We start from the raw sequence: 105,325 nt of genomic DNA, 5'->3' as shown, positions 1-105,325 counted from the left end.
ATTGCTGTTCCACTGAGCGCGATTCTCCAATATTGAGGCCAAGTTTTCGCGCCGTTGCGTTTCACGACGTCGCGAACAAGGCCCGGGCACGACCTATTCTGGCCCCCATAGGCGGCCAGCACGGCGCTGGAGCGGTTCACGCCACTCCAGCCTCCTTACGCAGCGCCAAATGGGCGCCGCGCCAACCCGCACATGCACAGTTGGGGCAGCTCAATCCTGCGCATGCGCAGTTGGGCCGCGCCATCTTGCGCATGCGCGGGGAACTTCTTACGTGCCAGCCCCGACCCAACATGGAGTCGGTGTTCAGGGGCTGGCCACGCCAGGCAGTAGGCCTGGAGGGGGGCGGGGGGAAGAGGAAAGAGGCCGGCCCACCAATTGGTGGGCCCCGATCACGGGCCAGACCCCATCGGAGCCCCCCCCCCCCCCCCGAGCGTTCCCGCCGGCGGGACTCTGTCGTGTCGGAGCGGCCGCTCGGCCCATCAAGGCCGGAGAATCGGCGGCCCCGCAGATTCCAGCGGCCCACGCCGCACCAAACGCGCCGGCGCAAATGGCACCATTTTTCTGCACCTCGGAGAATCGCGCGCCGGCATCAGGGGGTCGTGGCGCGGTTGCGGCACTTCTCCGGCCCGGCGCTCGGAGAATCGCACCTCCTATCTTCCCTGCTAGGCTCCTTTTCCAATCAGCTCTGGCCAGCTTCACCCGCATGTCTTTGTAGTTACTCTTATTTAATTGTAATACCGTTACATCTGATTGCAGCTTCTCCCTCTCAAACTGCAGGGTAAATTCTATCATATAGTCACTGCTCCGCAAGGGTTCCTTCGCCTTAAGGAAGTCTGCCTCATTACACATCACCAAATCCAGAATTGCCTGTTCCCTAGTCGGCTTTGTCACAAGCTGCTCTGGAAAACCATCTCTTAGACATTCCACAAATTCCTTTTCTTGGGATCCACTTTCATGCAAGTTCACGCAATTTGATTAAAATAAGATCAAGAAAAACACATCTTCAGAGTAGTGTAACATTTTGTAAATTTTAATTAAACACAGTTCAAAGAGTTCAGAAAAAAAAGAACTCCAATTTTAAAAATGTAATAAAAACAATGTCTGCTCATAAGGTAGAAAGTCAGTAAAGCAACATTACATTGTAAATTGAACACAAGAAAAAGTACTAACATACAATCTTTATTTGACAACATTTAAGGTAGAACTTTGCATTGTACAACCAAGGATAACTTGTGAAAAAAAATTACGAATTTAATAAAGTATCAGCAATTCTGTAACTGGATAAATAAAACTTCCATCTTAAATTAGCTTAGGCAATTTTAAGGATGACTTACAATAAGGAATCCATTTTAAATCAATGACTAGCGCAAATGACAGGAAAGGTGCTACACCATAGTCATATCAAAAGATTGCAATAATGAGAAATACTCGTGTTAAAAACAACCTTGAATGTATGAACAAACCTTTTCCACAGCTTTAAAAAAAATAAACCAGTTGCCCTTAGCAAAACTTGCACATTAAGGTCCAGGATTTTTGTCATTGTTTGGCGCAGGCACTGTTGCCTCAGAGGAGAGTCTGTGGTTCAGGTATAAAAAGTTATTTAACTCTTGGACACAGAGTGCCATCGAGCAGTTGTAAAATGAACCATTTTGGAGAAAATCTGTGGCGAGATATGGCCACAGGGAGAAGCCAAAATATCCCACCATATGAAACTTGAAAAGCTCCAATTGGACAGGCAAGCAGCACCCATCGTTAGCACCAGTATTGGAATAAAAACTCACAGGAAACTAATCCTGTATCTGCTGCAAACCACACTCCCATCAGTAATAACATTCGTACCAAATGAGGGGGAAAAATATTAGTCAAAAGCATACCTGTAACTTTTGACTTTAAATTAATGGTGGTACCCAAGTAATCTTACACAGGTTGCACTTCAGCACACTCAGTTTTAAAGCAATGCTTTTAGGTTTTGTCTTTCCAGAATACAATGTTAGGTACCAAGAAAAAAAATTCATGGATTATAAACTTGCAACGACGTCAAAGCTGCTTGCCATCTAGGGGCTATTACATCAGCAAAGCTGTAAGTTGCAGTTTTAAATTAAACTCATTTACCCTCTCCATAATTCCCAGAAACAAAAATGTCCACAAAAGCACAACCCTCTAAACCAAATTTCACTGTCTGCAATCAATTCTTCTTGAAATATACTGGTGGGTGTGCTTCAGAAGGGGCAAGAATCAGATATGGCTGCCATCTCTGCATGAAACACTTTAGGAAGGCTGTACTGAGCAGAAACACTGTCTGCTTCGTTTTCAATGCACTCACAAACATCTACACAAAGTGGCCATTATAGCTTTGCGTTCTCACATGTACCAAGCTGAAAATTTTAATCACAAACTTAAGAGTTTACTCCCGTGAATGGGGCATTTGAGCGGGCGAGTGACGTGATGCTCGATTGTCAGTGTATTTCAAGCAACAGCTATATTTGATTGCTTCATTTCAAGTATGCCCTTGCTGGGATTGAGGAAAGTATGCCAGAGAACATAGTTACCACCAGCCATTAATGCTACTGGAAAGCAGGTGCGAGATTACGGCGGTAAGTAAAAGCCACTCAGCTTTATTCTGGGAACATCAGAAGACATTTTAAACCCCCATTCTCCTCAGTCCTGCCAGGTGGGGAGCAGGGGGGGGGGGGGGGGGGGGGGGGGGGTAGAAATACCGAGCCATCAACTATGTGCTCAGTTTCAGTTCTCGTCCGTGTCAGTCCTTCCTCTATTGGATATATTTATTGCGCAGGCTTTTGCTGTAAAACAGGTGCCAGGAAATACAGCTCTGCATCATTCAAATTCCCACATGATGCTGGTTTCAGAAAGTCCCGACTTTGTGTACTATTCCACAAAACTAAATCAGCTTTCCTTCGGAAGAAACTTCCTTGGACCAACAAATGGCACAAGCACGCATTTTGAACTGTTCACTTTGTATTGGGGTCTTTCACTTCAAAAGATTAAAAGAAAAAAGGTTCTGAACTATTCCTGACACTCTTCAAAATCTATTGTTCTTCAATTTATCCATTCTCCATTTGGGTTTATTCAGAAAGGCCATCAAGACCAGTTAGCGCACCCCCACCCCGCTGCCCCAATGCCCCATGGGCCACAGAGAGTCTTCTTCCTTTGGCCTGTTGGAGATCAATAAGTTTCACCAGCCAAAAAAAATTAAGACTAGATTCTTATGCCAATGCAGCTACCACTTGGCTAAAATGGAAGGTAACAGTTGACTCATTTATGACTGGCATTTGGTAAAACGCAGCATAAAATTGATTTGTTCCGGTAGGTTTACTTAATTAACAGCTTGACCATGAGACCAGTTTTCTGGACGAACTTGGCTGCTGTAACACTAATTTACTTTGCTCTACACCATGATGTAAATGTACTAGAAATCTTTGCATCAAATACTATATATTTTTTTTACAAAACCTGCAAGTTAAATAAATACACACTAATACCCGCATGAAAACACTCCATTCAATCAACTCTTTTCTACTTCTTCATAAATTAACATATCACAGGTGCAATTCTTTGATTTGACCCAAGCCACCTGGAAACTTTTCCACATATGTCTTCTTTTTCCTCCACTCTGGTTGGCAGGCTGCCAAAATATTTTGATCCTGAGTGTTACACAAATGTAACATTCCCTCATGTTTCTGATGCAATTGTCTTAAATCTGGAGGCATTTTCCTGTTGATCAACTAACCGAAGATTTAGCATGCGAGGTGGGTGGGTGAAAAGAGTTAGACAATGAAATTCAAATAAGGGAGACATGCACTAAATTCAAATTGATTATTTGATTAACAACATCACTTGCCCCATATATATTCTGAGTAACTACACACCTCCTTTGCATTAATCTCTAAATCTTACTCCTACTATATTTTTATGGAAAGGTTTGACGACGACATTACCCCTACTATATTTTGATGGAAAGGTTTGATATTTTACATTTTTTGTTCGTTACTAAGCACTGAAACTCTCAGTTTTTCATTTCGGTGTAGAAATTATTCAGGAGTAGAAACCCACATCTCTACATGCATTAGGCAAGGGAGACAAGACAAGTCATTCTTTCCCAGATTTGTACATAGATTACAGTACCAGTGTAAATTAGGATAAACACGAATTGGGATCCAGTGGTAGTTTGCTGGACTGCAATTTACCAGACCTACTGAGGTCCAAAGACTTCTTGACAACCTTTAGGTTACTTAACATATCAATGTACATTATATTTCTTTCTATCTGCATATAAAATGATACTGTGCTGTATATACGCATGATATTAAATTCAAATTGCTTATTTTCCTAATGCAAGGTCAATGTATGCCAACAATTCAACATGTTTCCTGTGAACCTCCAGACATCCCCTTCCATGTGATGCTCCCATTCCACCAATTACTGATGAGGGTATCTTACACCACCCTGAAACACTATCACAATGGAACTTGTAGAAATATCATAAAACATATAAAAAGTTGTTGACAGAGTCTGTAACCATATATTAAAAAAACGTCCACAGCTAGAGTACAGTACAGTAAGTTGGGCCAAACTGTTGCAATAGACAACAGGGCAGGTACTTAACATGACAAGTTAGGATGGATGAAGTATGTGGGGAAACTGGAGGTCATGGGAGGTTAAAAAAAATTACACTGAAAATTCACGGTTTGGACAACACATGGGAGCAATAAGAGTCCATAAAAACAGCAAGATACACAGCCAACAGGAAGCCATCTTAATCCAGAGAGTGGACACGTTCTGAGGCACAAACAGATTTTCTAGATTGACATTGATATACCTGTGAACAGAGAAACATTTAATTTTTAAAAAAGGAACTGCTGTTGAGGAAGGTTAGAGAGAAAATAAATTTGCTACTCATGGCTTTTGTCTGTTCGGCAATCTGGTAAACTCAAAATATTTTATGTCTTTCAAACCACTGGAATTTAAAAGCAGTTCATTAGCGCTCGTCATTTCAAATTCAACTGATGTTCCATGAGGTAATTTGCCTGTTTACCAATTCATTTTAAGCGGCATTGGTCGGAAATGGTAACTATCTAATCTTTCAAGCCATGTCCAAAATTAAACACCAATATCGCTACATCCCCAAGGTTTCATGCACCATAACATTATACAGCCTATCCTCGAAGGTGAAGCTTTCAATAAAGACTCCAGCTGAATTTACTCAACAATGGAAACTCCAGCCACAAGCAGCACTATGATGTTGTACATGGTGTAGCAGGAAAGGCATGGGCTGATATCTGCAATCTCCACTCAGTCAATAAGGTAACTGAGTAAGTAGCTAAAAGAGCAGGAAACCACAAACATGACTCTATGAGCAACAGATTATTACCCTTTACTTTGTTGAAGCCTGGAATTGGGTCAACTTCTGGCTCTTGACTACACCACGGAAGGAGGCCACACTGTGTCTGCGCCAGCTCTCTACCTAGTGACAATCCCCCATCTTTTTCCCTACAGATTTAGCCTTGCAAATATTTCCTCTTTGAATAATGATCCAATTTTGAAAGCCATGATTGAATCTCCCTCCAACACACTCTCAGACCTAACCACTCACTACGTAAAAAAAAGTTTTTACTCATGTTGCCATCACTTTTGATCCGTTCCCTCTGTTTCTTGATCCTTGCAACATTATGAATAGTTTCCCATCAACCCTGTTAAGACCCTTCATGATTTTGAACACCTCTATCCAATCTCCTCTCGGTCTTCTCTCCTTCAAGGAGATCAGTCCTAGCTTCTCCAATCTCTGTACAGCACTCTGTTCCTTAATCCTGGAGCCACTCTTGTGAACATTTTCCAAACCCTCTCGAATGCTTTCACAGAACTGCATACAATACCCCAGTTCAGGCGAAACTACGGTTTTCCATAACTTCCTTGCTTTTGTACTCCTCTATTTATAAAGTCATGGATTCTGATTAACTGCTCTCTGAACCCTGCCCTGCCACCTTTGATCATTTGTCACATTTACCCCCCAGGTCCCTCTGCACCTTCACCCCCCTTTCACCAAATCGCAAGAAATAGTAGTAGGCCATTCGGCCCCTCCAGCCTGCACCACCATTCAACAAGATCACGGCTGATCTGATTGTAGCCTTAAATCCTGTCCCCCAGAAAATTTAACTCTAACTCAGCCTTGGATATATCCAAAGAGCCAACCTCCGTGCTCTCTGGGGAAGAGAATTCCAAAAACCAATAATCAACATTCCTCTTCATCTCCATCTTACACGGGCTATCCCTCATTTTCAAACTGTGCCCCCTGGTTCCAGATTCCCCCACATCCTCTCAGTATCTACTCTGTCAGCCCCCCTCAGAATTTAATATGTTTTAGCATTGCTGCCTCACGCCACCGAGGTCCCAGGTTCGATCCCGGCTCTGGGTCACTGTCCGTGTGGAGTTTGCACATTTTCCCAGTGTTAACCCCCACAACCCAAACAGTTAGCCAACTCTCTATCAATGCTAATATATCAGTGAATAAGGAGGCCATTCGGCCCATCGAGCCTGCACTGGCTCTTGGAAAGAGCACCCTACCCAAGCCCACACCTCCACCCTATCCCCATAACCCAGTAACCCCACCCAACACTACGGGCAATTCTGGACACTAAGGGCAATTTAGCATGGCCAATCCACCTAACCTGCACATCTTTGGACTGTGGGAGGAAACCCACGCACACGGAGAGAACGTGCAGAGTCCGCACAGACAGTGACCTAAGCCGGGAATCGAACCTGGGACCATGGAGCTGTGAAACAATTGTGCTCACCACTAAGCTACCATGCTGTTCTTCCTGCCAAAGCGTACAATCTCATATTTTCCTACATCATACTCCATCTGCCAACTTTTTGCCCTCTCACTTCACCCATCTTTGCAGACACATTATGTCCTCCTCACAACTTGCTTTCCTTTCTATCAGTGTACCGTCAACAAATTTACTCTTCATCCAAGTCATTAATATAGATCGTAAATAGTTGAGGCCCCAGCACTGATCCCTGTGGCACTCCGCTAGTTACAGTTTGGCAATCTGAAAATAACCCACTTCTCCCGACTCTCCGTTTCCAAACAGTTAGCCAACTCTCTATCAATGCTAATATATCAGCCCCAAAACCATGAGCTCTTATCTTGTGCAGTAACCTTTATCTGGCACTTTATCAAATGCCTTTTAGAAATCCAACACACTAAATTTACTGGTATCCACCCTGCTTTGCCCACCCTGCTAATTACATCCTCAAAGAAATCTACTAAATCCTCACAGAAATTTAACAAATTTGTCAAACACATTTATCTTTCGTAAAACCATGTTGGTTCTGCTTGATTGCATTCTGATTTTATGAATGTCCTGCTACAACCTCCTTAAAAATGGATTGCAGCATTTTTCCTGTGAGAGATGCAAGGCTAATTCAATTTGGCCTCACCTCTGCCTCCCTCCTTCCTTGATTAGTGGTGTTATATTTGAGATTGTCCAATCCTCCAGGACTTTTCCAGAGTCTAAGGAATTTTCAAAGATTACAACCTTTATGGCAACCTGTAGATTGGAGTCCTGTGTGACACAAGAATGACAGGGAAAGGGCCTTGCTGTTTTGCAGTAAAAATCTACAGAGCACCCAGCAAGATTCCAGGACAAGAATCAGCAGCAATATTTGCATACATTGGTCAGAAATCTCCGGCCATGCGGATTCTCTTTTCCCACTGGCAGGCATCCCTGCCCTCAGGTCTCCCGGCGGCATGGGGTGGCTTCAATGGGAAATCCCATTGATGAGCCTCGGGAAGAGAGAATCCCGCCGTCTGTAAACTGAGTGCCGCCAATAAATACGCGGCTAAGGGAACCAGAAACTCCTGCCTACTCTCTCACAATATTATTGAATGTTGCCTATGTTGCTCCCGTTTCCTTCTTCCTCATTAAGTCTTTATTTTCCTAATTTTTTAAAAATTGGATAATAAAAATGTAAATCAGCTAAGGGAGTCGCCATAGATATATTGGGTTGAATGACCTCCCACTGTGTTGCGTCATTCCGTGTTCACATTCCAATCAAAAATAGACTGCGTGGTGCACGTAATTATATTTCTAACATACTGGACAAATGATAATCCAGAAAATACTAATTCCTACCCCACTTCATGGAACCTGGTGAACATGTTATGGCTTTGGTCATACGTGATCCGTGACTCTTCACCAAGCACTTGACCATTCCCAATGATCTCCTGGTCAGCCTCCCAAATCCTGCCCTTCCTAAACCGGAGGTCATCTGAAACTCTGCTGCCTTTGTGCTGACTCGCACAAAGTCTCATTCACCCAACACTGACTGACCTGCCATCAGCTCCTGGTCAAGCAATGTCTCAATTTTCACATTATTATCCTTACGTTCATGTCCTCGGCCCTCCCTGTCTCTGTGATCTCATCCAGCTCAACAGCCATCAAAGATCTCTGTACTCATCCAACAGTTATGCAGTCTTTTCTGGCAGAGAAACACAACTTAAGCAGCCCGGCCATGCTCAACAAAAGAATATAGGATAGCCCCTATGTCAGAAAATGCAAGCAGAAACCTCAGGATTTCTTTTCTTGGATGGCTAACAACATTGTAGCACAAATAAACAAAGTGCAAACAGAGCGCTCCCAGGCTGCAATACACTCAAGTTCATAATACAGTTCGACAAAATAATCCTAATGCTCATCTATTTCTGTTCTAGATATATAAATTGGAGGGATTTCAGTGATTGATAGATTTATATATGTGCATAGGCTGACTAAAAGGAGACAAATTGATTTAGGAACTCAATTGTCCTTTTTAAAATCATTATCCATGACGAACAGGGAATCCAATAGTGCCTGTATTTATCATTATTGTGGCTCCTACATTAAAACAGTGGCTACATTTCAAAAGCACTTCATTGCCTGTAAAGCATGGCAAGACACCCTGACATCCCGTGGTCATGAAAGGCGCTATACAAATGCAGGTCTTCAGCCTCATTTTTAAAAATAGCTCTATTATGCAGAAATTGCCAGAAATTTACTTACTCAAACCAGTTTGTTAATATCATCATCACATATAGGGAGCCAAGGAAAAAGACAAAGTGGAAGAAGGAGTAACTGTACACAACGGCAGTGCTTTCATTGTGGATCACCTTCTGGATTCCTTTCTCAGCTCCATCTACTTTACAGTTACCTGCTGTATGGAGGTAAACAGGTCAACACAGTTAGCAAATTAATCAAGTAAACAATTGATGAGAACCCCACCAGCACATACATTAACATTCAATCCGGCTCGAGTGAATATGCAAGATTGCTCACAAAATAAAAGGACATAGTTGTGGAGTACAGGTAGAGTACGTCAAATCAGGCAGATTTTTCTTCCCCGCACTCAAGCAAACTTTGGTCCCACCTAACCCAGCTCGGAAAAGGTTGGAGAGTTGCCAAGTACGGATCAGCTTTGCAGTCCTCTCATTTCCTGCACACCAGTGAATCTTGGCCCTAGTGCAGATGTGGCAGAGACGGTTGAATTAAACCTGGAAAAGACTCTTGCAGGGTACCAAGATGTAGAGTATTTACCCAAAAGGATCAGGGCATATGCCTGTTCTTGCTACAGTACATGACACCTGTATTGAACTGGATGCCATTAAGGCCACCCAAATAGAGGGCTTAAATGCAAATATTGCACTTGATTCTCAAATGGGTGCCTTCTGGCAGCAGGTCCAAATCAGTTCAAAGAAAGTAATGAAAGAGTACTGTACAATCTTCCAAGAACAGAAAACAAAATAGTTTTCAGTGACAACTACAGGGTATTTTTAACATCATTTCAGTTTGACTGATCTTTTCTCATCTCAAACAGGGTGTGTTGATGTATGGGAAGGCATGCAAGTGTTATTAAATCCAGTGCCTGAGAAATTAATTAATATCAGCAGTGACATGGCCAATAACTTAAAATGCTTTGCAACCCTATCACGTGGTTTTCTTGTATTCACTGAATCAAGGCGTTCAGATTTCTCCCCCCCGGAAAACCGACAAGTTGTGGAATTTGACTCGGATTCAATCCCCAGCTTGCCAGAGTGGAGGTACTCTACCCGTACAAGCTCCTGTCTACTAACAACTAAAGATTATGGGGTAACATTGCAACTCCAATGTGGTGCAAGATGCCTGGCAGCAGTCACCCTCTCACTGGAGATGGGGAAATCATAGAATTTACAGAGCAGAAGGAGGCCATTCGGCCCATCGAGTGTACACCGGCCCCTCAAAGAGCACCCTACCTAAGCCCACACTTCCACCCTATCCCCGTAACCCAACAACCCACTTAACGTTTGGACACTATGGGGCAATTTAGCGTTACCAATCCACCTTACCTGCACATCTTTGGACTATTGGAGGAAACGGAAGCACCCGGCGGAAACCCACGCAGGCACGGGGAGAACGTGCAGATTCCGCACAGTGACCAAAGACAGGATTCGAACCCGGGTCCCTGGCGCTGTGAAGCAACAGTGCTAGCCACTGTGCTACCGTGCTGCCCCAAGAGTCAGGCACTTTCTCATCTTGGGGTAGAGGAGGGGGAGAGAGAAATGGAATTTAAAAAATGGAGGAGATTACTATCATCAAGTCATTATCCCACACTATCTCTCGATTGACTCTAAAATATCATGGGCAAAGTCCTGGAGTGGCTCAAGTTCCCGTATGGGCCAGTTAGTAAATGGCCCAGGGTCACTAGTTTTGTAGAGGGGGGAAAAGGAGTTTAGAAATTTGATATATACATTTCAGAAAATACAGAGAAAATAATCACATCTAACAGATTCCTTTGAGGTTCTATATATTCTGTGCTTGTTTCGGCTATGGTTTGCGCAATATAAAATAAACTATATTTCCTTTGAGAAAACACAGAAGTGATGAAACTGCGGCTTTGGAAGGAAATCAGCAGCTAAAAATAGCGCAGTTTATGTTGCCTACTGTAAGTTGGCACTAAATACAACCAGGTTTCCTTCTGAAAATAAAAACTATAATCAAAAGAAAAAAGGGTTTCAATTTGAATGTTATTGCCTGTTATGTAGAGAAGCCTGATGTGGCACATCTCTGAAGCTCTGTTTGGATTCCGCCAGGGTCACTCAGCTCCTGGCCTCATTACAGCCGTGGTTAAAACATGGACAAAAGAGCTGAACTCCGGAGGTGAGGCGAGAAAGATGCCCTTGACATCAAGACAGTATTTGATCAATTATTGCATCAAGGAGCCCGAACAAAACTGGAGTCAATGGGAAATAGGGGGAAAAGTCTCCACTGGTTGGATTCATACTTGGCACAAAGGATGGCTGTGGTTGTTCGAGGTCAGTCATCTCAGTCTCGGGATATCATTGCAGGAATTCCTCAGGCAAGTGTCCTAGGCCCAACCATCTTCAGCTGCTTCATCACTGACCTTCTTTCGAACATAAGGTCAGAAGTGGGGATGTTTGTGGATGACTGCATAATGTTCAGCACCATTCGCAACTCCTCAAATAATGAAGCAGTCCATGTCCAAATGCAGCAAGACCTGGACATTATCCAGGCTTGGGCGGACAAATGAGAAGTAACATTTGCGCCTCACGAAAAGTGCCAGACAATGACCGTCTCCAAAAGAGAGAATCAAACCATCACCCCATGACATTCAATGGCATTACCATCACTGAATCCACCACTGGGTGTTACCATTGACCAGAAACTGACCTGGAGTAGCCATATAAATGCTGTGGTTATAAGAACCGGTTGGAAGCTAGGAATCCTGCAGTGAGTAACTAATCTCCCGATTCTCCAAACCCTGTCCACCATCTACAGGGCACAAGCCAGGAGTGTGAAGAAATAATCCCCACTTGCCGAAGTGGGCTGTTTTGTCCTGGATGGCGTTGAGCTTCTTGAGTGTTGTTGGAGCTGCACTCATCCAGGCAAGTGGGAGTATTCCATTACACTTCTGTCATTAAGCTCATTTAAATAACTGGACCCAGCTTTCACCCAGCACCCGGGAGTCAATGGCCGTGCCCGCGAGTCCTCAACCAGGCGCCGTTTAGCACTGGTTTCAACAAACATGGACCAGGTGTGATAGCACCTCAGGCCATTTTTGACAGTTTTGCAGGCCATTAGAGACCCCCCCCCCCCCACCCCCCCGGAGTGGTCAGGGAGCCTGGCACTCCCCTGGCTCCTGGGCCCTGCCAGGGGTTGGGCCCGGAAAGGGGTGGGGAGGGGGGGGGTCCACAAAACAATTGGGTGTGAAGGGCGGGGTGGGGGGGCAGTGTAGAGATCGGGGCAGCCAGTCCAAATGGTGGCCAGCGATCTGCGAGGAGCCAGTCCTGCTTAAGTGCGGTCTCAACGGGGAGAAAGTCCCCAAGGTCCAAAAAACCAACAAAAGTGCTGTTGAATAGCACAGTGAATCTCGGCGTTACAGTCACCGAGAAACACCCTGCCAAACACATTCAAAAGCAGACTTTGATTTATTTCTACTGAATCGTGTCCACATCTCCTCCTTGCCCCCGCAACAATTGGCATTGTTTGGAGAGCAGCAAATATGGCAAATTTGTAACAGCAAACTAGAGTAGATGCCTAAAGGGGCAGTCTGCTCGCTACCTTATTGTTGCATTTCAGAAGTATAAGTTGTTCTGTTGCTTCATAGAACTGAAAGGAGATGACCAGGGCCCAAGATTACCCTCTGAACATCATTGGAAGTGCTCTGAAACCCTTGGTCAGTAACCTGATATAATCTGTGCATTTTACTGTGAACAAATCTCTACGGATTATGGATAACTCCATAAAACTTGGGAATCTGCCTTCATCGCAACTGTAACCGTCTCTGTAAAGAAAGAGGGACTTGCATGCATCCTTAAGAAAAGGAGGTGTTTTATGGGAAATATTTTCTTGCTTTCTAAATAGCCAATAAGTTGAATCTACTCAGGACTGGTTTGTTTGCCTGTGACTTGAGATAGTGGGGGTGAAATTGGAGATGGTGGGAGCACAAAGCAGCTGGTTTTGCATTTGTTGCCCCATGTATAATCCGCGTGAAATTCGGACGACTGGTGTGATTCTGTGTCCCCGGCCTATGCTCAATTCCACCCCCAGTTTATTTGTTTCCAAACTTGAGTAATGGAGGATTGGAGCTTACCATCTTCATCTGACGTGAAGCAGAAGCAGCAGCGAGCTTCCTGTAAGACAATGAGATGTTACATTAAAACACCGTTTATCATGTCAAACAGGACCTTGGGCAGAGTTGTACCATTCTAACACAGTCCACTAATGCTGGGAGATGAACAATACTGTCAGCTTTATCCCTTTGCAGCGCCATGTGCAAATAGGAATGTAAATGCCTAACCTGCATTAAACTTCCACTTTTAATTTTGTGTGATATATAGAAAAGGGCCTTTCTTCCACATTTTGATGTTTTGCACTTATCCTCCTTTTCAGGCCACAATTCCACACAAGTTGTACAAACCTATAGTAACCACCGAGTAAAATGTATAAGCAACTACAAGGACTGCACTGCACCTCCAACCAAGACATTGCCCAATGGATGGGAGGGGATGGTAGAACGGTTTATTGCTTAGGGACAAACACATGTAAATCCTCCCGTATCACAACTTGGTGTGACTGATTCTTTACAACACTAACTGTGTTCGCTATAGGATCCCCTTCGCCTCACAAGCTGCCGAGGCTCAAAAATACTTTCTGAAGAGCACCTAAGGATGTTCAATCTCCGTCAGCCTTTATTTTGTTTTTCTGAAAATATTTTTATTGGAATTTTAGCACTTAATATCAAAACGTTGCAGGACAATATAAAAACAACATCACAAAAGTCACAAGTTGCCACCGCATCTGTGGGAATAGTCCCAGTAACATCCTTTCAATATTCACATTAGTGTGTATCGTACATGTTGAAGAAAAAATAAATTATTTACAGCGACAGAGAGTCATATCAAAACTATGATTATCATATATCTGTCAGCCTTTGCGTAGGTAGCTGGAAATCAGAACAATGTAACTATCAGTCTGCGACCACACCCAAAGTGAAGATGCTAACAATAATTATTATAGTATATATTGAAGAAGTTCACGCAGCAATTTATACAAGCTTACTTTCAAGCCGTTTCACTGCTGGGATTTTTTGCATTTCAACACCATGAATGAAATGACGTTGCAAGCCATGCTGTGGGAGGATTTGATCTCAAGTACACAGAATGTAGGTGTAAATATGCAGAGTACTTAGGAACTGGCCATGAAATGAAAGCACAGGTGCATACTAACAGGCTGTTGCAAGCTCTCATCAGTTCGGCCTATTTGAATGGTTGCGTGGCCTGCAATTCTGCTTTAACATACTGTGCATACATTTATAATTAAAGTTATTCCACCCACCAAACCCTCAAAATATTATTCAGGGAGTAAACATAAATTCTATTAAAATATCAACATCTTTTTGATACACTTCTGAAACAGAAACACTAGATTATAGCCATAAACTTTGGTCAATCTAAAATGTTTCTTTGGAAAAATATCCTTTACTGCAGATGGAGGGAGGTGAGATTAGATTGAAAAGTCAAACGATAGAAAAACCCAAGATCCACAATATCATTCAGTCATTAATCTATTCATTTTCAATGATATGCATTTGACAGGAAAAATCCCATCAGGACCCACTTTCTAAAAATGGACTTAAAAGCTGGAAAATCCCTTTCCATAAACAATTCCAAGGCAGATTTTAAAAGTTAATAAAAAATTTTGTATTTATTTTTTAAAATCGAGCCACTAATTTATCTTTATTATGACAATTTTCAGTTGGCTAGTTCACTTGCATAAAGAAAATGGTACCTTTCATAGAATCCCTACAGGGCAGAAGGAGGTCATTCGGCCTATCAAGTCTGCACTTGATAGTCACCCTTCAAACAAACATGCCCACTCCCCGTTCATGCAGCCATATCCCCGTAACCCATGACTGAACCTGCACAGCAAGGGCAATTTATCGTGGCCAATCCACCTAACAAATACATCTTTGGATTTTCATGACATCAAGGCCACTTTGTAAAGTATTTTTTCACAGACCTGCAGAATGTTCCACTGGTTAAAATGCCACAAAGATCCAGTTGGCAATATATTTTTCATTATCTAATAATAAATTATAAACCACACCCGCACCCCTACCCCACCCCAGGCATCATGCACGGACAAGCCACAGCGTTTGCATAGAACAAAACTCAATGAAACAGCATTGGGACATGTAAGAAACCTCTGTCCCGGGAACCGGCCAATGGGGTTTCCCATTGTGGGCATCCCTAGCTGCTGAGAAATCCGCGGGCATGAGTGCGCTGCCGGCGAAACGGGGGATCCCGACCGAGAATCCCGCCCAGTTTCTTCCACTTTGATAAATCAGATATATACTCACAGTTGGCTCAGTGTTTGGGATCCTGCTCACTCCCAGCGTTGCTGAGCTGGAACGGGTCGTGGAGGTTAGGCTAAAAACAGAAACAATTTTTTAAAAAAAAAATTCTAAATTCAGATTGTGGTTTCTTGAAGGCCCCTTGATGTTATTCTACTGCTCAAGAACCCATGAATCACAAAATGGCAACAACACTAATGTCTCACTTGTCCATTCCCATGCTTTTCCAGATTGTCGCAGCATTGGTAATCTCAGCACAGAGGCCAAATGCTTCTCCCGAGCCTTGTGGCTCAGTTGTCTGATGGCATTGTTTTTAAAGTTGCACCATCAAAACGCTTAACACACATAACCTGCCTCTTCCTGGAGCTGCTGCACATCTGAAGCATTGTCTAACACTCTACAATAGTTTCCACTTGATTTTTAGTTGCATGAATGTATTTTAGAGCAGCCCACTCGGGTCCTAATTAACAGCCAGAAAACTGACTGCAATTTGGCCCAAGTCGACTCTGCTTTTAAGCAGGCTGCTGAAGAGCAATCCGACAGAGATAACACAGTAAAGGGCCCTCCACACGCCTCTCACCAGCATAGCTTCAATTGTGCATCAGTAAACACCAACCGCAACTTTTCTCTCCCTCCCTCCCCCCATGCAGGAAGTAGCTTCCACTGCACAGGACGTTATTAAAAAATCAGTTTGCAGTTTTAAAATTAAAATAAAGGCAAATCTGAAACCATTCAATGTTTTTAAATGGTTGCATTCAGAGTTCATGTTCTAGCCAGACCGCAATTGTTTTTTTAAATTTTAATTTGAATGTAACAATAAGAAACACAAAATCTAGCAGAAACGAACGAGCGAGGACTCCAAATGATCGAGTGTTGGTGTTTAAAATGCAGTTTTCAGTGATTACAGCGGCAGTTGCCATCCAGAACAGATTGCTACATTCCATCCAAAATGACCCGAAACAGGCTGTACAATTGCAAACTTACAGCTTCCAAATCGCACAGCAACATTTGTGTTAATTCCTGATATGACGGGTGAGAACTAGCTAGTGTCCACATTTATTTAACGCACAGGTTTCAGTGTGCCGCCTCCACCTCTGCAACTGAAATTGCAGAATTAGACAGCGCTGAGAGCAAGGCTGCAGTCCAAAAGAGTATTGGACGAGAGGGCTTGCTCACTCGTCACAATGATTCCATTTGGGATCAGTGCCACTCAGAAAGTCTGATCCCTGTAAGCGCCCCCAGATACTGGCTTATCTGTCTTGGCACAGCGAAGCAAGAGATTAACTTACCAGGCGTACAACACGCAACCATACATGATAATAGCTCCCAGCATAGAAACAAGCTTGTCATCCGTTTGAAGACCACTGCCCAATAGCTGAGGAATGCATATTGTGGTGTTCACGCTCCCCTTCATAACTGAAGGGAAATGAAGAACTGTGAGTTCCACTAAACCTTTAGAGACATGACAATTTTATTCAAAAAGAAACATACAGACAAGGAGCAGGAGGCCATTCAGCCCCTCGAGTCTGCTCCGCTATTTAATAAGATCACGGTGATCTGATAGGAACCTCAAACCCCGCCTACCCCCATAACACATCACCCCTTCCCTCTTGCTTACCAAGCATCCGCCTTAAAAAATATTCAAGAACTCTGCTTCCATGTCAACACCCCTCAGGATCTCATATGTTTGAATAAATCAAAACAAACAATTTATTACAAAAAACAGGAATTTAATTTTTTGGCTATTCGGAAATATGTACGTACCATATTCTGGAGGTGCATTGGCCAGTGCAGAGAAGGTAAGATACATCACATAACAGCTGATTACCCCAGACTGTAGGAGGCCTGAGTTAGGCTGATCTAGAAAAAAAACCAAATGGAATCATTTAAGAGAATTGCACAAGACTAATAACTAATGTTTGCTTTTATTTTGGCTAATATGTGAAATACTCAGAGCAAGGAAATAATATTCTCCCTTTAATTATATTAAAATGATGGCCAGTGCATGGATTTGATTAGTGCCAACAGGATTTGATCCGCCTCCCCCGGAGACCGGGCCTGATTCATAACCAGCCTCGTTATGCCCTGCCCGTGGTAAACATCACGGGACCTTGCTGCAGCTTGGTGAGTAATTGCCAAGGGCCTGCCTTCTGTGGTGGTATGTATTAGGGGCAATACGGTACACCAGATGTCGACAGGCTATTGGTGGAGGGTTGCCAGGTCCTGATAGGATCTGCCACCGACTGGACTCCACCCAGAAATGCCGGTATAAGAACCCGGCTTTTCCCTCCATTTCCCTCAGCAGCTGCATTCTGTAACCACGCTGCTGGGGATAAAGTTCTGCTTAATAAAGCCTTCAATTGACATTACCTCAACCTGCCTCGCGTCATATTGACGGTGTTACACCTTCAGCCAGAGGAAAAATTAAATAGAGCAGAATTCGGTAAACAAGGGTGTTGTTCCCTTGTGATCTGCTTAGTAAAAGAAATGTAAGCAAAAGACTGAGCTGTCAAAGATGATTGACAAAGATCAACAAAGATGATTGATGCAGGTAGAGCAGTGGATGTTGTCTATATGGACTTCAGTAAGGCCTTTGACAAGGTCCCTCATGGTAGACTAGTACAAAAGGTGAAGTCACACGGGATCAGGGGTGAGCTGGCAAGGTGGATACAGAACTGGCTAGGTCATAGAAGGCAGAGAGTAGCAATGGAAGGATGCTTTTCTAATTGGAGGGCTGTGACCAGTGGTGTTCCACAGGGATCAGTGCTGGGACCTTTGCTCTTTGTAGTATATATAAATGATTTGGAGGAAAATGTAACTGGTCTGATTAGTAAGTTTGCAGACGACACAAAGGTTGGTGGAATTGCGGATAGCGATGAGGACTGTCAGAGGATACAGCAGGATTTAGATTGTTTGGAGACTTGGGCGGAGAGATGGCAGATGGAGTTTAATCCGGACAAATGTGAGGTAATGCATTTTGGAAGGTCTAATGCAGGTAGGGAATATACAGTGAATGGTAGAACCTTCAAGAGTATGAAAGTCAAAGAGATCTAGGTGTACAGGTCCACAGGTCACTGAAAGGGGCAACACAGGTGGAGAAGGTAGTCAAGAAGCATACGGTATGCTTGCCTTCATTGGCCGGGGCATTGAGTATAAGAATTGGCAAGTCATGTTGCAGCTGTATAGAACCTTAGCTAGGCCACACTTGGAGTATAGTGTTCAATTCTGGTCGCCACACTACCAGAAGGATGTGGAGGCTTTAGAGAGGGTGCAGAAGAGATTTACCAGAATGTTGCCTGGTATGGAGGGCATTAGCTATGAGGAGCGGTTGAATAAACTCGGTTTGTTCTCACTGGAACGACGGAGGTTGAGGGGCGACCTGATAGAGGTCTACAAAATTATGAGGGGCATAGACAGAGTGGATAGTCAGAGGCTTTTCCCCGGGGTAGAGGGGTCAATTACTAGGGGGCATAGGTTTAAGGTGCGAGGGGCAAGGTTTAGAGTAGATGTACGAGGCAAGTTTTTTACGCAGAGGGTAGTGGGTGTCTGGAACTCGCTACCGGAGGAGGTGGTGGAAGCAGGGACGATAGTGACATTTAAGGGACATCTTGACAAATATATGAATAGGATGGGAATAGAGGGGTACAGACCCAGGAAGTGTAGAAGATTGTAGTTTAGTCGGGCAGCATGGTCGGCACGGGCTTGGAGGGCCGAAGGGCCTGTTCCTGTGCTGTACATTTCTTTGTTCTGGGCATCGAATGCCAATGCTCAAGGGCCGCAATTGTTTCATGACCACGGTTCAAATGCCCTCATTACTGAAATACACAACACAAGTCCAGGTCCTCTTCCCAGCTCTACCTTCACCCACACATCTACATATATAGAAACAAACAGAAAATAGAAGCAGGAGGAGGCCATTTGGCCCTTCGAGCCTGTTCCGCCAATCATTATGATCATCAAGTTCGATACCCTGATCCCACCTTCCCCCCATATCCCTTTAGCCCTAAAAGCTATATCTAATTCCTTCTTGAAATTACACAACATTTTGGCCTCAACTACCTTCTGTGGTGGTGAATTCCACAGATTCTTCACTCTCTGGGTGAAAAAATTTCTCTTCACCTCAGTCCTAAAAGGTTTAACCCTTATCCTCAAACTATGACCCCGAGTTCTGAACTCCCCTACCAACATTCTTTGAATCAACTCCCCTACCAACATTCTTTGAATCTACCCTCTCTAATCCTGTTAGAATTTTATATGCTTATATGAGATCTCTCATTTTTCTAAATTCCAATGAATATAATCCTAACCGATTTACCCTCTCCTCATATGACAGTCCCACCATCCCAAGAATCATCCTAGTAAACCTCAGCTGCACTCCCTCCATAGTAAGAAAACCCTTCCTCAGAATAGGACATCAAAACTGCACATAATACTCCAGGTTTAAGTAATAATCATGCCTGAAATGCAGTACGTGTGGGGAACCTTAATATCTGACTATGCTGCTTATCTCTTTCACCCAAACGTGACATCAGCTGGCCGAGATGTGCAGGAGTAAGATAGTTAACGCCGCCAGTTTCCAATTTCAAACTGTTTCATGGAAAGCTCCAGTGGATACAAACCTAACCTGTACAACCTTTCCTCAAAAGACAATCCGCCCATTCCTGGTATTAGTCTAGTAAACTTTCTTGAATTTTCTCTTTACACATTTACATCATTCCTTTAAATAAAGCCAATATGGTACGTAATACTCCAGATGCGGTCTCATCAATGTCCTGTAAAACTGGAGCATAACTCCCTACTTTTGTAATCAATTCCCCTCACAATAAATGATGACCTTCTATTAGTTTTTCTAATGACTTACTGTACCTATATACTAGCCTTTAAAAACGTGATGTCAAGCATTTGGCTGATACGCAGTCATTTGGGCCCACGGAGGCTACCCCGGTGAAAGAGCCCCCCTCTCTCCCCCAATTCGCCGGTTCTCCGAGCGGCCCAGTGTGAATCGCGTGCCGCTGGTTTCCGGGGGGGGGGGAGGGAAAGAGAGAGAGAATCGCATGCGGGGTTCGGGACGGCGTGGCGCAATTTACGCGGCGCCCCGGCGATTCTCCCACCTGGCATTGGGGGGGGGGGGGGGGGGGAGACTAGCGCCCTACTTTTGAAAATTAGCCACTCTTTCAGATTTGTGCAGAAGACATGCACAAGGTAGATTGAAGGCCCATCACATGGACAGTACATAGAACAATACAGCACAGGAACAGTCCCTTCGGCTCTCCAAGCCTGTACTGGTCATGATACCACCCTTACTACCCTTGGCCAAAACCCTCAGCACTTCCTAAAAGAACAAAGCCATGTCAGATTGGCATGTCGCACTCACAGGATGCAGAATTGCTGCAGTTAGGGCCCCAGCATCAAACCCCAACTAAGACACACAATAGAGACGTTGGCTTTACAGTTTCTGGTGATAGTAGCAGAACATCTAGTACTGTGCCTCAAGGACAGCATGCAAACATGTTGAAACAAAGCATGATGTTACGAGAAAGATTTCCAACCGCTTGGTAACAAGAGAGTGCTTTATGTAGGGGAGAGTACACACTTATCTCCACCAACACTCCTTGCTAATCACACAGAACTGTGAGACTTTATCTGTTGGTTTTTACTTGAGACACTGACATTTTCCGCATGGCCTAATTTAATTTCCAGTCAGATTGGATTTCTTCTGAGCAGTGCACACAATGCTCATGGTTTGTTCTTGTACTCGGGATTGTACTACCGTTCACAGTTTCTCAATACAGCTCCTCTTCAGCGTGCAAAACAGTTAGACTCAGTTATTTCTGCATGGGATAATACCAAATCATGCCCACTTTTAGCACAGTCTGATCCTGTAATCATAGCCTTGTAATTTAATGCAATGAATGTAAAAGCTTTTTGTAAACACGAAGATCGCATGGCTTTGTTTGGTGTGGGAATGACTAGTCACAGTGCAATTGTGGAATGGGAAACTAATGGAAATTTAGTGACATAAAAAAAATTGGGAGGTGGGCACCAAACACGACAGTGAATGGTGAGGTCGACTCCAGAAGGAGCAGCCAGACTAGTTTAACTTGTTCCCAACACAAAGCCGTGTAGCCCTGTCCTGCCCCCTCCAAACACAACCCAGAAGGAAGGGTGACAAGCGCAGTCATTCATCAGCTAAAATAGCAAAGTCAGGCTGAAACCAGAGATGGCTCAGTGACCTTCCTCGTGCAGATCAGCTAGTAACACAGGGATGGAATTAAAAGCACTAGAGACATGTGCCAGTTTGAGTCAGGACTCAAAGTGATGAACTCACATTTTTGAACACAGGGTGTAATCGCCACCATGGAGACGATGAAGCAGAGGCCCGTGTTGACACCCAGTAAAATCTTGTTTAGCGTACACCCATCAGCGTCGGTATAAAATATCACCATTAGAACAACAGCACAAACTGCGACCGAGTAAAGGATGAGTGTAACGAGGGCCAAGGCAGCATACCAGCATTTATTGTTTGCTGTTCCAGCCCACCTATTAGCAAAACACACAAAATAGAAAATTGGTTAGCTGTCATTTGGCTGTAGTGAGCAGCAAAAGCCCACATGTTATCAGACATGAAGTAACAGTGTCCAGAACCTTAAAGTACATTAGAATACCACACTGACAGGGCAACCTTTCCCAACTAGGACAGAGTAACTCATGAAATCAGAAATAAAAATAACTCTCTACTTCTATTTAAATTAGAAACACAATTATATCTCTTGCCAATTATATCATTTGCCTTCATACAAGGTCAATAGAGCCAGTCGGTATTGATCACACACTTCTGACAGCGTCGTTCTATAATCATCTACTAGATAAAAAGGTAAAGTCGCCATAGTCCCAGGTGACCATAGGCTGCTTTCTCCTTTGAGGAGGAGAGCTGACTGGTGGTGATTTAACCCGAGGATCACCACATCTCAGGCAGGGGGCAAGGTTGAGAAATGAATAAATATTATTCATTTATTAGGAAGAGTCCATGAACTAGTTCTAATGTCACTTCTGACTCAGACCACCCTCCACTCATCCCCTTCCGTTGACCAACATGCCCGACACTGGAAGATAGTCCATGGGGAACTACTGCACACGCCAACTTTACAGGATAGATGGGACACTCCATGATATTCATTGTCCTTATTCTAAAGAAAATGGGACTGATGCTAAATATGTAGGCTTGTCTTTAACTGTGCTGTGGGCAGGGCAGCACGGTGGCGCAGTGGTTAACACTGCTGCCTCACAGCACCGAGGTCCCAGGTTCAATGCCGGCTCTGGGTCACTGTCCATGTGGAGTTTTCACATTGTCCCTGGGATTGTGGGGTTTCACCCCCACAACCCAAAGCTGTGCAGGGTAGGTGGATTGGCCACACTAAATTGCCCCTGAATTGGAAAAAATGAATTGGGTACCCAACATTTATTTTTAAAAACTGTGTTGTGGGCCATAGTTTTACATGCTGAAACAACTAATTTATTCTTGGTTCTTGAAGATCAATTGGCCACGGGGTGTAAGGAAAAGACGAGTTGTCTTATTTTCAAGTCTCACAACTAGTCTTGTGCTAACTGGGGGGGGGGGGGGTTGTCAGTGTTGTTGCCTAAGAATATTTGCTATTGCTGATTAATAGCTTGTTCTCTCCTGGTGAGACACTTGGGTGCAGATGTGTAATCCTTTAAGTGCAAGGTTGCTTTTACACATAATATCACCCAGACACAAATAATAGTAGAACCTAGAATGAATTGAACTTCATAACCACATTAGATGTTCACCAGCAGTTGAAGATGCTACATGTCCCTTTCATCCTCCCAAAATATTCACAGGTTGCTGCAAGTTTTATCCTCAATGCAGCCAATTATTCAAGGATTGTCCATTTGTTTTGTCAAGTTGATAAAAAGCTACTTGCAAAGCATAATTGAAATGGTCTTTTTTCACTGTACAGTTTTGAGAACTTTAAGATCGTCATAGTCATAGATTCATAAAGTACAGAAAAGGCCCTTTGGCATAACGATTCTGCACCGGTCAAAAACAACCACCTATTCTAATCCCATTTTCCAGCACTTGGCCCATAGCCTTGTATGCCTTGCAAGTGCACATCTGAATACTTCTTAAATGTTACGAGGATCTCTGACCCCACCGCCCTTTCAGGCAACGAATGCCAAACTCCCACCACCCTTTGGGTGAAAAGTTTTTTCCTCTCAGACCCTCTAAACCTCCTGCCCCACACCGTAAATCTACGCCCATAGTCATTGATCCCTCCACCAAGTATCTATGCCCCTCATATCCCCCCTCAGTCTCCTCTGCTCCAAGGAAAACAATCCAATCTCTCTTCAAAACTAAAACTCTCCGGCCCAGGCAACATCCTGGTAAATCTCTGCACCCTTTCCAGTGCTATCACATCCCTCCTTTTAATGTGGCTTCCAGAACTGCACACGATACTCTAGCTGTGGCCTAACCACAGCTCCAGCATAATCTCCCTGCTCTTGAACTCTATGCTCTGGCTAATAAAAGCAAGTATGACATAAGTCTTCTTAACCACTGTATCCACCTGCCCTGATATCTTACGGGACCAGTGTACAGGCACACCAAGATCCCTCTGATCCTCAGTACTTCCCAGGATCCTGCCATTTATCTTGTATTCCCTTGCCTTGTTTGACATGATGTGGAGATGCCGGCGTTGGACTGGGGTGAGCACAGTACGAAGTCTTACAACACCAGGTTAAAGTTCAACAGGTTTGTTTCGATGTCACTAGCTTTCGGAGCGCTGCTCCTTCCTCAGGTGAATGCAGAGGTCTGTTCCAGAAACACATATATAGACAAATTCAAAGATGCCAAACAATGCTTGGAATGCGAGCATTAGCAGGTGATTAAATCTTTACAGATCCAGAGATGGGGTAACCCCAGGTTAAAGAGGTGTAAATTGTATCAAGCCAGGACAGTTGGTAGGATTTTGCAGGCCAGATGGTGGGGGATGAATGTAATGTGACATGAATCCCAGGTCCCGGTTGAGGCCGCACTCATGTGTGCGGAACTTGGCTATAAGTTTCTGCTCGGCGATTCTGCGTTGTCGCGGGTCCTGAAGGCCGCCTTGGAGAACGCTTACCCGGAGATCAGAGGCTGAATGCCCTTGACTGCTGAAGTGTTCCCCGACTGGAAGGGAACATTCCTGCCTGGTGATTGTTGCGCGATGTCCGTTCATTCGTTGTCGCAGCGTCTGCATGGTCTCGCCAATGTACCACGCTTCGGGACATCCTTTCCTGCAGCGTATGAGGTAGACAACGTTGGCCGAGTCGCACGAGTATGTACCGCGTACCTGGTGGGTGGTGTTCTCACGTGTAATAGTGGTATCCATGTCGATGATCTGGCACGTCTTGCAGAGATTGCCATGACAGGGTTGTGTGGTGTCGTGGTCACTGTTCTGAAGACTGGGTAGTTTGCTGCAAACAATGGTTCGTTTGAGGTTGCGCGGTTGTTTGAAGGCAAGTAGTGGGGGTGTGGGGATGACCTTGGCAAGATGTTCATCGTCATCAATGACGTGTTGAAGGCTGTGAAGAAGATGACGTAGTTTCTCCGCTCCGGGGAAGTACTGGACGACGAAGGGTATTCTGTCGGTTGTGTCCCATGTTTGTCTTCTGAGGAGGTCGGTGCGGTTTTTTGCTGTGGCGCGTTGGAACTGTCGATCGATGAGTCGAGTGCCATATCCGGTTCGTACGAGGGCATCTTTCAACGTCTGTAGATGTCTGTTACGCTCCTCCTCGTCTGAGCAGGTCCTGTGTATACGGAGCGCTTGTCCATAGGGGATGGCTTCTTTAATGTGTTTAGGGTGGAAGCTGGAGAAGTGGAGCATCATGAGGTTATCCGTGGGTTTGCGGTAAAGCGAAGTGCTGAGGTGACCGTCCTTGATGGAGACGAGTGTGTCCAAGAATGCAGCTGATTTTGGAGAGTAGTCCATGGTGAGTCTGATGGTTGGATGAAACTTATTAATGTCATCGTGTAGTCGTTTCAGTGATTCTTCGCCGTGGGTCCAAAGGAAAAAAATGTCATCGATGTATCTGGTGCATAACATCGGTTGAAGGTCCTGTGCGGTGAGTAGGTCCTGTTCAAACTTGTGCATGAAGATGTTGGCGTATTGGGGTGCGAATTTGGTCCCCATGGCTGTTCCGTGCTGAGAGGCCCCCGCGGCGATTCTCCCCGGTTGACCGGCCGAGTTCCCGCCGGCGTGGTTCTACCATGCTTCCACCCGGCGGGAGCTCTGTCCCGCGGCCACGGTGGCCATCCTGGTGGGGGGAGGGGATCAGACTTCGGGGGGGCCTCCACGACGGCCAGGCCCGCGATCGGGGCCACTGATTGGCGGGCGCGTGCGATTCGGGGGGCTCCCTACCTTCTTCCGCACCAGCCTGCTGCGTGGCTCCGCCATGTTGCGCGGAAGCAGCCGCTTCGCGCGTGCACGGACCCGCGGCCCTATCGACGCTGGCGCTGCGTGGAGCACTCCGGCACCGTGCTGGCCCCCTGTGGGCCACGGAATTGCTGGGCCAAACACACTCCAGTGTTTACGCCGGCATCAACACTTCGCCGCCGTATTGCAGAATCCGGGCCAATGACTCCATACACTTGGGATCATTACTTCAACAAGATCAACAGTGTGGTACTGAAGGCAGGCTGAGAAGATACACAGGGGCCAGGAACAGAAACTGCCTCATGAAACACTGGCTGGAATCTATACTGGCTGCAAAAGCACTCACGTCAAAGCATAAACCTGTTATTGCGATATGGACTTTGATTACCCACTCCAAGTCTATGAATATGTAACAAACGTCCAGACACAGGTGATCAACTTTGCAGCAGGACCAGGACAGACAAAAGAAGCCATCAGACTCCTTAATGAGCTGATGGCTGACCAGGCAAAGGGAGTTTCAGAGGACAATGGTTGGTGATTGAACCACTATCGATAAACAGGAGTATCCTGTATTTCCCATTAACCAGTGGGGTCTGGCTAGGACAATGGCCAGTGCTGGGCGTATACATATGACTTAATACAAACTTCTGAGTACAAGAAAGCAGCATCGAACAGATCTTGAGAGAGAGAGAGAAGCTGGGAGTTGCCCACGCACAACCATCGAAAGAAGAAAGGGCCCTGGGTTTCGAACCCAGAGAAGATATCAACATCGAGTGATTGAAGCCTGCCAGCCTCCCTTATTATTTAAAAATATATATATTTTATTAAAGTTTTCAAACACAATTTTTCCACCTTACAAATCAATCAAAAAAGATAACACAATAACTAATAGATAACATTATTTAAATAAAATAGTGAACTAACAAAGTAACAAAAAATAGTGCTCCCCCCCTCCACCCCAACCAGAACAAAACAGGTTGCCCCCCCGCCCCCTCTGGGCTGCTGCTGCTGACGATCTATTTTCCCTTGACGTTCCGCGAGATAGTCAAGGAACGGTTGCCACCGCCTGGAGAACCCCTGAACCGATCCTCTCAACGCAAACTTCATCCGTTCCAGTTTTATGAACACTGCCATATCGTTTGTCCAGACCTCCACGCCGGGGAGGTTTCGCTTCCTTCCACATGAGTAAGATCCTTCGCCGGGCTACCAGGGACGCAAAGGCCAGAATATCGGCCTCTTTCGCCTCCTGCACTCCCGGCTCATCCGCTACCCCAAATATAGCTAACCCCCAACCTGGCTTGACCCGGACCTTCACCACCTTTGAAATCACTCTTGCCACTCCCCTCCAGTACTCATCCAGTGCCGGGCACGACCAAAACATATGTGTGTGGTTCGCCGGGCTTCCCAAGCACCTCCCCCACCTGTCCTCCACTCCGAAAAACCTGCTCAGCCTCGCTCCCGTCATGTGTGCTCTGTGTAGAACCTTGAATTGTATCAGGCTAAGCCTGGCACACGAGGAAGAAAAATTTACGCTACTTAGGGCATCAGCCCACAGACCCTCCTCAATCTCCTCCCCCGGCTCTTCTTCCCATTTTCCCGTCAGCTCTTCTATCAGCGCCTCCCCCTCGTCTCTCATCTCCTGATATATTTCGGACACTTTGCCCTCCCCGACCCATACCCCCAAAATCACTCTATCCTGGATCCCGTGTGTCGGGAGCAGCGGAAATTCCCTCACCTGTTGCCTCGTAAACGCCCTCACTTGCATGTATCTAAAGATATTCCCCGGGGGCAACTCATACTTTTCCTCCAGCGCTCCGAGGCTCGCAAACGTCCTGTCAATAAACAAATCTCTCAATCTCCTAATTCCTGCCTGATGCCAGCTCCGGAACCCTCCGTCCATCCTTCCTGGGACAAACCTATGGTTGTTCCTGTTCGGGGACCACACCGAGGCACCCGTCACACCCCTATGTCGCCTCCATTGCCCCCAATCCTTAAGGTTGCCGCCACCACTGGGTTTGTGGTATACCTTTTCGGGGAGAGCGGTAGCGGCGCTGTCACCAGCGCCTTTAGGCTCGTTCCTTTACAGGACGCCATCTCCAGCCTCTTCCACGCCGCCCCCTCTCCCTCACTCATCCACTTGCACACCATCGCCTCATTGGCGGCCCAGTAATAATCGTCCAGATTCGGCAACGCCAGTCCCCCTCTGTCCCTGCTGTGCTGCAGGAACCCCCTCCTTACCCTCGGGGTCTTCACTGCCCACACGAAACTCATAACACTCTTATCTATTTTTTAATAAAGGCCTTAGTGATCAAAATGGGGAGACATTGAAACACAAAAAGAAACCTTGGGAGGACCATCATCTTGACCGCCTGCACTCTGCCCGCCAGTGAGAGCGGCAGCATATCCCACCTCTTGAAATCCTCCTCCATCTGCTCCACCAGCCGTGTCAGATTGAGTTTGTGTAGAGTTCCCCAGCTCCTAGCTACCTGAATCCCCAAATATCGGAAGCTCCTTTCCACTCTCCTTAACGGCAGGCCGTCTATCCCTCTTCCCTGATCCCCGGGGTGTACTACGAAAAGCTCACTCTTCCCCATATTAAGACTATATCCCGAAAAATCTCCAAACTCCCTCAATATCTGCATAACCTCTGTCATCCCCTCCACAGGATCCGCCACATACAGCAGTAGGTCATCTGCGTAGAGTGACACTCGGTGTTCCTCTCCCCCTCTAAACACCCCCCTCCATTTCCTAGAGTCTCTCAACGCTATGGCCAGTGGTTCAATTGCCAACGCGAACAGTAATGGGGACAGAGGGCACCCCTGCCTCGTTCCCCGTGTAACCGAAAATACTCCGATCTCTGCCGATTTGTGACTACACTTGCCACTGGGGCCCCATAGAGGAGTTTAACCCAACTGACAAACCCCTCCCCGAACCCAAACCTCCTCAGCACCTCCCATAGATACTCCCACTCTACCCTATCAAATGCCTTCTCCGCATCCATCGCTGCCATTATCTCTGCCTCCCCCTCCGCTGGGGGCATCATTATCACCCCCAACAGCCGTCGCACATTAACATTCAGTTGTCTCCCCTTTACACACCCTGTCTGGTCTTCATGCACCACCCCCGGGACACAATCCTCGATCCTCATCGCCAGCACTTTTGCCAGCAACTTGGCGTCTACATTCAGGAGCGAGATAGGCCTATATGACCTGCATTGCAGCGGATCTTTATCTCGCTTCAGGATTAATGATTATCATCGCCTCCGACATTGTCGGGGGTAGAGTCCCCCCTTCTCTGGCCTCGTTAAAGGTTCTTGCCAACAGAGGGGCCAACAAGTCCACGTACTTCCTATAAAATTCCACCGGGAACCCGTCTAGTCCTGGGGCCTTCCCTGCCTGCATGTTCCCCAGCCCTTTAGTCACCTCGTCCACCCCGATTGGCGCCCCCAGACCTGCCACCTCCTGCTCCTCCACCTTCGGGAACCAAAGACTGGTCCAAAAACTGTTGCATCCCCTCTTTTCCCTCCGGGGGTTGGGATCTATATATATGTAGCCTCTCATAAAAGGTCTTAAACACCTCATTTACCTTCCCTGCACTCCGCACCGTTGTTCCCGTTCCATCCCTAACTCCCCCTATTTCCCTCGCCGCTATCCTCTTACGAAGCTGGTGGGCCAACAGCCGACTCGCCTTTTCCCCATATTCGTATCTCATCCCCTGTGCCTTCCTCCACTGTGCCTCTGCCTTCCCTGTGGTTAGCAGGTCAAACTCCGTCTGAAGTCTTCGCCTCTCCCTATATAGTCCTTCGTCCGGGATCTCCGCATATCTTTAGTCCACACTCAAAATCTCCCCCACTAATCTCTCCCTTTCTTTGCCCTCTTTTTTCTCCTTGCAAGCCCTAATTCTCTTTTTGGATGAAGGTCCATGCCTCTTCCGACGTTTCAAAATAGTAGTGTCTATCTTGGTACGTGACCCACAATCGCGCCGGCTGCAGCATCCCAAACTTTACTTTCTTCTTGTGAAGCGCCGCCTTGGCCCGATTAAAACTCGCTCTCCTTCTCACTGCATTCTCCCACCTGCTACTCCGTACCTTCTTGGCCCAGCTCAAAACAGCCTCTCTGTCGGTGAAGCGGTGAAATCTCACCACTATCGCCCTTGGTGGTTCTCCAGCCTTGGGTCTCCTCGCAAGGACCCGGTGAGCCCCTTCCACCTCCTGGGGACCCGAGGGGGCCTCAGCTCCCATTAGCGAATGGAGCATCGTGCTCACATAAGCCCCAACGGCAGCTCCCTCCACTCCCTTGGGGAGACCCAGAATCCGGAGGTTCTTTCTCCTCGATCTGTTCTCCAGGACTTCGAGTCTTTCGATACACCTCTTGTGTAGCGCCTCGTGCGTCTCCATTTTTACCGCTAGGCCCAGAATCTCATCCTCGTTCTCAGCTGCCTTCCCCATCACCCCACGGAGCTCTATCGCCTGGGCCTTTTGCGTTTCTTTTAGCCCTTCGTTTGCCAACAACATCGGCGTCAGCACCTCCTTCTTTAATTCCTCCACACACCGTCTAAGGAATTCCTGCTGATCTGGCCCCCATGTCGTCTGGTCTCCATCCGTCGCCATCTTGCTTATTCCTTCTCTTCTCTGCCGCTGCTCCAGAGGATCCTTCGCAATCTGGCCACTACCACCGATCTTTTCCATATACACTAGGGGATACTCCTTACTTCGTCACCCCACACTGGGTTTGGTCCGAAAAAATTTCCGTTGGGGCTCCCAAAAAGAGCCCAAAAGTCCGTTAGAGCGGGAACTGCCGGAACGTGCGGCTTAGCAGTGCATCGCCGCAACCGGAAGTCGCCAGCCTCCTTTATTAAGTATGGGTAAAACCCAAAGCTCAGCTGTGAGTCTGAGTCATATTTTCTTGAGTAGTAATAGGGGCAGCACGGTAGCATTGTGGAAAGCACAATTGCTTCACAGCTCCAGGGTCCCAGGTTAGATTCCGGCTTGGGTCGCTGTCTGTGCGGAGTCTGCACATCCTCCCCGTGTGTGCGTGGGTTTCCTCCGGGTGCTCCGGTTTCCTCCCACAGTCCAAAGATGTGCAGGTTAGGTGGATTGGCCATGATAAATTGCCCTTAGTGTCCAAAATTGCCCTTAGTGTTGGGTGGGGTTACTGGGTTATGGGGATAGGGTGGAGGTGTTAACCTTGGGTAGGGTGCTCTTTCCAAGAGCCAGTGCAGACTCGATGGGCCGAATGGCCTCCTTCTGCACTGTAAATTCTATGATCTAATGTAAATCGCTTATTGTCACAAGTAGGCTTCAAATGAAGTTACTGTGAAAAGCCCCTAGTCGCCATATTCCGGCGCCTGTTCGGGGAGGCTGTTACGGGAATCAAACCGTGCTGCTGTCCTCCCTTGGTCTGCTTTCAAAGCCAGCGATTAAATTAAATTGTATTAAACTGTGAACCTGTTTTGTCCTTTACTCATCTCGTAAATAAAGACACCTGGGTAAAACTTTGAGAAAGTAAACTGGTCGAACCTTTCAGAGGTTTTAAAGGTACAACAACAGCAACATTCAAATTGAGCAGAAAATACTATGTAAAAGAGGTTCAGGACAGTGGCCAACAGCCCCCAAAGCTCTGTAACCAGCAATGGGATCCCAGTCCCAGGAACAAACCGTGAGGAAAGAAAAAAGGTTTCTCGCTTTTCAAACAATCCAGAGGGAACAAAAGAACAGACTTACATAGAACATAGAACGATACAGCGCAGTACAGGCCCTTCGGCCCACGATGTTGCACCGACATGGGAAGTCAAAAAACAAAAGCCATCTAACCTACACTATGCCATTGTCATCCATATGCTTATCCAATAAACTTTTAAATGCCCTCAATGTTGGCGAGTTCACTACTGTTGCAGGTAGGGCATTCCACGGCCTCACCACTCTTTGCGTAAAGAACCTACCTCTGACCTCTGTCCTATATCTATTACCCCTCAGTTTAAAGCTATGTCCCCTCGTGCCAGCCATTTCCATCCACGGGAGAAGGCTCTCACTGTCCATCCTATCTAACCCCCTGATCATTTTGTATGCCTCTATTAAGTCTCCTCTTAACCTTCTTCTCTCTAATGAAAACAACCTCAGGTCCATCAGCCTTTCCTCATAAGATTTTCCCTCCATACCAGGCAACATCCTGGTAAATCTCCTCTGCACCCGTTCCAAAGCTTCCACGTCCTTCCTATAATGAGGTGACCAGAACTGTACGCAATACTCCAAATGCGGCCGTACCAGAGTTTTGTACAGCTGCAACATGACCTCATGACTCCGGAACTCAATCCCTCTACCAATAATGGCCAAAACGCCATAGGCCTTCTTCACAACCCTATCAACCTGGGTGGCTACTTTCAGGGATCTATGTACATGGACACCGAGATCCCTCTGCTCATCCACACTTCCAAGAATTTTACCATTAGCCAAATATTCCGCATTCCTGTTATTCCTTCCAAAGTGAATCACCTCACACTTCTCTACATTAAACTCCATTTGCCACCTCTCAGCCCAGCTCTGCAGCTTATCTATGTCCCTCTGTAACCTGCAACATCCTTCTGCACTGTCGACAACACCACCGACTTTAGTGTCGTCTGCAAATTTACTCACCCACCCTTCTGCGCCCTCCTCTAGGTCATTGATAAAAATGACAAACAGCAACGGCCCCAGAACAGATCCTTGTGGTACGCCACTTGTAACTGAACTCCATTCTGAACATTTCCCATCAACCACCACCCTCTGTCTTCTTTCAGCTAGCCAATTTCTGATCCACATCTCTAAATCACCCTCAATCCCCAGCCTCCGTATTTTCTGCAATAGCCTACTGTGGGGAACCTTATCAAACGTTTTACTGAAATCCATATACACCACATCAACTGCTCTACCCTTGTCTACCTGTTCAGTCACCTTCTCAAAGAACTCGATAAGGTTTGTGAGGCATGACTTACCCTTCACAAAGCCATGCTGACTATCCCTGATCACATTATTCCCATCTAGATGATTATAAATCTTGTCTCTTATAATCCCCTCCAAGACTTTACCCACAACAGACGTGAGGCTCACCGGTCTATAGTTGCCGGGGTTGTCTCTGCTTCCTTTCTTGAACAAAGGGACCACATTTGCTATCCTCCAGTCCTCTGGCACTATTCCTGTAGCCAATGATGACATAAAAATCAAAGCCAAAGGCTCAGCAATCTCTTCCCTGGCTTCCCAGAGAATCCTAGGATAAATCCCATCAGGCCCCGGGGACTTATCTATTTTCAGCCTGTCCAGAATTGCCAACACCTCTTCCCTACGTACCTCAATGCCATCTATTCTAATAGCCTGGGTCTCAGCATTCTCCTCCACAACATTCTCTTTTTCCTGAGTGAATACTGACGAAAAATATTCATTTAGTATCTCGCCTATCTCTTTAGACTCCACACACAACTTCCCATCCCTGTCCTTGACTGGCCCTACTCTTACCCTAGTCATTCTTTTATTCCTGACATACCTATAGAAAGCTTTTGGGTTTTCCTTGATCCTACCTGCCAAATACCTTATAAATGATCGCTCCGTACGACAACAAACCAACTAGGCACCAGACCAAAAACATTGTCATACGGTCTGTTCTAACCTCAATGGGCTCATTACTTTGATAAAAAAATATCAAGGAAAGTAACTCACCATGTTTTGTTCCATTTGTGTGCAAACTCCACCAGCAGTACAAGCTGAATCAGGATGAAGAGAAAGGCTCCAGCAACACCAATGTACAACCAGGCTGTTCTCAATAAAGTAGAACAAATAATTAGCATACCTGACTGGCCAGCCCAGGTTAGATTATACAGTTTATGGGTTAGACGTGCAGCATTGATTTCTTCATAAACATGTTTGGTTTACACTCCAGGGCATTTAACGGCACCTGCCATGACTTGGACTTGCTCTTGTGCGTTCAGACTTTACAATGGTTTGTATCAGAAGTTGCTGTAAGTGGGGGCTGACTGTAGCATGGCAAGGGAAGCAGGGCAACCAACTTATACACCTCCTTAACTGATCGGATGGAAGCATTTAGAAATAAAGAGGAAGGAACTGTAAATTCGAGTGGGTGAATTCATTGTCAAATCAGGTATCATAGAATTTACAGTGCAGAAGGAGGCCATTCGGCCCATCGAGTCTGCACCGGCTCTTGGAAAGAGCACCCTACCCAAGGTCAACACCGCCACCCTATCCCCATAACCCAGTAACCCCACCCAACACTAAGGGCAATTTTGGACACTAAGGGCAATTTATCATGGCCAATCCACCTAACCTGCACATCTTTGGACTGTGGGAGGAAACCGGAGCACCCGGAGGAAACCCACGCACACACGGGGAGGATGTGCAGACTCCGCACAGACAGTGACCCAAGCCGGAATCGAACCTGGGACCCTGGAGCTGTGAAGCAATTGTGCTATCCACAAGGCTACCGTGCTGCCCCAAATGGAAATGGCGGCACGGTCACGCTGTGATTAGCACTGCTGCCTCACGACGCTGAGGACCTGGGTTCGATCCCAGTCCCGGGTCACTGTCCGTGTGGAGTTTGCACATTCTTCCCGCGTCTGCGTGGGTTTCATCCTCACAACCCAAAGATGTGCAGGGTAGGCTAAATTGCCCCTTAATTGGAAAAAAATAATTGGGTAACCTAAAAATTTTAGAGTACCCAATTATTTTTTCCAATTAAGGGCCAATTTAGCGTGGCCAATCCACCTATCCTGCACATCTTTTGGGTTGTGGGGGTGAAACCCACGCAGACACGGGGAGAATGTGCAAACTCCACACGGACAGTGACCCAGAGCTGGGATCGAACCCAGGTCCTCAGCGCCGTAGGCAGCAATGCTAACCACTGTGCCACCGTGCTGCCCCTTTTTAAATCAGGTACGTATGGAAAGAGCAATAATTGAGAGAAATGAGGGTGAAACGAGAGACAAAAAGAAAAAGTGTTCTTAAAATTTTAGATTTGATTTTTTTTTACATTTCCAGATCCGATAATTGGTATCTGAATGAACTAAACTCCATACTTAGGAGCTCATTTTCAGGGCCCGAGGTTGATTGGCAGTAATTAAGTATCATTAAATTGTTGAAAGGGGACACTTTGAATGGCAAGACAATTGTGGGTTTAGTTCATATCTATTGCAGAACTTCACACCATTAAATGTATTATTGTGAGGCAGACAAGATTAATTTTGCACAAAGTTAACAGCGGAACTGTGCACCTTGGCAGAAGCTTTTGGATATTGGCATTTAACTGTGCCAAAATTTACTAACCCATTTATGCAATGGATAATGGAAGGTGCCACTATCCGACTGTTACTTTGACAGCAGCCTACGGCCCATTGTAACGTTCAGCTTTTATTCATTCTTCGGAAGAGCGAATGGTCCCCTACTTATTGCTGCCAGCTCCAAGAAACCAAGATGTTGGGATAATGGCACAGTTGTGTGCCCCAGGTTAGAATGCAGGTCTATTCTCCTCCTCCGGTTTGTTACAGCAGGAAAACAAACTACAAAACACTCCAGACTAGAAGAAGCTTAGTCATCCCAATCTACTACCCACATATTCTAATTCAATGCAGTACAAAAGAAAATAAGTAAAGCTGCACTTCGGTGAATTCCAGAATTTAAGGCTTCATGGTTTATAATGTGTCTTCCCTGTCCTATATATTCAAAAATGTTCTTCAACACTTGGGCTGGAAAGTTATGACAGTTTATCACAGATCATTTTCAAGGAAACTGTCACAATTTGCTATTTTATATTGTTGCCAAGTCAGTCACATCAGTGCTGGCTTAAATCCAGGCAGTTTTGAATTGTCCATGAATTGCAAAAGGTCAGTACGCAGTTTCATAGAATCCCTACAGTGCAGATGGAGGCCATTTAGCCCGTCGAGTCTGCACCGACCCTCCGAAAGAGCACCCCCCCCCCCCCCCACCCCACCTCCGCAACTCCACCTAATCTGTGGACACTAAGGGACAATTTAGCATGGGCAATCCACCTAACCTGCATATCTTTGGACTGTGGGAGGAAACTGAAGCATGCGGAGGAAACTCACGCAGACACGGGGAGAACGTGCAACCTCCACAGTCACCCAAGGTCAGAATCTAACCTAGGTCCCTGGCACTGTGAGGCAGCAGTGCTAACCACTGTGCCACCCCTAGTTACAGCAAGTAATTCGGAAAGCTAATAGAATGTTATTGTTTATTGTGAGGGTAATTGGATACAAAAGTAGGGAGATTATGCAGGGCATTGGTGCAGCCACATCTGTATTAGTGTGTAAAGTATTGGTCTCCTTAATTAAGGAAAGATGTAAAGGCATTGGAAGCAGCTCAGAGAAGGTTTACTGGGCTAATGTCTGGAATGGGTGGGTTGTCTTATGAGGGGAGGAAAGGTTGGACAGGCTAGGCTTGTATCCGCTGGAGTTTAGGAGAGGAAGAAGGAACTTGACTGAAACATTCAAGATCCTGAGGAATATTGGCAGGGTGGATGTGAAGAGGATGTTTCCTCTTGTTCGAGAATCTAGAACTAGAGGTCACTGTTTGAAAATAAAGTGTCGCCCATTTAAGGTGGAGATGAGAATTTTTTTCTCTCAAAAGGGTAGTCAGTTTATGGAACCCTCACCCAGAAAAGGCAGTGGCAGCAGAGTCTTTGAATATTTTTAAGGCAGTATTTCCCTACATTTCAACAGTAACCACACTTCAAACATAATAAATCACTTGCGGAGCACTTTGGGAGTATCTGGAGATGGTGAGAAGCTGCAGATAATGCAAGTTCTTTAGATTATTTTGAATACATTTGAACAGTGCTCCATTTGTGAAAGAAACGTGCTTTGTACTATCGAGGTTTTAAATTTTATTACTTCCACTAATGTATCCACAGTGATTATAAATCACCAGACTACATCTGATCAAGTGAAGGACAACACTTCATAAAACTAAAGGTTATTTCAATGCCTGAATCTTTGGGTATCCGTTTCCATCGCATTTCTTTGAATAGACAATATCAACTTACATTTTTATGCATTCGTTAATGTAGTAAAACACCCCCAGAAGTTCATCGGAACATTATCAGTCAAATTTTGACCTTGATCCACGAAGGACAAGAAAAAGTAGGGCAATCCGCCTAAACCTGCACATCTTTGGACTGTGGGACGAAACCGGAGCACCCAGAGGAAACCCACACAGCCACGGGGAGAAAGTGCAAACTCCACCCAGTCACCCAAGGTCGGAATTGAACCCGAGTCCCTGGTGCTGTGAGGCAGCCATGCTAACCACTGTGCCACCATGCTGCCCTAAGTCAAGGAAATACTTTTGAAGCACAATCACCTGATGTAATGTAAGAAATGCTACAGCCAATTTGAACTCAAGCTCCCACTCACACAGCAATTTAACAACCATAGAATCTGGTTTTGTTGCTCTTTGAGGAATTAATATTTTCACTGGCCAGGCTAACCTGGATAACTCCCCTGTTCATTATGGAAATAGTGCCACGGAATCTTTGCTCCAACAGAGAGGAGAAATGGTTTAGCGCCCCATCTGAAAGACTGCACTTCTGAGAGGGCAGCACTCTCTTAGTTGGAGCAACAATCCAGATTTTCATCTTCAGGTCTCTGGGCTGGGACCTGAACCTACAACCTTCCGGCTCAGAAACAGGTGTGATAAAACTGAGGCCTAGCTGACAGCTCAAGTTGGGGGCAAGACCAAGGAGAGATTTGAAAATAAGGATAGCATTTTAAAATCAAGACAATGGCAGATTGGGGAGGGGGGGGGGGGGGATTTTCCAGGCCCCCTGTGGAGGGTTTCCTCGTGGTGGAGGAGGAGGAGGATCGCCATTAGCCGCTGGTGGGACCTTCTGGTCCTCTGCGTGTTTCCTGGCAGCGGGGTTGGTGAGCAATGCAAATTGCCATTGACCTCTGTGGGACTGGAAGATCCTGCCAGTGGGAAGGGCTGGAAAATCCCACCCCAGGAGTCAATGTAGTTCAGGATTGTGAACTAACAGTAAAGTGATTGAACAGGTTGCTGCAATACAACTATCCAAAATACCAACTGCATAAAAGTGTTCAACTTGAGAAAAGGGAACATATATCCAATAGACCCATCTCGAAAACATCAGCATGCTCTAACCTATAAAACACTCCCCCTTGAGGGAAAACTATTAACACAATGGTTGCTATAGTCTCATATTCCACCTGTGGTGAAACAGTTTCGAAGGGCTGAATGGCCCAATCCTGAAATTATGTTGTTCCACAGCCAACCGAGCTAAACAAAAGTACACTACCGGATGTTACCCTAGTGGAACAATTACCCTTTCGATAATGTGAAGCAACAGTCCATATGCATGAAAAGGATTCCTCCCCAGAGATAATGGCAGTAAGGAAAAGTTCGCCAATCACCTCCGATCTAACCACTTTTCACTATTTCTGTTGAGGAACGTACATAGTTCTCTTGTTACCACTTCAGGCAGCCATTTGGAGAGATTTAGCACATCGTATACAGTATTGGCTTTGTTTTTTTAAAAAAAAGTCTGCTGGCAAGTTTCAAATGAGTTAAAAGCAATTCTGAAACTGCAAAGTTAACAGAAGGTGATAACATTCACAAGTGGACATTTTTGGAAAAAAGTAACAAATTTTTATCTTAAAAAACAACATCCACAGATAAGGACAAGGTTCTCACTGTTCCCATGGATTTTTTTTGCTTAGTAGGCATACAAAGCTCTTACTGTCCTTCAAAATCAATGAACTGAAGTCACCAGCACGGCTGAAATACAGAGCACAGCACCAAGAGACTCTTGTAAATGGTGGACGCTGCCCAAGTAACTGGCTCTTGCTCCTTTGTTGCTTCAAGTGCTTATCTATTCATTCAGAAACCTTAACCTGATTATTATTCCAGAAGGTTCCCATCAAGGCTCGTGGGTTGTCTATCGACTGCGATTGGATTTGAACCAGCGAAACAAAACAACCTCAATATGTGCAAACTTGCTCAATAACCCTGCTGTTGGCAAGAGAAAACTTTTGTGGTGAGGCTGCATTGGAGTCAGTCTTTTAACTTTAATAACTTTGTTCTGCCTACTTACAAGTACTTATTATACTTCACTTACAGAGAAGCTTTATTTACAAAAGCTTTTTCCATCCCAGCATCCAAAACAAGAGGGATGGGTCAAACTGAGCAAATGTTGGCCTGACTGGATTTGTAACCCTTCATCACCCAAAAGTTATGAATTTCCAACAGAATTCCAATTTGGAACAGGATAACTGTTTTGTGTTCGGCCACCAACTAGTGGGAAAGATGCCGAGAAACAATTTGAGGCGAGTAGGAAGTGCCTCGGGCAGTGTTTAACTGAGTGTGGCACCAAGCAGCACTGGCAAAACTAAAGTCAAAGGGAATCAGTAGGAAGACTCTCCACTGGTGGGAGTCATGCCTAACGCTAAGGAAACTGGCTAAGCTTGGTGGAGGCCATCATCTCAGTCCTAAGACACCAGTGCAGGAGTTCCTTAGGGGAGTGTCCAAGGTCCAACTGTCTTCAGCTGTTTCATCAATGACCTTCCTGCCATCATAAGGGCAGAAGTGGGGATGTTTGCTGATGATTGCACGATGATCAGCACCATTCGCATCTCAAAAAGGGGCTGGTTTAGCACACTGGGCTAAATCGCTGGCTTTTAAAGCAGACCAAGGCAGGCCAGCAGCACGGTTCGATTCCCGTACCAGCCTCCCCGAACAGGCGCCGGAATGTGGCGACTAGGGGCTTTTCACAGTAACTTCATTGAAGCCTACTCGTGACAATAAGCAATTTTCATTCATTTTCATTTCATTCATTTCATTTCATTTCAAATACTGAAGCAGTCCATGTCCATATGTAATAAGGATTGAGCAATATTCTGACTTGGGCTGATAAGCAGGAAATAACATTCGTGCCACCCAAGTGGTAGACAATGAACATCTCCAACAAGAAACAATCTAACCATCCTCCCTTGACATTCAATGGCATTACCATCATGGTATTCCCCACTAACAACATCCTGGTGGTTACCATTGACCAGAAACCAAACTGGACTCGCCATATAAACACTGTGGCTTCAAGAGCTGGTCAAAGGCCGAGACCTCTGCAGCACATAACTCACTTCCTACCACCCTAATGCCGCTCCACCATTTACAGGGCACAACTCAAGCAAGTTATAGAATACTCTCAGCTTGCCTGGATAGTGTACCACCAACAACACTCTGATGCCCGATCAATGACTCCAGAAGCGAGATTGGATGACAATTGAAGGCTTTATTGGACTAGATTTTTCCCCCAGCAGTGCAGGTACAGAATGCAGCAGCTAGGGAGACACAGGGCGGGATTCTCCACTCCCACGCCGAAGTGGCCGCGCCGTCGTGAACACCGTCGAGGTTCACGATGGTCCCGGTCCCGACCGATTCAGGCCCTGACAATGGGCCAGGATCAGGGCCGCGTCATCTACACGCGCCAGGCCTTGTCGCCCGCATAAAAGCGGCGCCACATAGATGACGCGGCCGACGCCGCATAACAGGCGTCATCCGCGCATGCGTGGTTGTCGTCCTCTCTAAATCCGCCCCGCAAGAAGATGGGGGACGGATCTTGCGGGGCCGCGGAAGGAAGGAGGTCCTCCTTCAGAGAGGACGGCCCGACGATTGGTGGGCACCGATCGCGGGCCACCCCACATTCCAGGTGAAGCCTGGTGCAGGATCCCCCCTCGCCCCCCCACAAGCCGCCCCCCCCCAGCGTTCACGCACCGCCCACGACTGCAGCGACCAGGTGTGGACGGGACCGGGGGGGGAACCCGCCGTTTTGGCCTGGCTGCTCGGCCCATCCGGGCCTCAGAATAACGGGGATGCCTTTGAAGTCCATACTGAGGCGTTCAAAGGGATGGGAAGCCTTTACCAGGTACGCTGTCTCTGGCCTGTAGAAGTGCGGCTTGCACTCCGCGCAGATTTGGCAGTTCCTGGTGGCGGTCCAGACCTCCTCGATGGAGTAGGGCAGGTTGCGGGTCTTCATAAAATGGAAGAATCGAGTGACCCCCGGGTGGCAGAGGTCCTCATGGAGGGCCCGGAGTCGGTCCACTTGTGCGTTGGCACATGTGCCGCGGGATAGGGCATCAGGAGGCTCATTTAGCTTCCCAGGACGATACAAGATCTCATAGTTGTAGGTGGAGAGCTCGAGCCTCCACCGTAAGATCTTATCGTTCTTTATCTTGCCCCGCTGTGCATTATCAAACATGAAAGCTATCGACCGTTGGTCAGTGAGGAGCGTGAATCTCCTGCCGGCCAGGTAATGCCTCCAGTGCCGCACAGCTCCTGCTATGGCCTGGGCCTCCTTTTCAACGGAGGAATGATGGATTTCTGAAGCATGGAGGGTGCGTGAGAACAAGGCCACCGGCCTGCCCGCTTGGTTGAGGGTGGCCGCCAGAGCTACGTTGGACACGTCGCTCTCGACATGGAATGGAAGGGATTCATCGATTGCGTGCATCGTGGCCTTTGCGATGTCCGCCTTTATGCTGCTGAAGGCCTGGTGGGCCTCTGCCGACAGGGGGAAACCCGTGGATTGGATTAGTGGGTGGGCCTTGTCCGCATAATTGGGGACCCACTGGGCATAATATGAAAAAAATCCCAGACAGCGATTCAGGGCCTTGGAGCAGTTGGGGAGGGGAAACTCCATGAGGGGGCGCATGCGTTCGGGATCTGGGCCTATAACTCCATCATGCACGACGTAGCCGAGGATGGCTAGACGGTTGGTGCTGAACACGCATTTGTCCTTATTGTAGGTTAAGTTGAGGATTTTTGCGGTATGGAGCGATTTTCGGAAGTTGGTGTCGTGGTGCTGCTGCAGATGGCGACGTTGTCAAGGTACAGAAACGTGGCACGCAAACTGTACCGGTCAACCATTCGGTCCATCTCCCGTTGGAAGACCGAGACTCCATTTGTGACACCGAAGGGAACCCTTAGGAAGTGGTAGAGCCACCCATCTGCTTCGAATGCAGTGTACTTGCGGTCGCCCGGGCGGAAGGGGAGCTGGTGGTAGGTGGATTTGAGGTCCACCGTGGAGAAGACCTTGTATTGTGCAATCTGATTGACCAAATCAGATATGCGGGGGAGAGGGTACGCGTCGAGCTGCGAATACCTGTTGATGGTCTGACTATAATTGATGACCATCCTATGCTTCTCCCCGGTCTTTACAACCACTACTTGAGTTCTCCAGGGGCTGTTGCTAGCCTCAATAATACCTTCTTTCAGTAGCCGCTGGACCTCCAACCCAATGAAGGTCCGGTCCTGGGCACTGTACCGTCTGCTCCTGGTGGCGTTGGGTTTGCAATCCGGGGTGAGGTTCGCAAAGAGGGAAGGCGGGTCGACCTTGAGGGTCGCGAGGCTGCAGGCAGTGAGGGGGGTATAGGGCCGCCGAATTTAAAGGTTAGGCTCTGGAGGTAGCATTGGAAGTCCAATCCCAAGAGCGTGGCAGCGCAGAGGTGAAATTTTTAAATTCTCTTCCCTGGACCGTGAGGTTAGCTACGCAGAACCCCTTGATCTCTACAGAGTGAGACCCGGAGGCCAGGGAGATTCTTTGGTTAACTGGGTGGATGGGAAGAGAACAGCACCTTACCGTGTTGGGGTGTATGAAGCTCTCTGTGCTCCCGGAGTCGATCAGGCAGGATGTTTTGCGACCGGTGGTGAGCACGGTCGTCGGCGCGGTCGAGTGTTCGGGGCCGAGACTGGTCCAGGGTCACCGAGGCGAGTCGTGGTAAAAGTTGAAGATTTTCTTCGGGCGGTGTGTGGTCATCCGAATCGGGGTCCTGAGACTCCAGCCAAAATGGCGGCGCCCACGGCTGGGGGTGGGCAAGATGGCAGCGCCCACGCGTCGCACGTGGTCCATGGGGAACAAGATGGCGGCGCCCGGGGCCCGCATGTGACTCGGGAAAGATGGCCGCCCGCGGCCCGTGGAGAGAGTTGTGGTGGCGGCGCCGGCTCGCCCCAGAGACAGCGGCGACCACCCGGGCCTGGCATACCGCCACGAAATGGCCATTTTTGCCACAACCTTTGTAAGTGGAGGAGCGGGCCGGGCAACGCTGCCGGGGGTGCTTGGCTTGCCCGTAAAAATAACAGCGGGGCCCCCCGGAGTTGCCTGGTAGCTGCGCGGCACAAGCTTGTGGGGAATGGGGGATGCATCGGGGATGGCCGCGGGTGGGTTCCACGCTGCCCAAGGGGCTGCCGTGCGGTCGGGGACATACGTGTGGGAGTTTCGGGAGGCCACATCTAGGGAGCTAGCAAGGGCCCGTGCCTCCTTGAGGCCTCGTGTCTCTTTTTCCAGAAGCTGCTGACGGATTTGAGAGGACAGCATACCTGCAACGAATGCTTCCCGGATTAAAGGTTGTGTGTGATCGCTGGCTGAAACTTGCGGGCAGTCACAATTCCTACCTAGTACCAGAAGCGCGCGATAGAATTCATCCAGCGATTCCCCTGGGATTTGTCGCCTTGTCGCTAGCAGATGTCGGGCGTAAACCTGGTTTACTGGGCGAATGTAGTGTCCTTTCAACAGGGCCATCGCGGCCTCGAAATCGTCCGCATCCTCGATGAGGGTGTAGATCTCTGGGCTCACCCTCGAGTCGAGAACTTGCATCTTCTGGTCCTCCGTGGGTGCAGTCATGGCCGTCCTGAGGTACCCGTTGAAGCACGCCAGCCAGTGTTTGAAGGTTGCCGCTGTGTTTGCCGCATGGGGGCTGAGTTGCAGACACTCCGGCTTGATTCGGAGCTCCATTCTTTAAAACCTAGTCCAATAAATTGATGCTCGATCAATGACTCCAGAAGCGAGATTGAATGATAATTGAAGGCTTTATTAGACTAGATTTTTCCCCCAGCAGCGCAGGTACAGAATGCAGCTGCTAGGGAGACACAGACTCTTATACTCCACCTTACTGGGCAGAACCAGCAGGCAGGCTTCACCAATGATCTTCCTGTCTCAGGTACATCCCACACCAATGGTCTTACAGCATTAACCTAGGTACCGTAATACCTCTAATACCGACTACCACACACTCAAAAACGTCATTAGCACCCATAACAAAGCAGTCTGTTTGATCAACATCTCCCTCATCATCTTAAACATTCACCTCCTCCATCATGACACAAAGTGCCAGCAGTGTGTACCGTCTACATGATGCATGGCAATGACCAAACGCTCCTTTGGCAGCACCTTCCAAACCCATGACCTATGCCAGCTCGAAAGACAAGGGCAGCAGGCGCATGGAGCACCACCAGCTGCAAGTTCTCCTCGAAGCCACACACTAACCTGACGTGAAACTGTATCTCTGTTCCTTCACTGTCGCTGGATTCAAATCCTGGAACGCCCTTACTAACAACACTGTGGGTGTTTCTACACCACGGAGACAACAGTGTCTGAAGAAGATGACTCACCACCACCTTCTCAAGGGTAATTAGGGATGCTGGCCCACCAAGTCAGTGATACCCATATCGCATGAAAGAGTTAAAACATTGCAAGGAAATTGCAGAGAAGGAAAATAACTATAGAATAGTTACCATGGGGAATTAATTCTCCTAATGTACACTGGGATAGTAGCAGTGTAAATGGCAGAGAGGGGCAAGAATTCCCAGTGTGTGTTCCCAGCCGCATTTTCCTGCGTGATGTGCCCCCACTGGCAGCGGAATTCTCCGTTCCCGCAGCCGGCCAGTGGGGGTTCCCATTGTGGCCACCCCACGCTATTGGGAAACCCGCGGGCGTGAGTGTGCTGTCGGCGGACGGGACGATCCCACCGACGGAGAATTCCGCTGCTGGTTCTTGGGAATGAAGTGAACCAAGTGGATCAAGTGTTAGTTGGGGATCATTCAGGGGACAGTGATCATTGTGTCATAAAGTTTAGGTTGGTTCTGGAAAAGAACAAAGAGCAATCCGAAGTAAGAATAATTAATTGGACGAAGGGCAAACTTCAATGTAGAAAACTGATCTGGCCGAGATAGATTGGAATCAAAGGGTGACCGGTAAAACTATAACTAAACAATGGGTGCAATTAAGAAGGACATTGTTGGGCAGCACGGTGGCGCAGTGGGTAGCACTGCAGTTTCACGGCGCTGAGGTCCCAGGTTTGATCCCGGCTCTGGGTCACTGTCCGTGTGGAGTTTGCACATTCTCCCCGTGCTTGCGTGGGTTTCGCCCCCCAACCCAAAGATGTGCAGGGTAAGTGGATTGAACACTCTAAATTGCCCCTTAGTTGGAAAAAATGAATTGGGTACTCTAAATTTATTTTTAAAAAAGGACATTGTTCGGCTTCTAGTGGTAGCTATGTGGTGACCTCTTCCTCCCTGCCTGACAGGTCCCCTTCTGTTTTGTAAAACTTTAAGATTCCTTTATCGTTTGAACATTCTGTTGAATTTCAAATATACACATCTGTTTGTGCTCCTTCCTCTCCATGTAAACAATTAATAAGCTTTATTGTAGTGTTCTTCAACAAAGAAAAGTACAGCACAGGAACAGGCCCTTCCGCCCTCCAAGCCTGCGCTGATCACGTATTCAAGATGGATTGGTGGATGGAGGTACACGTGGTGGCTCCCGCCATGGTACTCGGTTTTTGGCCCTTTTTGCCTGGTTTATGGCAATTCTTTAGAGGAAATTGGTATAGTGTGATGGAATAAGATCCCCTTGCGTGAAAAATGTCCAGTAAATATAACACTAGGCAAAAGTCGGGCAAGGGATCTTCATCAGGCTTAGACATTTCTCGAGCCACAGTGGTGTTGGGGGGGTGGGGGGTTTGCAGAGGCATAAGAATATAAGAACATAATAACTAGGCACAGGAGTAGGCCATCTGGCCCCTCGAGCCTGCTCCGCCATTTAATGAGATCATGGCTGATCTTTGTGGACTCAGCTCCACTCTCCGGCCTGTACACCATATCCCCGAATCCCTTTATTCTTTAGAAAGGCATCTATCTTTTTCTTAAAAACGTTTAAAGAAGGAGCCTCAACTGCTTCACTGGGCAAGGAATTCCCGAGATTCACAACCCTTTGGGTGAAGAAGTTCCTCCTACACTCCGTCCTAAATCTACCTCCCCTTATTTTGAGGCTATGCCCCCTAGTTCTGCTTTCCCCGACCAGTGGAAACAACCTGCCCGCATCTATCCTATCTATTCCCTTCATAATGTTATATGTTTCAATAAGATCCCCCCGCATCCTTCTAAACTCCAATGAGTACAGTCCCAGTCTACTCAACCTCTCGTCATAATCTAATCCCCTAAACTCTGGGATCAACCTAGTGAATCTCCTCTGCACTCCCTCCAGTGCCAATATGTCCTTTCTCAGGTAAGGAGACCAAAACTGAACACAATACTCCAGATGCGGCCTCACCAACACCCTATACAATTGCAGCATAACCTCCCTCGTCTTGAACTCCATCCCTCTAGCAATGAAAGACAAAACTCGATTAGCCTTCTTAATCACCTGTTGCACCTGCACACCAACTTTTTGCGACTCATGCACCAGCACACCCAGGTCCCTCTGCACAGCAGCATGTTTTAACATCTTACTGTTTAAATAATAATCCATTCTGCTGTTATTCCTCCCAAAATGGATAGCCTCACACTTGGCAACATTGAATTCCATCTGCCAGACCCTAGCCCATTCACCTAACCTATCCAAATCCTTCTGCAGACTTCCGGTATCCTCTGCACTTTTTGCTTTACCACTCATCTTAGTGTCGTCTGCAAACTTGGACACATTGCACTTGGTCCCCAACTCCAAATCGTCTATGTAAATTGTGAACAACTGCGGGCCCAACACTGATCCTTGAGGGACCCCACTAGTTACAGGTTGCCAACCAGAGAAACACCCATTTATCCCCACTCTCTGCTTTCTGCTAGTTAACTAATCCTCTACCCATGCTACCACTTTACCCACAATGCCATGCATCTTTAGTTTATGCAGCAACCTTTTGTGTGGCACCTTGTCAAAAGCTTTCTGGAAATCCAGATATACCACATCCATTGGCTCCCCGTTATCTACTGCACTGGTAACGTCCTCAAAAGATTCTACCAAATTAGTCAGACACGACCTACCCTTTGTGAACCCATGCTGCGTCTGCCCAATGGGACAATTTCCCTCCAGGTGCCCCGCTATTTCCTCCTTAATGATAGATTCCAGCATTTTCCCTACAACCGAAGTTAAGCTTACCGGCCTATAATTACCCGCTTTCTGCCGACCTTCTTTTTTAAACAGTGGTGTCACGTTTGCTACTTTCCAATCCTCTGGGACCACCCCAGAGTCTAGTGAATTTTGATAAATTATCACTAGTGCGTTTACAATTTCCCTAGCCATCTCTTTTGACACTCTGGGATGCATCCCATCAGGGCCAGGAGACTTGTCTACCTTTTGCCCCATTAGCTTGCCCAATACTGCCTCCTTAGTGATTACAATCATCTCAAGGTCCTCACCTATCATATCTTTATTTCCATCAGTCACTGGCATGTTATTTGTGTCCTCCACTGTGAAGACTGACCCAAAAAACCTGTTCAGCTCCTCAGCCATTTCCCAGTCTCCTATTATTAAATCTCCCTTCTCATCTTCCAAAGGACCAATATTTACCTTAGCCACTCTTTTTTGTCTTATATATTTGTAAAAGCTTTTACTATCTGCTTTAATGTTCTGAGCCAGTTTACTTTCATAGTCTACCTTACTCTTCTTTAAAGCTTTTTTAGTAACTTTCTGTTGTCCCCTAAAGACTTCCCAGTCCTCTAGTCTCCCACTAATTTTTGCCACTTTGTATGTTTTTTCCTTCAATTTGATACTCTCCCTCACCTCCTTAGATATCCACGGTCGATTTTTCCCCTTTCTACCGTCTTTCTTTTTTGTCGGTATGAACCTTTTCTGAACAGTGAAAGATCGCTCGGAAGGTTCTCCACTGTTCCTCAACTGCTTCACCATGAAGTCTTTGCTCCCAGTCTACCTTAGCTAGTTCTTCTCCCATCCCATTGTAATCGCCTTTGTTAAGCACAAAATACTAGTGTTTGATTTTACCTTGTCATCCTCCAACTGTATTTTAAATTCCGCCATATTGTGGTCGCTCCTTCCAAGAGGATCCCGAACTACGAGATCATTTACAATCCTGCCTCATTACACAGGACCAGATCTAGGACCGCTTGTTCCCTTTTAGGTTCCATTACATACTGTTCCAGGAAATTATCCCAGGCACATTCTATAAACTCCTCCTCAAGGCTGCCTTTACCAACCTGGTTAAACCAATCGATATGCAGATTAAAATCTCCCATGATAACCGCTGTACCATTTCTACATGCATCCGTTATTTCTTTGCTTATTGCCTGCCCTACCATCCTGTTACTATTTGGTGGCCTATAGACTACTCCTATCAGTGACCTTTTCGCCTTACTATTCCTGATTTCCACCCAAATTGATTCAACCTTGTCCTCCATAGCACCAATATCATCCCTTACTATTGCCCGGATGCCATCCTTAAACAACAAAGCTACACCACCGCCCTTACCATCCATTCTATCCTTTCGTATAGTCTGATACCCTTGGATATTTAACTCCCAGTCGTGACCATCTTTTAACCATGTTTCAGTAATGGCCACTAAATCATAGTCATTCACGATGATTTGCGCCATCAACTCATTTACCTTATTTCGTATCTGCTGTGTCATTGGCCCCTCAGTAGTCGACTGAGACGTTTCCTGAGCAATTAATTTAAGAAGCATCAAGCAGTCGCTGAGGACCTGGAGAACACAATGGAGGTGGCTTTGGCCCCAATTCGGACCGCCATGGATGAACTGGATTGGCGGATGGAGGTACAGGAGACAAGGATTCAGAAGGTGGAGGTGGCGCTCTCTGACATAGCGATCGGATTGTCCCTGGAGGCAGAGATGGCGTTGCTGACCGAGGGGCGAAGAGTCTGGGAGAACCACTCCAGGTGGCAAAACATAAGAGTTGCTGGACTGCCGGCGGGCTCATTCTCCATGGACTACATGTCCAAAATGTTGGTAAAGTTGCTGGGAGAGGGGACGGAGTTAGACCGAGCCCACCGGAGTTGGACCTGGCCCACCTGTCGTTCAGGCAGAAGTCCAGATCTGGGGAGCTACCACGGGCAATCCTAGTCAGCTTTAATTGATACCTGGATAAGGAGCGGGTCCCGAGAGTGGGGCCAAGGACCTTCGAGACTGTAGATGGGAGGACCATACCATCAGAATATACCAGGTTGTGGGGACAGAGATGGAAAGAAGGCGTGTGGTGTTTAATAAGGCCAAGGACGCGCTGTACAAGAGCAACAGTTCAGTGTGGTTTACCTGGCTCGTCTGCGGGTGATTTTGAAGGGCAGAGACTATTATTTTGATGTGCCGGACGATGCAAGTAAGTTTGTCACGGACTAGGGGTGAATTAAAATGCTTAAGAACTACGGAGTTTGTTGTTTGTTCTTGGTTAACTTCATTCATATTTGTATTTTTTGTAGAAACTTTGTAATGTTGGGGAATGCTTGGGGGCTTGCTGATTGGTGGTTTTTCTGGGCGACATTGAGGTTTGTATATTACACAGTATGGAAGTTTTTTTTGGGCGGGGGGGTGGGTCGGGTATTGATTTTCCTCTATTGTTGTGTGTTTTTAAAACAAATTTAAAGTACCCGATTCTTTTTTTCCAATGACGGGGCAATTTAGCGTGACCAATCCACCTACCCTGCACATCTTTGGGTTGTGGGCTGAGACCCACGCAGACACGGGGAGAATGTGCAAACTCCACACGGACAGTGACCCGGAGCCAGGATCGAACCCGGGTCCTCGGCACCATGAGGCAGCAGTGCTAACCACTGAACCACTGTGCCGCCCATATTGTTCTGAAATATAGTTTACGGTTTCGTTGACTTGATTTTTATCCTCTGCGGAGGTCACCCAGCTAGCAGTATAGCTAGTTAACAGGAACGGAGAGGGGGAGATGTTTGCAACTGGTTACCATGGGGGTGGATCTTTGTGCTTTTTGAAGGTAAGAAGTTTAGCCTTTTTGTTTCTGATTGATTGGAGGACAGGGAGATGGGGGCTTTTGTTTCTCGGTTAGTTGTTTGTTTAGTTTTCAGGGCGAGGTGGAGCTGGTAGTGGGGGGAGGGTGGTGCGTGCCTGTCTGTGTGTCAGAGGCCCCCCCGGTCTGCTTGATAACCTGAACTGCGAGGGGGCCAAATGGCCCATTAAAAAGGTCTTGGGTGCACACGCACATGAGAAAATTTGAATGCGGATGTGGTGTTCTCATTTGAAAAACAAGGATCAAACAAGGTTGCGGGGTGGCCAAATTTGTGCGTCTCGGACTCGCCAGTGCTGCAGACGGGGACAAGGCAGATGTTCTAGCCTTCGCCTGGCTAATAGCTCGGAGGAGAGCTCTGCTTGGGTGGAGGTCCCCAAAGTGCCGCCTAGGGCCTCGATGTGTTTGAGGGACCAGATAGAATTCTTTCATCTTGAGAAGATCAAATAAACCATGAAGGAGTTGGTGGAAGGGTTCTGTTCGACGTGGCAATCTTTCATCTCCTTTTTCAGGGAGCTGGTTCACGTCAGCTATTAGGGAGGGGCGGAGGATTGCACTGTTGTCGTTTATGTTATAATGAATATCTTGTTTGAATAAAATATATTTTAAAAAAGGAGATTGTTCAGGTATAGTCAAGGTGCATTCCCACAAAGGGAAAAGGTATGATGAAAGAGATAGAGAGCAAGGTGAAGCAGAAAAGGAGTGCATATTATAGATGTCAGGTGGATAATACAATTGAGAATCAGAGTTAATATGGTAGGTTCAGAGGGGAATTGAGAAAACAAGTAAGAGAAGCAACGAGGGACTATGAGAAGAGACTGGCAGTTAACATAAAAAGGAATCCAAAAGTCTTCTTTAGACAGGGTGAAAGGATGATAAGGGGAGGAGTGGGGTCAATTATGGACATAAAAGGGGTTTACACATGGAGATGGAGGCATTCCTGAGGTAGTAAATGAATACTTTGTATCTGTCTTCACCAAGGAAGGCCATGTCAATTTGAAAGGAGGTAGCGGAGATGCTTGATAGGCTTAAAATTAATAAGGGGGTTGTATTGGACGGTCTGACAGTACAGAAGTAGTCACAAGATCAGATGAGATATATCCAAGGATACTGAGGGAAGTTAGGGTGAAAATTGGAGAAAGACTGACCATAATTTCCCAGTATTCCATAGGTACAGGGATGGATTTGAAATTAGGGAATTTCAAATCCATAGAATTCCTATAGTGCAGAAGGAGGCCATTCGGTCCATCAAATCTGCACCGGCCCTTTGAAAGAGCACCCTACCTAGGCCCACTCCCTCACCCTATCTCCGTAACCCCAAAACGCCACCTAACCTGCACATCTTTGGACACTAAGGGGCAATTTTTAGCATGGTCAATCCACCTAATTTATACCGCTGTTCAAAAGCTGTACAGCTAAGCCCAACAAGTAAAGGCTTGGTTTAACCTCGGTTGTGGGAACGTTTCTAGAAATGATAATTCAGGTCAAAATTAACCATCACTTGGGCAAATGATCAAGTTAGTCAATGAGAGGCAGCAGACGTTTGTTATGGGTACATCATGTTTAATTAACTTGCTCGAGGTCTTTGATGAGGTATCAGAGGGGATTGATTAAGGTAATGCAGTTGATGCATAGACATGGGCTACCAAATGGCATCTGATAAACATGACAACAGACTTGTGAGCGAAGCTAGCGCTGATGGAATAGAAGGGACAACAATGACATGGGTGTAAAACTGGTGAAATGGCAGGAGACAGCAGTGTTAAACAGTTGTTTTTTGGACTGGAGGAAGGTTTATGGTGAAGTTCCCCAGGGGTCAGTGGTGGGAGCCCTGCTCATCCTGATTTACATTAACGCAACCGTTGGTGTACAGAGCACAATTTTAAAACTTGTTGGTTGCACAAACCCTGCAATATTGCAAACTGCGAGAAGGATCCCCGCCGTCTATGGCAAGGTCTGCAAGACATAACGGGCTACAAGATTAAGGCATGTAAAATCGTCGGCTCCAACGCACCCCTCCCTGATGAGCTCAACGCATTCCATGCCCGCTTTGAGCAAGAGGTCAGCAAGAGCGAGCCCTCCACCCCCGACACCGTGGATGAACTTGTATCTGAGATCACCATTGCAGATGTCGGAGCAGCCTTCTCGAAGGTCAACCCACGGAAAGCCACTGGCCTGGATGGGGTACCCGGACGAGCACTCGGGTCTTGCGCGGATCAGCTGGCGGGGGTATTCGCAGACATCTTCAACCTCTCTTTACAACAATCTGAGGTCCCTATCTGCTTCAAGAAGGCGACCATCATCCCTGTACCAAAAAAATGTCAAGTTGCGTGCCTTAATGACTATCGTCCAGTGGCTCTGACATCCATCATCATGATGTACTTCGAAAGGTTAGTCATGGCACGAATCAACTCCAGCCTCCCGGATTGCCTTGATCCATTACAGTTTGCCTACCGCTGCAACAGGTCCACAGCAGACGCCATCTCCATGGCCCTGCACTCTACCCTGGAACACCTAGATAACAAAGACACCTGTGTCAGACTCCTATTTATCGACTACAGCTCAGCCTTCAACACCATCATTCCTACGAAACTCATCTCCAAACTCCGTGGCCTTGGCCTCGGCTCCTCCCTCTGCGACTGGATCCTGAACTTTCTAACCCACAGGCCACAATCAGTAAAGATAGGCAACAACACCTCCTCCACGATCATCCTCAACACCGGTGCCCCACAAGGCTGTGTCCTCAGCCCCCTACTATACTCCTTACACACCTATGTCTGTGTGGCCAAATTCCCCTCCAACACGATTTTCAAATTTGCTGATGACACCACCGTAGTGGGTCAAATTTCAAACAATGACGAGACAGGGTACAGGAATGAGATAGAAAATCTGGTGAACTGGTGCAACAACAATAATCTCTCCCTCAATGTCAACAAAACGAAGGAGATTGTCATCGACTTCAGGAAGCGTAGTGGAGAACATGCCCCTGTCTACATCAATGGGAATGAAGTAGAAAGGGTTGAGAGCTTTAGGTTTTTAGGTGTACAGATCACCAACAACCTGTCCTAGTCCCCCCATGCCAACACTATAGTTAAGAAAGCCCACCAACGACTCTACTTTCTCAGAAGACTAAGGAAATTTGGCATGTCAGCTACGACCCTCATCAACTTCTACAGATGCACCATAGAAAACATTCTTTCTGGTCGTATCACAGCTTGGTATGGATCCTGCTCTGCCCAAGACCGCAGGAAACTACAAAAGGTCGTGAATGTAGCCCAGTCCATCATGCAAACCAGCCTCCCATCCACTGACTCGATCTATAATTCTCGCTGCCTCAGAAAGGCAGCCAGCATAATTAAGGACCCCACATACCCCGGACATACTCTCTTCCACCTTCTTCCATCAGGAAAAAGATACCAAAGTTTGAGGTCACGTACCAACCGACTCAAGAACAGCTTCTTCCCTACTGCCATCAGACTTTTGAATGGACCTACCTCGTATTAAGTTGATCTTTTCTCTACACCTTGCTATAACTGTAACATTATATTCTGCAGTCTCCGGGGCAGCACGGTGGCGCAGTGAGTTAGCCCTGCAGCCTCACGGCGCCGAGGTCCCAGGTTCGATCCCGGCTCTGGGTCACTGTCCGTGTGGAGTTTGCACATTCTCCCCGTGTTTGCGTGGGTTTCGCCCCCACAACCCAAAGATGTGCAGGGTAGGTGGATTGGCCACGCTACATTGCCCCTTAATTGGAAAAAATTAATTGGGTACGCTAAATTTATAAGAAAAATATATATATATTCTGCAGTTTCTCCTTCCTTCCCTATGTATGGTATGCGTTGTCTGTATAGCATGCAAGAAACAATACTTTTCACTGTATACTAATACATGTGACAATAATAAATCAAATCAAATCAAAGGATAGTGCTAACCTTCAAAAGCACATAGATAAACTGTTGGATGAGTGCAACTCCAGCAACATGAGCTTTAATACCATCCAGAACAAAGCTTATTGAGCATCCTATCCATACCCTTAAACATTCACTGCCTTCACCTCTGCTGTGCAGTGGCAGTGGTGTGCACCAGGTACAATGAGTGTTGCAACTTGGTTCCATTGAAAGCACCTTCCAAATCTGCCAGCTCTACCACCTAGACAGGCAAGAGCAGCAGATGCATGGAAACACCATTACCTGCACATTCTCCTCCAAGCCACACCGTGGGTGGAATTTTCTCATTTTTGTGTATATGTCAACTCAGGCAAGAAAAGCATGGTGTAGGCCGCTGGCTGCACTGCTGGCCTTTTCCCGCCATATTTTCTCTCTCATAACCAAAACAAAAATCAAGGAGGCAGGTCCCATGACAGCACGCAACCTCGACTCCCCATGGATACGGATCCCCCACCCCGGAATGCCGTTACTTTGCTGGCAGAGGGCAGTGACAATCAAGTGGGGAAATCCCACCGGCATAAAAGTTGTTTTGGGACACCCCCCCACGCCCACCCACCATTCCACCCGCTGAAAACACCATCCTGACTTGGAACAATATCGCCATTCGCAGGGTCAACATTCCTAGCAGCAGTGTTGGTGTATCTACACCACATAGGCTGCAGATATTCAAGAAACTGATTCACTGCCAGCAATGCACGAAAATGAGTATAAATGCTGGCCTTGCTAGTGATGTCCACAACCCTTGAACGAAGAGGGAAATATTCTAGCCGTTAGGATTCTCATTTCCTGCAGCCCCCCCCCAAAGGGAGTTTCCTGATGGTGTGGGGAGGCTTTAGTGGGAAATTCCATTGAAAAGCAACAGGAGTAAAGAATCCCTCTGCCAGCAAAGGCCGCCAGCAGAGAAACAGGTGGCTGGGGGACCGAGGAATCCCGCCCATCATTTTTAAAGTTATGCATTGCTGGCTGCTGATTTATTATTAATGCTGAAAAGTTAAAGCAAAAAAGACGAACAGTAGCGATCAACTGTTCTCATGATCCAGCCTCTTCTGCAGTAACAACCCTACAGAAAATGGTGTAATTAACCTTCAGTGATTACACGGATCATATCACAAAACCGTACGGCATTATCCAGGTAAGAGGTTACAGATAACGTGACTCCACTAAAGTCCACCTTCCCGTCCAATAAGCAAATGGTCTCCGCACCAGGTTTGCACAATTTTATGCATTTACCGGTGGAATTCAGATTAAGCCGGATTGCGTCAAACTTTGGTCTACAACCCTCCCCCCATTATGTACCAGAACAGAATCACAACTTAGATATGATTGGAGAAATGAAGGAGTCAAACCCAAGATAAAGCTCCTGCAGCCTTTGTAGCTCAAGGTCAGAAGCAAAACAAGCTGCAGCTAAATTTACTACTTCAGCAGCAGACACATGGGAATGGGCAACTGTGGAAATCCGGCCAAGAATCAACCTCGTTATTCATTCCAAAGATGGATTTTTCTTTCATGGTATTTCTCTGTCTGCAATTGAAGTTTATTAAATAATTGGTTCAGGATTTTTATTAGCTCGTTGATTTCTAGGGGTATTCAGATTTCAGTTGATTTATTTTTAAATGGCTTTTAAAAAAATATTACGTAACTTATCAGTTTCTAGCTTACTTTTTGGTATTGATTTTCAAGAAACATTTAAGGGAAGCACAGTAGGATCGCACTGTGGCTTCACAGCGCCAGAGTCCCAGGTTCGATTCCAGCTTGGGTCACTGTCTGTGCGGAGTCTGCACGTTCTCCCCGTATCTGCGTGGGTTTGCTCCGGGTGCTCCGGTTTCCTCCCACAGTCCAAAGACGTGCAGGTTAGATGGATCGGCCATGATAAATTGGCCTTAGTGACCAAAAAACGTTAGGAGGGGTTATTGGGTTACAGGGATAGGGTGGAAGTGAGGGCTTAAGTGGGTCGGTGCAGACTCGATGGGCCAAATGGCCTCCTTCTGCATTGTATGTTCTATTTAAGAATAATGAACCCACTGTATTTACAAGGCACACTACTGAAATAAACTAGGTAATCATACAAATGATATTACTTCAGATAAGAATCTGGCAGAGAAATTATGCTGAAATTTCCAAACAGCAGTTTGAAACAGTCAGCTGGTTTCATTGTTAAAAAACATTTACCTTTGTGAAAGGTGTCCTGGTCAGGTATAAAGAAAGCTCCTGCACACATTCCAGCCAATATCACAAACTTCACAAACCAGAACCTAGGCACAAAGTACAGGCATTAACACTCCATTAAAGAAAAGAGTCACGGACAAACGCAATGTCTCACTCGCTCGCCTCATACACACGGTCACTCGCTCGACTCATACACACTGTCACACACGCACAGAGATTAGATACAAATGAAGGTAAAACAATACAATTTGTAATCAACCCTGACAAGCCTGCAGTTTCTTAGATAAGTTGATGCCTTGGTTGAAGTGAATGTCTTGTAAAGTAGAGGATTCTCAGTGAGATTCTTCTAATCGGGATTCCAGCTGGTCGGTTCTCAGGGGAACTCAAAAGTTGGAACAGGTCGGAGGGAGTTCTTCTCTCACTTTCAAGATATTGCTGTTTATTACTTTGACTGTTTAGATGACTTGCAGCTGGTTCGATGGCTTTCTGATGGAACCCCTGTCTGCATAACAACTTTTTGTTTTATTTTAAAAGCAGGCAACAAAACTACTTCCTCACCACATAGTTGGTACAACTTCTCCTTTTTCCAAAAAACCCTGTGTTGATGTTTGTCACCTTGAAATTCACCAAGTCTAGTTTGGATGAGGCACCAAATTAATAGCGCACAAGGTCGAGGGAATCCATTCACATTTGGCTAACACACAGTTTCAATGTTTCTCTTGTCCACGTCACAACAGAAAGACGAGCTGGCTGGAACGCTACAGTTCTTTAGCTGATGGGCCGAACTTAAACAAAGGGAATGTGTGAATTCGCAGGATGAAAATGAGTGTCCATATTTACTGAGGTACTTGCTTGAGACTCGGGACTGTCTTTCAGCTCAAAATGCCGGTGGTCACATTATTTGCAGCATCGATATTTTAATAGTCCGATTGTGTATAAAAAAAATTTAAGTATTGAGTGAAAGTCACAAAATACTGGAATGTGACATGCCTCCACAGCACGAGAGCAAAGTGGAATCTGTGATCACACACTCCCTTCTTTGCAAAGCAAAAGTAAACATCCACATTCACTTCTTCATACACACTCGGACGTTCACAGACAGTAATCGGACATTGCTACAGATTCCCTGTCACATCCCCTTTTAAAATCCACAGTTACATGTTATCTGGCGAATTTTTATTAATATCAGTGCACAAAGATTTGGGAACTGTAACTCTTAACTGACATATGATTCTCAATGCGGTTAGCAGTTGGTGAAAGTTCAAACTCTCATGCTGGCGACCATGGAGGAATCTCTCTGTTCACAACGCTGGAACTCGTAATATGTAAATGGCACTGATTGTTTTTGTTGGGGTCTGTAAAGCTCTTGCCCCTTTCATGGCTGCGGAATCATAGAATCCCTACAGTGCAGAAGAAGGCCGTACGGGCCATCGAGTCCACATCGACCCTCTGAAAGAGTACCTACCTAGGCCCACTCCCCTGCCCTATTCCTGGAACTTTTTGGATGCTAAGGGGCAATTTAGAATGACCAACCTACCTAACCAGAACATCTGGCACCCTGGCACTTTATTGTCAGTTGCCTTGGACATTAACTGCTGGCTTCCGGTGGGTTTAAGGTTTGAATCTGATCCTGTGATGGTTTTATGGTTAATTCTGATAGTTGCACTTGTAATTTCTTGTGGCTTTCACAAGTACGGTTCACCTTAACATATACTGATTTCCCCTTTGCTGTTACTTTGGCGATGGGTTTGTCCCCAGTCTGCCCCATTACCTTTGGGACACAACTTCCCACAGGTGGCTGGCCAGCTTCTGTTGCACTGCTTGTGGCTCTTTGACTGGGTCAGGTGTCTATTGGATTGGGAACCTGCCCGTTCCCTACTTAAATCCTGATAGAAGGTGTCTGCTAAGCAGACCTCTGGTTCAGCCCTTCTTTCTTCTTAACTTTGGTGGGCCTAGCCTTGGCTTCTTTAAACTCCCCTGGCCTGGTTTTGGCCTCTTCAATTTTTATGGGCTCTTTCCTTATAGCTCGGAAGGCTCTCTCCTGACCTCGGGAAAGTCCTCTGACTTTCTTTCGATTTTCCTAATCCTTACTGGTTCCAATGCCCTCTGTAGGGCAGCATGGTAGGACACTGGTTACTTCACAGCGCCAGGGTCCCAGGTTTGATTCACGCTTGGGTCACTGTCTGTGCGGAGTCAGCACGATCTCCCTATGTCTGCGTGGGTTTCCTCCGGGTGCTCCGGTTTCCTCCCTCAAGTCCCGAAAGGCGTTCGGTGAATGGGACATTCTGAATTCTCCCTCAGTGTACCTGAACAGGCGCCGGAGTATGGCGACTAGGGGATTTTCACAGTAACTTCATTGCAGTGTTAATGTAAGCCTACTTGTGACAATAATAAAAATTCTTATTATTATTAGGATGTTAAGGACTTCTTCAACTCTGGAGCTTTTGTTTCCCCAGTACCCATGGACTGTATTTAAACCTCTAGACAAAGTACCTGATACTCCACCAAGTCAATTCCCAATAGGTCTATTCCCTTTAGGAATAGCCCTGCCCCATCACTACATTGGTGACCCAATTGCACTGCAGGTGAATTAATACCAAGGAAACTTTTAGATGGGTGCCTTTTACTAGCACTATGGTACTTGCCCTGTTTCTGGGCAAATCTTTGCTACAAGCAGTTTTTGAAAACACCCTGTATCTATGAAAATGGTTGTTTATTTTCATGGAGCTTGTGGTGCAAAATGAACCCTTTGTGAAAGAAGTGCTCGTGAGGTATTTTGTCCTATTATCGGTCCCATTTGAGTCTGAGCTTGGTACTTTCAAGGCTATGGTCACAGTTCTGAGATCAGCTCACCCTGTTGGTTTCTTGGTGAACCAATAGAGTTTTTGCAGGGTTTGTGCACTGGAAGGAAGCAGGGCGTGCTCTTGCTTATTTATTTTCCATGTTCTTTCTTTTTAAAGTTAGGGATTGAACTGTCCTATCTTCCCAATTCTCTTTTCGTCCAAAGTCTATTCCTGTTCAATCGACCTCTCCCTTGCTGGCAAGAGTTATTTGATTCAAATTTGTTTTGGTTTAAAGGTTTATGGGTTAAATCGTAGTCATTAGCCATCATAGCTGCGCTTTTGACTTTGGAAACCGTTTGTTCTTCTTTGTAAATTTTGAGGCTGTATGGGAAACAATTTTTAAACTCCTCTAGCAGTACTTATTTCTCTTAACCTTTTGTGTGCTGCAAATTTTGAGAGCTTGGACCAACCGGTCAAATGTTAGCTGTTTAATTCTCTCAATTCTAGATAGGTCTGTGTGGGCCTGTTACAGGGGTTCCAGACTTGTTGGCAGTATGCATTCAGTACGGGTTCATAGACACTGAGAATAAGCTGCCTGATCATAACAGGTAGAGCTCCTACTAGCTCACCTTGTGCAAGGAGTGTCCAAAATTCTGTTGACTATTGTAGCCGAGCTGCCAGTCTCGAAAAGGTGGTGAAGCAAGTTTCTACATCCCTGTCTTCAAACTTGGGAGACAAATCGGGAATATTGAGGAAACCGTACTTTATCTCTCGACTAAGGGTTTTTAAGTTACCACTGGGTGAATTCAGATTCTTCCTAGCTGCTGCAATCAGACTCAGTTCCTGATCTTTCTGTGCTTGTAAGTTTTTAAGGCCTTTCCGATTAGAAAGCACATTCCTCCAGTCTCTCTTAGAATTTCCTTTCTTTCTCTTTTTGCTGGAAATCTCATTCCTCTCTTTCCTTCTTTGCTTGAAATACCAACTCTAAATTCTGCTCTTCAAGCAAACTTGGGCTAAGATAACCTGGTTTGTTTCAGGTTCCGTATCTTCTACCTATGGGAGGTCTTGGGGTGCAGTGGGTAATGTCCCTGCCTCTGTGTCAGAGGCTCCAGGTTAGAGTCCAACCCCAGGACCTGATGGCGAAGGAAGGTACATTCATCATACAGCCAAACAGATAAGCCTCACTTGTTGTGGAGTGGCGACCCTCAAGCTATAAACATCTGGCGATAAGCTAGCGACCTGTTCTAGGGATCACTAGATATGGAAATAGATGAGAGTCTGCCTTAGTGCACCAGTAGGTGCAGGAAGAGAACTGGAAATGGAATTTTTTACCTGCTGCAAATCTGGAGCGAAGCCGAGATGTTCAGCGAGCATCTTTAGCACATTGGGTCTCCATGCTTGATTATGTATATTAAATTCTACCTGCTTAGCTAGGTCTTTTAGCTGTTCTAGGCTTAAGGACATTAACTTTGGCTAAGTGAAGTCCTCCTCTTGCATAAATGCATTGACATCAAACGTAGTCACCTTACTTTCTATCGTCCGTACTCACAAAGCCTACTGCTGTAATGCCTTCTGTTTGGTTTCAACAGTTTTTTTCTTCATGTTACCTTCCCCATCCATTTCCAATTGCTTTAAAGACAAAATTGGCTCATTTGCAATGGGAATAAGACTGCAGTGGACAAAATTTACATGACAAAAGCCTTATCTAAAATGGAGGAGTTTTAAATGACACCTACCCATTGTGGAGGTAAGCACGACAATCTTTACTGGTTTTCACATTGATCATCAGAATGAAGAAAATGAAGAAGAATATGGCCATTCCGAAGCACACCTTATAGACAGCAGAGTAGCCAACAAGCATTTCACAATTAGTGCCCGCCTTAATAGTCGCACAAAATTCGCCATAGAAGGTAACCTTGAAAAAAAAAATCAAAATACATCATCGGTCTGATCAATTGCCCCTATAATTCATCTTATTTATTAATTATTTTGTTATTTCACAGAAGGTGAGTGTTGTTGGGAAAGTCAGCATTTATTGCCCATTTCTAATTGCCCTTCAGAAGGTGGTGGTGAGCCATCAGCTGTGGGGGCACAGTAGATGGTTTTCACAGTCAATGCTGAGGCCTCCATGGAAACTGTGCACCACCTGAACCATGGTGGTCCATCATACAGCAATATATTGATGGCCAGGGAAGGTTCCATTCAAACCATCATGGCTGGGGCCTGAAACAGATGGAAGGAACATAAACAGCTCCTACAAGGGAACCAAATGATAAGCAGATGCAACAGGGTTATATTTTGATGGAGCTCTAATATTGTCATGTTTGCTCTCCGGGGTTAATAAAATAATTGGAACCTAATAAACAAACAATAAACTGTGGAAAATGTTAAATTGCTCTAATTTCTTTTTTCACTTACAACCAAGTTTGAACACCCAGTAATTAACTGGACCCTCTTCCTTGCTTACTAACTCTTATTGTGTTCTCAAGGCATCTCACATTCCAAAAGACTTGGCAGGAAGTTCAAACTTTAATGCAACTTTGGTCTTTAACTGATTGAGTTGATTGTAGACTGCACTGAATAATTAATCCTTTATCATCCCAAAATTATGAATTGCCAATAGATGGACAAAGAAAATACAGCACGGGAACAGGCCCTTCGGCCCTCCAAGCCTGTACCGGTCATGGTACCACCCTTGGCCCAAAACCCTTAGCGCTTCCTAGTGTCATATCCCTCTATACCTACCCTATCCATGTATTTGTCGAGATGCCTTTTGAACGCCGTTAATGTATCTGCTTCCACAACCTCCCCTGCCAACGCGTTCGAGGCATTCACCACCCTCTGTGTAAAAACCTGCCTCGCATATCTCCTCTAAACTTTGCTCCACGGACCTTAAACCTCTGTCCCCTGGTGCCTGACCCCTCCACCCTGGGAAAGAGTGCCTGCCCATCCATTCTATCCAAGCTCATCATAATCTTGTAGACTTCTATCAGGTCACCCCTCAACCTCCATCGTTCTAATGAAAACAGTCAGAGTCTATTCAACTTCCAGATCAGGCAGCATTCTGGTAAACCTCCTCTGCAACCTCTCCAAAGCCTCCACATCCTTCTGGTAGTGTGGTGACCAGAATTGCATGCAATATTCCAAATGTGGTCGTACCAAAGTTGTATGCAACTGTGGCATAACTTGCCAGTTTTTATATTTGATGGCCCATCCAATGAAGGCAAGCATTACGTATGCTTTCTTGACTACCTTGTTCACTTGTGCTGCCACCTTTAATGATCTGTGGACCTGCACGCGCAGATGTCTCTGACTTTCTATATTCCTAAGAATTTGCCATTTACGGCATATTTCCCCTCTATGTTAGACCTACCAAAATGCATTACCCCACATTTGTCCGGATTAAACTCCATTTGCCATTTCTCTGCCCAAGTCTCCAACCTATCTATGTCCTGTTGTATCCACTGACAATCCTCAACACTATCTGCCACTCCACCAACCCTGGGGTCATCCGCGAACTTACTAATCAGACTGGCTACATTTTCCTCCAAATCGTTTATATATTACAAACAACAGAGGCCGCAGCACAGATCCCTGTGGAACACCACTAGTCATAACCCTCCATTCAGAAAAACACCTTCAAATTTAGATTGGGATAACCCTTGGAATACTGAAAGAGCTTTGTGCTTCCAAACAGGTATGCAGATTCTCTTTCATATAAAACAGTACAATTCTCCAAGGAGGGAACATTAGACAGATCACACTCCGTACGCATAATTTTGCTGCTATTTTATACTCTCATATTCCAGTTAGTAGGTAAACAAATTCAGGATCTTCTGAAATGAAACAGCTCCAGATCATAGAATCCCTACAGTACAGGAGGTCGTCATTCGGCCCATCGAGTCTGTACCGACTGGCTGAAACAGCTCCCTACTCAGGCCCATTCCCCCGCCCTATCCCTGTAACCCCACTTAATCTACACATCTTTGAACACTAAGGGGCAATTTAGCATGGCCAATCTGTCTAACCTGTACATCTGTGGACTGTAGGAGGAAACAAGAGCACCCGGAGAAAACCCACATAGACTCTGGGAGAACGTGCAAACTTCACATAGTCGCCCGAGGCCAGAATCTGGTACTGAGATGCAGCAGTGCTAACCACTGTGCCACCATGCCGCCCATTCAGTAAGAGTCAAAATTAGGTTTGAACTCCATTGAACAAAATCCAAAACTGTGGTCACCAAGTACAGCATGATAGTGCAGCGAGTTGCACTGTTGGACTAGTAGCCCAGTGACCTGAATTAATATTCAAATTCCACCAAGATTTCAGTTTGAAACAAAAACTGGAAAATGAGACAAAAGAAAGTAGCCAAGAAGTTGCTGGATTATCTCTGGAAAAACAATGTGTTCATTAATATCCTTTAAGGAAGGGATAAGACCCGAGTCTTCAATGAACCACTTCAAATGTTAGGTATTCATTTGGATTGCAGAGGTTGCATTTAAGTTAGGCAACTCCCATATTTTTGATAAATCAGTATATGTATGTTTAAATATAAGTTTTAAATATCAAAACTTCAGACATATGTATAAAAACCAATAATGTTAATCGGTGTCCAAATCTACCATCGAGACATTCAGCGTTTATTGGTGATGAATGTGGTTGCAGACAGTGCTGATAAGTGTCAGCACAGCAAAGTGGCAATTTATTGCAAAGCCTTTAGCAAACTGACCTTAAAGATATACCAACATGATTGGTTACTTACATGCTTTTTCAATGCTTCACCCACAGTTGGCGACAACATGAGGAAGCAGACAATGGTTCCCATAATGTGGTAGAGTGTGTACATCACTCGTGTACTCGTGGAGGTTTTAATATTTGGACAGCAGCTGCAGCAGAGAGAGCAAGCACTGGATCCACAACAACAGGCCAACTGAGGGTAGAAAGGAAGAGAAAGTTTTTAATAACTTATTGAAGAATTGATTACATCAGTTGGAAACATGAATCGGTGCTTCACAAAGGTGTCCTTATTTTTGCTCAAACGTTTTCCATCAGTTTCCAACATTTGATTCAAGCCAGCCCTAAACTTCACACAGCAAAGGGATATGTCTACATGTGTCAGATGTAACAGAAGGCCAAGCAACACTGGCGAACAGCTGCTTGGGCGGCACGGTAGCACAGTGGTTAGTACTGTTGCTTCACATTGCCTAGTTCTGTTGCTTCACATTGCCAGGGTCCCTGGTTCGAATCCTGCTTGTGTCATTGTCTCTGCGGAGATACAGCAGGATTTAGATTGTTTGGAGACTTGGGCGGAGAGATGGCAGATGGAGTTTAATCCGGACAAATGTGAGGTAATGCATTTTGGAAGGTCTAATGCAGGTAGGGAATATACAGTGGATGGTAGAACCCTCAAGTGTATTGAAAGTCAGAGAGATCTAGGTGTACAGGTCCACAGGTCACTGAAAGGGGCAACACAGGTGGAGAAGGTAGTCAAGAAGGCATGCTTGCCTTCATTGGCCGGGGCATTGAGTACAAGAATTGGCAAGTCATGTTGCAGCTGTATAGAACCTTAGTTAGGCCACACTTGGAGTATAGTGTTCAATTCTGGTCGCCACACTACCAGAAGGATGTGGAGGCTTTAGAGAGGGTGCAGAAGAGATTTACCAGAATGTTGCCTGGTACGGAGGGCATTAGCTATGAGGAGCAGTTGAATAAACTCGGTTTGTTCTCACTGGAACGACGGAGGTTGAGGGGCGACCTGATAGAGGTCTACAAAATTATGAGGGGCATAGACAGAGTGGATAGTCAGAGGCTTTTCCCCAGGGTAGAGGGGTCAATTACTAGGGGGCATAGGTTTAAGGTGCGAGGGGCAAGGTTTAGAGCAGATGTACGAGGCAAGTTTTTTTTTTTTTTACACAGAGGGCAGTGGGTGCCTGGAACTCGCTATCGGAGGAGGTGGTGGAAGCAGGGATGATAGTGACATTTAAGGGGCATCTTGACAAATACATGAATAGGATTGGAATAGAGGGATACGGACCCAGGAATTGTAGAAGATTGTAGTTTAGTCGGGCAGCATGGTCGGCACGGGCTTGGAGGGCCGAAGGGCCTGTTCCTGTGCTGTACATTTCTTTGTTCTTTGTCGGTACGTTCTCCCTGTGTCTGCGTGGGTTTCCTCTGGGTGCTCTGGTTTCCTCGCACAAGTCCTGAAGCACGTGCTGTTAGGCAATTTGGACATTCTGAATTCTCGCTCCATGTACCCGAACAGGGGCCAGAATGTGGCGACCAGGGGCTTTTCACAGTACGTTCATTGCAGTGTTAATGCAAGCCTACTTGTGACAATAAAGATTATATGCCTTGATGAGTGCAGCTCCAACAACACTCTATATTCTGAACACCATCCAGGACAAAGTAGCCCGCTTGATTGTTTACTCTTCCACAAACATTCAAACCCTCCACCACTGACGAAAAGTGGCAGCCGTGTGTACCATCTACAAGATGCACTGCAGGAACTTATCAAGGTTCCTTTGACAGCACCTTCCAAGCCCACAACCACGACCATCTAGTAGGACAAGATCAGCAGATACCTGGGAACCCCACCACCTGGACGTTCCCCTCCAAGTCACTCACCACCCTAACTCGGAAATATATCGCCTCTCCTTCACTGTCGCAACATCCTGGAACTCCCTCCCTAACAGCACTGTGGGCGCACCTAAACCTCAAGGACTGCAGTGGTTCAGGAAGGCAACTCATCCTTCTGAAGGGTAACTAGGGATAGGCGATAAATGCTGGCCGAACCAGCAATGCCTACATCCCGTAAATGAATAAAAATAAAAAAATTGGGGGAGCCGGACTGTGGCTGGCATCTCATACGTTGGACAGCCTGCTTGACACCATCCATCATATACCAATTATTTTACTCTAATAGACTCCACAGAAGTCTGATTTTGCCTCTTTCTCAGATTTATAAACTTTTGTCTGCAAGCTTCTGCAACTAGCTCGCACACACAATCCACAGACTGTTCATCCAAAGGGGCCAAATAAACCTACAACATTTTCCCTACCAAAACACTTGGTAATAAAATTGTCCAAAATTCTCTAGGCCGCTGCAACTTTGTAGAAATTTACTTAAATAATAAAAGTATATTTATACTCTTGTCATGCGAGTGTCCCTTTAAGAAAGGTTGTTGTCTTATCACATGGCTTCAGTGATGCCATTGTGTGTGTGTGTGGAGCTGGGCTGTGGCTGTGTGAGAGTTTTACTTTCGCTTTCAGATTTCACTGCTGTGTACTCAGACACAGGACAGAAGTGTTTGGCCTGCCTCTCTCCATTTTCAATTTAAATATCTGTTCCAGTAAAAATCATCTTGGTGGTGGCTTTAGATATAGTTTGCTTTCCGGAAGGGTTTAAACCTGCTGGTGAGGTGGGGTCAGAATCTCAGGGATAGCCAGTCTTATTCAAGTGAGAATGCAGAGTGCTGGCCACACCCTTGAAAAGGGGTTTTTGGTTTATGGGATTTTGTGTTTGAATTGGAACAGTTAAGGGGGAATTCATTAAGTATTATACATAGATTACCGCAGCTGTGTGGGTCTTTATATTTGTAATTGATTTAAAAATTGTTTATATAAATGTTAACTCAGTTCTTAGAATAAAGCTTATTTTGATTAAAGTAGGACTGTTGAATAACACCTGAAGGATAGGCTCTTGTGCTCACCCTAGCCAAATTCAATATAAAAAGTTATAGGTCAGATGAATTCTGTAAGTTTTTTAACTTTGGCCCATAACAACTCCTACCTTGTTGAATTTAGGTACTAAGTGAATGTTCCTTGCTAAATCAAACCCGAGAGTTAAGGTTGACTCATTGCCAAGTCTCCCTGTTCACATAATCAAAACCGTCATCAGTCCAGTTCACATATGCAATTCAAGGCTTTGCATTGCTCATATTCTTTGGAATTTTAATTTACACATCTCCCCTCCTTTTTCTTGTTCTTTTTCCTCTCCTCCCAGCTCAAATTTTTTCATTTCCCGTTATTTTTCTTGCCTTCGGAATTCTAATTCAACTTGCTTCATTTGCGATTGAATCCTGGCTAACTCAGCCTGCATTTTATCTGGACTATCTTATACATCCTCAAGGTCAGATGTTATGCCAAAACAATAATCATTTCTGTCTTTTTAGTGCCTCCTTTCAAATCTATTTGCAATGTCACTGCTATCGCCTTCAAAATAACCATTTTTAACTGTTGCAAGACATTTCAAGACACGTACTCTCTTTCGAGGAATGTTTCTGCAATAAACGTAGCCATGTTAATCATTGAATGAAAGCAGCAAATGTAATTGTGAAATCATGTTTGTTTAAATTCTGGCAAAATCCAGGCTCAGCCTGTGGATCCAAAATCCTGCAAGAGACCCCAATTTGTAAAATCCATGTAGAGACCATTACCCTTTAAAAGGATATTTGAATTTCCAGTGACTGAAAGGATCACATGACAGGATTGAGTTTGAAGATTTTTACTGCAACAAACAAACTCAAAACAACATTGACCAAGTGACCAAGCACTATTGTTGTAGAAACTTAAACTCCAGATTTCAGAAAAGTATTCCCATTTAATTTTTAAAACATCCAAAAATCCCCACGCTGGATATACTTTATTCTGCCCTTTAAGTGGACATTTCATTCTCCAGGACTGGTCCAAAGCTATTCCCAGCTACCAATGGCTTACTTCCATTTTCCTTTTCCAGCTCGAGAACATCTAATCCCCAAGCTGACGTTCACAGCGAGGGTTACCCTGGAGATTCTTCCCTCCAGCCAAAGGTAGACAAACCTTTCAGCCATAGGTAAATCCTCACAAGCTTGGCCTCTTCAATCTGAATCAGAAATCGCTCTCTCTTAGAATTTGGCAGGCTGTTTGAGAGGTTCAAGGCTATCTTAAGAAACTGCTGTAAATTGGCACTACAATGGCTTTAAACGGTCTCCACTCCTCTCAAGGCCCATCTCCAAGGCAATGTGAATCACATAGGCCATGTATTCAGGTAGCAATGCTGATTATCTTCTAAATTCCCAACTCCATTCTATCTTGGTATAACTGTTACAAAGCCTGACATTCCGAACACCTCCGTGAGACTCGGAGACGAACAGTCTACCAAAAGCCGACAGAAACACTCTCCCATTGTTTACAAGGGTGAACATCTTTCTTCAACACCTTCTTCCCAGTAGAACAATCTGGGCCTCACTGTCCCCATAGCAACCAAGTCAACCCAGCTTGTTCTGAAGCAGGATTCAGAGTAGGTCATATGACCTCCCCACCGATTGCTCCAGTTGGCCTTAAATTAAACAGACAGTCCAAAACATAATAAAGTTATAAACTTCCTATTTGTAACTCTTTGGGCTGGATTCTCCATTTCTGTGGCTATAAGTACCGGCGCCAAAGCAGAATCAGTGGTGCTCCACGACGTGGAAATCAGTGCAAATCCCTCACCGATCCCGGTACCAGTGAGGGACTAGCACCGGGGCCGCGTGGAGCACAGATCGCGTGGAGAACAGTCGGAGAATCGCCGGGTCCCAGGCCGCACATGTGCTGGGCTGACAGGCTGCAGCCCGCGCACGCCTACGCCCCCACCGGTAGCTCCAGGAAACATGGCACTGGCCGTGCTGGACTGCGTACCCGCCCACCCCAACCCAACAGCCCACCCCCTGGCCACCCCACCACCACTCCCCCCAGCCCTAAGAGAAGCCCCCCCACCCCCACCCAACAGCCCACACCTTGGCCACCCCACCTCCACCACTCCCCCCAGCACTAGCAGAAGCCCCCCACCCCCACCCAACAGCCCACCTCACCACCACTCCCTCCAGCCCTAGCAGACGCCCCCCCCCCCCCCCCCCCGGCCAGCTGGGACCACACGTGGCCCGCGCTGTCGGAAACCCGGCCCATCGGGGGAGGAGCATCGCAGGTGGGCCGGCTGATGTCACGCCAAAGGTGTTGCGACATGGCCCGATAACGCCGATTTGGAAGGGGCAGAGCATCACCAGCCGGCGACAAACCGGCACCTGCGTGATTCGGGCGTCGGAAACCGTTCTCCGCCCGATCGCCGATCCCGATTTTGGCGTCGGGCTTGGGACAATCTCACCTCATATCTCACAGGGGAAGGAGATGTATTGATCATGCTTCACCTGAAGATGAACTTCTTTACATCATTATTAGTGTGAACTGATGTCCCCTTAGACTAGTTTAAAGTTGATATTGCAAATGTGACACAAAAACTCATTGACCTGCAAAAGTGCCTAACTACAGCAGGGCGAGAGGTTGTGAACATTAGCTGGTCATGTTAAATATAAACATTAAAAGTCTGATGCTGTACATGGAGTCTGAACTTAAATTCAGCTTGTCTGGCCAGCACAACTGCCCATGACTGTGGGTTTTGCGTGACTTCTGACCAAAATTTGTCCAATATTTGTCCCTCAGTCCAACGTCGGGGAGAAAAAAAACGGCGTTGTTACGGGCGGCACGGTGGCACAGTGGTTAGCACTGCTGCCTCACAGTTCTAGGGTCTCAGGTTCAATTCCAGCCTCGGCTGAGTGTCTGTGTGGAGTTTGCATTTTCTCCCCATGTCTGCGTGGGTTTCCTCCGGGTGCTCCGGTTTCCTCCCACAGTCCAAAGATGTGCAGGTTAGGTGGATTGGCCATAGTTTCCAAAAGGTTATGTGGGGTTACTGGGTTACGAGGTTAGGGTGGAGGCATATGGTGCTCTTTCCCAGGGCCAGTGCAGGCCTCCTTCGGCACTGTAAATTCTATGATTCTATGAATGTTTGTGGGACCTTGCAGTGTGAAAAATGAGTTGTGCATTAGTTTTTTAAAAAATCTCGAGTACCCAATTCATTTATTTTCCAATTAAGGGGCAATTTAGCATGGCCAATCCACCTAGCCTGCACCTTTTTGGGTTGTGGGAGCGAAACCCACGCAAACACGGGGAGAATGTGCAAACTCCACACGGACAGTGACCCAGAGCCGGGATCGAACCTGGGACCTCGGCGCCGTGAGACTGCAATGCTACCACTGCGCCACCCCAGTTGTGCATTTGTTTACATAACAGGAAGCATTCCACTCCAAACAAGAGCGCTTTGGGACAAACATGAGGAATGTGACGGGGTGCTGTAAAAACGTAAGCATTTCTTCAAAGAAAAGCTAAGATTTAGTGTCAGACTTGCGAAGGCATTGGCGGAACCATTCTACTGAACCGTAGCCTGCTGCTGGAAATTTGAGTTTGACAAAGCTCCAACAGGAAGTTTAAAAAAAAACTTTGTTTACCGCAAGAGCTTCATCAAAATATATTGCAATCAAGATACAGACAATAAGAATTCTAACCATCAGCATTTACTCAAAACTATTGGAGAGAAGGCAGTGCACCAGGACCTAACAGAACAGTGCAGACCTGCAAACCTTTACAGCCAAATAGCCACCTCTCACTATGCTTTCTAAATAGTGAATTTTGGAATCAATAGAGTTGCTTGTACATATTTTAGACTCTAACATTTGAGAAAAATCTGCACTATTTCAGTAAATCCCAGTACTTGGATACATGTTATCTCGATCGCTCTCACGCATCCCCTCCCCCAGAGAGATTCACATTAGGCTGTTCTTTGCACATCTGCCAACAGCTTATCTCGCACAGCATCGGTAGTAGATCTGGGCAAGGGAAGCCTGATGCTGTGAAATGCAAGCCCCTTTGGGATCGTTGCCAGTACATGGGTCTTGCAGGATAGGAGGACATATGAACATCTCCATTTCATCAGTGCAGCATCTGGAATGTTACATGCTGCGCTTTCGCATAGAAGGAACATAGCACTAGTATAGAAAAAAATAAACATTTCAGAAAAACCACAAATCAAAAACATTTTTGGCGCTTTGCATCCATAGAACAGCAATAAGGGGTGGGGAGTTCATTTATTTTCAATTTCTGGTTACTTCTATTTCCATCTTTTTTCACGTTATATGCTCACATCAAATATTTGACTTTTTTTAATAACTTGTGCATGAAAGAAACACTCTTTCCTTTGAAATATCTTGTATACGTGGATGTTTATTTAAGCATCCGGTCCGATTAATTAAATCTTCCGCTTCCCCACCCAGCCTCTGCACAAACTGCACTGAATGATGCCAGTGTCCAGTCACATACCAGAGAGGTGGGGTGTGACCAATGAACACATCTGGAGTTGGTTCATCTGTACAGCAGCAAAAGGATGCCTCAATAGTTTGTATTTGAGTTTCCACTTGCTTTCCACATGTTTTCTTGTTAAATATACGGCTGGGTAAGATAGGGAGGTTGCTTTGGTGAACTTTTGACAAATATCACATTCTAAGCTTATATGTACAGAAAAGTGAATGCAAGAGGATAAAAATGGAATGGGAGTGGATTAATCTGACCTATCTAGATAAAGTTATCATTACGACGAGAGGAAGGAGGCATAACATGATAGGGACCCGTGTAGTCATAGTCATTAAGAACACAGAAAAGCAGACAACAACCACCAACTACTTCGCTCGCGTGTTCCATTGCCCAGAAACAAACAATCGACCCGATAATGGACTCTCACACATTTACTTCGTTCTCACAACAACTTGCATTTATACTTTGAGCTTAACGTCGCAAAACGCTCCAAGCTTCACAGGAGCTTGATCAAATAAAATTTGACACTGAGCCATTTTAGGGAGATATTGGGCGAGGTGACCAAAAGCTTGTTCAGGAGCTAGGTTTTAAGGAATTTGAGACAGGCAACGAAGGGGACGGGTTAAGGGAAGGAATTCCAGAACATCGAGTGAAGGCAGCTGGAGGCACAGCCGTCAACGATAGAGCAATTAAAATTGGGGGTGCTCAAGACACCAAACTCAGTGAAGCAGAAAGATCTTTTGGGGGGGGGGGTTCAAGAGACCAAGCTTTTCTGGTCATCAGCCCCGATACCTTCTTAAGTGGCTTGATATCAAATGTTGTTCAATAATGTTCTTGTGAAGTGCCTTGGAATCTTTTTACACATTAAAGGTAGAATGTAAATGCAAGTTGCTGATGTTGGTTGTAGAACCAGAAGAGGTTACAGAGATAGGGAGGGAGGAGCACTTGCGTGTATGTCCTCTCCCTGCTCCCTTCAAGGTAATGGTCTGGCCTCCATTTTATTTTGCATTCTACTGTAGTGTTAGACAAAGGTGGATGGTTAGCAGTGATTCAAGTTTCAAAAAAGGAAAATCAAAATGATTTTACCGTAGTTCTTTCTTTGTGACAATTGTCAAATATAGAGATACTTTTCAGGTCGCGAGAACTCACTGCCTACATTCAAAATCGAGGCATTTCAGTCAATTTAAATATGTTTTGACATAACAAATGCTGCAATAAGTTATCATCCAGATTTTTTTTCCTTCCCTTATTTATTTTCAGCAACTGGGTTTCCAACTTCCGAGATGGTCAAGTCTAATAGGGAATCCTCATATACCAGATGTGTAGGGTGTGAGGGAGAGTACCCCATGACTCACCCTATTGAATTTATTTCTGAATCATGCCAATGTCCTCCCTGCAAGCCAAAGACAAAGGGAAATTATACTTGTAAAGTGGCCACTACACACATCTAGTGTAATTGTAGCGTAGGTACAGGAGTGAGACATATATGGCTCCTTGAGCCCAATCTACCATTCAAGTTAGATCATGGCTCATTCCTACCTTCACTGTTATGTACCCACCTTTGTTCCTTTTGCTTTAGACTTCTTGCCAAACAAATGGCCATCAATTCCAGCATCCACATCCTTGTGGGTGGACAGGTTCTAGTGTCCCACTACCCTTAGTGTAAAAATGTGCTTCCTGATTTGTTCCTACAAAGCCCAGTGCTAGCTTTAGGATTCTGCATATTTGTTCTGGATTCTTCCACCAGAGAAACCATTTTTATCGCACTCTTGCAACAACATTAACACCTTGATTAATTCACTCTTCAACTGTCAGCACGCGAGGGAAAATAAGCCATGTTCATGTCACCTGTCTTCAGAATGAACCTTTTAACCTCTGGTACTATTCTGCTGATTCTGCACGGTGTCTTTCCCAAGGCAAACATAACTTTGCCGAGGTTCAGTCCCAAAAACTGAACACAGTGGGCGGATGTAAAAGATTCAATGGTATTATTTTGAAGAAGAGCAGGAGATTTTCCTCAGTGTCGTGGTCAATATTTATCCCTCAATCAACATCACAAAATACAGATTATCTGATAGTTATCACATTACTGTTTGCGGGAGGGGGTGGCACGATGGCGCAGGGGTTAACACTGCTGCCTCACAGCACCGAGGACTCAGGTTCGATCCTGGCCGTGTGGAGTTTGCAGATTCTCCCAGTGTTTGCGTGGGTCTCACCCCCACAACCCAAAGATGGGGAGGGTAGGTGGATTGGACACGCTAAATTGCTCTTTAATTGGGAAAAAAAGAATTGGGTACTTTAAAAAAAAATTGAAATTACTGCTTGTGAACACTCATTGTGCACAATTGGCTGCCACATTTCATATATTACACAAGTGACCACACTTCTAAAGTACTCAGTTACCTGTAGATCACTTTAGAATGTCTGGTGGTCATGATAGGTGATATATAAATGCATGCCTTTCTCTTTTATTCCAACTGGAGTCAGACAAAGGTTTGGAATTTCACACTGCTGCCTCACGGCGCCGAGGACTGGGGTTCGGTCCAGGCCCTGGATCACTGTCCATGCGGAGTTTGCACTTTCTCCCCATGACTGCGTGGGTCTGTCCCCCACAACCCAAAAGATGTGCAGGGTAGATTGATTGGTCACGCTAAATTGCCCCATATTGGGTCAAAAGATTTCAATCCCCACAGGGTTGGATCGAATAGTCCTTTATCACTGGTATTTTGAAGATTGAGAGGGGATCGCATTGAAACATATGGGGCGGGATTCTCTCGTACCCAGAGGGATGGAGTGGCATGAACCACTCCGGCATCGGGCCACCCCAAAGGTGAGGAATCCTCCGCACCTTCAGGGGCTAGGCCCGCCCCGGAGTGTTTGATGTCCCGCCGGCCGGCGGGATAGGTGCTTGGCGCCACGCTACGGGCGCGAGTTGGCTCATGCGTGAGCGCCAGCGCATGCTGGCGTCATCCCCGCGCATGCGCAGAGGGAATCAGTTCCACACCAGGAATGGCGGAGGACCACGGCCTCCGGTGCGGAAGGATAGAGTGCCCCCACGGCACAGGCCCACCCGCGGATCGGTGGGCCCCGACCGCGGGCCAGGCCACCGTGGGGGCACCTCCCGGGGCCAGATCCCCCCGCGACCCCCCAGGAACCCCAGAGCCCGCCCGCGCCGCCAGGTCCCGCTGGTAAAGGACCTACTCTAATGTACGCCGGTGGGAACGGCTACAGGCGGGCGGGACTTCGGCCCATCGCGGGCTGGAGAATTCGGGCGGCCCCGGCGCCCATTGAGTCGCGCCGGACCCTGCCATTCTCCGAGGCAGGCGGCGCTACTCACGCCGGGCCGGTTATTGGGGGGGCGGGATTCACGCCGACCCCCGGCGATTCTCCCACCTGGCGAGGGTTGGAGAATCCCGCCCATGAGGTTTTGAGAGGGCTGGACAGACTAGATGCAGTGATGATGTTTCATCTGGCTGGGGGCAGGCCTAAAACAAGGGGTCACAATCTCAGGAGACAGGGTCGGCCATTTAGGACTGAGATGAGGAGAAACCTCTTCACTCAGAGGATGGTAAACCTGTGGAATTCTCTACCACAAAAGACTGTGGAGGCTAAGTCACTGAATATATTAAAGACGGAAATAGATTTCATAGAATATTGACAGTGCAGAAGGAGGCCATTCAGCCCATTGAGTCTGCACCGACCTTTGAAAGAGCACCCCACTCCACCTCCCCGCCCTAACCTTTGGAAACTATCCCCGTAACCTGACCTAACTTTAGACACTAACGGGCAATTTAGCATGGTCAATCCACCTAACCTGCCTATGTTGGACTGTGGGAGGAAACCGGAGTACCAGAGGAAACCCACGCAGACACGGGGAGAATGTGCAAACTCCACACAGTCACCCAAGGCCAGAATCCCTGATGCAAGAGGCAGCAGTGCTAACTACTGTGCCACCCCTCTACACTCAAAGGGGTATGGGAAGAGAGCAGCAATATGGTGTTGAGATGGAGGATCAGCCATGATCATATTGAATGGAAAAGCAGACTTCAGGCTTGAAGTGCCAAATGGGCTCATCCCTCTGCTGGTTTCTGCGTTTCTATAAAGGCCAATATTCCATTCATAATTTTGATTACTTTTTGCACCTGTGCACTAGATTTTAGTAATTTGTGCATATGAATACTTAAACCCAAGTGGAGCTCTCAGTCTCTCACCATTATGCATAATTCTGCTCACTCAATTAGTTGTCTGCATTCCTTTGTACCTTTCTGCTCCCATTCAAGTAACTTATTGTGCCTATCTTAGGTGTCAGCTGTAATATGGATATACAACTCCCTCTTCCTTTAACCCCTTTTGATATACATCCTGAAAAGCAGAGACCCCAACACAGTTTCTGATGGAACACAGATTGTCACATCCTGCCAATAGAAAATGAATCCTTTGTTCATACTCAAACAATTACCAGCCTGTCACAGGGTTACCTGCACCCCGCCCCTCCTCACCATCATTCATTCCTAGTTTGAGGAAAACAATCTTATCAAATGTCTTATGGGCAGTGTCTATAGACATTCCCCTATCCTCCATGCTGATAACCGCCTCAAAAAAAATTCTATGAGTCAAACACCCAACCTTCACAAATCAGTGCCGACTTAGTTTGATAAGCTCATATTCATTAAAGCGCTCGGGCACTGAATGTCTGAAGCGCAGTTCTCGTAGCTTCCACCAGTTCTCATAGCTTCCACACAATTGATGTTAAACTGATAGGTCTGTGGTTACCTGGTTTCTCCCTCAATTCTTAAAAAGGCTCATTTGAATCTTTCACCCAGAGGAATCTGGAACTCACTGCCTGAAAGAGGCGAAAACCCTCAACATTTAAGAAGCATTTAGATGAGCACTTAACAAACCATAGCATACAAGGCTATGGGCCAAGTGCTGAAAAATGGGATTAGAATAGACAAGTGCTTGATGGTTGACGCACACACGATGGACCGAAGGGCCTCCTTCTCTGTTGTAAAACTCGATGACTCAATGATTCTATTTATCACACCATAAACTAGTAATCTCACAAGAGCAAATCACACTACAATATTGATATGTATTGCTGAATAAAGAGACATGTTGTCACATTTTTTTTAAAACTACTGAAATGCTGCACTTTTACAAGAGGCAATTTGAGCGACTGCAGGTGTTTGAACTCAAGCCAGCAGACAAAGAAAGGGAGTGGTTGTATTTCAGATGCAGAGCTGTGAGAAAGCCTTGGAAACAGCAGGGTGACAACATATGCAAAGGCTTAAACAGAAAGAGCAGCTTTGCTATGTTATAGATTTTACCATGTATATAAAGAATGGATGGCGGCTGTTAGCAAGCATTACACACACACACACACACACACACACACACACACACACACACACACAAAGGAGTAGGCTTCATCGGAAATCATCCCACCCACACTTAATTAATGACCGCAGACTGGCTGCGAGGATAAACGTCTCTAAACCTGATCGTTGTAGATGAAGAAAGTTTGAGCCATCCCAGTGACTTCTTTAATCATAACAGCAATTCAATTGGCAGCTGAACCCCAAAAGCAGTTCCAATAATTTTACATTGCTCCCTAATTTTCATTTGTACATTAAAAAGCCGATGCTAAGTCTGCCACTGAAAGGAATAAGGAAGAATCCACATAGAACCGGCCTGCATGTGTCACTTCAGCAAATCAAAGCATTCTTCTGACTGAGTTACAGAGTAGTCCTACAACTCTATAATCAACTAGATGTTTGGTTATTAATTAACCAATTGGAAGAAAAAATCCAATTGCTTTTGATTGGTCTCTTTCAGGCATCATGAGAGACTAATGCAGTGATCAGTAATTCTATTCTACGATTGAAACCAATATTGACAGATATCAAATATTACAACACTAATATTTCACAGAACTGTATCAGTCCGTAAACACAAATAATATCGCCACTCCTGGAAAAAAAACACACAAATAGATTTCCCGCGTCTGCTCGGATTCACTGCAGGGTTTCCCGCTGTCAGCAAATGTCAGAAGAACTCCCATTCACAAATGGAACTGCTCCCAAGGCACCTCAACAATGGTCCAAAAAGAAAGGATTTTTTAAAAACCTGACGATTAAACTGGGATCATTTCCAACCAGAAAATAAAATTGAATGTTATGGAGATACTTGGCTTCAGTCATTTTTAAAAAATTAATTTAGAGTACCCAATTCACTTTTTCCAATTAAGGGGCAATTTAACGTGGCCAATCCGCCAACTCTGCACATCTTTGGGTTGTGGGGGCGAAACCCACGCAAACACGGGGAGAATGTGCAAACTCCACACGGACAGTGATCCAGAGCCGGGGTCGAACCTGGGACCTCGGCGCCATGAGGCAGCAGGGCTAACCCACTGCGCCACTGTGCTGCCCACTTCGCTTCAGTTATGATATGTTGTACACCCATATGGGTAAATATTTTCTCAGTTGTGGCTGACTTGCTCCTCGCAAACCTCCACACTCCTATCTCACCCACTTGAGGATGTAGTGAACAACCAGGTAACCACAAGAGTAGATGGTTCCATTTGCATCTCCACCATGGTTGAACCCGGTGCACAAACACAAGAAACAAGGATAAAGTGTTCTAAGCATCTTCAGCCAGGTGGACAATTCTACTTGGCCTTATCCTGAGATCCATACAATCTATGACATCCAGTAAATTTGGTTTGTTCTAAGGAACTGTAAGTGACCGAGTGCACTGGACAGTGTGTGCGCCCCGACAACATCCCAGTTCTAGGGATGAAGACTTGTGCAACAATGCCAGGCACAGCCCTAACAAAGTTATTCCAGTAAAGCCACAACACTCACAACCATCCATCAATACGAAAAACTGCTCAAGGATGCCATCTTCATAAAACAAAGAAAAAGATCTAATTTGGTCAATTACCACTGTACTCAATGTTCAGCCCCTCCAGCTCTTGTGCGATATGTATGATTCATATAGGGTTGCCAACTGTTGATTCCTGGAGGTTTTATCACATGACTTTGATTCCTGGAGGTTTTATCACATGACTTTGATTCCTGGAGGTTTTATCACATGACTTGCCCGTGACTTGGACCAACACATTCATCCTCGGAAGTATTGCCTTCCTAGGCCAATTGGAAAGCAAAAAGACTCACTGTCCAATTGGAGGATGCTTGACAGTCAGACAAACAGCTTTCCCACTGCTGCCCACCCTGCCCCTTTAATATTTTTATAGATGTTGAAGAGAAACTGACAACATAAAAAAAAATATCCCGATTATCTTTTTCCAGGGTTGCATAGCACCTTGCTCTGGAGGCGGATCTTCAAGTCCTGGAGCCTCTAGGCCAAGCCTGGAGGACTGGCAACCTCAGATTCACAGTGCACTGGAGCAACTCACCAAATCACTTCAACAGAACCAGCGGTTTCCCTTGATTAAAGATTTTTCAGATTATTGTTCCTGAACTGTGCAGTGAATGCTGACAGTAGGCAGTGCCGCAATCTGCCGCTGCCTCGTGGGCAGGCATTACCAAATTCCAGTAATATAACTGGGATAAAAGCCACTGCACACACAAATCTGGCAACCCTTCAGGTAACAGCATCAGGTACCAGTTAAGTGGCTTAGTCATATCAACGATGCATCTAAATTGACAGTAAGTCAGCTGGATCCTGACCATGCCCTATTATGTATTTTCTTTTATTCCCCTTTCTTCCCATGTACTTAATGATCTGTTGAGCTGCTCGCAGAAAAATACTTTTCACTGTACCTCAGTACACGTGACAATAAACAAATCCAATCCAATCCAATCCAATGTACCTATACAGCGTTGTCACCCCTTGCCTGGATGTGCGGGAGGAGACCATGTTTAAAACCATTCCAGATTTAGAGTTTTAACTGTTCTGAAATAGTACAGCAAACAGACTCATTTAATTGCTGTTAACCTCCACGTCTGAAGTCTTGCGTTTCTTACTGTGATTCTACACCATCTTACTTTAAACAAAAATCACAGAATCCATAAAGAACGTGAGGACAGATTTGCATGCGCTGTGGCTTTTATTCTTGCAGCTGGGCTGGATGTCAGAGTTTGGTTAGTCTTAGAAACTTCTAAGCTCCTCAATAGTAGCAATTGATGATGGGTTTTCATGAGGCAGCTGCAGATCGCAGCACCCTCGACTGTAAAAGCTGTCAGCATTCACTGCAAATTTCTGGAACAATAGTCTGAACAAATCTTTAATCAGGGGAAAACGCCATTCTTCATACCTTTTGCTTCTTTAAGGAAGTCTTCAATTTAAAATTAGTTTGGAGCAGTCAAATCTCCAGATGTGCCAATACAGCTCCTGAAGACTCTCAAAAGAAGTTGTCCCAATTTGTCTCTGCTGATGTACAGCACATGGCAGGACTCCATTATGATCTATTCTGATCTTTATAATGCTATAATGATGGTGCTGGTTTAATTTTTCTTTGGTTTGCTATTTACTATCATCTTCTGGTCAACCAAGAATCTGACACACACCTAAAGGCATCTCTATGCTGAACATTCTCCAAACCAAGTTATTGTACTATAGTAGAATTTCTACTGTCCGGACGCACTGCACTTAACTCAAACCAGCGAGTTTACATACAGATTACTAACTGCCAAAGCTTAGATGGCTTGGTATAAGTGCAAGGATACTGGTGGGTACTGTGTTTAACCAGCGCATACTGTGATGCTTATTGGAATCATTGGGCCGCAAGGAGGCCATTTGGTCCATCAAGCCGTCAGCTCTTTGAAAGAGCTATACAAGCAGGACTACTTCCCAGTAGCTCTGCATTTTTTCCCCCATTTCATGTATGCTGTATATCCGATTCACTTTGGTAATTTATTGAATCTGCTTCCACCATATTTTCAGGCTAGGGATTCTAAATCACAATGCCTTGCTTCATTTTTAAAAATCCTCTTTTACTCTTATGCGAATTATCTTGAATCTGTCTCTTCTGGTCACCAAGGCATCCGCCAACGGACATAGTTTCTCCTCATCTGCGTCATGGATGAGTCTCATAATTCTGAACACTAAAATAAGCAAAATGCTGCAGATGCTGAAATCTGAAACAAGAACAGGGTACACTGGAAAAGCTCAGCATATATCTCCGGTCTGGGGGAAGTATGCGTTAGGGGGAAAAAGAACACAAATATGTAAGAGAGGGTATCTGCCCACAACTTCACTGGCACCTCTGCCAATTCTGCAGAAATGCTTTACCCTCGCTGCTTCCCCAGCTGGAAGCACTGACCCGTTGCAGTATTGGCTTGCAGGATAATCTAGAGCTGAGTGGGAGGAAACCCATCCCCCCCAGTGGGAATCCTAACCTCTTCAGGACTCATGAATGCGTCAGACCAGCTGGTCAATCATTAACAGCGTTGTTAACTAGTGGGAGTGTGGAAGCATTTGTTTCATTGTCAAAGCAGCAGCTCCAGTCACACAGCTCTTCAAGTCTTAATGTTTCATCGCCCACACTTACCCGGGTGTAAAAAAAAGCAGCCATTTTAAAGAAAAAGATGGGTTAACCATTGTCCGCTGCCTGAACTTTATCACAGACAAGGAAGACTCAAATGTTACAGGAAGTCTTTAAAAAGATTCAGGGCGAAGGGGAGTAATAGCTATTCAGTTCCCAAAATGAAAAAAGGTTATATTCTGGACAAAAAAAAAAAAGAGGTCCCAACAGTTTTCATATAATCTATGAGGAAAGGTAGGCAGAGGGTTTCTCTTTTTTAATCACCTTTAGCCAATTACACTGCTATGGAATCAGAGTTATAATAGTGCTCCTAACAACACCAACACCAGATCCATTCTCGTATTGCCCTCTCTATATTGGACATAACCAATGTAATTGTTTCTCCAGCCCCCAAATGTACAAGTGCCTCCCCAGTTTCGCCCCCCACCACCCACAAACAGTTGTCTACCTAGGTGTTAAAAATAATATTGTACAGTTGCTGTTGTTGAGCTAGTGCACAATATCCTACCAGTTCTTTTTTTCCTTTAGTTTTCTTCTCTTCTATGTATATATATTTTATTCTGTGTACATAACTGTAAATATATTTTGTTCAAAAACCCAAGAAAAAACATTTATTAAAAAAATGATAGTAGCACTTACTACTGTGAAGGCAATAAGATTAAACAACTTTCTGTGGGAAGGGACAGAGATACTTTGACATGTTTTCCCATCATTTCCAAGTCCATTCCAGGACAAAGGCTCCACATCGATTGTCATTTTAGAACCATCACAACAAATTACTCTGGTTAACTTGGTTGCAGTTTTTTAAGTTTGACATGACACACAGTCCCAACTTAAACATCTTTGGTCACTGCCACTGCATGGATATTAATGCCAGTTCTCAATTTTTTGGGGTTAAAAAAAAAAGGATTTTATTTCCCATTTCTGCAAGGACAATACTCCATGCCAGAAAAAGCCTATTTGTGTTTTTCTACCCAAAGTTGTATCACATTCATTCTTTTCTACTGAAGGGCGGTGCCACAGTAAGTGCCTTGTGCTCTTGCAGCTGTACAGTTAAACGTTCCGCAGAATTTGGCTTCAAAATAAGAAAAATACAGTTTTGTTATGAGTCAAACTGCTGGAAAGTTTTACAGAAGATCCATAGAGCAGAAGGGAGCCACAATGAAGTCATCCTGCCCAGAGGGAATGCAATAGAGGAAAGGAAGTGCATCCCACTTCAACTCTCTTATTGAACAAACAATTTTCCCTAATGTTCCACGTTAGTATTTTTTGCTACTGCATCCTACTTGGTGAACCAAGACTCGCTCTGATACTGAGCATATGAAAGAGAGCTAAAGCAGGTCAGTGGCAGAATCTGATTGGAACAGCAAAGAGACAGTGCGGCCTCAAATACACGGTCATTGGTAAACCATGAATTTAAAACACAATCTTTTTTAAGGGCATACTTCCATTTTTAAGGGCAACTAGCTAGCAGTCATTTTAATTATTCAGCATATCCCGATTGGTGGATGGCAAAATTTTCTGAGAGAGAATGGCACATTCATGTGGGCAAGGTTTGGTACATTTTGATAAATTCTTTTTCCTTGTTTACATGTGGGCTCATGGAAACTTGTGCCCAGCGACCAGACTAAAGTAACAAAAATACAATTTCGGTTCAACTGCCTCATGCACTTCCAATTTCCCCTCCATGTATACATGTGGTTTGAAGAAACTTTAAAACAGGCTGGCACTGGTTCCTCTTCCTCTCGTGATCACAGAATGGTTACAGCACTGAAGGAGGGCAGGCATCCCACTTTTTCTGTGCCGGTTCCCTGAAGAAGCAATTCAATTAGTGCCAATCCCATGCCATTTTGCTGCGGTCCCGCAGATCTTTCCTTTTCAGATAGTCATTCAATTCCCTTTCGAAAACCTCAAGGGACCCAGCCTCCACCACACTCTCGGGCAATGCATTCCAGATTCTGACCACTTGCTGTGTGAAAAAGATTTTCCTCATGTCGTCATTGCTTCTTTTGCCAATTAACATAAATCTGGTTCTCGATCCTTCCACCAATGGGAATTGTCTCACCCCATCTACTCGGACCAGATCCCTCGTGATTTTCAATATCTCGATCAAATCTCCTCCTCAATTTTAACCCCTTGAAAGTGTCTGAACGGCCTCCTCTTTCACCTGCAGCATCTTCTCGGTAAAAACTGATGGAAAGCATTAATTTAATACCTCAGCCATGTCCCCATGCATAAATCCCCATTTTTGTCCCTAATCGACCACATTCCTCCACTTATACACCTATAATTTAGCTGCCTGTCTCTTCTCATTCTCTCTTTGCTTCTGTTATTTGGTCTTGCTCTTCTGCTCTGAATCTACGATGGACAACTTTGTTATCCATTGTATTAACCACCTGACATCTGTCATTAGCACTTTTTCTGTTTCATCTTAATCTGTAAGCTCTTCATCATTCAGGGAGCTCAGGATGTTTTTGCTATTCCTTTCCCCTTCGTGGGAATTTACTTTGACTGTACTCGAACTCTCACTCTTTAAAGGCAGTCAGCCTTTAAAACAGCCTTTAAAACAGTCAACTGTTTTTACAGTTTTACCTACTAACTTTGATTCCAATTTATCTGGGCCAGATCTATTCTTACCCCATTGAATTTGCTTTCCCCCCAGCTAATTATTCTCATTCTGGATTGTTCCTTGTCCTTTTCCATAGCCAATCTAAACTTTATGATACAATGCTCACTGTCCCAGGTTCGATTCCCGGCTTGGGTCTGTGCGGAATCTGCACATTCTCCCAGTGTCTGCGTGGGTTTCCTCCGGGTGCTCCGGCTTCCTCACACAAGACATGCTGTTAGGTCATTTGCACATTCTGAATTCTCTGTTACCTAAACAGGCGCCGGAATGTGGCGACTAAGGGCATCTCACAGTAACTTCATTGCAGTGTTAATGTCAGCCTACTTGTGACAATAAAGTTTATTATATTATTGTAGAGAGCACTGCACTCTTTGGATGCCTAACTTACAGAAATTTCACTGCAAAACAAAATCTCGAAGTAATGAAACAGGTGACCAAGTCTTAAGAAATAGCAGGTACTGTTCCAATTGCCAGTTACAGTACACTCTGTCCAATGTTTATCCAAGACAATATGGGTGAGACAGAGATGAAACAATACTGATCTATCCTGGGGTACCAGCACCCAATTTTACCAATTATTTTTGAAAAAGGATATTCAGAAACATTGAGCAAGTTCAATTTAAAGCACCCAAAAAGTGTCAGAAATAAGTACTTTAAAAAAACCCTCACAATGAAAAACTTGGCATGGCACAAAACTGGCCATCTGAAACACAATCATAATTTGTGCACAGCAAATTGACTTATGAAGCACTTTTACAGGTCACTGCAGACTTAAGCAACCCAAGACTTAACTGAATGAGGTAAAGTTTGTTTGTTTTCAGTCAGGGGTGTGAGACAGGAATGCAGTGAAGTAGTGTCACACCATTTTGATGGGGAAGGTAAACTGGGATAACCACTGCAGCCCCAGAAAAATATGATCATGGAGTAATGCTGACAATGAAAACATCATCCGATCACCCAACTGGCAGAAAGAAGGATCACAATAGGCGACAGTAAATGTAGTTCGATGAGACACAATTCATGTTTCAACTAATCTCACAAAAACCTAAACGAAGCACACTAAACCTTCCACGCTGTCTGTTTCAATTTTCCAATTGCAGAGAATATATACAGCACAGAATCAGACATTCAGCCCAGCTGGTCTAAGCCAGTGTTCGTGTTCCATACAAGTCTCCTCCCAATCCCTGCCGTACTTCACCTAATCCTATCATCATATCCTTCTAGTCCTTCCTCCTTCCCTAGCTTCCCCTTAATACCATAGAACCATTGAGCACAGCAGGAGGCCACTCTGCCCATTGCACTTATGCAGATTTTGCAATTAGTCATCAAATTAATCTCCAGTTCTGCACTTCTATTCTGAAGTTATCACTGAATCATAGAATTATAGAATCCCCACAGTGCAAAAGGGGGCAATTCGGCCCACGGAGTCTGCACTGATACTCCAATAGAGTACCCTATCTAAGCCCAAACACCTGCCCTATTGTGAGAAACACCGCTCACCTGTTAATAATTTACACTTAGTCAAATTCTGAAGAAGTATTTATTTCAATCGATCTTGCAAGAGCCGGTGCCTCTAGTAAGCAATAACAGACACAAAGAATTCACACAGCATCACTTTGTTATATACAATCCATGAAAATACAATCCGTGAGAAACACATCCCACAAACTATAGAAAGGGCAGTTCCCTTATCAGTGATCCCTTATTTGGCCTCCCCCTTGCATAGTGATTTCTGTCCGCTCCTGGTATATCCTTGGACCATCAGTTAAAGATAAGAATGAGGCCCCCTGCTTGCACCTGCTATCTTCCCACTTGCTTAGCAAGTTTTGTTATTGTACATCCCGTTCTTCCCCGAAGGTCATCCTGGTACATAGTTATAATAATTCGCTCACTATAGCTTACTCAGAACTTGACATGTTAATTTTCCCATCATGCTTCATGGTGACATCTTAATTGTGAACCAGAGTTCATACATGTAAAAACAACACAAAAACAACACAAAATGTTCATTTCTCACAAATCCCCATTTTTTTCTTTTTACTCTTGTTGCTTTTTACACTTTGTAGCCTCTTCTAACCTACCCCAAAATTGTCCAACATCCTCTCAACATCCCTTTCTATGGGGCCGTCCTCTCCTTCAGTCTCCCCACTTTCTAGTAGGCAAATTGTATCCTGGCCTCCTTTACCCAGGGGTAATGGCATCTGCTTGGTCAAGGCTGTTTTGATGAGCCTCTGCACCAAGCCTCTTAAGCACGGGATGATGCAACAGCCTATTGCCGCCAATGTTCCTATCACCATGATGATGGAGGTGAGGATGGATACAATTAACCCTTTCCATTTCCCAAACATTGATTCAAGCCACCCAGTCACGGATGTGTCTGCCCCCGAGTTGTCTGCCATTTCCACAGCCAGAGTGGTTAACCCTTGTAGCGCACGGGTAATCGATCCGTTGGGTGCCGTGTTGTTGGGGATAAATGTGCAACACTGTCCCTTAAGCATAACGCATACACCACCTTTCTCTGCCAAAATCATATCCAGAGCCAATCTATTCTCCCAGGCCATTCTACTGGTTGCGTCCAGTTGTTCTGCTTTGCCCTTCACGGCGTCCCTGGTATAATTGATGACCCTCTGTTGATTATAGTATATATAGTTTATCCAATCCACATTTTTATTGATCGTAACCCACCAGAAGAGGGACTCGAACCCAGCTGCAATCTGATTTCGGGCTTTGAACTCATCTGGTACTCCTCTGGGAATGCCAATGGGGTCCAGGTAAATCCTGTCATCAAATGAGGTGGGTATGCCCCGTTTAGATCGTCCCCCTTTTACACTCCCCCTCTCCTCTTGTCTTTCATAGGCTATACTGAACGGAATGGCGAGCTGAACTAATGCGCATGTCCCTTTCCATTGGGGGGGGTAGAGTGGGTCTTAGAATCTTTCCTCCGCAATACCACCATATATCCGCACGTGGTATTTTTAGTGATGAGTAATTGCCCTGGGTGGTCACGTTCTTAGTCTCAATACAAGTCTTGAGTTCTCCCATATCTTTACTTAGCCCCGTATCAGAACGACTTATACACGATTTGTGATGCGTCACGGTAACCAAGAAGGAGGGAGGGTTTGCTGATAGTTTCTTATTAACAGAAGGAAACATCAGAGATAGGGCAGTGGACCGTCCATCTGTATTGTTGTTTACGCCCTGTTTTCTGGTCTTCCCATTCGAAGGCGAATAGATCCCTACTATTTGGAGCTAAGGGACATGCCCAAAATGCGTCTTTAAGATCAATTACGCTGAAGAACTTGTGTTCATTGGGCACTTTACTTAAAATAGTGTATGGGTTAGGGACGACTGGATGTCGCACCTGAACTATTTTATTCATGGCTCTCAAATCCTGCACTAATCGGTAAGTCCCATCTGACTTCTTTACGGGCAAGATCGGGGTGTTATATGGAGACATACAGGGTTCGATCAGTCCGGTTGATATCAATCTATCTATCATGGGTTATAATCCTTTCCTACCTTCTGCTGAAATTGGATATTGTCTCACACACACCGTCTCCCCTTTCTGTCTCAAAGTTATTTCAACAGGAGTTATTTTGAGTCCACCTCTGTTTTCAAACGTTGCCCAGACTCCTGGATTTATCTCTTTCTCTTGGTCTTCGGTTAAAGTGGCCATAAGTGATAACTAATTGTTCTTGTTCTACGCCAATTTCCAGTCCTAATTTGATAATCAAGTCCCTTCCCAATAGGTTGTAGCTCAGACCAGGTATATACACAAGAGTATTTCCCTGACTTCCTCATTTTGTAATCGGAGGATTATGGGTTCAAATATGGGGACCTCAAAACTCTCTCCTTTTACTCCCGAAACATTGAGTTTTTTTCCCCGATACCTTCGCCCCCTTTGGTTTGAAATTCAAAGATGATCTTGCCGCTCCGGTGTCCACTAGGAACACGGTATCTTCTCTATGGGGACCCACCTCTACGTTTAGCAAGGGTTCTCGGTGAATCCCCGAGAGGGGGAACCCCGGACCTCCCTATTCGGTATCTGTGTAATTCATGTCATTAGCAGCTCTGTCTTCCTGTTCCCTGTCCGGGCAGTCCCATATGAAGTGACCCCGTCTCCCGCAGTTAAAACAACCCGCCTGGTGGCTATTTTTGTATCCTCCTCGTCTTCCCCGACTCCCCCTGCCACGTCCTCTTCCTCTGAATCCTACATCCTGATACCCTCTTCTTGGTTCTTCTGTACCCGCCTGTTTGCTCACTACCTCCTTTACAGTTGCAACCATCATTTTCGTTTTCTGTTTTTCCTTCACATTCTCTCGTCTCACAAATACCTTCTGTGCTTCCCTCAGTAATTCATCTAGAGATTTCTCATTCCAATCCTCTATTTTCTGTAACTTTCTATGTATGTCAGGCCAGGATTTGGTCACAAAGTGGATCTTCAGTAGTCCCTGTCCTATTGGGTCGTTAGGGTCTAGTCCAGAATATTTCCTTACTGATTCCCGAAGTCGCTCTAAGAATGCTGAGGGGGTTTCCGTCCCTTCCTGTCTAATTTCAAATTCTTTATTTAGATTATGTGCCTTGGGCACCGCTTCTCTTATGCCTTCAACGATAATATTTCTCAGATCTTTCATTTGATCTCTATGGCCCCCCCCCGTCTGATGGTCCCAGTGTGGATCTTGATTGGGGTACTTTTCTTCTGCTGTTTGTCCGTTTACCCCTGGCGGGTGACTATTCTCCCACTTTCGCATGCCTGCTCTTCTAATCATACCCCTTTCTTCTCCCGTGAATAGGATACTCATAATGGGCATTAATTTGGTCCATGTATATATATATTAGGACCTAAGAACTGACCGAATTGTTCCGTCAGTCCTTGGGGGTCTTCCATTAACGTTTTCATTTCTTTTTTGAATGCTCTGACTTCTCCTGAAGTTAAGGGAGAATTTACAAACCCTACATCTCCATCTCCAATCGGGACGTCCCGAAGGGGGTTCAGTTTCGTTATTTCTGGTTCCTTTCCCTGTCCTTTTGTGGATCTTAATATCATTTTACTCCCTCCTGCTTCTTCAGGGACTTCCTCTGATTTGCCTTTATTCACTTGTTGGTCATTCGGCGAGTTATCGTCGTTTGACTTATTCTTATAAGGGGGTGCAAATTCTCTAGGACGTCCCATTGTTCAAGAGGGGCGGTGGGAACGTCTTCGCCCTGTGGGATTAATGGATATATTCGGGTGGCGTTCCTGCTGGGAAGCCAACAACTCGCGTAACTACTTCTTTATCGGAACAGGGTTTTTTATCATTGACATATATATTCAAAATTTGGCACACCCAATCTTCGTCCGAACCGTATTTCGGCCAAAAGACTGAGGGTTTACGGATTGCTTCTTTTACCCATATGAAGAAACAAAATGTTATCATTGTTTTCCTGTCTTTATTTTTTGTACAACTCTCAGAATCCCAATTCACTAACATCCGACCCACTGGACTTTCTGGTGGGATATTCTTAGGGATTCTCTTATCAACGCCGTCTCCTTGTTTCGAGTTTTTACTTCCCATTTTAATGTACTCAACTTTCACTTATTTCTAAGTAAAGTGTCTAGTTATGACTGGTCCGTCAAAACAATCACAATCCTGAAAGTACTTATATCATCAATCCGCCCATACACTTATACGGATGTCTAGATATAAACTCCAGAGTCCTTATATCATCAATCCGCCCTTGCGGATGTTTAGATACGAACCCAAGTCAACAAGGTAGTACTTAAAAGTCGCTTTTCTTACCTTGCTCCGTGCACAGAGTTGCCTGACTTTCACTCACGGCGTGCCTGCCACTATAATCCGTTATTTACTTCTTCAGAATGACTACCCTAGGAACGTGTTCAGTTGACCGTGGGTGACTACTCAAGATGAAGTACGAGACCGTTTAAATAACGGGACGCGTCTTCTCGGTTCCTCTTGAGCCGCCCCCCTCGGTCAATGAAAACTATCCCGGCCACGAGCCACCAATTGTGAGAAACACCGCTCACCTGTTAATAATTTACACTTAGTCAAATTCTGAAGAAGTATTTATTTCAATCGATCTTGCAAGAGCCGGTGCCTCCAGTAAGCAATAGCAGACACAAAGAATTCACACAGCATCACTTTGTTGTATACAATCCATGAAAATACAATCCGTGAGAAACAATCCGTGAGAAACAATCCGTGAGAAACACATCCCACAAACTATAGAAAGGGCAGTTCCCTTATCTGGCCTCCCCCTTGCATAGTGATTTCTGTCCGCTCCTGGTATATCCTTGGACCGTCAGTTAAAGATAAGAATGAGGCCCCCTGCTTGCACCTGCTATCTTCCCACTTGCTTAGCAAGTTCTGTTATTGTACATCCCGTTCTTCCCCGAAGGTCATCCTGGTACATAGTTATAATAATTCGCTCACTATAGCTTACTCAGAACTTGACATGTTAATTTTCCCGTCATGCTTCATTGGTGACATCTTAATTGTGAACCAGAGTTTATACATGTAAAAACAACACAAAATGTTCATTTCTCACACTATCACCATAACCCTGCCTAACCTGCGGACAATTTAGTGTGGCCGATCCATCTAACCTGCGCATCTTGGGCTGTGGGAGGAAACTGGAGCACCCAGAGAAAATCTACGGAGACACGGGGAGAAAGTGCAAACTCCACACAGACAGTCACCCAAGGTCAGGATCAAACCCAGGTCCCTGAGGCTGTGAGACCGCAGTGCTAACCACTGTGCTAATTCTGCTTCCATCAGCCTTTTAAAAAAGGTATGTACGCTGTGTGCCTCAACTACTTCATCTGCTCACAAATCCCACAATTCTAAACAGTCTCAGAGGAGAGGGATTTCTATTAAATTCCCTATTCGAGTCATTAGTGATGAATTTATTTGAGCATCAGATCACTTGAATTAAGAGACACTGGATTGAGAGTCAACTGTTTATCTTTACAGAAACATTCCTTAGATTTTGAAGGCGACATTTTAATATGTTTGAGTCATAATACATAATGATTGAGCTTAATGTTTCTTTGTCAGATGGTTACTAAACAGGTTTTATCACATGTTTTATAGCCAAACATAGCACAGCATTTTATAACTACAACGATCACAGAGGCAGCATAAATAAGGAAGGCCATTTAACAGTTAAACTCATCTTTGTAAGGAAACGTATAGCTTGTCATACACAGCTTCTAACTTAGCATCCAAAAATCAATGTGAAAGTTTTTTTTTGTTTCTGTTGATTTTTCTTTCTCCCCTTTCCCATGAAGGTGTTGATTCCTGGTGCATCACAGATACTCGCCACCCTCCAGCATTGTCTACGCAGTCACACTTTATTTGCTTGCAAGCCTAGGCATTGACTAAATTAAAAAGAAATACATTCATTACCAGGGAACAGACATGTTCCAATAGAAGCCAATCAAATATAGAAACAGTGCAGTTTCCAGGACCCAGGTAGGCCTGAATCCAGAGGCGAATTTGTAATGAAACACACCCTGCCTAGGCACAGGGCCCTGACCAATGAGAGGGCCCCAAGTCGACCAGTGTCTGTCAGCACCAGAGCCTAATAATTGCATGTCAGCATGCAAATGCGGACAACTCTGGTTGGTCGAATGCTCTTAAGAGTGGGAAATGTTGAGGTGTGCATGCGAGGAATGAGAGACGACTAGGAAGAGAGACAGAGGCAGAAGATGCTGTGTTTTACTTTTATGAAAAAAGTAGCAGTCTGCAGGTATCTCGACCCCAGGCACAGGATAGGCCAGCCAGCAACACAACAGCGAGGCGCCGAGCGAAAGTCACGAGCCAAGGTAAGCCAGCTGGTAATCGAGCAGGCGAGGGGCGACTTGACCCCCAAGATTGAAGGCAGGCTTGACAGCAATAGCAAGGCGAGGTGCCGGGTGAATGACATGAGCCAAGGTGAGCCAGCCAGTCAGCAGTCATCGAGCAATGAGGGGAGCAGGTGAGGAGCGACTTGACCAGGACTGAGGCGGGCAGGGCAGCCAACAACAGTGAGGCACGAGGCACCAAATCAAGCCTTACCACCACAGGGAGCTGACGAGTGAGACAGGAGACTGCCTTGAAGACGCCAGGCGAGCGAAGTTAATGAGACTGTGAGAATGGGAGACTGTGAGGGGTGAGGAGGAAGAGTGTGAGGGTGTGAGGGGGACCAGGGGGGAGTGTGTATGAGGGGAGGGGTTAGTCAGGGTGGCAGGGAGGGAGAGTGTGAGAGGGCCAGCTTGCATTTTGGAGGGAGGGAGGAAGAGCTTGTGAAGGGGGAAATGGGCAGAATAGTAGAGTTTTGTTTGAAATCCAGAGTCACAGCTTCATAGTTAAAAGGTTAATCCATTTTTTACAGAGTTTGAATTAACATGAGATTGACTGTGCCTGCTCTTTCAGAAAATTCATTAAAATCAGTTTCTTTAGTAACACCATCAACCTGGCTGACAAATATGCAGAAAATTGAAGGCGAGGCAAGAGGATGTCATTTCACTTTTAGACGTGTGAAGTACTGAACAGTGCACAAACTCCACATTTATCCTCATCCACCAACAGTTTGGGCAAATTATTTGATGACGGAGACTTCCCGATTTCTGCAGATACCACATCGCCTGAAAAGATTGAACGGGAAGTGGACTCTGCAGTGACCAATTCATGTATTTTTGTGGCTTGCGACTTTGCATTGTGTGGGCCGTGATGTCATGGGGGGTAGTTAGGGGCAAGAAATGAAGGGGGCGCAGGGTCCCCTCCCCACCCACCCCTCATGTGTAAAGGCTGAAGGATTGCACTTCAGAGCTGGCCATGCCCTTAGCCAAGCAATTCCATTGTAGCTTTAACATTAGCATCTATCCAAAAATGTGGAAAATTGCCTGGATGTGTCCTGTCCACAAAAAACAGAATACATCCAAGCCAGCCAATTGTTTTGGTTTTATTTTAGTGGCATCAAGGAAACTTGGCAGAATTCAAAGTCAACCCAAATGAGGAGAAAAACTAGTACAGAAGAAGATGGTTGTAGTTGTTGGAAGCCTATCACTTAAGCTCCAGTACTCCGCTGCAGGCATTCCTCAGGGTAATGTCCTAGAGCCAACCATCTTCGCTGCTTCATCAATGACCTCTGACAATGTCAGAAACAAGTGTTCACTGATGATTGCTCATGCCCCTTTCATAACTCCTCAGAAATGAGGCAGTCTGCACCTGCATGCAGTAAGACAAGTAACATTCACATCACACAAGTGCCGGGCAATGATCATCTCCAACAATCGAGAGTCTTAACACCTCCCTTTGGATATCAATGAACTTACGGTCACCAAATCCCTATCAACTACCTAGCGGTCATTATTGACTGGAAAATTAACTGCACCAGCCATAAAGATGCCAGGTAATGACCATTTCCATTGAGCGAATCTAACCATATCCTCCTGATATTCAACTGTATCGCCATCGCGGAATCCTCCATCATGAATATCTGGGATTGCCATTTGCCATAACTGGACAAGCCATATAAATACCGGGTGCCACCCGATCGCTTGCCTGGCCGTCTGTGAGGCCCCCTCCTGGGCGGCCACGGACTGAGTCCGCAGACGCCACCGGCCGTTCCCGACGGCCGATAGGTGGTTAGAACCATGCCGTCGGGAACTCGTAGAATTGCCGCGGGGGCCTCTGTCAATGGCCCCCTACCCGCGCCTCGTAGTTCGCGCGTGAGAGACTCCTGAGCGATTCTCCGGGAACCGGTGAATCTCGGGAGCGGCATCACACCGGATTTCGGTGTAACCACCCATTCTCCACCCCCGCGCCTACCGCGATTCGGCTCAGAGAATCCCGCCCAAGGTCTCTCGCCACTTGTGCAGCCAGCTGTCAGCAGCCGCGCTACAGAGCCACTTTTGGTGTGTAAATGCGTAAAGGGATCGAGAGCCAAAGGGTACAGATTTAAAGTAATGGGTAAAAGACACAAAGCAATATGAGAAAGAACATTTTCACACAGGTCTGGAATGCATTGCCTGTGAGTGAATGTGGTGAAGGCAGGTTCAGTGCAGACATTCAAAAGGGAAAGACTTTGGTGAACAAGATGGGATTTTACCTCAATTTGGTATATTCATGGTCACCACTGGCGATTCCAGATTAATGTAACTGAATTTTCCCAGGTCCACAATGAGATTTGAACTTGCGTATTCAGAACATTAGTCCAGGCCTCCGGATAGCTAGCCCCATAATCATAACAACTACGCTACTATACTTATACAATATATTTTAAAATGGGAATTACCACAAGCAGCTAATTGCCTTGTGCTCTAAATAGCACTAAACCTAAACTGCTGTCTCACTTCCAAATACTGTACATTTTCCCAATGGGTTCAATGAATATTCAACACAAGACTCAGATCTTTGAAAAATTCACCATTATCATAGCCAACTTTGAGGCATGTTGTGTGGAACGAGTTCCAAAGTGAAGCAGTGAATCTATCAAAGAGCTTCTGAGTTCCTTTGAAAGAAACGGCTCAGAAACTCCTGCCACTTCCTGTGTAAAGTGCTCTTTCGGAAGGTCGGTGCAGACTCAACGGGCCGAATGGCCACCTTCTGCATTGTAGGGATCCTATGATTCTGGTTTTCATTGTAAAAACCCTGCTGTTGAGTGAGCCTTAGCTAATTGAAATTCCTGGGGCTTAAGGACTTTAAGAAAAAAAATGGTTGCTCCCCGAATCGATTTCCCAACCTCACGTCCTCACCAGCACAACACTTGACTTCCCCAACCATAACATTGCCTTCAACTCCAGGACCTGCTTCAGCCTGCCTGCTATTGAAAACTTCATCCATACCTTTGTTAGGTCTGAACTTGATTACTTCAATGTGCACCATCCATCAAAGCAAAATCTGTATGCAGATACAGCATATAATTAAAAAGGCAAATGGAATGTTAGTGTTTATTGCAAAAGGACTGGAGTCTAAAAGTAGAGAAGTGTTGTTGCAATTGTATAGGGTGTTGGTGAGACCACATCTAGAGTAATGTGTCCAGTTTTGGTCTCATTTGAGGAAGGATGTGGTGGCATTGGAAGCAGTTCAGAGGAGATTCACCAGATTGTTTCCGGGGATGAAGGTATTGATGTATGAGGAGAGATTAAACAGTTTGGGTTTATACTCGCTGGAGTTTAGAAGGATGAGATCAAGATATACAAGAAACTAGACCAGTCTAGAATGAGAGGTCACAGATATAGGTCAAGAGGTGGTAGATTTAGAATAGAGATGACTACTTCTCGCAGAGGGTGGTGAATTTGTGGAACTCGCTGCCCCATAGTGAACAAAGAACAATACAGCACAGGAACAGGCCCTTCGGCCCTCCAAGCCTGTACCGGTCATAATATCAACCTTTGCCAAATCTCTCAGCACTTCCTTGTGCCGTATCTACCTTGTGGATAGACTGGGAATCATTAAATGGTTTCAAGAAGGAGATAGATATACTTCTGATTTAAAGATGGGTTAAATGGATATGGGGAACACATAAGAAAGTGGATTTGAGACCAGGAAGAGATCTGCCATGATCAGATTGAATGGTCGAGCAGGCTCGAAGAGCTGAATTGTCTACTTCTGCTCCTAATTCCTATGTTCTTACGTAAAATATGACGCCAAGTCACAAAAGGAGCTATGAGTCGTGACCAAAAAGCCCTATCAAAGAGGTAGTAGATCTTAAGGAGCATCTTAAAAGGAGGTAGACTGGCGCAGAGGAAGTTCCAGGGTTAAGGGCCTTGGCAGCTGAGGGCACAGCAGGCACCACAGCAGAATGATTAAAATCGAGGGGTGCTTAAGAAGCCAGAATTAGAGTAATGTAGATATCTCAGGAAGTTGTGGGGCTGGAGGAGATTACAAAAAAAAAGAGAAGGGCGGTAAATTTTTAAAAAATAAATTTAGAGTACCCAATTCAGTTTTCCAATTACGGGGCAATTTAGCATGGCCAATCCACTACCCTGCACATCTTTGGGTAGTGGGGGCGAAACCCACACAAACACGGGGTGAATGTGCAAACTCTACACGGACAGTGACCCAGAACCGGGATCGAACCTGGGACTTCGGCGCCTTGAGGCAGAAATGCTAACCACTGTGCAACCGTGCTGCCCTTCCATGGAGGTAAATTAAAACAGGGATGAGAATTTTAAAGTCAGAGCGTTGTTTAACCAAGAGTCAAAGTAGGTCAGCAAGCACAGAGGCGACAGTTGAACAGAACTTGGCACAAGGCCGGATATGGGCAGTGGAGTTTTGGACAATGTGAAGTTTGAGGAGGTTAGAACGTGGGGAGGTCAGTCAGGACTGCACTGGAATAGTCAAGTGCAGCGATGGCAAATGCACAGGGGAAGGTTTCAGCAGGCGACAGACTGAAGCGGGCATAAAGTTGAGTTCTGTGCAAGATGAATTAATTAAATCAATTAATTAAAAATAAGTTACATTTTTCCTTAGAAAGCTGAAAGATAAACTACTAATAAGTTTATGATTCTCATCTGGTGGTTCCACTAATAAGCATTAAGATTTGAGAAATTGAGACAAAAGAAAGACAAACCCTCCGATATTGGATTGCATTTTCGTCTTTTCACTCATTGCTGGTCACTCCATCTTATTTTTCACTGAACAGGTACTTATTAATAAATGATGAGCATTCAATTCCCCGTATATTCAGGATAATGCAGTCATCATGGAAGATGACACCATATAATCCACTCTTTAGTCCTTGACATAACCCAATGGGTTTTCACTGTTGTTTCTTAAATATGATTTCTAAGAGCCGTGAAATTTGACCAGTTAAATGAGCCAGAATTAAATCCACCGACACAGACAGTAAACAGTTTTTGCACCAAATGCAACTACTTTTCGCAATCAATTGAGTGCGCCAGGCAGTGGATGAAATCACCACCAACTAAAAATAGCATTTTCTTTTCTGCAAAAGGTAGCCCTGCCCACTTTCCTTCGTACAGGCCATGGGAAATAAAGTGCATCAGCATGGTTCAAAATTAGAGTTTCAAGCAGCAGGAAGCAGAGTAATGTGCATGTTGACTGTAAAAGCTGCTGCTACAGTAACCACCAGGAAACCTCCTTCACTCCTGAGTGAGCCAAGAAAAAAAAATACTGTACTTCAAAACACACCACGTACAGGAATTGAGAGAGCAAGTTATGTCTGAGGGTGAAAGATTTGGCATAGGATGTTGTGCTTTGATCACCTATCTACCCCCACTGTTTCCTCCCACATTCAGTAGCTCTAGATTTTAATCAACAGCATATGTTGGTGAAAGGTGGAAACAGAACAGGACTACCAAAAATGAATTTGTCACAACTTCAGTCATTTCTCTTAACTTTTAGCAGCTTTATACCCCAAGAGAATTCACTTGTTGGAACAATGGTTGTGCTGCCTCTGGCTCCTTTGCTTTTCCTTGTGTCGTTTTTGTTTTGGCTGCAATCACCCATTTATAATGTTTAATATAAATGAAAACCACATTGTGCCGCTCCATTGCTTTGAGACAACATGACATCACAGACGATAACACATGTGTTGTCTCACTTGAACACACTTCCTTATCTCCTCTGAAAAATGACTGTTGGCAATTTTTTTCTATTTACCTCAGTGTGAAAACAGCAAGTACATCATGGGTTCTTTAGATTATCCAACTTTCTGACTCATTGGGCCATAACTTCCAACTAGCATCAGAAAGCAATGGCCAGCTGGAATTGCAAGAATTTAAAGCACGCTTATCTGCTCTTGAAAACTGCACTGAAATTTCCACTGGCCAGAGCTGCTTGGGGCTTGCACCAGCTGCAAGTAAGTTTAAAGGGCTCAGTGATTGACAGACCAGGGAGAAGGCAAGTATCCAAGGAGTTGGGGATTATTATTTCTGATCAGTCATGATCTCATTGAATGGCGGGGCAGACTCAATGGGCTGAATGGCCTACTTCTGCTCCTATGTTTTATGGTCTTATGGGTCAGGTCGGAGAGGTCCAGCCAGGTTGGGGGTCAGGCCCTTGGGCCGGTCGTGGGGAGGGGGGTTAGAAATTAGTTAATTAGTCAAAGTGGTGAGGGAGTCCCATGCGGGCATTGATCTGCGTATTTAAAATAGTTACACAGAAGTTAGAAGGGGTTTTATTTCTTCTAACCTTTTTCTGAGTAACTATTAACATTCAAATCGTTGAGGTCAAAAGAGGTCACTGAGTCCATCATGCCTCTGCCCACTTTTTGGAAGTGCTATCCAATTAGTTCGCCATAGCTCTGCAAATCTTTCCTTTTCAAGCACATATACACACTTTGGAATGTTACTTTGCCAATCCTGCATTCACCATTCCTTCAGGCAGAGCATTCCAGATGATAACAATTCAATTAAGCAAAGAAAGATTCTCCTCATCTCCGTTTCTTTTCCCACCATTGTATTAAATCTATGTCCTCTTGTTACCAATTTCTCCCCATCAACATATCATAAACGTTAATCATTTGGAACACCCCTGCTAAACCTAATATTAACCTTCTTTGTTCCAAGGACAATCTGAATTTCTCCATTCTCTCCACCTAACTGAAATCCCTCATCCCTATTATTTTTTTTCCCAATTAAGGGGCAATTTAGCATGACCAATCCACCTAACCAGCACACCTTTTGGGTTGTGGGAGTGAAACCCACGCAGACACGGGGAGAATGTGCAAACTCCACACGGACAGTGACCCAGGGCCGGGATTCGAACCTGGGTCCTCAACGCCGTAGTCCCAGTGCTAACCACTGCGCCACCGTGCTGCCCTTTCTCATCCCTGTTATTATCCTGGTAAATCTCCTCATTATTCAAGCTGAGGGATAGACGCGAGTGGGTGAATGGCCAGGCCACAAGCAAACTGGTCTCGATTGTGGATGCGTTATTCATTAAAACCAGCAAGGAGGGTGGCACGCGGCACAGTGGTTAGCACTGGGACTACAGCGCTGAGGACCCGGGTTAGAATCTCGGCCCTGGGTCACTGTCCGTGTGGAGTTTGCATTTTCCCCGTGTCTGCATGGGTTTCATCCCCACAACCCAAAGATGTGCAGGTTAGATGGATTGGCCATGCTAAATTGTCCCTTAATTGGGAAAAAAAAAATAATTGGGTACTCTAAAGTTTTAAAAAAACAGCAAGTACCTGGCAGGCCAAAGATCTTCGACCATTAACTAATTGCCTACATGGTCCCAGGGAATTGTAGAGAGGCTGATCTGAAGGAAAAAATTACAACAAAATGTCCAAATGGCCAACTTTCAACTTCTCACTCTAGCACAAGAATCATTCATTGCAGGAGCAATTGGCAGGAGACCCTCGAGAAACTGAAGCCCCAAATGAGTTCACATTTTCAAAACCGATGAAAGAAGGAAAACGGAGTGAATGGCAGGAATTGATTGGTTGGCTGTCACATCCTTGGTCACCTCAGCAAGGTGTTCTCAAATTTAGAAAACACTTTGACCACAGAATTTCAAGTGAGGGGCTTCAGGAACTTAGAAACAGGAGAATGTCATTCAGCCCCTTCAGCTTATTTCATCATTCAATTAGGTCATGTTTCATCTGTATCTTATCTACAAGTAATTGTACTTGTTCAGTCACTGAGCTTGTTTATTTATTAACTTAGTGACACATTATTTGCATCTATATACTACAATTGTAGAAACTGTTTTACTGTTTTCCTTTGGGTCTTTTGGAAATGAGGAGGGAGTCCTCAGCATTTGTAACCGATTCCCAGGGAAGAATGAACATAATTCCCCACGCAGCCATCTAAAGACCACAGACATGGTGCATCATAATTCGATAATGAAATCCTCATTCATCTTCCCCTCGAAACAAGGATAGGAGTGCTTTTCCTCCCAACATCCTCACTGTGACAACTTCAGCAGAGCCAGCCAGCTGCCTGATACATGGCTGTGGCACTGAACTCCGCCAACCTCCTCGAGTCAGGAGTGTTTCAATAATTCTGGCGAGTTCCAAATGAACTGCAGAGGTTTACTGCACCAAAGGAGAAAATTGAACTCATCTTGGCTGAGCACTTCGCTACCACAATCCAAAGTTGGCGAGGAATAAAACTGGATGGAGCACCCGGCATCAACCTACGCACCGGAAATTACAACGGCAAACCAAGCCACGTCGACTCTGCACAGTCCTCCTTACCAACCTTTGGGAGCTTGTGCCAAAATTGGGAGAGCTGTCTCACAGGCTAGTCAATCAACAGCCTGACACAGTCCTACTCAGGGAATCATTCCTTACGGACAATGACCCAGACACCACCATCACTGGGCATGTCCCGTACCACTGACAGGACAGGCCTACCAAAGGTGGCAGCACAGTGGTATACAGTCAAATGGAAATTGGCCTGGGAATCCTCAACATCAACTCCAGATCCCATGAAGTCTCAAGGTCAAACATGGACAAGAAAACCTTCTGCTGATTACCAGCTACCGCCTGTCCCTCCTCAGCTGATGAATCAGTACTCCTCCATATTGAGCACCAATTGGAAGAAGCACCGAGGGTGGCAAGGGCGCAGAATGTACTCTGGGCAGGTCTTCAATGTCCATCATCAAGAGTGGCTCAGTACTTTTGCCACAGACTGAGCTGTCCGAGTCCAAAAGGACATAGCTGCTAGACTAGTTCTAATGTCCTTTAGGGAAGGAAATCTGTTGTCCTTACCTTGTTTAGCCTATATGTGACTCAAGATCCACAGCAATGTGGTTGACTCTTTAATGCCCTCAGGAATGGGCAATAAATGCTGCCCAGCCAGCGGTGCCCACATCCCATGAACAAATGAAAACAAACGTGAGGGAACCAACAAGAGGGAAAAAATGAGTTGAACTCATCCTCACCAATCTATCTGTCACAGGTGCATCTGTACATGACAGTACCGGTAGGAATGACCACCATACAGTCCTTGTCCCACTTTCACGCTGACGATACGCTCCACCCTAATGTGTGCCACTACAACCGCATAAAATGGGATAGACTTCAAACAGATCCAGCAACTCTTAAGGCTGGGCATCCACGAGGCGCTGTGGGTCATCAGCAGCAACAGAATTGTACTCAGCCACAATCTGTAACCACAAAGCCCAGTATATCCCCCACTCTCCTGGACATTAACCTTGGTTCAGCGATGAATGCAGGAGGACATTCAACAGCAACACAGGCATGCCAAACATTAGGTGACAACCTGGTGAAACTACGACATGGGACTACTTGTAGGACAAATAATGGAAGTAGCATGCAATAGACAGAGCTAAGCAATCCCACAACCAATGAACCAGATCTAAGCTCGCTCTGCCACATCCAGCGGTGGATGGTGGTAGATAATTAAACAACTCATTGGAGAAGGAGGCTCCACAAATATCCCCATCATCAAAAATGAGGGCTTCCAGCACATCAGTGACAAGGTTGAAGGATTTGCAAAGGATTTTCAGCCAGAAGTGTAGGTAATCTGTCCCCATTATTACAGATGTCAAGTCATCTGCCAATTTGATCAATTCATTCCATGCAAAATCATGAAATGGCTGAAGGCACTGGATAGTGCAAAGGCTATGGGCCCTGACAATAGTCCAGCAATAGTGCTGAAGCCTTGTGCTCCAGAACTAGCCGCACCCCTAGCCAAGCTGTTCCTGTACAGCTACTGGCATCTATCCAGCCGTACCCGGAAAATAGCACAGGTATGTCCTGTCCACAAAAAGCAGGACATTTCCAACCTAGCTTATTACTGCGCCATCAGTCTATTCTCGATCATCAGCAAAGTGATGGAAGAGATCATCGTCAGTGCCATCAAGTCTCACTCACTCAATAATAGCCTTTTCACAGTAACTTCATACTTGTGACAATAAAATATTATTATTATTAAGCCAGGTACCTGAACTCATTACAGCCTTGGCCCAAACATGGGAAGAAGGGATGAACTCCAGAGATTTTTTAAAAATGTATTCATTCATGAGACGGGGTGTCGCTGGCACCCATTTGATGCACATCCCTAATTTCCTCAGAATTGAGTGATTTTCAGAGAATCAATCACGTTACTATGGATGTAGAGTCGCATGTAAGCCAGATCAAGTAAGGACAGCAGATTCCCTTCTATAAAATGACATTAGTGAAGCAATTAGGATCATTTATGATTGTTTGATGGCAACATTCCTGAAACTAGTTTTCAATTCCAGATTTTATTAATGAAAGTTAAATTCCATCATTTGCCATGGCAAGATGAAATGAAATGAAAATCGCTTGTCACAAGTAGGCTTCAAATGAAGTTACTGTGAAAAGCCCCTAGTCGCCACATTCCGGCACCTGTTCGGGGAGGCTGGTACGGGAATTGAACCGTGCAGCTGGCCTGCCTTAGTCTGCTTTCAAAGCCAACGATTTAGCCCTATGCTAAACCAGCCCCTGATTTGAACCCATGCCCCTGGATCCAGCATTAGCCTGGGCCTCTGGATTATTAGCCCATTGAAATTACTACACACTCTCCTCCTAAACTGGAAGGCAATATTTTGATTGACTGGCAGCAAGGAGCCTTAACAAAATCAAAGTAAATGGAAATCAGGGGGAAATTTCTCCACTGGTTGATAATATGCCGAGCACAAAGGAAGATGGTTGTTGGAGGTCGGTCATTCAGGTCACTGGGCACCGCTGCAGGAGCCTCAGGGTAGTGTCCTAGGCCTAAGCATCAGGAGCTGCTTCATCAATGCCCTTCCCTCAATCGTAAAGTCAGAAGTGAGGATATTCGCCAATGACTGCTCGGTGTTCAACACAGTTTGTGACTCCTCAGACACTGAAGCAGACCATGTCCAAAAGCAGCAAGACCCGGACAATGTCCAGGGTGGGCTGACAAGTGGCAAGCAACATTTGCACCACACAAGTGCCAGGCATTGATCATCTCCAACAAGAAAAAATCTAACCATTGCCCACTGAAAGTCAATGGCATTACCATCGCTGAATCCCACACTATCACTCTAGGGCTGGTTTAGCACAGGGCTAAATAGCTGGCTTTTAAAGCAGACCCAGGCGGGCCAGCAGCGCGGGTTCATTTCCTGTATCAGCCTCCCCAAACAGGCAACGGAATGTGGCGACTAGGGGCTTTTCACAGTAACTTCATTTGAAGCCTACTTGTGACAATAAGCGATTTTCATTCATTTCATTATGGTGGGGGTTACCATGAACCAGAAACTGAACCAGCCTGGTAAATACTGTGGTTACAAGAGCAGGTCAGAGGCTGGGAATCCAGCGGCGAGTAACTCACCTCCTAACTCCCAAAAGCCTGTCCATAATCTACAGAGTACAAGTCAGGAGTGTGATAGAATACTCCCCATTTGCCTGGATGAGTGCAGCTCCAACAGCACTCAGGAAACCCAACACCATCCAGAACAAAGCAGCCCGCTTGATCGGCATTCCAACCACCAGCTTCAACATTCACTACCTCCACCACTGGTACACAGTGGCAGCAGTGTGTATCATCAACAAGATGCACTGCGGCAACTCACCAAGGCTCCTTTGACAGTACACTGCAAACCATCGACCTCTTCCACCTTGAAGGACAAGGGCAACAGAAACATAGGAACACCGCCACCTGGAAGTACTCCTTCAAGTCATTCACCATCCAGACTTGGAAATACATCAGTTTCTTCACTGCCACTGGGTCAAAATCCTAGAACTCCCTCCCTAACATCACTATGGGTGTACCTACACAAAATAGACAGCAGAGTTCAAGAAGGCAGCTCACCACCACCGGCTCAAAGGTAATTATGGATGGGCAATAAATATTGGCTTAGCAAACAATGCCCAAATCCTGTGAAAGAATAAATAAAAACTAGTTGCACTCTCAAACTCTCTTCATTGTCATTATCTTCCTCGCCTCCAAATATTTATTCACTTTTCCAGCATCAATCCAGCCAGAGGCAGATTAACACTGTGGGCAAGTAACTCGGAGAGCTGTACAAATGTTTTATTACGCAAGGTACACAATGATATGGTTGACTTTATTATGATGCAATGTACTCATTTCTTCACTGGGGACTATGGAAGATTTGGGCCCTGGGCGCTCCATATTTCTTGTGATCTCTAATGTTCAGAAGGACAAGAACAGCAGGTGGATGGGAAAACCAGCTGCAAATTCCCCGCCAACATGCTGACTCGGAACCACATCAATGTCCCTTCACTGTTGCTGAATCAAAAATCTGCAGCTCCCTGCCAATCAGTAGGTGTGGTTACCTGCACCACACAGAGTGCAGCAATCCATGACAACCCTCTCAGAGGCAATTAGGGATAGGCAATAAATGCTGGCCTAGCCAGTGACACCCACATTCCATGAATGAATAAAACAACAATCAGGCTGGGGAAATGCATGCCAAGGTCTCCGGCTATTCCAGTAACTGGATATGGAGAGATCACTGAAACCACCCTTTCTCACACAGGTTTTAAAGGTGTTAGCACTCAGATACCTGCTAGTTTACTCCAACTATTTGTCCCTTAGTTGTAGGTACAGAAAAGTAGGTTTGGAATATTTTCCAATTGCAGATTAGTATTGTAGCATTTACAAAGCTGATATATTCCTTCAAAAAAAAACAGTGCAGCCGCAATGGGATTAACTAAACCTCCACCTACAGCTCCAAGATTCTGTTTAGAGTACGACAGGTGAATCCTACCTGCTTCCAGGAGTCATCCTGCGGCGGGATTCCCTTGCTGGTAATGGGAGAACAACTTTAAACAAGTTCAGGCCTGTACTAACTGCTGAGGGTGCGTCTTGTACACCCCCCGCCGCCAATCCAACTGAATATACCAATACACAACGTCCACAATGTTGCAAAGTACAGTTCCATAGAAACACGGAGCGGACAGTATGTACAGGGTTAGCAATCGCTGATATGTGCTCGGCTACAACAGCCTGCGTGCGGCAGAAACCCAGAAACATTTGTACAATAAACCAGATTGCACCCCCCCCCCCCCCCCCCAGGCTGGGTGGAAAGCCCGTGTTTTTAATGTGATCAAAACAGAAAAATGCTGGGTGAACTCAGCAGGGCGGGCAGAATCTGTGGGAAGAGAGAAACAGAATTAACGTTTCGAGAGCTTCCCCCCACCCCACCACCACGACGACAGGCTGTGTGTGAAGTGTCAGGCTGGTTCCGCCTGGGAGACACGGTAAAACAGCAGCCAGGACCTTACCTGCGATACACAGCAGGGCAGAGACATCTCGGCAAGGAGGAGGCGAAAGCTTCACTCGAGCGACAGCGGCGGGGGTGGAATCTCAGAGACAGGCGAGCTGGAGGGTCTGCACGTCCGATTGCCCCCTGGCGATCATGGCCTGGGAGGGAGAGAGAGGAGGTTAAATAGGAGCAAGGGGGTGGCTTTCAGTGGGGAGGAATGTGCAGAGAGGCCGGCCCAGCAAAATTAGACAAAGCAGCGCCGAGCTGCCCGTCCACACACACAGGCGGAGCAGGGCTCAGATCACTCCCTCTCCCTGTGTGTGTGTGAATTGTCATCACTCCCACTCTGTGTATTCTGTCCTCAATAACAATTCACTTCCGGAGACGCCAGTTTCTGTTGTGCAGTTTCAGTAGCTGTTAGAGGAAAACCCCTCCTCCCTATTGTGTATATTTTAAAAAGCACTGCATTTCTCTGATTCTGCCTCTCTATTTGATTTGCTTCAAGGTTTTTCCCTTTTAAAGTGGCTTTCAAATTGACCGCACATCTTCCCCTTCCCCGACTAAATTTGTATTTTACGAAAGATTTCGCTCCCTGTCGCAAGGAATAACTTCCCCGCATTCCACGTTCACAATGACACAAGTACATTGCTCACATAATGCAAAGTAAAATGAGGAAATGCACCTGTGAAGCACTTTCGGGAAGTCGACATTCATAAATGCAAAATCTTAAGGCAGACGTAATACCCCGAGGGGTAAATTGAGGGAATACAATTTGATTTATTCAGAATGATGGATATCCACTAAAAGAGAAAGGTTTTCTCCCAGGTGTGGGTAGAGTCTATTCATTGGTCTGTACCTGGCTTGCGGTATGTAGTACAGCCAGGTAAGGATTGGACTCAGGTCAGTGAACTGACAAAGTTTGTGAGCAGAATAACTATTCACATTGCAGATCAAAGACAAAAGCTCATACTACACAGAACAAAGAACAAAGAAAAGTACAGCACAGGAACAGGCCCTTCGGCCCTCCAAGCCTGCGCCGACCATGCTGCCCATCGAAACTAAAATCTTCTACACTCCCTGGGTCTGTATCCCTCTATTCCCATCCTAT

At 45.6% G+C, this 105,325-nt stretch overlaps 1 protein-coding gene across 1 annotated transcript; it reads right to left on the bottom strand.

Moving 5' to 3' along the window:
* Positions 1–2,697: 2,697 nt before the first annotated feature.
* Positions 2,698–104,566, bottom strand: serinc5 (serine incorporator 5). Its single transcript, XM_072515982.1, has 12 exons — positions 104,237–104,566; positions 63,547–63,714; positions 60,521–60,699; positions 56,005–56,087; positions 33,526–33,619; positions 21,734–21,945; positions 17,170–17,265; positions 16,695–16,821; positions 15,412–15,481; positions 13,144–13,183; positions 9,060–9,210; positions 2,698–4,837 (listed from the first exon to the last, which is right to left on the bottom strand). Exons 1-12 carry the CDS (start codon positions 104,261–104,263, stop codon positions 4,687–4,689), a joined length of 1,398 nt encoding a protein of 465 aa, XP_072372083.1. The 5' UTR covers positions 104,264–104,566; the 3' UTR covers positions 2,698–4,686.
* Between the last annotated feature and the right edge of the window lie 759 nt (positions 104,567–105,325).

Source organism: Scyliorhinus torazame, chromosome 9, assembly GCF_047496885.1.
Source record: "Scyliorhinus torazame isolate Kashiwa2021f chromosome 9, sScyTor2.1, whole genome shotgun sequence".
In the NCBI taxonomy this organism is placed as follows: domain Eukaryota; kingdom Metazoa; phylum Chordata; class Chondrichthyes; order Carcharhiniformes; family Scyliorhinidae; genus Scyliorhinus; species Scyliorhinus torazame.
This window is presented reverse-complemented; position numbering and strand designations above follow the sequence as displayed.

Coding starts and splice junctions, on each gene's coding strand:
- serinc5 (XM_072515982.1), bottom strand. CDS start 104,263: ATGTCTCTGCCCTGCTGTGTATCGCAG. Junction 60,700..63,546: donor GTGAAGCATTGAAAAAGCAT/GTAAGTAACCAA, acceptor TTTTTTTTCAAG/GTTACCTTCTATGGCGAATT. Junction 13,184..15,411: donor TCCCAAACACTGAGCCAACT/GTGAGTATATAT, acceptor ATTGTCTTACAG/GAAGCTCGCTGCTGCTTCTG.